Genomic DNA, 144179 nt, shown 5'->3' with positions numbered 1-144179 from the left:
CTTTATGCATGGCTTGTTTCCATTAGTTCCGATTAACGCACATAGGTTGATTTCTCTTTTTATTCTTATTTATTCTTTTACAAGGAGGGATATGTTCTAAATCAATGTAATGCAGAATGTAGAGAAAGTTGAGAATAATAAATATCAGTCTCATTGATTTGTTTATTTGTGAATGCTCGAATAAATTTCAACAGTATTAAGTGAGAATCTATATTAGATTCTAAGAAGACTTACTTCAACAAACATACTGAAGCAAGGGCCCAACCATAGTATATTTTTAAAAAAATGATTTGGGCTTTTTCTTTATAACGCAGATACTGTCGTATATTAGAGCATTCACTTTTCTTTTCTTAACTTCCTACACATACGGCAACCTAATCCTCCTTAGCTAATAAAATAAAATGAATGAAATTAATGAGCTAATCTAGAATGCATGTCATTTTTTTGCCTAATCTTTATCATGTTTCTATTATCTAAAAGGGAATGATGCATGGTAAAGATGAGATTTCTTTTATTAATTTTTTTTTTTTACAAAAAGGAAACTACCTATATGATGTTAATGGAATGCTGACCTAAGAATGTACAAAGGGGTATAAAATTTTATTTTTATTATTATTATCTTTATGGTTTGCTTATTATAAAATTCCAATCTACTTTATTAGAATAAAATAATACAAACAAATGCACACACATATGCTTAATCAACGTACACCCACTAACAATCATGATTAAATCCTTGGTCTGTGGTCCCTGTCAAGAAAAGTGCGTTGTATGGGACGGTTCTAATCTCACTGGTGTTTAAGGCTCCCAAGGTGCCCCATTATAGGGACCCAGTATCTCTATCGCCGTCACTGGCAAACTCTAAGGTCTGTCACAGTATTTCGGGCTAGAGTAACCGGTTATCACCTTGAGTGTGATTTCTGACAAGGCTCGCAGGCTCTAAGGCCAAACTTGGGCCTGTCGTACGTCAACCACTCCCTATGTTTAATACCCTCATGCCCCCGGGTGTAGGGGGAACTATTGTGTGCAAAGGTTTGTGTACACTTTTATTTCAAACAAGTGCGCAATTTAAATAAGCAAACAAACAAATATTAAAGCCAAACAAATAAAACAAATAAAATAAAGGGGAAAAATATTTAAATTATTATTTTTATTTTATTAACTTCGTCAATTAAATGGGCCTGACCCTCTTTAAACTTCCCCAGTGGAGTCGCCATCTGTCGCAACCCGAAAATTTCCGATCTTGCGACTAATGGTTTAGACATCCTTTTAAAAGTCTCATCAATTAAGGAATGCCCGGACACCAGACTAATCCTTAATTAATGGTTTTGAAAATAGGTTCATGGAGTCGCCACCAATATTTTACTCAAAACATTGGAAAAAGAAAAGGTTTTTAAAAGTCCAATAATGGCCTTGATAACCAAAATTGGGTTCGGGGGTCGGTTACGTGTAGGGAAGGTATTAAGCACCCCTACAACGCCCTTAATCGGTACCCTATGACGAAGTTAATATTATAAATAATAATAATATAAATATTAAATCCCCTTTTATTGATGACTATTTAAATGCTTGAAATTTAAATTAAACAATTGACTCTAAAATATCTACATGATTATTTTTATTATAACAATGTAAAATAAAAGAAGAGAAAGATAAAACAAGAGATTGATGAGTAATACCTCGTAACAAGCTTTATTGGATCGTCAACTATGGAGGTTTTAGGTGCTTTGTGGCAACCTTTCACACTACAATAAGCCTCACAAAACTCAAGAAGTACAATAGGAGAGAGAGAGAAAAAAGGGAGAAATTTCGAGCTCTGAGGAGCTTTGGACGAAATTTTGGAGGTCCCTGAAAACTGTGCCCGAGATTTCAATTTATAGGCATCAGATGTGGGCCGGAACGACCCGTTCTGGATTCGGAACGGCCCGTTCCGGATCCGAACGTTACGTGTAAATTTTAACCCCAGAACGGCCCGTTTTGAAACCAGAACGGCCCGTTCCGCGGAACCAGAACGGCCCGTTCCGGGGAACCAGAACGGCCCGTTCTTATTTCAGAACGGCCCGTTTCGGTGGATCCAGAACGGCCCGTTCTGATTTCAGAACGGCCCGTTCCGGGCCACTGAAAAAGGTTTCTTTTTGGCCCTCTGATATCCTATCTTTTGTTTGTATGCCCCCCGGACGAAATTGGGTGTCTACAATCAATAAAATGACTCATTCTCTTCCATTCACATCCTCCTATCTTTATCACTTTACTATAATATGAGGTCGAATACGAACCTCAACACGCTTATCTAATCCGAGGTCGAGTTCGAACCTTAAGACAATCCATTTCGCTCTAACGCATTCGAGGTCGAATACGAACCTCAGTATGCTTATCCGAGGTCGAGTTCGAACCTTGATGTAATACATCTCTCTCTAAATTGGGGTCGAGTACGAACCTCAATACGCTTATCCGAGGACGAGTTAGAACCTTAAGACAATCCATTCCGCTCTAACGCATTCGAGGTCGAATACGAACCTCAGTACGCTTATCCGAGGTCGAATTTGAACCTTGATGTAATACATCTCTCTCTAAATTGGGGTCGAGTACGAACCTCAATACGCTTATCCGAGGACGAGTTTGAACCTTAAGACAATCCATTCCGCTCTAACGCATTCGAGGTCGAATACGTACCTCAGTACGCTTATCCGAGGTCGAGTTCGAACCTTGATGTAATACATTTCTCTCTAAATTGGGGTCGAGTACGAACCTCAATGCTCTTATCCGAGGACGAGTTTGAACCTTGAGATAACTCATTTTTACTCTAATTTGAGGTTGAGTACGAACCCCAATACGTTTATCCGAGGTCGAATTCGAACCTCAGTACAACTTATTTCACCCTAAGCTAAAAATCAAGTCCGAACACCAGGACAAAGCATTCACATCAGGCCAAGTTTGAGCCCGGTAAGGCGCAAAACATACAAGCTCAAAGGTACAAAGACCATCCAATTCTCGAAAAACGATATATACACAATCACGTTTGCGGAGTTCAACACTTGAATTCAAAAAATCAAAACAAAGCAAAGAAGGAAAACTAAACTATTACAAAAGCGGTCTACACAGAGGCATTCTCGCTGGAGCTGTCCGCAACGTCATCCTCCTTGACCAGCTTCCCAAAGCAAACAACCTTCTCCACATGCATACCGGAGAAGTCGAACCCCGACGCAAGGAGTCTGGCCTGGCGAGCAGCCTTGAGAAAACCCCTCTTATGCTCCACTACGATGGAATGCTCGACCTCCTCAAGTCTCCTCTCCAGCGCCGCCTTCTCTGCCTTCAGCTTTGAAAGGTCCACTTTCTAGGCAGCAATCTCCTATTCTCTGCTACCAAGAACGACCTTGTCGCGGAGACCCTCCTCGGTCGCCGTCACTAGTTCACTCTTCAAAAATGTTACCTCATCTTCTAAAGAGTGAACCTGGCCTCGAGAAGACGTCACCTCGTCTTCCAAAGATCGCACCCAGCCTCGGGACGAGGCAAAGAGCCCCTGCATCTCACTCACCTGGGAGGCATAGCTTTCGTTGGAGCGCAGGGCGATCTCCAGTGACTTCTGAACCCTGGCGAGGTCCCCCCTCGTCGCTTGGAACTCGGCCCCTTGCATCTTTGCTTTGCCAAGGGCGGCAGTCAGAACCTCGTTCTCCTCCTTCAAGACTTTATTTTCATCCTTCAGGGGCTGAACTCGGTTTTTCAGCTTCGCCATATCCTCTTGCTGCTTGGACCACTTGTGCTTCCAATGATCCACAATGGCCATGCTTCTCTGCAGGAAGACTTGAGCGGCATCAAAACTCCCCATAGGCCCGACTGACTTAATCATTGCCTGATCAGCCGTGCTCAGCGACCCCTTGGGGAAAAACTTCTCCAGAGTCACCGCGGCGCTCCACAGAGAGTTGATCTCCTCTGAAGCGCTCAGATGCTCCAACCGCATCGGCGAGCCCTCTTGTGGGTAGCGGTGCGCAAGATACGGACGCTTCGACTTTGGCACTAGAGCAGGTGTGGGGACCTCGGAGCTCGACCCCTTCCTACGAGCCTCGGCGAAGGTAGATGCAGGCACCCCCTACTCGGCCACGGGAGGATTCCCACTCGGCGCCCTTGAGCTCGGAGGCTCCGAGACCCCAGCGACGTTCCCCGCCTGCAAAAAACAAAGATACCCTTCTAAGACAAAAAGTAAACAAAAGGGCAAAACATCAAAGAAATGCCATAGAAGGGTCAACCACTTACCTCGACGTCCGGGGTAGCATGCACAGCAGCTCGGATCACCTCCTCAGCAGCATCCCACGCTTGTAGAAAACAACCTCAAGTCAAAACAGAAAAATAACATAAAAGATAGAAGCAAGGCCAAGAAAGGCAAAGCACTTACCACGACGGCTTGGATGACTCGCTCAGCAGCTTGGGTCGACACCTCGCCGGGCTGAGCAACAGGCTCAACAGCCGACGCCACCTCTTCGGTGGCCACACAAACAGCCTCCTCGGGCGGTGGACTCCCAGTAAGGTCCACCGCACCGGCTTCAGTGCCCTTAGAGGTAACCTCCTCTGTTTCGCGAGGGGAAGAGGTCCCCCCGACCTCTTTCCCGCCCCTATTTCTTTTTTGGTTGACCTTCAGGGGGAAGCCTCCCCCTCTTGAGGCTCGGGGACCTCGAGCTCGGTCACGTTGTAGCGGTGCTTCAGCTCACGCCACAAGTTCTTCCCCATGATGCCTGCAGACAGAAAATAGAACACATCAGCAAGGGAAAATTATACAAACCCTAACAAGCTACAGAAATACAAGATACTCACTCTCCAAGCCCCTCTCCCTGTGCGCCGAATTTGCAAGCGACAGGATAAGCTTGCAATCCAGCGGGCGAGGAAGTGTCGTAAGATTCTCAATGGTGACTGCCTCCGAAGCCATCAATTGCAAGTGGTCCACCCCGTAAAACCTAGACGGTTTGGGGCACCAATAGAAAGGGAACTTCGGCAGCCCGTCGAAGTAGAAACCCCCATCCTCTAAAGGGTCGACGTCCACAAGGGCAACCCGGAAGAACTCTTGTTTATAATTTTTATAAGACTGGGAGTAAAGAGTAAATAAATCCCCATCTTAACTCCCGCTCAAAGAAAGAACGCCATAAGGCGGAACACCCAACTTCAACTGGTAGAAATGAAGAAAAATGCGAAGGGATACCTCTATCCCTAGGACTGTACACAGGACTTGAAACGCCCTCAAAAAACCCCAGCTATTGGAGTGCAGCTGGCAAGGAGCCGCGTTGATGTAATTCAAAAAATCACACTCAAACTGAGTGAAAGGAAGACAGACGCCCAAGTCCCTGAAGAGACACTGGTAGACATAGAAATGAGGAGGGTCAGTAGACCTCCCCATGTACACACCCTCACCGGCCGGACAGGGCTCGAGCTGGATCATCCGGGAAATGGAAGGGTCACAAATTCGGTGCATTCTCCAAATCGCGTTGACCTCTAGAAACGATCTGAACACACTTTGGACTCCCCCATTTCGCGCTTGACCCAGTCGTAACCAGAGATGCCTGGCTCCAAGTCCTTGGGCAGAGGCGGGTCCTTCTTCTCGACAGCGGCTTTCCCAGTAGCCACTGCCTTGCCGCGCGCCTTGCTCCTGGCAGGCGCAGAAGAACCGGCACCACTTCCACCAGCCATTAAAGAAACAGGAGGACTCGAAGAAGATTTGGGAAGAAGAAAAAAGAAAACTGTAGAAAGGAAGTACCTGGTACTCTTCCTCAGAAAATAACCCTAATAATGACGGGGTTACCGGAAACGGCGACGGAAACTGTGAAAACGGAGATGGAGAATGAACGGAAACGAGAAGGCAAAGAGAACTATCGTACTCAAAAAGCCAAAGAGCGAAAAAAAGAGTAAAGTGAAAAGAGGAAGAGGCGCGAGGGAGAGAAAAGGTTTTTTCCCAAATTCAAAACGGTCACGCCACGTGTCAGCCAAGAGGCACGTCTGACGACACATTAATTGAAAGCCATTATGACAAAGGAAAACCATCATTACATAACTGTCACTCCCATTAACGCGCCACTCGCATGTTTTCGGAAATGACCAGTTATGACACATGGCATCTCAACAAGCAGGCGTACGCAAAGGGTCACAACCACTTGACGAGCTCAGTATTAACTCCTCGACCTACGGTCTTCGGAGCTCGGGGGGTTAGTGTACTATCCGTATTGTCATGCCGAGCTCAAGCTCGACACCACGACATAGGGTGATCGTATTTGGAGACCTCGGCCTAGACGAGGTCCACAATCAGACCAGATCATAACCAATCTCAGGAGATCTCGGTCTAGGCGAGATCCGTTATCTAATTAGATAAACGACTGATCTTAGGCCCAAGGCCCAACGCAGCCCTAATTCACACTAAGGTAAGTGCATTACTTATATGAGACATACACTCATACAAATCCTAACTTTAACATCAGAGTCTCTTTTGCAGGTACCACCCCCATCTTGGAGCACTAGCGTACCAGTAAAGGAGACTCACCGATCTTACCTGACGGATTATCTCCACAGCAGATCTCCGATAAGAACAAATACAATTAAGAGAAAAAAAAATTCTAAATTAGAATTTACATAAATTTTTTAAAGATTTAACTTTAGAAATTTATTCTACTAAAATATTAAGCAAGAAAATTATAGAAAATTGTTTGATACAACATAAAGAATTTTATCTTAAATATAGTATGTTTAGAATAATTAATAAAATTATCTAAGAAAAAGTAAAAATTCAAGTTTCAACCAGTTAAAATATTCTAAGTAAGAAATTTCTGAGTAATTAAATTAAAATTAATTTCAATAATTAAGAGATAATTAAGGAGTCTAATCCAATGCTTTGAGGGTGAAGAATTTAATGGTGAATTTATTTTTTCTTAATTCTAATTAGATTGTGAGATAATGAGAGGAATTATAGAAAATTCTAGAAAAACCTATAAAATCAATAGTATAAAAGAGGTATTCCATGTCGATTATTTTGAGCTTTTTACGTCAAAAAAAATACCGACGTTAATGCGGGAGACATAAATTTATGTCGGCATTGTAATATCGACGTAAATTTACATCGGACATTACCAAGATCCGACGTAAAAAAATAGTAAAAAAAAATAAATAACGAGTGCAAGAAGAACGGCCTGTTCTGCTCGCAGAACAGCCCGTTCTCCAAGCAGAACGACCCGTTCTCCATTCAAAACGACCCGTTCTGCTCGTTCCAAATGTAGAAGAAACGAGAGGGTGCAGAAGATTTAAAATAATAATATTAAAAAAAATGAAGAAAAGAACAAGTAGTAGTGAAGATGGAAAGTAGACAGGGAAAAGGAAATGAAAAATACATAAAAAAAAGGGAACTTGCAATTAAGTGTACATGGGAAAAGGAAACGTGAACGTTCTCACAAATGTAAGCCCGAATGACAGGCTCGTCATCGTCGTGGAAACCAAAGCCGCGCCGCAAGCAAAAGGCAGAGTGGAGCTCCAAAATGCGTAGATCAAGCTTTCCCTTGTTGCCATCTGCAATGTTGGTGTGTATGAAAAAAAAAGCATCAAGGTTTTTCGAAGGCTTCAAGCCCTGTTTCAGCGGAGAGCATGGATTCCCTTGGCACCTTTCTTCCATAGCTTAGCACGTTTAAAGAAGGTGCCTACACTTTAATATAAAAACCTTTTTTACGTTGGATATAATAAAGTCCGACGTAAAATGTAAAATTACATTGGACATTAGATACATCTGACGTAGATTTTATATTTTACGTCAGACCCTATTAAGTCTGACGTAAAAAAGTTCACAAAAATTACAAAAATATCACCGCATCTTTTTTACGTCGATTTTTGTTTTGACCGACGGGAAAATAGTGACGTAAAAGACTATTTTTCTACCAGTGAATATAATCTTACTCGAATGCTTATCATAAATATATATATATATATATATATATATATATTATTTTTATATTTTGAAACTAACGTTAATTGATTTGATTGAAGTTATAGTTGATTTTCAAACTCTAAAATATGCCTTTGATTGGATAAAAAAATGATACCATGATAAAAGTAAATAAATAAATAAAATACTTGTGTTTTAGGTAAGCAGCCTTGGGACTTCAATTGTGAGGCCATTTGGCTGTATTTTGGGCACAAAAATGGGTCAAATTTCGGATCAAATCCTTATTGGAGGAAAACGGTAAGTGGAGGAGCAAATAAAGTGACAAACTTGATATTTCACTCAAAAACACGAAAACAAAACTCATCCCCATCCAAACCTCAACAAAAACTAGGCTAAGAGATGGAAAAGGAAGAAACCATCAAAATTTCAAGGAAAAAAAAAGGAATAAAAGGAAAAGAGAATGGGATAAGAAGAAGAAGTGGGAAAAAAAAAGAGAAACTAAAAGAAAACTAACAAAATTTAGAGAAATAGGTATAGATTAGATGTTTAATTTTATTCATGTTTTTGTGTTTAGTTTTTGTGTTTAGTTAGTTATAGAATAGGTTTTGATCATGATTTTTAAGTTTGGATGTTTGAAACCATATGTTAGAAGACTTGATTAATTGTTGGAATTATGTGATGAAATAATGATTTTTGAAATAAATTTGGTAAGTGTCTTATTTTTGGATGAAAATTATGTTTGGTTTTGATTCCTTGTTGTTGGAAAATTGAAAAATGGAGGTTGATTACGGTGGGAGAGGATTTAGCTCCAAGGTTGAAGAAAGAAATATAATGGGAATTTTCCAAAAATTTAGTATCCCTATCATCCTTTGTAAGCCATTGAACTTGCTTTCTGTTTCAATAATTCTTCCTCAAAGGATAGGGCAGATTTAAGGTCTATCATAGCTTGTTGTTCTTGTTTGATCAAGCTATCATTATATCCATAAATAACACTCAAGTCTTGAAATCTTTCTAAATTAGTATTAGCAAATTTAACGGTCTCATGTATATCGACAAAACTAGTCCTATTCCATATCTTAATGTGATGTTTTTAACATTTTTGAGTTTTTGATTTAAAATATGCATAGGACTACCATGATTTAAAATGATTGAATTTCTTTATCATTTCACAATATGTATTTACAAAAAAAATGTAATAAAATAAAAAAAAATGTGAGACTATAACCAAATATATTTTATATGCTTGAATGTCTCATTCTCTTTTGTAATCTTAGAGAACTTATATATATATATATATATATCATGATTGTAACATCCTGTTTTCAGAAAATAATATTTTATTAATATTATTATATTTTTGGAATTGAAAATATTTGATTATTATTATTATTAAAGAAAAAATATTTTGTATTATTATTTATATGTATTTTATTAAATTATTTTGGAAAAAAGGAGAGACGGGTCAGGAAGGGAATTGAGTTAGGTTGACCCGGCCTAAAGGAATGTAAAAGAAAGGGTTAATAGCTTAACCCTCATTAGTCTCATTTGTTAGTTTTGAAGGAGTAAGAGAAAGAGAAAGGAAAAGCAAGAGTTCTAAGGAGGAGTGCCCAGGAAGTGATCAGGAACGACTTTCACTACACCAGAAATATTTCGATTAACGCAAGTAGATATGGGGGAAAAGGGGATCTTTATATGCAATGTCACATGAGGAAATGGGTAAAGGGAGAGTTCCCTAGGATTTTTTGTAATTATATACATGTTTTTGTTTGGATGTTTGATAATTTCAATAAGTTCTATGTGCGACACCCTTTACCCCAACATACATATTCAACAATTCTAAAACATATTCTTGGGTTAAATATAATATTTAGAATTAAAACAATGGTTCCATTAACATAAGAGTAGAGAATTCACATTCGTAAACTTAAAACATAGTCAAATGCGAAATTTATAGAAAAATGAAACATGAGTTTTTCCAAAACAAAATAACAATAATGAAATCCTAAACTAAGCCTAGCTATGCCCCGATGTCACATATCCTATCAGAGCATGCGCAACTGAAGCCTAAGCCTCATCACCAACATCTTCATGCTGATGATCACATGCAACACAATTTAAACACATATAAAGAACAGAAAGGGAGTGAGAAACATCTCACTCAGTTTTAGGTGTAAAAATAACAATTAGACAACACACACACAAATCATAACAAGCACAACCATAACTACACATTAATCAGGTGCATATTCAAATTATACATACAAAGTAACACATGCATAGTCACTCATCATGCAATGATGTTATGGACTTGACTCATAAATGCATGCATGTGGAACTAGTAACGTGTCTCATAATCACATATTTCGTGGTATACTGCCGAAGCAACATACCTGGAGTAGTCTAGGAGTACATGTCAGCTCAACCGTGTACTCTCAACTAGAAGGATGTACTGCTAGGGTCTCACCGGGATAGCAAAACCGCGCAAGATACATCTCATGCACACAAACGGGCAGAACTGGGCCTTCCAAACCGCACTATCCCTTAGGACTCCTCCAAGATGTTTCAAACTTGGAGGTCAACGATGTACTCCATATCATATCCCATCACATAAATGCATATGATGCATTGTCGCCACCCGCCGAAACGGACCTTGGCAATCGCGACGATGGTTGGACTCTTTTTAAAGTTTTGAAAAATGGTGGATTGATAGAACGACTTATCCTCAAACTGTGATGGAGGACCATCCTTGAAGACTCATGTGGGCCCCATGACTAGGTCCATGGCTAGGAGGGTTGAAGAGGAGGAGGGTGTTCACACACCAAGGGACACTCTCCTCATGATCATAGAGTACTAATACTCTCCTAAGCTTCATTAGTTTAGGATTTATTTTGTTTTCCATTTTTACACTTGTATTTTGGGGTATTTTAGTCCTAGGGTTTATTTCTTTGTATTTCCCATTTTTGCCCTTGTATTTTGGGGTGTTTAGATGCTTAGGTTAATTTCAAAATGGGCTAGGTGTGTCCATTAGGAGGGTGACGCACACTTAGTGGAGTTGTTTGGACATTTTTGGTGTTAGGTAGGCTTAGGCCCAATTGGAGGGCCAAGGTGCATAAACTTATCATGCATCTTGTTGTAGCCAACCTAAACCCTTAGATGCCAAACTTGGCCACCAAGTAGCATCTAGGGTTAATTTGCATCTCATTTAGTGTGCATTTGGCTTGGTGAATTTCGGCCAATGCAACACCAAATGAAACCCTAGATACTAGCACTCCTATTTATACCCTAGCCTATCACCTTGTACATACTTTGGATGATATTGAATTTGAGTGTGCATTTTTGCCTCAACTTCTCTTCCATAGTCTCTAGGAACTCCACGGCCCTTCCTTTCTCCTCCTCCCTAACCACCATGAGTGAGTTGAGCTTGGCCTTCCTTGGTTGGCCTTCACCCTCCTTAGTGAAGTGAGCTAGCCAAAAGGAGCAACACCCCCACCAAACACCTTCCTCCCCTTGAGCGTGACCACCACCACCCTAAACACCCACTCTTCCCTAGTTTCTAGGTTGCCTTTGGCTAACCTCCTCCCATCTCCACCCTAAGAGAGCAAAACCCTACATAGGTTTCATCCTACACTTGGATGAAACAACCTTGAGCAAACCATCCTCTTTTGTGCTTCCGCCAACATCACCACCATTCTTCCACCATTTTGGAGTCTCCTTGTTGAACCAAGATCAAGGGCGTGCATGGAACTAAGCCACCTTCCATCAAGTGGTATCTAGAGCCATGGTTCTTCAAGGGTAAACGTTTCCTTTCCTTGTCTTTCTTTGAGTCTTCTTAGTTCTCTCTTTTGATTCGGTCATTTCTTCTCCTTCTCCTAGTGACCGAATATTTTCTTTGTGTTTTGGTTCATATTTTGCTTCCTTGAACCTTCCTTGATGCTTTAGGTTTCCTTGTTTTTAGGGTTGTCATATTCCATGTTAGGTTGAGTATCACATGTTCATGCATTTTATTTTTGGAATCTACCTATAGTTTTGTCATTTTACCTCCTATATTTTGTCTTCCATTATATCCTTGTATGTACCCAAACACCTTGCATGAAAACATGAAAAATACCATGATGCATACATCTTAAGTGGGCGTGCCATATAGAATATTATCTAGGTCATTCATGCATGCTATTAGCTTCTAGCATGTTCTATATGTTGCCATGATTTTCCATGTGTGAACTTTCTTGCACATGCTAAAAACCGCCCGCCTTACCCTTGCATTTTCACTTGTTTAAGTTGATTTCTTGTTTGCCAAGAACCCTTAAAAAAAAAAATATAAGAGGTGTGCTGGACTTTTTGTGCTAAACAACTTGACCTAATAGTACAAAACCATTTCCACTAAAAAATATTCCCTATAAACCTCTAAGAAAAAGCCACTTGTCTTTGTCTCCTTCTCCTAAGAATTTGACCTAATTTTTGTGCCACCACAAGTGCAAAACCTAAGCAACAAATTGGGCTGAAAATTTAAAAAAAAAATTGGACCCAAGGACATTTTAAAAAGCCAATTGCCGTGACCAAAAAAAGAACAAGAACAAAAAAAAAATATTGGACAAAAAGGACTTGTTGCTAGACTTGTGGACTTGGACCATTCCCTTTGCATTTGGAGTTGGACATTTGACAATTTGGACATATTTTGGGACTTATACCTTGGCTGGACCAAAAACATTAAAGGACTTAAGCAAGTGAAACTTAAACACAAACCCATTCTAGTGCCATTCTAGGTTTACTCTTTTGAGTGCTATCTTTTATTGATTGAGTCTTAATTTTTGCTTGTCTTTCTTTTGGCCTCTTTTGTTTGTCTCCATAAATTCTCTTTGAGTTTAGCTTTCCTAATTGTGCCTTTTCAGTTTTATCTTTTTGGAACTCTTGCTCTTGGTTGGTTTTCATTGATTGTAGGTGAAGCACCTATCTAGCAAAGTAGCAATCCTTTGGTGGATTGAGTGGAGGAGTGAACCAAAACCCAACCTAGCCTTTGGAAGGGTTTTCACTAAACCAAAGGAGAGTAAACACTTTGGAGAGGTGCTAATACGTTTGCTCATTGTGAAGGAACCACAAGAGGAGGAGTTGAAGACTTAATTTCTTGTTTACCTTGTTTTACTTGCTTTCGGCCTCTTTGTTTTAGGCCATTCATTTCTTCCATTTGGTTTGTAATTTTGGCCATTTTAAACCTCTTCAACTTGGGTTTTAGAGCGTGTAGAGAAGGTGATTTGAAAACCTTCACTAGGACCTCGACTAGTGTATGTTCTAAATTGCTTTCCATAGCATGCTTTATAGCTTTACTAGTATAATTGTCTAGGATTTTTACTTTTGCTTCCAAAACGTTTAGAAGGCTTAATTCTTTTGCCTACTAGGGGTGCGTGCACACACACACTTGGTAGTGTCAAAATTGTTTTTGTAAGAAAGGTAAAAAGGGCTTAGTAATTTTTACTTGAAAAGGGCTTGGTTATTAAGTGATTCTTTGTAGTCCACCTCCCCTTGAAGGTTCAATTTGTATACTTAGGCCTTTTCTACTTATCTTGCACCTTCAAAACTTTTTGTGAAAACCTTTTTATCACTCAATCTTTGTGAAACCCTTTTTAACTCTTTGTGAAAATTTTGTGAAAACCTTTTGATCAAAGATGAGTGAGCATTCTAGTGTACATGGTCATAATTCTCATAGTACTAGGTCTAGTGTTAGGGATGAGCTTAGGCAATTGAAAGATTACCTAAGAAGAAAAGAGGAAGAAAATATAAAAAGAGAGGAAGAAATTAGAAGAAAAGAAAAAGAGCAAGAAAGAAATAATGAAGAAATAAGAAGGTTGCTAACTAGGTTAGTTGTGGGAGGAGAGGCTAGTGGTTCTAAACCAAGAGTCACTTCTCCTAAGTCTTCAAAAGGCAAAGGGGCTTTGGTCCCTTCAACTATTCACGAAGAGGAGGGGCACCATACCTCCCCTCCAAGTGATGTCTTTTATAGTAGTCATCACAATGATGGTTACTATCAAAGACCACCTAGGCACCATAGGCATAGGGAGTCTTCCACCAAAGAAACCAACATCACTCTTCCTCTATTTCATGGCAAAGATAATGTTGAAAATTATCTTGATTGGGAAATGAAAGTAGAACAATTATTCTCTTGCCATGGAGTGAAAGAAGAGAGAAAAGTTTCTTTGGCTACCCTTAGCTTCCAAGGGCATGCCATGTATTGGTGGACTTCCCTAGAAAAGGAAAGAAGAATAAACCATGAGCCTCCAATTCAATATTGGAATGAGCTTCGTAGTGCCTTGAGAAGGAGGCATATTCCTCCATACTATGACCGTGAGCTTATGGATAAGCTCCAAAGATTGAAACAAGGGTCATCAAGTGTGGAAGAATATAGGCAATCTATGGAGCTACTCATGATGAGAGCTGGGATAAGGGAAGAAGAAAGGACCACAATTTCTAGATTTCAAAGTGGTTTAAACCTTGAAATAAGGGACAAAGTTGAACTTTTTCCTTATAGGGATTTGAATGAATTAGTTCAACTTTGTTCAAGAGTGGAGCATCAACTAAAAAGAAAATCTTTTCAAAAAAACTCCACTCCATCTTATTCCAAGAATTTTAAGAAGGAGGGTCCTTCTTCCAAACCTTTTCCCAAAGAAAAAGAAAAAGAAACTTCTCAAAGGGCACCTTCCAAAGACACTAAGACAAGTGATATCAAGTGCTTCAAGTGTCTTGGCCGTGGGCACATTGCTTCACAATGTCCCACCAAGAAAACCATGATTTTAAGAGGTCAAGATCACTATAGTAGCCTTGATGAAGCTACTTCCTCATCTTCAAGTGATGAAGAAGAAGTCTTAGCATCCGAGGAAGAAACTTACCCATGTGAAGGAGACTTATTAATGGTAAGAAGGCTCCTTGGTAACCAATCTAGTGACTTAGACCAATCCCAAAGAGAAAACTTGTTTCACACAAGATGTAAAGTTTTTGATAACACTTGTTCTCTCATTGTGGATAGTGGATCTAGTTGTAACTGTTGTAGTACTAGATTAGTTGACAAGTTAGCCTTAACTACTCTCCCTCATCCTAAACCTTACAAATTGCAATGGATCAATGAGGAAGGAGGGATTGTAGTTAACCAACAAGTAAATATACCTATCTCCATTGGCAAGTATAAGGATGAAATTCTATGTGATATAGTGCCATTGGATGCTAGTCATATTTTACTTGGGAGGCCTTGGCAATTTGACAAGAAAACCATCCATGATGGCCTCACCAATAAGATAAGTTTCCATCATCTAGGGAAGAAAATTGTCTTGTGTCCTCTATCACCTTCACAAGTGAATGAGGACCAAGTCAAAATGAAAGCCAAAAAAGAAGAAGAAGAAAAAACAAAAAGAAAACAAAAGCAAAAACAAAAGAGTGAAGAAAGAAAAGAGAAGGTATCAAGCTTAGAGGCTAGTGTCCCCTCTAAGGAAGTTGTACATAGAAGTCATTTTTCCCTTAAAAGTGACATTAAACAAACCCTTCTATGTGAACAACCTTTATACCTTCTCTACTTCAAAGAGACACTTGCTGCCACTAGTCATGAACTTGAGTCTCTACCTCCTAAGGTTCAACAACTTCTAAAAGAATTTGATGATCTATTTCCTCAAGAAGTTCCAAGTGGACTTCCACCTTTAAGAGGGATAGAACATCAAATAGACCTTATTCCGGGGGCTAGTCTTCCTAATAGGCCTGCCTATAGGACTAATCCCCAAGAGACCAAAGAGATAGAATCTCAAGTTGATGACTTGTTGAAGAAGGGATGGGTTCAAAAGAGCCTTAGCCCTTGTGCTGTCCCCGTTCTTTTGGTGCCTAAGAAAGATGGCAAATGGAGGATGTGCACTGATTGTAGAGCCATCAATAACATTACAATAAAATATAGGCACCCAATCCCTAGGCTAGATGATATGTTAGACGAATTGCATGGGGCAATTGTATTTTCCAAAATTGACCTTAAAAATGGTTATCACCAAATTCGAATTAGAGAAGGTGATGAGTGGAAAACCGCTTTTAAGACCAAGTTTGGTTTATATGAATGGTTAGTGATGCCTTTTGGCCTCACTAATGCCCCTAGTACATTCATGCGTTTAATGAATCATGTTCTTAGGGATTGTATAGGTAAGTTTGTTGTCGTCTACTTTGATGACATACTTATCTATAGTAAGACCTTAGATGAACATCTTGAACATCTAAGGAAAGTCTTAATAATTCTTAGAGTCAACCACCTTTATGCCAACCTTGAAAAATGTACATTTTGTCAAGAACAAGTGAAGTTTTTAGGATTCATTGTTGGCAAAGAAGGAGTCCAAGTTGACTCTGAGAAAATAAAGGCTATTCAAGAATGGCCCACCCCAAAGAGTGTTGGAGAAATTAGAAGCTTTCATGGCTTGGCTAGCTTTTATAGAAGATTTGTAAAAGATTTCTCCACACTTGCATCCCCTCTTAATGAGCTTGTTAAGAAGGATGTACCTTTCCTTTGGGGTGAAGCTCAAGAAAAAGCTTTTAAAACCCTTAAAGAGCAACTCACCAATGCACCCATTCTAGCTCTACCTAATTTTGAACAAACCTTTGAGCTAGAATGTGATGCATCTGGGCTTGGCATAGGTGCTGTGTTACTTCAAGGTGGTCACCCTATAGCCTACTTTAGTGAAAAACTCCATGGGGATACCTTGAACTATCCCACCTATGACAAAGAACTCTATGCCCTCATAAGAGCTCTCCAAGTTTGGGAGCACTACTTAGTGACTAAGGAATTTGTCATTCACACAGATCATGAGTCACTCAAGTACCTTAGAGGGCAAGGGAAGTTGAACAAGAGACATGCAAAGTGGGTGGAATACCTTGAACAATTCCCCTACATCATCAAATATAAGAAGGGGAAGAGCAATGTGGTAGCTGATGCTCTTTCAAGAAGGCACACATTGCTTTCTACCCTAGGAACTCATATCCTTGGCTTTGATGATGTAAAGGAATTGTATGAGCTTGATGGAGATTTCCAAGCCACTTATGCCAAGTGTCTCCAAAAGCCTTTTGATGGATTCTACCTCCTTGAGGGGTATCTCTTTAGAATGGGAAAACTTTGTATACCCCAAGGATCCATTAGGAAGCTTTTGGTCAAAGAAAGCCATGAAGGGGGACTCATGGGCCATTTTGGGGTTGATAAAACCCTAAGCTTCTTAAAAGCTAAATTCTACTGGCCACACATGAGAATAGATGTCCAAAGGCATTGCTCCAAGTGCATCACTTGTTTGAAAGCAAAGTCCAAAGTAATGCCTCATGGACTCTATACTCCTCTTCCTATAGCTAGCTCCCCTTGGGTAGATATTAGCATGGATTTTGTGCTTGGGCTACCAAGGACTCAAAGGGGATTTGATTCTATCTTTGTGGTAGTGGATGATGCTAGCTATATTGCTAAGTTATTCTTTAGGGAAGTGGTCCGATTGCATGGGATACCCAAAACAATTGTGTCTGATAGGGATACTAAGTTCCTTAGTCATTTTTGGAAAGTATTATGGGAAAAACTAGGAACTAAGCTTCTCTATTCCACTACTTGTCATCCCCAAACCGATGGCCAAACCGAAGTAGTGAATAGATCCCTATCCACTTTGTTGAGGGTCCTCCTCAAAGGCAATAAGAAAACTTGGGATGATTGTCTTCCCCACCTTGAATTTGCCTATAATAGGGTAGTCCACAAGACTACTAATCTTTCTCCCTTTGAAGTTGTATATGGTTTTAACCCCATCACCCCTCTTGATCTTTTGCCTCTCCCTAATACCCCTTCATTGTTTCACAAAGAAGGAGTATCTAGGGCAGAATTCATTAAGAAATACCATGAAAAGATCAAAGGGCAAATTGAAAAGCAAACTGAAAAATATGCCAAATACAACAACAAGGGTAGAAAGAAAGTTACTTTTGAGGTTGGCGATTGGGTTTGGCTTCATTTGAGGAAAGATAGATTCCCTACTCAAAGAAAGTCCAAACTCAACCCTAGGGGAGATGGACCATTCCAAGTCCTTCATAAAATAAATGATAATGCATACACATTAGATCTTCCTTCTGAGTATGGCACAAGCTCCACTTTTAATGTTTGTGATCTTACACCATTTTTAGGAGCTGAGGAATTACATGAAGATTCTAATCTGAGGACAGATGCTTCTCAAGAAGGAGGGGATGATGGAGGACCATCCTTGAAGACTCATGTGGGCCCCATGACTAGGTCCATGGCTAGGAGGGTTGAAGAGGAGGAGGGTGTTCACACACCAAGGGACACTCTCCTCATGATCATAGAGTACTAATACTCTCCTAAGCTTCATTAGTTTAGGATTTATTTTGTTTTCCATTTTTACCCTTGTATTTTGGGGTATTTTAGTCCTAGGGTTTATTTCTTTGTATTTCCCATTTTTGCCCTTGTATTTTGGGGTTTTTAGATGCTTAGGTTAATTTCAAAATGGGCTAGGTGTGTCCATTAGGAGGGTGACGCACACTTAGTGGAGTTGTTTGGACATTTTTGGTGTTAGGTAGGCTTAGGCCCAATTGGAGGGCCAAGGTGCATAAACTTATCATGCATCTTGTTGTAGCCAACCTAAACCCTTAGATGCCAAACTTGGCCACCAAGTAGCATCTAGGGTTAATTTGCATCTCATTTAGTGTGCATTTGGCTTGGTGAATTTCGGCTAATGCAACACCAAATGAAACCCTAGATGCTAGCACTCCTATTTATACCCTAGCCTATCACCTTGTACATACTTTGGATGATATTGAATTTGAGTGTGCATTTTTGCCTCAACTTCTCTTCCATAGTCTCTAGGAACTCCACGGCCCTTCCTTTCTCCTCCTCCCTAACCACCATGAGTGAGTTGAGCTTGGCCTTCCTTGGTTGGCCTTCACCCTCCTTAGTGAAGTGAGCTAGCCAAAAGGAGCAACACCCCCACCAAACACCTTCCTCCCCTTGAGCGTGACCACCACCACCCTAAACACCCACTCTTCCCTAGTTTCTAGGTTGCCTTTGGCTAACCTCCTCCCATCTCCACCCTAAGAGAGCAAAACCCTACATAGGTTTCATCCTACACTTGGATGAAACAACCTTGAGCAAACCATCCTCTTTTGTGCTTCCGCCAACATCACCACCATTCTTCCACCATTTTGGAGTCTCCTTGTTGAACCAAGATCAAGGGCGTGCATGGAACTAAGCCACCTTCCATCAAACTGAGACCTTGTCGAGCTACCAATTTTATTAAATGATTCACCAATCCATATTAATCCCAAGCGGGACCCTCTATGGATTAGTGGTTTTCGCAAAAATTAGGGTTCTTGGAGTCGCCACCAATATTTTACTCAAAACATTGGAAAAAGATTTAAGGCAATTGATTTTATAAATCAACTTTGGCCATTACAACCAGAGTTGGGTAAGGGAGTCGGTTACGTGTGGGGAAGGTGTTAGCACCCCCACAGCGCCCCATTAGGGTTCCCTATGACGGATTATTTATTAAATAATAGCGCAAAATTACTAAATTACCCCTATTTATTATAAGCGATTGTAAATTAAATATCTACATGATGATAAATTTAAATATGCAACAATCAGAAAGCGGTAAAAGAAGGGATTTTTAGAAAAGAAACCTCTTGAAGCGTGCTTTTTATATATCAATGAAGTCTAGGAGGCTTTTTGGCACTCCCTCCCTCTACAAGCTCGCTCGCTCCTTCCTAAAAAATAATTTTTGACTATGGAAATCCAAAAGATTTCCCTTCGACTAAGTTCGAATCTCCAAGCTAAATGCTCGGAATTCCAGAACTTCGTCGGATCGACTCCCAGAGAGATTTCTAGGGCAGAACACTGCTCAAAAACCCCAGAATACTCAAGGAGGGAGTCAAAACTGTGTGGAAAAGTGTGGAATGACGTCCAAATGACGTCCTATTTATAGGGATGAGGCGCAGTACGGCCCCTGGGTTCATTACGGCCCGTATTGAGTTTTTGTACTTCAATACGGCCGTATTGAATTCAGTACGGCCGTATTGAAGTTTCTGTATTTCAATACGGCCGTATTGGTTTCAGTACGGCCGTATTGTAGTACAAAATGTGCAGTACGGCCGTACTGAACTCCAAGGAGGCCGTATTGAGCTCCAAACCTCCCACTTTCTTATTTTTGGCTACTCTAAGACCTCTAAACCTACAGATAGTCATCCTATGGTCTTCTGGGAGTCCTTCTGGCTGACTTTCCTTTGATCTTTGAGAGTCTTCGAGTCTTATTTCCGACCCGGACAATTGTAGGGGTCTACAGCTGCCCCCCCTTTACTTAGTCAAACGGCCTTTTGGTGTACCGTTTGATAAGTAAAGGAGTTGACCCAATTGTCCGGGGAATAAGCCATCCTTCCGACTTGTAGTGTCTTCAGGTGGGAAAATTGTTGAGTAGCCTCTCCAGGTTGAGTTTGCCCTCTCCAGGGTGAGTATTAGTCGTCGCCTCTCCAGGCTCGTGCATACCTCTGCGCTTCTAGTCACTTTGGTAGCGTGAGTCTTGCCCTCTCCAGGGTGAGTATTAGTCGTCGCCTCTCCAGGCTCGTGCATACCTCCGCGCTTCTAGTCACTTTGGTAGCGTGAGTCTTGCCCTCTCCAGGGTTGCATACCTCTGTGCTTCTGATCACTTTGGTAGCGTGAGTCTTGCCCTCTCCAGGGTGAGTTTGCCCTCTCCAGGGTGAGTATTAGTCGTCGCCTCTCCAGGCTCATGCATACCTCAGTGTTTCTGACAACCTCGGTAGCTGAGTACCGCCTCTCCAGGCCCTGCCTCTCAACATGAGTCAGTTGAGTATCGCCTCTCCAGGCCCTGCCTCTCAACATGAGGCAGTTGAGTATCGCCTCTCCAGGCCCTGCCTCTCAACATGAGGCAGTTGAGTTTGCCCTCTCCAGGGTTTTGCCTCTCAACATGGGCAGCTGAGTTTGCCCTCTCCAGGGTTTTGCCTCTCAACATGGGCAGCTGAGTTTGCCCTCTCCAGGGTTTTGCCTCTCAACATGGGCAGCTGAGTTTGCCCTCTCCAGGGTTTTGCCTCTCAACATGGGCAGCTGAGTTTGCCCTCTCCAGGGTTTTGCCTCTCAACATGGGCAGCTGAGTTTGCCCTCTCCAGGGTTTTGAGATAAGTTTGTCTCCACAGTCCACAATGCTGCTTCGATGGTTTGTTTCTCTGATTTTGTGCCGCTGAGGGCTGGATAACGCAGGGATCCGTCTAGGGGATGTGCAGTCATTCATAGGTTTTTGTGCCCCAACTTGCATTGCTTAGTTGGTACCCATGGGGAATTTCTGACTCCTTGGGGTGTAGACACAGATGCTCTCTCTCTGAGTTGAGCGATGCCTTATGTTTGGCTGACCTCCTTTTGACGTAAGTGGAGTATCCCGGTTGTCCTTATTCGGGTGTCTCTTTTGATTTTCTGATTTTTGTAGCCTCTGTGTAGGCTGTTATCCGCTGGGGGATTCTGTCGTTCAATTCTTGACTGGCCTCTTCTGTTAGGCAAATCATCTTGATGTTCGGTGTTTGGCTGGATGCCGAATTCCGCTTGGGGAATATTTATTGATATTTTTTATTTTTCTCCTTTTGTAGGGGTGCCTCTTGAGTAGGCGACTGGGGATTTGGGGATCTTATGTATCCCAGAGTATTATTTAGGAAGCCTCTGCAGGCTTAGCCTCACTCAGCGCTTGAGTCAGAGAGCTATCTTCCACTGAGGAAGTTTCAAGTCCTTTGACTGAATATTTTGCTTGGATGATCGCGCTTCCATTGGGGATTTTGACGATCTTGCTTTGATAGCTCTCGCTGGGGATTTGTTCCATGAGCTTAAGCTGAGGTTTCTCTGGGGAGTATTATTTCTGCGAGCCTCTCCAGGCTCAGTTATTCTGAGAGAGTATTATTTCGGCGAGCCTCTCCAGGCTCAATTATTCTAAGAGGGAGTATTGTTTCGGCAAGCCTCTCCAGGCTCAATTATTCTGAGAGAGTATTATTTCGGCGAGCCTCTCCAGGCTCAGTTATTCTGTACGAGTATTATTTCGGCAAGCCTCTCCAGGCTCAATTATTCTGTGGGAGTATTATTTCGGCAAGCCTCTCCAGGCTCAGTTATTCTGTACGAGTATTATTTCGGCAAGCCTCTCCAGGCTCAATTATTCTGTACGAGTATTATTTCGGCAAGCCTCTCCAGGCTCAGTTATTTTGTACAATTTGTTGGGTTTTCTGTATTTCGCCTTTTTTTGTTGATTTTTGGCTTTTTCTGTATTTTTGCCTTTTTTGTCGATTTTTCGACTTTTTCTGTTGACCGCTGCCATACACAAGCAATTTTTCCTATTTTTCTATTTTATGCAATTGTCTCATGAAGAGGTCTTTGAAAATTTCTTTGTGGCTAATACGGCCATATCCATTTCAGTACGCCCGTATTGAGTTGAAAATTTGTTCATAACCCTATTTTTAGTACGGGTGTACTGAACATGATACGGGCGCATTTGTTTTTTCTGAAGTTTGATTTTTTTTTTTTTTTGAATAAACAGAGAATAAGTGATCTTCCATTACACCTATCATCTGTATGCATGTATGCGGTATGATGCACCTAATTCTATTTGATTTATCTTTCAAAAGAATTAACCGATGCGTTTTTGTTTGGATTCTGCCATTCCTCAAGACGGACTGTGCGCTGCCGTCTTCTATAACCGAGGAATGATGCGTATTATATTGAGATTTGGTGTTATCAACCAAGTGATTCTTCCCTTCCTTTAGAAGATATGTCAACCCTCCTATTGACCACTATATCTCCATGTTTCCACTAGATTATTCTAAAATCGTTTGGGACAAGAGAGAAAAGAAGGGAAAGGTATATTTTTTGTTCGAAAGTTTGTGTTTTAGAGGGGTTTTATTTTTATTTTGAAAAATGGTTTTTGTAAGAATGGCTGGCCAAGGTAGGCTTATGTGTTTAGGCTTGTTTGATTAAACACTTATGAAGTTAATAAAATCTTGTTTATTGACGTTGTGATTTTGACAACTTAGATAGCTCCCCTTGAACCTTTCTTTTTTGAATTCGGCTCATGGTACCATCATGGATTTCTTTTGTTTTTTGATTGTCCTTATTTTTGCCTAAAACACCCCTTTGTGGCGTCTTAGCGGACCTTTGTTTTTGTTCGTTTTTGCAACCCTAACTTTTGCCTAGGTCACCCTTTCGTGGGATTCCTAGCGGGTCTTTTGCTCTTATTTTTGCGCAGCCCCCTTTTTGGGTTTCCTGCCGAGCTTCTTTTATTTTAATGATTCTTGTTTTTAAAGGATTTTCTTTTTATCCATGATGGCACTTGTCGAGGCCAAGGAAAGGTGCTCTAAGTTGTCACGCACACTTCCACATAAAAATGATGCGGGTTTATTGTTATTAAGACAATCTTAACCTCATTCATGCTTATTCAAACAGGGTTAAAATAATGTGGTCTAGAATTTTATTATAAGCAAGAAGAGAAGCAGTAAGAAATAATAAAGAATGATTTTATTATAATCATAATGGAAACATGTGCCCTATCGAGGCTCGGGGGTCGGGCTATCCCCGAGGAGTGATCTCTAATAGTCATCAGGTCTATACATCCCTATCAGAAGGAGAAAAGCACTTGATGACAACGACCGGCCTTGACGTTTGTGAACTGGCCTTCCTAAAGATCTGGCTTAAAGAACGTCGAGAAGGATCTTGGTTCCTCTTCGTCCTTTGATCTTTATTAGGGTTGTATCCTAACCCTTGTTTCCCCGTATTATCCTTGATAATAGGTAGCTCAGGAATTCCTTGGGAATCCTTGCCAAGTCCCTGTCCCGGCAAGTATCCATTCTTGGTGAGCATATGGGCTACCTTCTTCATTTCTCGGGGAAACGTTTCGACATTGGCACTTTCCAATGCTTGGAAGGCGGTCTCTAGATTTTCCTCCTCGGATTCTTTATTTTCCTTTCCTTTATTCTTGGGAGCTTTTATCATGAAGATCATTGGGAGTGTAGATCCTGCCACTCCTAGTCATGCCCCCAAGTCCAACGATGTTAGAGAAATCGCTGTCGGCAGAAAAATGGATGTCGTATATCCATGGCACAGCCTTATTTGATTCGTAGGGAAAAGGCCTTGGAGTAGTGATCCTTAACGGTGTCGGACCTTCCCCTTTGTTCGTCTTGATTACCAACAACGAAGTTGACGTATGCTCGCTTGGCGCGGTTGTTGGTTTGCATTTAATTACCAATGGCGTGCGATCCATTCTGAACATACGCATCGATTAATTCTTTCTTTTATTAATGTTTATTAATAAATTACTTGGAGAGATGTATGCAAATGAATGACTATGAAATGCAAAGGCAATTGAGAGATTTCATAAATCAAAAACTTGATTTCATTGATCATAGAAAGTGTACAACTTATCATACAATGCTTTGAAGCAATTTTTTACAATATGAGAAAAGCCGATAAAAACCCACAGGAGGGTTCATTTTTCTTCTCCATTCGTCTTCGGCTTCCTCCACATGACGTGCCATTGCTTCAACTTGCATATGGACGGCTTGGCTCATATCATCACTGATCTTCTGAGCGTCCTTCGCTTTTTGAATGTGATAGTTGATCATAGCCTGCAGCTCATTGAGCTCGTCTTCGGCTCGATCCTTCTCCTCTCGGAGTTTAGCCATTTGTGCTAGTCCTTCCCTTTCCCTCTTGCGGAAGTTGGAAAGGCTTGCGGTTTGTTGTTGAGCAACTTCCCGCCATTGTTGTGCGTCGGATCGAGTCAAAAGCAGATCGTCTTTCATGTCCTTGATCAACTGTGCCTGCTTTGCATGTTCGGCTTCAAGGCGTGCTATTTTTGTGTTGACTTCTTGGAGTTGACTACTCGGTTCAACCTTTGGCATTTTGGATGCCCGAGTAGCCTCCTCATTGAGGTTAGCACATTCATCCTTGAGCCGCTCTATCTCGTGGTCTTTCTTCTTGCATTGCCTTTGTAGACCATCGATGACGAAACTGGATTCTTCATTTTTCTCTTCAAGAACTCTCATTTGAGCTCCCATAATTTCCAGCTTCTTGGTCAAGGCGTCGACTTGTTCTTGCATTAACCTCCTTGTGGTTGCAGTTACGCAAGAGGTGGATGGTTGAGACACCCCCCTCTCGCTCCTCCATATCTCGTAGTCGGTGGAGGCGGATACCCGAGGCTTTCCAAGCTCTCGATCTCCCTCATAGATTGGTTTCTCCCACGCTCTAATGACAGCGTGCATATCCTTCTGATGCTCGGAATCAAAGGAGAAACACAACCCTCCAAGCTCCTCTTTAGTAGGAATAATTTGAGTCCTCATTAGTTGTCTCATAACCAATCTAGGTGAGTAGGCTATGCAACCTCTGAGGCCCATCAATGGTATGCTTGGATAACTGCCGCATCTTGTCAATACATTACTTGGACGGAACCAAGGACAAACCCACGTGAAGTGCTCAATACTCCACTGTTCCATCTCTTCCTTCCATTCGAAAGCATATCGGCGGCGTACGGGGATCCTCGAAAAACTCCTCAAGGGATCGGGCAAGGTCCCCATGTGACTAGAGGCATAGAAGTGTGTGATGCCCCACACATACAACAAGGAGGTGCAACATCGGATAGTCTTCCCTTGCTTCTGCTGAGATAGGTTGACAGAAAGCAAGGTGTCAGCAAGAATGGCAGGCACGGGACTCTTCATGTGTACGTCCCAAGCGAAGAAAGCGTCCATGGCAGCGTGGTCCACTGTGTTAGCGTGAAAGGGGAATAAGATCGTCCCAAACACGGCTAACGCTAGAGTCTTGTTGAAAGCTAACCAATCTCCCTCATCAGCCAAGGAGGAAAGGTGGTCTTCAATCATAGCAAGCTTCCAACCCCTGATACTGCCGTTCCCCACTAAAGCAGATAATCGTGATGGCAGTTTGACTTGAGTTGCGACCCTCTCCACAGCCACATGATTGCCATGAAAGATATAGACCCCGGCTGATTTGGGCCATCGTAGCATGAGCTCATACTCCTCGAGAGTAGGAACTAAGTCAAACTGGGGGAACTCGAAACAATGCAGATCGAGACTCCAAAAATGGACCAAGGCTCTCAGAAAAGCTGGATCCACACAAATCTTCATCAAATCGAGAACTCGTCCATAAGATTTTTCAAACTCCAAACGAGTCTCTCGTGGCATCAAGGAACAGAGGTGGTCCAACCTCTCGGCACGGTACAACAAGAAGTCCACTTTCTTCAACTGCCTTTGCATTCCCCTAGATCCCTCCATAATCTACAATAAAATGCATGATATGAGATGATGGTGGTGAATATGCATGCATAGTGTTTATTTAACTAAGCATTATCATGTTTTCGGGATGTCCCTAAGATGATGCATGATATTGCTTGGTTTGGATAAATAACCCTTTTTTTTTTTCTTTGAGTATTTTTTTTTGTATTATTATTTTTTTGGTGAAAAAATGGAAACTACCTACATGAATGTGATGAAGGTAGATGTTAACACCATGTAATGGAAGATTCTTATTCCTATTTATTCTTATTTGAAAGGAATGTTGTATGTTTAAATAATGCAATGTATGCTCAAACAATGTCACATAAACAATGCACACACAATTCACTCATCCACGATCAGTCACGAGCGAATCACGAGGTAGGGGTATCCTGCAGAAAAGTGCATATTCAAGGAGGTTCTAACTGTTCTCACTGGTCTGAGGCCCCCAAGGTGCCCCCATTATAGGGACCCAATCCCTCTCGTCGTAAGTCGATGGAAAGTTCCAACGCACTGTCGGACTTGAGTTCATGGTTATCACCTTGAGTGATGCTTTCCGACAACGGTCTACGGGCACCTATAGACCCATTCGACAACTGGCCGTACTAACATCCACTCCCTATGGCTTTCCACTCATGCCCTCGGGTATAGAGGGAACTGTTGTGTGCAAAGGTTTGTGTGCAGTTTTTATTTCAAACAATTGCGGAAATTTAAACATACAACAGTTATTAAAGCCAAATAGATAAACATGTTATCATACAAGCGAGGGGTAATGAAGTAATTTTAAACTATTATTTTAGAAATAATCCATCACTAAATGGGACTGACTCTCGAGGCTTCCCCAGTGGAGTCGCCATCTGTCGCCACCCGCCGAAACGGACCTTGGCAATCGCGACGATGGTTGGACTCTTTTTAAAGTTTTGAAAAGTGGTGGATTGATAGAACGACTTATCCTCAAACTGAGACCTTGTCGAGCTACCAATTTTATTAAATGATTCACCAATCCATATTAATCCCAAGCGGGACCCTCTATGGATTAGTGGTTTTCGCAAAAATTAGGGTTCTTGGAGTCGCCACCAATATTTTACTCAAAACATTGGAAAAAGATTTAAGGCAATTGATTTTATAAATCAACTTTGGCCATTACAACCAGAGTTGGGTAAGGGAGTCGGTTACGTGTGGGGAAGGTGTTAGCACCCCCACAGCGCCCCATTAGGGTTCCCTATGACGGATTATTTATTAAATAATAGCGCAAAATTACTAAATTACCCCTATTTATTATAAGCGATTGTAAATTAAATATCTACATGATGATAAATTTAAATATGCAACAATCAGAAAGCGGTAAAAGAAGGGATTTTTAGAAAAGAAACCTCTTGAAGCGTGCTTTTTATATATCAATGAAGTCTAGGAGGCTTTTTGGCACTCCCTCCCTCTACAAGTGATGGAGGACCATCCATGGTACTTCATGTGAAACCCATCACATGGTCCAATGCTATGACTAATTTTGAGTAGTGTAGGATTTATTTGGTTTATTCCAATTTTACCCTTGTATTTTGGGGTATTTTAGTCCTAGGGTTTATTTCTTTGTATTTCCCATTTTGCCCTTGTATTTTGGGGTGTTTAGATGCTTAGGTTAATTTCAAAATGGGCTAGGCTTGTCCATTAGGAGGGTGACGCACACTTAGTGGAATTGTTTGGACATTTTTGGTGTTAGGTAGGCTTAGGCTCAATTGGAGGGCCAAGGTGCATAGACTTATCATGCACCTTGTTGTAGCCAACCTAAACCCTTAGATGCCAAACTTGGCCACCAAGTAGCATCTAGGGTTAATTTGCATCTCATTTAGTATGCATTTGGCTTGATGAATTTCGGCCAATGCAACACCAAATGAAACCCTAGATGCTAGCACTCCTATTTATACCCTAGCCTATCACCTTGTACATACTTTGGATATATTGAATTTGAGTGTGCATTTTTTTTGCCTCAACTTCTCTTCCATAGTCTCTAGGTACTCCACGGCCCCTCCTTTCTCCTCCTCCCTAAACCACCATGAGTGAGTTGAGCTTGGCCTTCCTTGGTTGGCCTTCACCTACCTTAGTGAAGTGAGCTAGCCAAAAGGAGCAACACCCCACCAAACACCTTCCTCCCCTTTGAGCGTGACCACCACCACCCTAAACACCAACTCTCCCTTAGTTTCTAGGTTGCCTTTGGCTAACCTCCTCCCATCTCCACCCTAAGAGAGCAAAACCCTAAATAGGTTTCATCCTACACTTGGATGAAACAACCTTGAGCAAACCATCCTCACTTTGTGCTTCCGCCAACATCACCACCATCTTTCCATCTTCTTTGGAGTCTCCTTGTTGAACCAAGATCAAGGGCGTGCATGGAACGAAGCCACCTTCCATCAAGTGGTATCAAAGCCATGGTTCTTCAAGGGTAAACGTTTTCTTTCTTTGTCTTTCTTTGAGTCTTCTTGGTTCTCTCTTTTGATTCGGTCATTTCTTCTCCTTCTCCTTGTGACCGAATATTTTCTTTGTGTTTTTGGTTCATATTTTGCTTCCTTGAACCTTCCTTGATGCTTTAGGTTTCCTTGTTTTTTTTAGGGTTGTCATATTCCATGATAGGTTGAGTATCACATGTTCATGCATTTTGTTTTTGGAATCTACCTATAGTTTTGTCATTTTTACCTCCTATATTTTGTCTTCCATTATATCCTTGTATGTGCCCAAACACCTTGCATGAAAACATGAAAAATACCATGATGCATACATCTTAAGTGGGCGTGCCATATAGAATACTATCTAGGTCATTCATGCATGCTATTAGCTTCTAGCATGTTCTATATGTTGCCATGATTTTCCATGTGTGAACTTCTTGCACATGCTAAAAACCGCCCACCTTACCCTTGCATTTTCACTTGTTTAAGTTGATTTCTTGTTTGCCAAGAACCCTAAAAGAATCTAAGAGGTGTGCTGGACATTTTGTGCTAAACAACTTGACCTAATAGTACAAAACCATTTCCACTCAAAAATATTCCCTATAAACCTCTAAGAAAACGCCACTTGTCTTTGTCTCCTTCTCCTAAGAATTTGACCTAATTTTTGTGCCACCACAAGTGCAAAACCTAAGCAACAAATTGGGCTGAAAATTTAAAAAAAAAATTGGACCCAAGGACAATTAAAAAGCCAATTGCCGTGACCAAAAAGAACAAGAACAAAAATCTTGGACAAAAAAAATTTATTGGACAAAAAGGACTTGTTGCTAGACTTGTGGACTTGGACCATTACCTTTGCATTTGGAGTTGGACATTTGACAATTTGGACATATTTTTTTGGGACTTATACCTTGGCTGGACCGAAAACACTAAAAGACTTAAGCAAGTGAAACTTAAACACAAACCCATTCTAGTGCCATTCTAGGTTTATTCTTTTGAGTGCTATCTTTTATTGATTGAGTCTTAATTTTTTGCTTGTCTTTCTTTTGGCCTCTTTTGTTTTGTCTCAACTTATTCTATCTGAGTTTAGCCTTTCATAATTTATCCTTTTCAGTTTTTATTTTTTTGGAACTCTTGCTCTTGGTTGGTTTTCATTAATTGAAGGTGAAGCACCTATCTAGCAAAGTAGCAATCCTTTGGTGGATTGAGTGGAGGAGTGAACCAAAACCCAACCTAGCCTTTGGAAGGGTTTTCACTAAACCAAAAGGAGAGTAAACACTTTGGAGAGGTGCTAACACGTTTGCTCATTGTGAAGGAACCACAAGAGGAGGAGTTTGAAGACTTATTTTCTTGTTTACATTGTTTTACTTGCTTTCGGCCCCTTTGTTTTAGGCCATTCATCTCTTCCATTTGGTTTGTAATCTTGGCCATTTTAAACCTCTTCAACTTGGGTTTTTAGAGCGTGTAGAGAAGGTGATTTGAAAACCTTCACTAGGACCCCGACTAGTGTATGTTTTAAATTGCTTTCCATTGCATGCTTTATAGCTTTACTAGTATAATTGTCTAGGTTTTTTTTTACCTTTGCTTCCAAAACGTTTAGAAGGCTTAACTTTTTTTTTGCCTACTAGGGGTGCGTGCACACACACACTTGGTAGTGTCAAAATTGTTTTTTTTGTAAGAAAGGTAAAAAGGGCTTAGTGATTTTTACTTGAAAAGGGCTTGGTTATTAAGTGATTCTTTGTAGTCCACCTCCCCTTGAAGGTTCAATTTGTATACTTAGGCCTTTTCTACTTATCTTGCACCTTTAAAACTTTTTGTGAAAACCTTTTTATCACTCAATCTTTGTGAAAACCTTTTTAACTCTTTGTGAAAATTTTGTGAAAACCTTTTGATCAAAGATGAGTGAGCATTCTAGTGTACATGGTCATAATTCGCATAGTTCTAGGTCTAGTGTTAGGGATGAGCTTAGGCAATTGAAAGATTACCTAAGAAGAAAAGAGGAAGAAAATATAAAAAGAGAAGAAGAATTAAGAAGAAAAGAAAAAGAGTTGGAAAAGAATAATGATGAAATAAAAAGATTGCTAGAAAGGTTAGTTGTGGGAGGAGAGGCTAGTGGTTCAAGACCAAAAGTCACTTCTCCTCAACCCTCAAAAGGTAAGGGGCATATGTATGCAAGTGATCATGAGGAGGAAGGGCATCACACCCAACCTCTAAGTGATACCTTCATTAGTAGCCATCACAATGATGGTTACTATCAAAGACCCCCAAGGCATCATAGAAATAGGGAGTCTTCCAATAGGGAACCCAACATCAATCTTCCCTCATTTCATGGCAAAGATAATGTTGAAACTTATCTAGATTGGGAAATGAAAGTGGAGCAACTTTTCTCTTGCCATGGAATAAGTGAGGATAGAAAGGTTTCTTTAGCAACCCTTAGCTTCCAAGGGCATGCTATGTATTGGTGGACCTCCTTAGAAAAAGAAAAAAGAATAAACCATGAGCCTCCAATTCAATATTGGAATGAGCTCCGTAGTGCCTTAAGAAGGAGGCATATTCCTCCATACTATGACCGAGAGCTTATGGATAAGCTTCAAAGATTAAAACAAGGGTCCTCTAGTGTGGAAGAATATAGGCAATCTATGGAGTTACTCATGATGAGGGCTGGGATTAGGGAGGAAGAGAGGACCACAATCTCTAGATTTCAAAGTGGTCTTAATCTTGAGATAAGAGACAAAGTTGAACTTCTACCTTATAGGGATTTGAATGAACTTGTTCAACTTTGCTCAAGAGTGGAGCATCAACTTACAAGAAAACCTTTTCGAAAAGACTCCACTCCCTCTTATTCCAAGAGTTTTAAGAAGGAGGGCCAATCTTCCCTACCTTATCCCAAGGAAGAAAAAGAAAAAGAAAAATCATCTTTTAAAGCACCTTCCAAAGAGTCTAAGTCAAGTGAAATCAAGTGCTTCAAGTGTCTTGGAAGAGGACATATTGCTTCCCAATGTCCTACAAAGAAAACTATGGTTTTAAAAGCCCAAGACCACTATAGTAGCCTTGATGAAGCTACTTCTTCTTCCTCTAGTAGTGAAGGAGAAGCCATAGATTCCGAGGAAGAAATCTTACCTTGTGAAGGAGACCTATTGTTGGTTAGAAGGCTCCTTAACAATCAATCTAGTGAAATTGACCAATCACAAAGAGAGAACTTGTTTCAAACAAAATGCAATGTCTTAGAAAGTACTTGTTCTCTCATTGTCGATAGTGGGTCTACTTCAAATTGTTGTAGTACTAGATTGGTTGATAAGTTAGCCTTGACTACAAAACCTCATCCTAAACCTTACAAAATGCAATGGATCAATGAGGATAGAGGTGTTGTAGTTAACCAACAAGCAAGCATACCAATCTCTATTGGCAACTATAAAGAAAATGTTTTGTGTGATATAGTGCCATTAGAGGTTAGTCATGTCTTGCTTGGGAGGCCATGGCAATTTGACAAGCACATAATCCATGATGGCCTCACCAATAAAATAAGTTTCCAACACTTAGGTAAGAAGTTTTTGTGGTGTCCTCTATCACCCTCTCAAGTGAATGAGGACCAACTCAAACTAAAGGCTAAGAAAGATGATGAAGAGAAAAGCAAAAACAAAAACAAAAAGAAAAGAAAAGATAAAAAGAATTTTTCCTTTGAAGAAAAAGGGCTAGGTTCAAGTGAACCTTAACCCTTGTGCCATCCTCTTTTCTTTGGTGCCAAAGAAAGATGGCAATGGAGGATGAGCACCTTTTTAAAAGCCATCATTGAATAAAAGGCACCCAATCCTAAGTTAGATGATTTGGTGAATGAATTGCATGGGTCAATAAATTTTAAATGGTGATGCCTCTTTGGCTCTTCCCTTTTGCCCTAAGCACCTTCATTCAACAAATTATGTACTTAAGGATTGCATAGTTAAGTTTTAATATTTTACTCCCCTAATTGTGGTTTCACTTCTTTTGAAGGATCAATGGAATGGAAGAACTTGAAGATTTGTGGTCAAATCCTTCTCAAGAAGGAGGGTATGATGGAGGACCATCCATGGTACTTCATGTGAAACCCATCACATGGTCCAATGCTATGACTAATTTTGAGTAGTGTAGGATTTATTTGGTTTATTCCAATTTTACCCTTGTATTTTGGGGTATTTTAGTCCTAGGGTTTATTTCTTTGTATTTCCCATTTTTCCCTTGTATTTTGGGGTGTTTAGATGCTTAGGTTAATTTCAAAATGGGCTAGGCGTGTCCATTAGGAGGGTGACGCACACTTAGTGGAATTGTTTGGACATTTTTGGTGTTAGGTAGGCTTAGGCCCAATTGGAGGGCCAAGGTGCATAGACTTATCATGCACCTTGTTGTAGCCAACCTAAACCCTTAGATGCCAAACTTGGCCACCAAGTAGCATCTAGGGTTAATTTGCATCTCATTTAGTATGCATTTGGCTTGATGAATTTCGGCCAATGCAACACCAAATGAAACCCTAGATGCTAGCACTCCTATTTATACCCTAGCCTATCACCTTGTACATACTTTGGATATATTGAATTTGAGTGTGCATTTTTTTTGCCTCAACTTCTCTTCCATAGTCTCTAGGTACTCCACGGCCCCTCCCTTCTCCTCCTCCCTAAACCACCATGAGTGAGTTGAGCTTGGCCTTCCTTGGTTGGCCTTCACCTACCTTAGTGAAGTGAGCTAGCCAAAAGGAGCAACACCCCACCAAACACCTTCCTCCCCTTTGAGCGTGACCACCACCACCCTAAACACCAACTCTCCCTTAGTTTCTAGGTTGCCTTTGGCTAACCTCCTCCCATCTCCACCCTAAGAGAGCAAAACCCTAAATAGGTTTCATCCTACACTTGGATGAAACAACCTTGAGCAAACCATCCTCACTTTGTGCTTCCGCCAACATCACCACCATCTTTCCATCTTCTTTGGAGTCTCCTTGTTGAACCAAGATCAAGGGCGTGCATGGAACGAAGCCACCTTCCATCAACAAGCTCGCTCGCTCCTTCCTAAAAAATAATTTTTGACTATGGAAATCCAAAAGATTTCCCTTCGACTAAGTTCGAATCTCCAAGCTAAATGCTCGGAATTCCAGAACTTCGTCGGATCGACTCCCAGAGAGATTTCTAGGGCAGAACACTGCTCAAAAACCCCAGAATACTCAAGGAGGGAGTCAAAACTGTGTGGAAAAGTGTGGAATGACGTCCAAATGACGTCCTATTTATAGGGATGAGGCGCAGTACGGCCCCTGGGTTCAATACGGCCCGTATTGAGTTTTTGTACTTCAATACGGCCGTATTGAATTCAGTACGGCCGTATTGAAATACAGAAACTTCAATACGGCCGTATTGGTTTCAGTACGGCCGTATTGTAGTACAAAATGTGCAGTACGGCCGTACTGAACTCCAAGGAGGCCGTATTGAGCTCCAAACCTCCCACTTTCTTATTTTTGGCTACTCTAAGACCTCTAAACCTACAGATAGTCATTCTATGGTCTTCTGGGAGTCCTTCTGGCTGACTTTCCTTTGATCTTTGAGAGTCTTCGAGTCTTATTTTCGACCCGGACAATTTTAGGGGTCTACATGCATGTCACACATTTACAAACTCATGGACTCATCACTTTACTTGTCATGGAATTTCATGTCTTATCTCATTTCATCATGTTTCACATTCTCATAGTCATAGTGTTCATAATAGCATGTCATTCACATCATGTCTCATGTCATTTGTTCACATTTCACATAGTTATACTCATAATTGTTCCTCATAGGGTTTCGCACAAGAATCCAAAGAGCACTATAATTCATATAAAAACTTATCTAATTTTGCAATCAAACACATATTTATACTCAACATCACACAAGGAAAGCAACAAAGTATTCAGAAAGCAAAATAGAAAGCATTCATATTTTGCCTGTTCCTAGAAGCATGCATCAAACAAGGGATTGGGGGCCAATCCTGCTACCCAACAATTATTCCCACACCCCCGAGCGAGATTTCTCACTCCCCCCTTACCTGGATAAGCAAAAGATGAAGCTAGAGTAGAATCTGGTTGATATTTTTCTCTTGGTTCTCCTTGGTCTTTAGAGACCGTGTCAAGGAGTAGTGCTTGAGTATATTATTTATATATAGACGTCAGAAGTGGCCAAAATGGCCCGTTTCAGATCCAGAACGGCCCATTCTAGATTCATTCATCATGTGTTAAATTCTCATTTAGAACGACCCATTCTTAAACTAGAACGACCCATTCTGGAGTTGAGTTTTAACTGATAAAATCGTACAAGCAACAAATAGAGTTAAATTAGGGTGTTGTTTCAGCATGTCAGAAGATCTATGCTCGTTATTTGAGCACTTCAGAAGATCTATGCTGGTTTTAGCACATCAGAAGATCTATGCTCGTGTTTGAGCATGTCAGAAGATCTATGCTAGTTTTAGCACGTTAGAAGATCTATACTAGTTTCAGCACATCAGAAGATCTATGTTAATTGTACAATCAGATTCATGCATGTAAGAATTAATGTGAATCGAACAGATGACATGTATATTGACTACAGAAATCATATCCTTCATTAAATGGTAACAGAATTACAATTCGTAAGGATAACGAAACATGTTTAGAATGACTACACTACACTAGGCTAGATTATGCTATGCTACGCTACTCCTAAAAAGGAAAACGAAAGGTGGTCGAGAAATCGTACCCAGAGCTGTCTCGTATGCACAGTATGCCTTATGCGCAGGCTGCGGAGTGCGTGTGAGGTATTGTGGGAATTAGATTTCTGACCTTTTTCTACGAGCATGGCTCATTTAATTTATAGACAAAGATTTGAGAAAAATAACTATTTCTGATGTGCCCCAGAAGTGCATAACCTTTCTAAACTTCCACATAGTGGCCTACTCCCGGGCCTGTCTTTGGATAATTCTTGGAACTGCTCGTTAACTTCCCCAAACCGTTCTATAGCCTTTGACACTTATCCCATGTTACTTCAACCGCTCCTAAATCGTGTCTCTTTAAGTTCTCCATTCTGAGAGGTTATGAAGTGTATTTGTGTATGTCTGGATTCTTGGGATTTCGAGTAACCAACGAAAACTATACTTGAATGTTTCCTAATTCTGCTTGTACATTGAGAGGTTGCGAGGCCGTGAGCCCGTTTTCCTGGGCAGCATCCTTCCTAGTTCAAGGATTTCGAGAGTTTCATGAAAAATGTCTTCGCGTATCTCTTGATTCTCTTCAAGCTTCATATGCCTTCTTTATAAACTTCTCTGCCTTTTTTCGATCATCTAGGATTTCGAGCACCCCTGTATTTCGAGTGTCTCCGAATTCATTTTCGAGTACTAACAAATGCCCCCTGGAAAACATTTGTTTCCAGGTAACTGAGAAAGAATGTTTTCCAATACCTCAGCTTTCTTTGATAAGACCCTAGAGCCACGTGCTCTTCGCGAGAATTAAATGCCCCTGACATTATTAATTCCAAATTTCTCCTTTCCGAACCTGCTACAGTAAATTTGGCGGCACTGATTCCGCTTCTCTGGGATACGCTGACGCAATTCCAAATTTTGTCTGTTAGCGAATATTTTCGGTTACCCAAAAATTTGAATTCCCCTTTTTTCGAATTTCACAACGGGCTTTTACTGCGCCTTGGCCCATTTTTCTCTTTCATATGACCTTTCACTTTGCCCATTTGAGTACGTTTTACTGTTCTTCACTCACTCATTCTTTACCTTCGAATTCTTCATCTTCGTCTTGTTTCCATGGCAACTTCCACTGCGTTCGCGTCTACGGCTACACCCGCGACTTCGACAGTTTCCCCTAATCCTTTCGTTCCTTTGCTGACGGAGAATGCAACTATTTCCACCTTGAGCGAAGGGGCGAACCCGTTCTTTCCTATCCCTGGCATGGTGGAAGCCAGTCTTAAAATCTTCCAATCACAGGTACTTCTTCCTTTTTCGCTTTCTGACGGATCAATGCATGCTTTTCTAGGCCCCTTTTCGAATCCGAGCAAGAAGAAGACTCATAATGATTTGCTTCCGGAAGATGATTCTACTCTCCCTTTCGTCTACTCTCCAACCATCGACCTGTCCCTTTTTTTGAATACCGCGAAGATGTTTCGGGCTTTTCCTCCTCCTAAGGACAAACACATTCAATGGTTGGAACGTGTTGAGGCCTCGAAGCAATCTATTTGGAAGGAAGCTGGAATATTCGATTTCGTTCAATTATCGAAGTACGATCTGAACGTTTTCGATCCCCAGATGTTGTTATCTGCTGTTTTCTTTTGGAACAGGGAAACTCGTGCTTTCGAATTTCCTTGTGGTTTTGTCTGCCCAACTCTCTTGGATATCACTGCCATTACGGGATTGAAACCCTTAGCGGACCGTTATCTTCCTGACATTCTCAAAGAAGAGATTCCGATGACCAAAACTTCGATCGTCTGGGACAAAAAGACGTATTCTGCCTTTGTCAGTGTACATCATGGTGAAGAAGGTACTCTTTTAACTAACTCTGAGCACATTTCCTTCTTGCTCTATTGGTTGTCTGCCTGTGTCTTTTGTACCCCTTCTTTGCAAGTTCCCAAGTACTATTACACACTCGCCCAAGCTTTTCATCTGAAGAAAAAGATTTGCTTGAGCAAGTTGCTACTTGCCTCTTTCTATAACTGTCTCGATGAAGCCTCAAAAAGCTTGTTTTGAGAATTGGCCCTCGAAACCTCACAGGGCCACTTTGGCTTTTGCAATTATGGCTTAATGCCATTTTCGAGAAGAAACTAAAACTTTTTCCTCTCCAAGCCTCCATTCGATATTCTCTCGAAGGCGCTCGCTTGACTGCTTTGACTCCCAAGAAAAGATCTACTGATGGTTTTGCCTGTTATGTCCAGGAAATCCTTGAATTCAAGGATTTCTCAAATGATTTAGCTCCTTTCATCCGTTCTGATTTGGCAGGGCCTTCCTGGTTAATTGGTAACAATCAGGTAGGACAGATTTCCCAGGAGATGGTCGAAATCTGGATGGGATTCCTATCTTGGGATCTCATTTTTACTGGTATGAAACAAAGGGACATGAGAGTTTATCCCTATCAACCTCAAATCTTTGCCCGTCAATTCGGGCTTTGTCAGATTCAACCGATACCTCTTTTTCCAAAGGATAGAATTAATTCTGATGTTTGTGTAGAAGATGTCGATTATGAGGGTTTTCTGAAGTTCATTTTGACGCCTTCTACCCAATTGAACCTTACCCCTTGTTCTTTCCTTCCTGTATTTTTGGTGTCCAAATGCTACCTTCGATGGTGGTGTGGTTATTACACTGACAAGATGTTTTCCTTCGAGGATTTTTCTCGGAAACTTACGAATTCTCCCTTTTCTCTGCAGGGCCCCAAGATTTTAGGTATTTATGATAATCGCAACATTATTACTCAGTTCGAACAATATTACAGAGTTTGTTACCGCCCCAAAAATATGTTTCGAACTATTTTCGATGCTACTTTATCCCTGACTAGAATGGTACAACGGAACATTTGTAGAAATAAAGTCATTGATCCTCAGGGTCAAACTTTGCAAAGTTTTGTCCTAAGGACATACCTCCTCTTCCCAATGCCCTTTTCGGCCTTGCGAAACATCTTGATTATCCTCCTTGGGTGAGAACCCTTGATCCCTCGTATGAGGATAATAAGAACATTCCTGTTAAGGATCGGGTGACGAGTACGAGATGTTATATGTATGATTTTCCCAAGGATAAACAATGGCCTTTGTGATGGGTTGACAATACTGTTGTCTATCCTAGTAATTGAGCTTTGCCTTTTCTTTTTATGGTGGCTTCGAATTTCACATTCCTACTCATTTTTCGCCTTTCTCCTGTTTAGCTGTTGTTGCCCAAAAAGTTCCTCAGCATCAAGAGGACACTCAACACTGGGAGATAGTTTCTGAGGATGACGAAGATGATACTTTATTGAAGCCTCGAAAACGAAAAACTCTTTCTAACTGACTTCGATCTCGCTCGAAGGTAAGAATAACAACGTATGTCCCTGTTTTAGAATTGTACTAAATTTCTGGCCGCTCACGTATTTGCATTTTGTTTTTGTAGGAGGTTGAAGTTCCTAAGAAAAAACTTCGTTCAGATTCTCAAAGTGGGCAATCTGTAAGTTATCTTTCTGAGCGCACTCAAAATTGTCACTCGAATGCCATACTAATCTCTTTGCCTGTTAAACTTTTTCAGGTTTCCACCACTCGGAGATCTTCCTGAGACAAAGGGAAGCAAAAAGCTATTTCGACTAGGTCTGTCCCTAGACCGAAAGTTCCCACTAAGAAGCTTATGAAGGATGCAATGAAATCCCCTATCCAGGTAATGTGCTAATTTTTTGGACCTTCCTTACTCTTCTCTTGATTTTATCCTCTGTAATAATTTCCCCTTTTTTTAGAAAAAGGCAGATTCAGAGGCATCCGAGTCTTCCTCTAAGAGCCCTCAAAGTGCCCCCACTTCTCCTACTACTGCTCCATCTACTCGGGATGTTATCGAAATTCGTGAATCGACCTCTCCTCCTGAACATCCTGAGGTATATTCTGTTGACTCTCGATTTCTCACTTTTCTGACCGCCCTTAAACTGGTGCATTGTTACAATGCTTTTTCATAACAGGTGGTTTCTTCCAATGTTCTTACGGCCACTGTTCCTGTCACCATGCCCACTATTGAACCTTCCCCTCCTGGTCCTGTGCAAGGTGACGCACCTTCCTTCAATTTCGACACTGGGGTGTCCTTTAGACAAGGTAGGTAATTCTTGGACATCATGGTATTCTACCAAAGAATATTTTGTCTCACTGAAATATCCTTTTCATGCAGGTCTAGAGGTAACTTCTAAGGATAAACAAACTCCTCCTTTCGGTCAACCTATGAGTTCTACTGATGCTGTCCCTTCCAACACTCTGCTAGCTTCGATTTCTCCTGATGACATAGACCTCATAAGCTTCTTTGATGACGAAGTTGCTCAAGATGACATTTTCGAGGTCTTGGAGAATTGGACTAGAGGGACTTCGGCTTCGGGAAAAACCTAACAAACCGTTGCGAGCTTTCTCCCTCTATTATCCTCCTTTCGTTCGAAGGCTTATGTGGATCATCTTGACCAAGCTCTTATGGACCCTCAATTCAAACTAGAGATTGAGCGGATGGTTGATGATCTAAATGCATATCCCGATCTTCCTCCGGAGGTAACCACTGAGCTGAACGAATATGTGCATACCTTTGCTACAGTCTCCGAATTGCACACGAAGTGGTCTACTTCAAATCAGGAGATGGTTCAGATCGAGGCTGATACGGAAGAGGATCGAACTAAATTGGAAAAGCTCAAGATTGAACTTCTTTTGATCAAGGATTCCATTTCTCAGGTAGTTCCCGAACTGATGAAGCTCAAGCAATTTGAGGAAGATGCGGAGCGTACCCTTGCTGCCCTGCAACGAGAACTTGACTCGATCAAGTCCAAACATGCTGCTTTGAAGCTTCAAAGCCAAGAGATTATGCTGAAGCAAAAAGGTTTGCGGGATGAAGGCAAAGGCATATCTCTTCGACTTTTAAAGTCGTTGGATCAAAAGAGAAGATTGGAGGTATTGTGTTGATGGAAGCACTTGGTGAAGATTGTTGTTCATCCAAGCCTCCATGCTTAGGACCGAAAATGCTCTTGAGATTACACCTTTAAAAACTCTTGAAGCTCCTTGAAGCAATCTCCAATGGAGGAGAAGCACCTAGGGAGGTTCGGTCACCTCTTAGAGAAGTGAAGAAGCTTGAGGAACCAAGCTTCTAGGAGAAAGAACCTTGAGGGAGAATCTAGGAGAAGGTTCTCACGGTTTTGACTCTTGAAAAATGAGAGAGAATTCTGAATTATTATTCTCATAAATGTCCAAAAGTGATTACAAGAGAAGGATTTACAAATATATAGGGAGAGGTAGCTTCTAGGAGAAGCTAACCTTAACCATGGTTCACTAGGAACCATGGTAAGGAGTAGCTAACCATCCATGGTTTCTATAACTTGTAGGAGAAGCTAACCTTGACCATGGTTCACTTAAGAACCATGGTAAAGTCAGCCCAGCCTACCAAGGTTTAGAAACTTGGAGGAGAAGCTTCAAAAACTAAGAAGAAAGCTTACAAATTTCGGCCAAAGAGAAAGCAAATGAGCTAGGCGGCTAAGGCTCCATTTTCTCCTTTGAATTATTTCAAAAATTGTTGATTTGGTTTAGTTAGGTTCATCAAATGATGATGAAACCTAGCTAAATCAAATCTATGAAAAATTAGGAGAAAAATGAGTCTAATATGCAAAATTTTGCCTAGGCCCATCTCAAGCCTAATTTCTAAGCACACTCCCTAGCTTTGCTAAATGTCACCCTTTTTTCCCTACTGAAAAAATACAAAATGAATGTATCAACCAGGGAGGTTAAATGGAGTTAAACTCTCCAAGTAGCCTAACCTAAAATCAATATACAAACATTAGAAAAAGCAAGTAAAGTGCCTCACAAATATAAAGGCAAAAATAACCTATACAAGAGACTATGTATAAACTATACAATATACACAAGTAGAACTAGGCCTTCTCTTTATGATTGAGTGGTCCACGTGAAGAATACCTTGGGCTTGAAAAGCCCACTAGTCTTCAAGAGGTCCAACTCTTCTTGAATTCTTCTAGCCATAGCTCTAGTAATTGGGCCCTTGGCCCATGGTCTATCATCCCCTCCCTCTTGAGAAGGATTTGTCCTCAAATCTATAGGTTCATCTTCCTCATCATAACCAGCAAAGGGAATAAGATCACTTACATTAAAAGTGTTGCTTACTCCATAATCACTGGGAAGATCTAACCTATAGGCATTGTCATTGATTCTTTGGAGGACTTGAAAGGGACCATCTCCTTTTGGGTTGAGTTTAGACTTCCTTTGAGAAGGAAACCTTTCCTTTCTCAAATGAAGCCAAACCCAATCTCCTTCCTCAAAAATGAGGTTTTTCTTTCCTTTGCTTCTTTCTAAAGCAGTTCTCTCATTTTGTTGTTGTATATAAGTTTTAACCTTCTCATGTAATTTCTCAACAAATTCAGTCCTAGATACCCCTTCTTTATGAAAATAGTGAGAAGAATCTAGTAGGGGTATTAGGTCCAAAGGAGTAAGAGGGTTAAAACCATACACAACCTCAAAAAGTGAGATTTTGGTAGTCTTATGGACTACCCTATTATAAGAAAATTCAATATGGGGCAAGTACTCATCCCAAGATTTATGGTTACCCTTAAGGACTGCCCTTAACATTGTAGATAGGGATCTATTAACTACTTTTGTTTGCCCATCAGTTTGTGGGTGACAAGTAATAGAGAAAAGCAGTTTAGTTCCTAGCCTACTCCATAGAGTTTTCCAAAAATGGCTAAGGAACTTAGTATTCCTATCTGAAACAATAGTCTTGGGAAGACCATGAAGTCTAACCACTTCCTTGAAGAAGAGTCTTGCTATGTTGCTTGCATCATCTATTTTGTGATAGGGTATAAAGTGGGCCATTTTACTAAATCTGTCCACTACCACAAAAATAGAATCCATGCCTCTCTGGGTCTTGGGCAAGCTCAAAATAAAGTCCATATTGATATCAACCCATGGAGAGTTAGCAACAGGCAAGGGTGTATAGGAGCCATGAGGCATTACTTTAGACTTTGCTTGTAAACAAGCTATACATCTAGAGCAAAACCTCTCAACATCCCTTCTCATATGGGGCCAAAAGAATTTTTCTTTTAGGAAGCTTAGAGTCTTTTCAACTCCAAAGTGCCCCATGAGACCACCCTTATGACTTTCTCTAATAAGGAGTTTCCTTATAGATCCTTGGGATATACAAATTCTTCCTTCTTTATACAAATACCCCTCAGAAATATAGAAACCTCCTTGAGGCTTTGCTAAGCATTAGGTATAATTTTCATTGAATTCGAGATCATTAGTATACAATTCCTTAATGTGATTAAATCCCAAGATTTGAGATCCAAGGGAGACTAACAAATTGTGTCTCCTAGAAAGGGCATCAGCCACAACATTATTTTTCCCTTTCTTGTATTTAATCACATATGGGAATTGTTCTAAGAACTCTGCCCACTTAGCATGCCTTTTATTTAGTTTGCCTTGGCCCCTCAAGTATTTAAGTGACTCATGGTCACTATGAATGACAAACTTTTTGGGAATAAGATAGTGTTCCCAAGTTTGAAGGGCCCTAACCAAAGCATAAAGCTCTTTGTCATAGGAAGGGTAGTTAAAGGAGGCACCTTTGAGTTTTTCACTGAAATAAGTAATTGGGTGCCCACCTGTAACAAAACCGCCCCTATGCCAACTCTAGAGGCATCACATTCTAGCTCAAAAGTTCTTGAAAAATCAGGTAGAGCTAGAAGTGGTGCATGTGTAAGCTTATCCTTTAAGGTTAGAAAGGCTTTTTCTTGTTTTTCTCCCCATATAAATTCCACATTTTTCTTGACTAATTCATTTAATGGGGAGGCAAGTGTGGAGAAATTAGGAAAAAACCTCCTATAGAAGCTTGCCAAACCATGGAAGCTCCTAATATCTCCAACACTTTTAAGAGTGGGCCATTCTTGGATGGCCTTGATTTTCTCGGGGTCCACATGAACCCCTTTTTTGCTAATGATAAAACCTAGGAATACAACACTATCTACACAAAATGTACATTTCTCTAAATTACCAAAAAGTTGATTTTTCCTAAGAATATTGAAAACTTGCCTTAAGTGTCCTATGTGATCACTTAGGCACCTACTATATATGAGAATATCATCAAAATAAACTACAACAAATTTACCTATAAAATCCCTTAGAACATGATTTATGAGACGCATAAAAGTACTAGGAGCATTGGTGAGTCCAAAAGGCATCACCAACCATTCATACAATCCAAACTTGGTAAACTTGGTCTTGAAAGCGGTTTTCCATTCATCATCTTCTTTAATTCTTATTTGATTATAACCACTTTTAAGATCAACCTTAGAGAATATGATGGCTCCATGAAGCTCATCTAACATGTCATCAAGTCTAGGGATAGGATGTCTATACTTCACAGTGATGTTGTTGATGGCCCTACTGTCACAACACATTCTCCACTTGCCATCTTTCTTAGGAACCAACAACACTGGAACAGCACATGGACTTAAGCTCTTTCGAACCCAGCCCTTCTCCAACAACTATTGGACCTGAGACTCTATTTCTTTTGTTTCTTGGGGGTTGGTCCTATAGGCAGGCCTATTAGGTAGGCTAGCCCCAGGCAGCAAATCAATTTGATGTTCTATTCCTCTTGAAAGGGGAAGGCCCTTTGGACCCTTGGGAGGAAATAGATCATAAAAATCTTTTAAAATAGTTTTTACCCCCTTAGGTAAAGTCTCATGTCCTCTAATTGTGGCAGTGCAAGTGAGAGTTCCTTTACAAAGAAGGATATAAGAGGGTTGTTGAATCGAGAGGGTTTGTTTAGAAATGACATTCTCTTGAACAACAACCTCTAGGGAAGGAAATCCTTTCTCCCTAGATTCTTCTCTATCCTTAGGTTTCACGGACTTTTTTTTTCTCACTTTTTTCCTCTTTTTTTTTAAATCTTTTCTCACTATATCTTTTGAGTTTCATTTGTGCTTGACCCTCAGCCACCTGTTGAGGAGAAAGAGGATGAAACACAAATTTTTTTTCTTTATGAGTAAAGGTAATCTCGTTAGTAAGGCCATTGTGCATGGTTTTCTTATCAAATTGTCATGGCCTTCCTAATAAGATATGACAAGCTTCCATTGGTACTACATCACATAGCACCTCATCTTCATAATTCCCAATGGAAAGCTTGACCTTTACTTGTTGGTCAACTACTAAGTCACCATCCTCATTAATCCAATGGAGTTGATAAGATTTAGGATGTGGACTAGTAGTTAGACTCAACTTTTCAACCAACCTAGTGCTACAACAGTTGCACCATGAGCCACTATTAATAATGAGAGAATATGCATTGTTTAAAACTTTGCATCTAGTGTGAAAGATGTTCTCCCTTTGTGATAGAGTACCACTTGGTTGGTTGTTGAGGAGTCTCCTAATCATTAAGAGCTCCCCCTCATAAGGAAAAGTAGACTCCACACCTTCCTCTTGTTCACTTGCTTCTTCCTCACTATTACTAGAGGAAGTAGTAGCCTCATCTTGGCTACTATAAATGTCATGCCCCCTTGTGGTAAGTTTGGGCATGAACATGATAATTGTTAAGAACTCCTAGGATACCCATATTGGTGGTATGCTAAGAATCATGTAGTTGTAAGGGGTAGAGGTCGCCCTGGTCGTGGTGGTAAATTTAGCAGCAGTCGTGATCGTGGGTCTACCGTAGCAAATGCTATTAGTAGGGGATGGTATTGCTACTACTCCACAACCTACTGGTGATGGTGACCACAATGGTGTTCCTACTTTATCAAATGAACATTGGTAGTAGCTTGTTGGCATGTTCAACTTTTTGAACAACAATACTTCAATTATAAAACTTGACGGTAAATGCCTTTCTATTAGGTGGATACTAAACACTGGATGCTCAAACCAAATGAGTGGAATAAGATTTTTTTCACAACCTTGTTGGATATGCCATCTTCTTTGGCGGGTTTATCAAATGGTAAACAAGCATTGACAACACAGGAAGAGATTGTGGTATTGGACGCCAATTCGACGTTGAATGGCATTTTATATGTTCCCAAATTAAACTAAAATTTGATATCTATCTTACAATTACTTACTACCTCTAATTCATATATCACTTTGACTAATAAGCTTTGTGTGATACAGGACTGGAATTTAAGGACCCTAATTGGAGCAGGTGAATAAAGTGACAGGGTTTACTGGTTCAAGCCGTAACAACGGATCCAGGCTTATCAAACGACTATGCTAGGAAGGCATAAATTATGGCATCCACTATCTCTTACCTTTCTTTTCGAGTAATGTCAATAAAGCTCATAGCATGAGTAAGGATTTTTTGTGAGTGTGAAATTCTTTTACATGCCCATCAAACTAAAAGTGTGTTAAATCAAAAATCGTTTTAAGACAACAAACTATCCCTTAAGTTTTAATGATGAAAAACGAAGGATTTTCTTTAAGCTAAGTCGACACTCTTCAAAAATAAAACATATAAGACGAAATGTAAAGAATATATAGGAGGGATGAATGTGGAGCCACAAAGTGACTAGGTGTATTGGCGTCAAAATTGAATTCAAATTTTGGCTTGCCAATGGCATCACCTTGTGCAGCCATGAAATTAGGTTGCATTTAGGTTGAATTTGGATGTCATTTATTGTGGATCAAGTGCAACCTACCTTAGGCTAGCACATGTGCACTAAATGCATAACAAATTAAACCTAAATGTGACCTAATTTAAACAAACTTGCCTATTTAATCTTTTCTCCTTAAAACCTAATCTAATGGCCTAAATACAATGGCCTACATATCCCAAACATCAATAAATAATAAAAGAAGCAAAACAAGGTCAATATTGGGTACCAAAAGACCTAAGGTCCATTAAGTCCAAAATAAGCCCAATAAGACCTATGGCCCAAAATCCTATTCTACTAGGCTCAAAATACAAGACAAAAGATATGACACCTAATATATGATAAGAGACTATATACAAGCATATGTATGGGAGGTATTGGGCATTTAGTTAGTGACCCATAGCCCAAGACAAGCCAATGCCCACTAACCTAAAAATGGGCTCAATCCTCTTAGGGTCCTCCTTGGCATGATTACATTAAGAACATGCCTATTAGATCACAATGGATGGAATACTGACGAAATGTTGTAGTAAGGCAACTTGTCAATGGTGAATTATCTCATACATATGAATGTATGACATGATATTAATAAAATAAAATTATTTATTTGTCTATGTTGTAACAATTACATGACCCATGGGTTGTAGAAAACATTGATGTTGACCAAATGTCACAAGCACCAATAGAAATGCCAACACAACAAGAATGTCCACAACAAAATACAACTCTCCATTCCAACTTAGTTGTTACTAATAATATGCAAAATAATGGTCGGGAGTCACAAACCTATTCAATTGTTGTAACTCCTCTAACATAACATCTTGATCTCTACTATGACAATTATCAACATTCCTTCGCATCAACACTAGCCGAATTTGTAAATAATTTATTTGGTGTAAATGTTGGTTCGCCACAACATATTTACAAAGTATATATCCTAACGGTATTCCATTTTTTAATCAACATGAATCTTATCTTTAACAAGAGACAAATACTTCTTTTGTTTTTGTCAATGATTACCATGAACGTATATCGCAAGATCAACAAATTGTTGATAATGAAAACAACTATACACGATATCAAAGACAAACTCATCATCACAATCCTCCATGGGATAGAAAATTGTCATCTTGTGGAACTGGTGATCATCTTTGACAATTGAGATTTTTTTAAAAATTAAATATGTTTTTAGCCCCTATAAAATTAATGATTTTGATTTTAATCCCTCTAAAACTTTTTCTTTGTTTTTCATCCTTCTAAATTTTATAAACAGCTTTTAGTCCTTGTAAAATAAGTACATTTTAATTTTGATCCCATTAAAACATTTTTCTTTGATTTTCATCTCTCTAAAATCTAAATTAACTATTTTTAATCCTAAATAATCATTTTAAGATGGATAAATAATATTTATTTTCTTAGAAGTGTTAAATATCAATATAATATTAATAATAATTGTAAGTAACACTTAAGATGATTACTTAACATTTTAATAGATAAAAAAATAATTAAAAATGATTACATAAAAATAGCCTAAAAACAATAATTTTAATTTTATAGGGATGAAAAATATAAAAAATAAAAAATAAAATCAAAATTTATTAATTTTATAAGGACTAAAAATATCTTTAAGCTTTTTTTTTTATTTTTGTATTGCACCATTTTTAATGCAATTTTGAAAATCATTATGGAGACATTTTAGAATCAATTCAAGACAAGACAGTGATTCTATTAAATTCACTACCATAAAAATCATGAATATTAATCATTATTCAAATAAAAAATAAAAATAAACATTGAACAAATTATATAAAAAAATTAACTTTTACAACAAACTTAAAGAACTTAATTAAGTAAAAAAAAAATGATTGTACACTTTTTTATAATGATTTTAATTTTAAAATAATTTAATAAAAGTATTTAAATTTATGTATTTACTATTTTATAAATTATATTATTTAAGTTATATCATTCTCATCCACACCAATGCTTTTCTCACTGTTAGAATAGTGGATTAAGCCTAACTCAACCCTACAAAACCGGCTTGTAAGGTGAGGGTTACCTAATGAATTTTCTGAGGCCAAATGTAAAACAAATTTTAAGCCTACCTCATTCGTTGTAAACAGAAAACCATAATTCTGTACAGAATTACATGCAAAAAAAAAATAAAAAAATCCTGCATATCCTTAGCATTTTTTGTTCTTCTTACCTGGTCAATTATAGTAATTGTTGATATATGTTACATGAATCATTAGTGTTCTAAGACTTTTCTCCTTGAAGAAAAGCAAGGACTTGGATGCCCGTAGAATACACATGCAAAGTAAAGCCTTCCTATTTGCTATAGCAGTACCAAAAATGCATCATGCTTTATAATTGGTAAAGTAGCTCCAAGCCTCCACTACAATCATTTCCTTCAAATAACCAAAGTAAACAAGCCATCCTCATGCAGTTAAGCAATATATTAATGTTGAAAATTCTGCTCTAGCAATAGTGTACACCAATTACCAGGATTGCTCATTAACCTTCCAGCAGCACTAGCGCAAAATTTTAAGTAATTACCCCTCAAATAGTATTTATCGGCATTAATTTGAACCAAAATTTTTCTAGCAAAAATAAAGTTATCCCAAATCAGATTGTTGAACCAGTATGAATCTTATACCAACACTCTTCAAACCCTATGATTTCAAAGAGATTATCATACCAGGCATATGATTATGGGCAGCCAGGCCAATTTTTGTTGACAATATCCTGGTATTCTAAATTTCCATGGACATACACTTTGGGCTCTTTAACCTGCAAAGGGTCAAAAAGACTTGATCAATAATTTTAGAATGAACAAAGCATTCGTTGTTTGTTGCAAATACGAATAGAACTACCAACCATTAAAATTGGTGGAAAGCCAAATTTCAAGCGCACTCTTGAGAACCCATCTTCAGTAAAAAGGCACTTGAATCCATTGATCATGGGATGTTCACTGTTAAAAATCAACAAGCAGGTCAGATGTATGGGAAAATTTCTTGCAATTGGTGCATCGACATGTGAAAAATCATATAAAAATTTCCAGTTCTAGTGCACATGAACTTCAACACACACAAGTGCTAAAAAACAAAATTGATGTTAAATAATATGGCTGTTAAAGATGCAATACAAAATATCTTCACTTTCACTTCAATAGCTTACGCTTTTGGGACAGTAGGTTTATTTATTGGTATCAATTACCGAAGGTTCTATGACCAAGTGTTCTAAATTTCATTCTGTGCTGCCCCATTCTTTTAACAAAAAAAGTTAAATTTCAGCACAAGTTTGGTGGGCTTGCACATTATCCATTCTTCAAGCTTAAAAGAATTTTGCGTGAATGGGTGTATTAGAGACATAATATAAAACTATTCATGCTTCCTCACATAATAACTTTAGCTTATGGGATAGTTGGTTCATGGCAGTGATCACTATGAACACAAATGCAGTCCTTGCTAATAACACATACTCTTCTAGGGGATCTAACATGCAGAGTTTATCAATTTTATTTCACACTTGCTCACTTGACAATAATGACACTTTCGGTCAACAGTTTGTAGGATCCCTATCATAAACATAGCATGTGCCATACAATTTATAGGTTTGTCAAGCAAAGTACAGGAAATAACACTACCAATATGTTAATAGATAACTCACTTTATAAGAAAAGTAAAATTCCTCTGCTGAAATTCTTGCAACTTAATTTGTTCTTCTTTGGAATACCTGCACCGGATAATAGTAGATAAGTAACCAACTGTTGGGAAATAGTGGAAAGCAACATAGACTGATCATTGCAATTTGCAAACAATCAAGTAAGAAATCATGAAAAGTATACTATTAATACCTCATGAACACCTAAATTTTCCTCATATTTCATTTTTACTTGGTCATTTGTATGTTTAGCTTTTACACAATTTTTCTCTGTGGGCGTCTCAGACCATGTAAACAACATATGCAAACAATCTATAATTATCAGAGTTAATTATGTTAGGCGGAGTCCCACTGTAAACTTTCAAATCCAGAATTGAACTTGCTAGCAACAAATAGTATAGAAGGCACATACAAGTAGATGTTTATAAACGTAAACCCTAGAACCACATGATGGAACATACAGGTGCTAACTAATGAACTTGAATATGATAAGCATCGGGAAAATAGATCAAGGTTTATTGTTTTTTTTCATTAGTGTGATAAGAAATGCATTCTCTAATTCTAAATAACTCCAGCTCCTTGTCACTTCGCTCAGCAAAGCTGCAGTCAGCTAAATGCCTCGAGCTGGACCAGAAAAAGCAGATTACATACTTCAGCAAGGTAAGCAAGCCCTCCACTACCTGCCTTCCCAACGGAAAGGGACCAAAGATCACACTGACAGCTTACTATGGACAAATAAAATAAAATAAACAAATTCTCTATCCTTATTTGAAGAGAAGTAAAAAAATGTGAATGTGCTTGTCGAAGAAGTTCAATAAGATATAGTTTAGATATACTAGTTTATCTTCTCCTATTTTCTAGTTTAGTTTCCTTAGTCAGTTTTATCTAAATTCCTAAACTTTAGGGATTGATTATGTTTTATGCCTATTTATTTTATTGTACCTATTCAGATTCAATAATAAGAAATTATTCATATTCAAGTTGGTACCAGAGCTCTCTGGTCCAGGAACCCTAATCCAGCCGCCAACATCTAGGGTTTCTAGGGTTTTCGAGTTTTGTTCGTAGGTTTCCGGAGTTGACACCGCCTGCACACTCAGAGGTCACCGATCGGCCTCTCCGTCGAGAGCCATCATCATCTGCCGTCTCACGCGCTCTCATGCGCGGTTCTTGTTGAGGAAGCTCGCCGGCGCGTGGGCTTCACGCGCCGCCCTCCTAGCCTCTGTTTGCGATGTGGTTCACTCCGTTGGACTCGCCGGCCCTCCCTCTTCTCGTTTTGACCCTTTTCAGGTTGTGGGTCACACTTTAGGTGGTCTGTTGGTGGTCGTTTGGTTGCAGCCTCGGAGTTCCGTGGTCGTTTGGTTGTTGTCTCGGAGTTTCGTGGTCGTTTGGTTGCTGACTCAGAGTTCCGTGGTTGATTGGTTGCTACCTTGGTGTTCCGTGGTTGATTATTTGCTGTTTCTGTGGCTTTTCGATTGAGGTTTTCTTTTGTTGTTTTTCTCCTTTTTTTTTTTCTCTTCATGGCTCAATCTCCAACTTTGGCTCTAGAGCTCAAGATTGAATCTGAGGGCAATCATCTAATCTCATTATCTACCGATGATTACAAAGAGTATCTTCAACTGAAGGCAGCGCAACAAGCCTCTTCCTCTGTCACTGTTGCTCACACTGGTAATTCTACTGTCTGTCTCTCTCACTCTACGTCTATTGGACCTTGAGTTTTGGACTCTGGTGCTTCTGATCACCTAACTGGTAATGTCTCCCTTTTCCATAGCCTATCATCACCTAAAACTCCACATCATATCACTCTTGCAGATGGGTCAAAAGTCCAAGCCACTGGTATTGGCCAAATATCACCTACCCCTTCACTACCATTAAAATCTGTTTTACTAGTTCCTGGATGTCCTTTTAATTTGATTTCTATAAGTAAGTTGACTCGGTCACTAAATTGTGCCATAACCTTCACTTCCGATTCTTTCTTGATATAGGACCGGAGTACGGGACAGACGATTGGAGTCGGATATGAATCACATGGTCTCTACTACCTTCAGTCTTCTACCTCGACCATATGTGCATCTATTGAGTCTCCTAGTTTAATTCATCATCGTCTCCCAGTACTTCTACAACTGAGTCATGTGATTCTGCCCTTGCTCCAGTCTCCTTACCTACTCCGGCCCCACCTACCTCAGTTGACTTGCCCATTGCTCTTCGTAAAGGTAGTCGTTCTACTTGTAATCCTCATCCTATTTATAACTTTCTTTCATATCATCGTTTGTCTCTTACCTATTATACTTTTGTCTCTGCTATTTCCTATATTACCATTTCCAAGACAGTACAGGAGGCCTTAACCCATCCAGGATGGCGACAAGCAATGATTGATGAGATGGAAGCTTTAGACTCCAACCACACTTGGGTACTTGTTCCACCTCTGCCTGGAAAATCTGTTGTTGGTTGTCGGTGGGTATTTAATGTGAAAGTGGGCCCTGATGGACAGGTGGATAGATTGAAAGCTCATCTTGTGTCTAAGGGATACACGCAAGTATATGGTTTGGATTACAGCGACACCTTCTCTCCAGTTGCGAAGATGGCCTCAGTTCGTCTCTTCTTAGCTATGGCTGCTATGAGGCATTGGCCTTTGTTTCAATTAGACATCAAAAATGCCTTCTAACATGGTGATTTGGAGGAGGAGATTTATATGGATCAACCTCCTGGGTTTGTTGCTCAAGGGGGGTCTGGTCTTGTATGTAAATTACAAAAGTCCTTGTATGGCCTCAAAAAATCACCTCGTGCTTGGTTTGGTCGGTTTAGCAAAGTTATACAGGAATTTGGAATGATCCGCTGCGAGACAGACCACTCTATCTTCTTTAGACGCTCATCGACACATAAATTTATCTATCTTGTTTTTTATGTAGATGATATTGTGATTACAGGTGATGATCAGGAGGGCATCAAGGCTCTGAAACAACACTTATTTAAACACTTTCAAACTAAGAATTTAGGTCCCCTACGTTATTTCCTTGGGATTGAGGTCGCTCAGTCAAAGTCCGAAAATGCTATTTCTCAGAGAAAATATGCCCTTGATATTCTAGAAGAGACCAGACTTATAGATTGTAAGCCAGTTGACACTCCCATGGATCCTAATGTAAAGCTTATGCCTAATCAGGGGGAGCCTTATCCTGACCCAGGGAGATATCGGAGATTAGTGGGAAAATTGAATTATCTCATAATGACCAGACCTGATATATCCTTTCCTGTCAGTGTTGTAAGTCAGTTTCTTAACTCTCCCTGTGGAGTCATTGGCTTGCAATTGTTCGAATCCTTAGATACATCAAAAGATCACCAGGAAAAGGACTTGTTTACAATGATAGAGGACATACAAACATTGTTGGATATTCATATGCAGATTGGGCAGGTGATGCAAGTGATAGGCGGTCAACATCAGGCTATTGTGTCTTCATGGGTGGTAATCTTGTCTCATGGAAGAGTAAAAAGCAAAGTGTTGTTGCACGATCAAGTACAGAAGCAAAATATCGTGCTGTGGCTCACACCACATGTGAGCTCTTGTGGCTAAAATTCTTAATTCAAGAGTTGCAGTTTTGCAAGGTTGGTCATATGGAACTAGTTTGTGATAACCAGTCAGCTTTATACCTCTCCTCTAATCCAGTTTTTCATGAGAGAACAAAGCATATAGAGGTTGATTGCCATTTCATCAGAGAAAAGATCCTCTCCGGTATCATCAAGACCTCCTCAGTTTGCTCCAAGGATCAACTTGCAGATATCTTTACTAAATCTTTACGAGATCCTAGGATAACATATATATGTAACAAGCTAGATGCATATGATATATATGCTCCAACTTGAGGGGGAGTGTTAAGATAATTCTATAAGATATAGTATAGATATACTAGTTTATCTTCTCCTATTTTCTAGTTTAGTTTCCTTAGTCAGTTTTATCTAAATCCCTAAACTTTAGGGATTGATTATGTTTTATGCCTATTTATTTTATTGTACCTATTCAGAAATTATTCATATTCAAGTAGGAACAATCCCATAAAACAAGGGATTCTAGAATAAAATAGAGTTATTATATTTCCTAAAATAGCATACGTCTCCTGTATATATCTTGTATGATCTCTTTGTATTATTAGACAGAAAATCAGTTTTCATTTAACCTAGTTTTCCAAATGGTATCAGAGCTTCCGACCTAGGAAGCTTTGTCTGCACACTATAAACCCTAAAATGGCAGCCTGCATTAGTGCTGCATTTTTTTCTAACCCTAAGACGACAGCCTGCATTGCTGCTGCATTTTTTCTAACCCTAAGACGATAGCCTGCATTGCTTTTGTATCTTTCCCTATACATTCGTAGCACATTTCTTTTTCCTGCAGTTTTCTCTGTGCCTTAATCGCACAACCTTTCCTTTTATTCTTCACCACTCAGCCACCTTGCTATAATGTCAAGGGAAGAGGAAGTTGTGAACCCAACCCCAGAAATAGGGAATACCCAATCCCAGCAACCTAGAGAACTGCAGAATATTCATTCTGCATATAGACTAAATGGAAGAAATTATTTGAAGTGGGCCCAACTTGTTCGTACAGTGTTGAAGGGAAAAGGGAAGTTGAGTCACCTGACGGAGTATGGACCTAAGCAGGAGGATCTCAAGTTTACTACATGGGATAAGGAAGATTCAATGATCATGGCGTGGCTGTGGAATTCATTGATTCCAGAAATTAGTGACACCTGCATGTTCCTTAACTCAGCAAAAGAGATTTGGGATGCAGTAGAGTAAACCTACTCTAAAGCCAAAGATGCTACTCAAGTATATGAAGTAATGGTGAAAACTTTGGCAGCAAAACAAGGGAACAAGACTGTTACAGAATATGTCAATTAGCTGAAATCATTATGGATGGAGCTAGACCATTATAGAGTCATAAAAGCCAAATGTACTGAAGATTCAACACTTCTCAAGGACTATATCGAGCACGACAGAGTTTATGATTTCCTTGTTGGTTTGAATCCTGAATTTGATCAAGTTAGGATTCAAATATTGGGGAAGCAAAAGGTACCATGCTTCAATGAGGTGGTGGCTATTGTGAGAAGTGAAGAAAGTAAAAGGAGTCTCATGTTAGAGAGTCCAGTAGTAGAGAACTCAGCAATGGTGGTTGACCATAAAGGAGATCAGACTTTGGCCATGATATCCGAACAGAAGAAAGGAGGATCAGCAAATGTGGAGAAGAAAGGTGATCGTCTATGGTGTACCTACTGCAATAAGCCCCGTCATACTTGGGAGAAGTGCTGGAAGTTGCACGGGAAGCCTTTAAATCGAGACCAAGAAGGGGGATATAGAGGAGGCTCCTCAAGGAAAGGAGGACAAGTTTATGTTGCTGCTGGAACAAATGAAGAAAAAAAACCAAAAGCTACTACCCATCTTAACCAAGAGGAGATAGAGAGGATGAGAGACCTTCTTAGTAAGTTGGAAAAACATACAGGTGTGTGTTCTTTGGCATACTCAGGTAAGTTTCCACTTTCTCTTGGATTAAACGTCTCAAATACACCCTTTAACCACTATTGGATATTGGACTCTAGAGCTACAGACCCCATGACACCATTAGCCAAACACTTCTCCACATATTCACCATGTCCCAGCAACAAGAAAATTGTCACAGTAGATGGAACCCTTATAACTGCAGCTGGTCAAGGAAATATACAAATCAATCCTTTAATAATCTTAAAAGATGTTCTCCATGTCCCAAAGCTTTCCACCAACCTAGTCTCTATACAAAAACTTATAAAGGATTTGTCATGTAATGTTGTTTTTTACAACGATCATTGTGTATTTCAGGACAAAGATTTGGGGAGGACGATTGGACATGCTAGAGAATGGAATGGCCTCTACTATCTTGAAGATCCAAGTCTGTCCAGTAATAACAGAATCTCGACCAACAAAGAAAAAATCATGCTTTATCATTGTCGGTTGGGACATCCTTTTTTGGAGTTATCAAAATTATGTTTCCTTCTTTGTTTACCAAGTTAGATGTTGAGAGTCTTCATTGTGAGGTGTGTGAACTTGCTAAGCACAAGCGTGTATCTTTTCCAATATGTTTCCCTTTTATCTTGTTCACACTGATGTATGGGGCCTTCTAATGTTCCAAATGTGTTTGGTGCTCGATGATTCTTCACCTTTATAGATGATTGTACAAAGGTCACTTGGGTCTTCCTACTTAAACAAAAATCTGAAGTCAGTTCTATCTTCCTAAACTTCCACTGCTTGATAAAAAATTAGTTTGGTGTTAATATTAAGAGACTTAGGTCACATAATGCCAAAGATTACTTCAATCATGTCCTTAATTCTTTTTGTTCCTTAATTCGTTTTGTTAAAAAGAAGGTATAATTCATGAGTCTTCTTGTGTTAAAACACCACAACAGAATGGGGTTGCAGAGAGGAAAAATGGGCATCTATTAAATCAGACCCGAGCATTGTTGTTCCAAAATAGTGTCCCAAAAAATTTATGGGGGGGAAGCTGTTCTTACAGCAACACACCTTATCAATAGACTACCTTCTAGAGTCTTAGGATCAAAAAGCCCTATGGAAGCTTTGTCATCTTTCTATCCAAATCTGTCCACTACAAATAATCTTAAACCAAGAGTTTTTGGGTGCCCTCATATGTCCATATTCATAGTACAGACAGGGGGAAACTTGATCTTAGAGCCTTAAAGTGTGTCTTTGTTGGTTACTCATCCACTCAGAAAGGGTATAAATGTTACCACCTCCCATCCAAAACATTCTTTGTGTCTGGGGATGTTACCTTCAATGAAGGCTATTTCAATCAACCTTATCTTCAGGGGGAGAGTTTCTGAGAAGACAAGGAAAGTAATTCTGGTTTTCCCACTCTTCCAGACTTGACAGCAATTGAACCTAAACCAGATTAAATTGAAGTTGTACCAAGTGAAACAAGTCAAGGAAGTGAAGTTGGTCAAGGAATTGGTCAAGAAAGTGAAATTAATTGTGAAGATGATCAAGGAGATGTTGAAGATAAGAGATTTGGTAAGAAGCTGGTGTACTCAAGGAAGACTAAGGCCATCCTAGGATCAAGCCATGTTCAAGAATCCAACTCGACTCCACAAAAAGAGGTAACAGTTTTTTCTCCAGCTATGCAAGTTGAAATTGAAACCCAAAATGATCTTGACCTCCCAATTGCCATTAGAAAAGGGACAAGAAAATGCACCAAACAGCCACTCTACCCTCTCTCAAATTACTTGTCTTTTAAAAATTTCTCTCCTGCCCATAAAACCTTCCTAGTAAACCTAAATAGTACACTTGTACCTAATACCCTATCTAAGGCATTGTCTGACAGAAAATGGAGGCAAGCTTGATAGTGGCTTGATATGCACTCCATATGTGTCCTCTCAAGACCAAAATGCAGACATTCTTACCAAGGGATTGGGCAGCCACAATTTTGAGAAAATTGTATCCAAGCTGGGAGTGGAAAACACCTATTCACCAGCTTGAGGAGGAGTGTGGGAAATCAAATAGTATTTTAGGAAAGAATAAATTAGGAAATTTGTATATTTCCTTGTAATCTGTACAGATTTGAATAATTAGGAACAATCCCATAAATCAAGGGATTCTAGAATAAAATAGAGTTATTATATTTCCTAAAATAGCATAAGTCTCCTATATATATCTTGTATGATCTCTTTGTATTATTAGAAAGAAAATCAGGTTTCATTTAACCTAATTTTCCAGAATAACTTTGAAACGTAACTTCTAAAATAGTCGATCTCATTCCAAGTAGGACAATGAGGATTAGAGAACTATAACTTTCTTTGGATACTGAATCATAGATAAGGTCAGAGAAAGGCATGCTTTCATCAGTCTAAAGAGTTTAAGTGAAAGAACAGTTTGTATGCTATTAATAGAAAGAAGCAATACATACCTCCATGGGAAATCACTTTCACAAAAGCGAGATATCCCATTCATGGCTGAAAATGTATCAATGTGCACCCTTCGTTCATCTGTATCATTATGAAAACCTGCCACAATTAAAAATCAAAACACAGACAACAAATGTAATGACAAGAGGCAGTATCAAAAAGACAATAACAAGAAGCTCATTACATTACTATCTGTAACTTCTGTAGCATTCAATTTTTCATCTTTTATTGAAATTCCCTTTTTTCTTTGTAATTTACGTTTTTTCTGGATTGGAGTTGATTTGGGTCTCAATGACTGCTTATTTTTTGTCTTATACTTCAGTTCAGATGGAAGGAAATTATGAGCAAGGAAAGCAATTGTACATATCAAAAGATCCTATTACATCAATCAAACATCAAAGAAAAATCTTCTATAGTATTAATACCACAGTAATCATAAGCACAATCTTTTATCTTTTCACATAATCCATCATTCATTGGTTATGTTGAGAAAGAACAAAAACACGTGCTGGTAAATGAATGTTTCAACACCAGACTCCACATTTATATTATTGGAGTATAATAAATGTAATTACCACACTCTAATTAACATTTTAACATGATGGTCGTAGAAGTAGAAATAATAATAAATGTTTCTAACCAAGGTTGTCAAACTCGAGAGTCTACACAAACTCGTGGAGCTCTCGTAAACTCTTAAGAGTCTACCTAATATTAAAAGATATTAAAAACCATGAACACACACAATATGATATCACTATTTTAACATTCTAAGTCTGAAATAAGTCAAATAACAACAATAAAATGTCATAATACAAATCTTAACCATACATGAAAACTCATGAAGGTGTTCTTCGAAAACTATAGGGACGACGCTGGAAGCTACGACAACGGCGCTGGAAGCTGCAACGACGGCGCCGGAAGCTGCAATGAAGGAAAGCGCATTCGTATGCGGTAGAGATGAGCGTTCGTATGCGGCAGAGGGAGAGAAGTCAGACTCGCGAGCTTCCTTCCTAACTGGACTCGTTCCTCTCCCAGCAAGAGGACGTGCGTTCGTATGCGGCAGCATTCGTACGCGGCAGAGATGCGCATTCGTACACGGCGGAGATGAGCGTTCATATGCAGCGGAGGGAGAGAAATCAGATCAGACTCGCGAGAATCGTGGAGGCATCGTTCGTTCTATACGCGGAGGGAAAAATGCCATACTCACTTACTAACCCTAGCTAAAACGACGTCGTTTTGGAGGCATTTAGGGGTGGAAAAAAAAACCTAACTAGACTCGCGGACTCGGCCTCAGACTTGCGATTCTGAGCGAGTCTACCCGAGTCAGCCCGAGTCTACCAAAAAACGAGTCTATTCGCGAGTTAACCTGTTTTGCTACCCTAAACTCGTAGACTCGTACGAGTTTACGAGTTGACTCGCGAGTTTGACAACCATGTTTCTAACCCACCCAGTCAAGCTAGGGCATATAGTTCATATGAAAGCTGAGCTAGTTACAAAGATAACTTATAAGGATCTCTCATTAGATATGGTGAAAACATCTGCTAATTGAGCATTTAGATTGACAAAACAAGTGATAATATCTCTAGATTGTATCTTTTATGATAGAGTGACAATCTAGTGAATCTACATCAATCTGCATGGACATCCCCTGGAAAACAGGAATGGACAGAGTGTGAAATGAAATAGCTGGAACACCACAAGTAGCTGGAAAACAGGAATGGACACCACAAGTAGCTGGAACAACAGCAGGAACTAGGAAGGCAAATGAAATAGAGTGTCTGGAGGGGTCCTTGGGGCTGGGTCTAGTGGATGACCAAGCAGACATAAGAGACTTTGGTGATGGGCCACAGGCTAGAAAGGTCACCTGCAAACTGACCAATGGAAAATGGAGGGGTTATCTTCCAAAACATGAAATGGCAAGGGAGGCCAGTAAACTGTAGTGGAAACACAGTTGGCCCAAAAAAGAAATCACCAGGGGGCAGTAGGTCCCCTGGGGCTGGTAGTATATAGTTATGGGTTATATCTCTTTAGGCAATGGACACTCGCGAGATATTAAAAAGATAAGCATATGCAAAAAACAAGTGTTTGAATTACACAAGGAAATAGATGTTTAAGTAATGAATGTAAGAAAATGCAAAGAAACAAGTTTCCTAATTATTATATTTACTTAATATCTGTAATCTCTAACAGTTTAAATATGAAATAGCTTACCATGCCTTTTGCTCCCATATACAACCGTTTTATATTTGAAAATAATAATAAATTTCCACCACAAAATGAACTAACTTATTGTTTAGAAAACTGAATACAGTAGTAAACAATTAAATAGATTTCTCAAATAAATAATTCTTTGTATTACCATCCTAATCATTTTGTTTTAAACTTATTTTAATCAATTATTGAACGATTGAGCATAAAACAGAAATTATAGAACTATTTGTTCAATTATAAAATAGAGTACAGAAATGTAGAGTTTTCACATTCAATATTTTTCTCTACATCCTTGAGACAGATAATTTTAAGCTCTGAACAATCCATCATTACTACTACTTTACATATTACAGCACATGAAGCTAAATTATAAATTAACCATTTAAAATCAAGCTATGCTAAGGCCATATAAAGTGTAGACAAATTTCTGCGTATGAAATTGACAATTCATGCTTTTATCCTCAAAGGCAAGACAACAGATCCTCTATCTTATCTAACAATACCTAACTACAAGAAACATCATCATCATTCATCATTATCTTCAGCCAACCTATAAAAAGTAAAACCTGTTCTATTTAATAATGCATTATGGCCTTCAAAGTTTGGTCCATCAATAAATTAGCCAAAAAAAAACTCATCAGCTCTAAACACCAAAGGGAAAGCTGAGGCATATTTATTACGACTATGACCTGTTAAATTCGTTGCTCAAACTACTGAAGAAAGAACCACATAGTTTATTCTAGATGTCCTATTGAGAATTTAGACAGAGATTATCGATTTGTTTTTGAAATGCTAGTCAATGAATGAGTCTCAATAAAGCACCTCAAAGCCACGAATCATTTCATCCAGAAATGTCATACAATATGAACAATCAGATACAGAAGCCATGAAAATAATATTTCGTACAACAAACAGTGGCCAAAATATCAAGCTCAGTTGCCCATTTTTTTTGGATGAGGAAACAGGGCTAAAGCCTCAGTTGCCTACATTAAAATAATGATTTGGAAGATCCAACATGACCAACAATATTAACAGTTTTTAACAGAAACTGTAACTCCAATAGTTTTACCAAATTAAGGGACAAACAATGAGCAGATCCTCATAGCAGGATACTTTGCAGAATGCAAGGATGTTTCATATTGGGAAAAATCCAAGTTTTACATTGACTAAAGATACGGTAAACAATGAGTTTATAAGTGAGAGACAACCCTCACCTTACAAGCCGATCTAGTAGGATTGAATTAGGTCCAAAACCCACATTCTAAGATGTTATTAGAGATATAATAGATCCACTCTAAAAGCGCCGCCCACTATTAATACACGCATCAAGCCCAATAATGTTGGGTGTGAGAGGGTGTATTGGATAAAACTCAAGTCCCGCCTATCCTAGATCATTAAAAAGGGTCACCCATCATTTATCTACGTACCAAGCCTAATAGTGTTGGACACAAAGGAGTGCATTGGAAAAAGTCCAAGTTCTACATCGACTAGAAATAAGACAAAAAAAGTTTATAAGTGGGAGACAACCCTCACCTTACAAACAAGTTTTGTAGGATTGAGTTAGACCCAAAACTCATATTCTAAAATTTCAAGACTCATGTACTCACCAAATCCATGTCCATGCAATTCTTTTAAGGCATGCCCACTGGGATAGTTCCAATATGATGCCATGAAAGTTGTGATGGAGCCTCCAACACTGCAAGATAGAGAATAAGTACAAAAAGGAGGATATATCCATCACCAGTGAAACAAAATGACTAGCAAACTAACCTCACTAGAAGTAATCCCAACAAAATGAGGAAAAGCAAGTTCCAAATCATCTTTTTCTTGTTGTTGTAACTGAAAATTTTCAGGATGCATATCAATGAAGGTTAGGACTTAGTAACTTGAAAGGGTAGAAACCAAGAAAAAATATATATATAATTCTTCAAATTTCTGCTTAGATTGCAAATACAATTCAGCTCAATCATCAAACTTCAAATCAACCATGCATTTCTCATTCTGTTTAGAACTCCTTTCATTCTTCACGGGATCCATAAATATATTAAATTATGTATTTGCATATGGACCAGAGTTATGTATTTGGCTTCTCTTTGGCATTCAACTCACATCAGCTTCAACACTTTGTCTCACATATACAGATAAACTCGGCAGCTATGCTGCATTCTTAGTTTTATCTTTCCTATTCTCCTTTGTTTTCCGATTTCTAGTTTAGATGGATCTGTTGTCCTCGATCATTCTCCTCCTGTTTTATATCTAATTAACTTTTTTCTCTATGAAAACGGCAAGATGATGATGGTGATAATGATAGTAATAATGTGTTAAAAATATGCTTTTACTACTTATAAATATGGAAACATGCGACATACCCATCGCTAGACATTACAAATGATTTCAGACTTATGCTTTCTAATACTTGCGTTACTTTTCTCTTAAACTTGAGGGGAACGCAGCAATTGTAGGAGTGCATCCCAAAGATTCCCATCCTTCATCAAGTGTTTATCGAGATAAAGAGAGTGAGTAATCCTACTTTGGAGCATGGGGTAAATGTTTGGGTAGTGAGATTGACTCCCTATCCCGTTGTTTGTATTTATGTGCTCTACGAGGAACCTTGGGAAACTCCTATTTTTATTTGTGTTTTGAGTGATTGTTTGATAACATGATTCTATTGTGCTCTATTGTTATTAATTGTGCTCTCTACATGTTGTGAATTGTGGGGTTGGCCATGTCGAGCACGGGAGATCCTAGGGCTCTCAATTGACATTTTGTAAGCATGGGACCTCTAGAGTGCAACATGTGCTCTCAAAGGGTCAGGCATTAGGCATGGGGTGAGCCTCGTCAAGCACTATTTCAAAAACGAGTTAGGGCATAGTTGTTAAGGTTTAAGGCATCTTGGTGGTGTTTGACTTGGGAATAAGATTTGTGACATCGATAGAGAGGTGATAGTGACTAAGTAGTTAAGGTGATCTTAAACATAAAAGCTTGTTAATCTAGGTATATAGGATGGTGACTGATGTGCTTGTGTGTGAGGACATGTGATGGTTATATGATGTAAACTCTAAGCTAATGCTTAGCCGGGTTAAAAGTCTGGAGCATGTGTGCCTCGTTGTGATGTGATGAAATGTGAACATGTGAGAAGTATATGACATGAGTCGTGGAATGGGTCTTGTGTGACACGCATCATGTGCATAAAGGGTTTTGTGATGAGATTTGGTGTGAAATACAATGTCAGGGAAGGTCCCCTTGCTATGGCTTGGGATTCATGACCTTAGGAACAATTGGGTTTGGGAGCCCCAATTTCACCTATTTGAGTGCATGGGGTGTAACTTGTTGCGACACTGCTGTCTTGACATGCCTTGGTGTATCTTCCCTCTAGTGCAAAGTGTCGAGATGGGTCAAATACAAGCATGTCCTCTTAGGGTACCCTATGAACCTTTGGACGACGTGCAATGTGTTTTTACAAGTGTCACATGCACATAGAATTAGTACATTTGCATGACTTGCGATTATTGTAACCATGTTAATAATTGTTGATTTGTTTACTTATATTATGGACATGTATGTTGATATCATGTATGCTTGTGTTTATTGTTTGTGTGTGGCTATTTGACTTATCTCACATCGGTAGCTAGAGTGAGACATCTCACTCCTTTTTTTCTGCTTGTTGTTCTTGAATGTATGTGTTGCAAGTGAAGAACATCAGGATGATGATGCTAGTAATGCGGCTTAGGCCTTAACGTGTTTTATGGATGGAGCTCTAATAGAAGGTAACATCGAAGTTCTTAGTTTAGGCTTTTACACTCTTGGGTTTTTATTTACCTATGTTAGGACTCTTGTTTTTTAGTTTCTTTTAGATTTTGTAAAAAGGTATTGTGATAGCCATTTGTTTTTAGTTCCGTTACCTATTATCATATTTCTTCTCAAGACTTGTTTTATATTGAAACGAATGTGAATCATCTATACTTAGAGGTACATTATGAACTATTATTTATTTCAATTAAAGATATATTAAGACAAATCTCTATCATTTTATTATCTTTTATGAATATTAGCGCACAAAGTAGAGTGTGTCACAACATAGTCATCACTAATGATGACTCGACAAGTATCCACTGGCTCAAGTCCCACCTCCACAGTCAATTTCAAAAGGAATTGAGCCCACACAAATACTTCCTAGCCACGTATGCTCTTGATAATCTGATCGAGACCAGTATGTTTTATTATCACGCCAGTGTCAAGCTTCTTTTGGGGCAAGGGGACCACTAAAGGACCTAGGAAATCAATGCCTTGTGGGCAAATTTAACTACCTCACTATCACCACACCACACATACGTTTGCAGTGGGTGTGGAAAGTCAGTTCTTAAGTGCCCCTTGTTATAGGTATTGGGATGTTACACACAATGTTGTCAACATGGATAACGGAAAATCACAAAAGGCTGAAAATTCACTACATGATACAGGGGATATCATTGCAGCAACAGTGTATTATTGGAGTACTATAGTAAGCCCAGTCCAGAAGAACCAATATATGCAGAAGACTGGGTATGATGCTTTTTATAATGAAATAACTTGCTCCAAATCTCCAATATATTTTAGCTACAACAAGTTCTTCAACTTTTGGAGGGATGACAAAAAAAAAGGAATATGCATGTTTCTTAATGAACCACACAACAACCTCACATGAACAGCTGAGGCAAAATTCAAGTTTTCATGAAATAAAGAACCAGAAGCAACTTCCTCTCAGGTTCTCTTAATCAGTATAGTCGAATGTGAGCCAAACTTAATTCCTTGGTTTAAAGAGCTTCCTTGCTTGGCTTCATTCTTGAAGCCAAATTGTAGGTTGACTGACATTAAAAATGTTGAGAAAATTGTTCATAACCCAGTTACAAATGAAAAAGAATGCAGAGTTGCAGACTAATGCCATAAAAACAAAGACAGGAAAACAAATTCATTCATATTACAAATTCCCAATTATTTGGGTTTCCATATTATCCATTGCCAGTTGTATTTTAGTAGGCATGTAACACAATTCAATAACTTCAGAAAATACAAATAGAATCCAATTAATTTTTACAGACAGAAAACGTACATTCTGTTAGAAGCAATTGAAGCAGACAAGTTAAATATTGGAACTGAACTTATGATAAAACGGAGCTCCTGCAATATCCAGCAAAATGATATTACATGTTTCGGTTTGAAGACAGGCACAAATTAAGCAATGGATTTCAGATTATAATTTTAGTACCTTGTGGGGCAACTTAGAATAAAGCAAAATGAAGGCAAGAACTGGAAAAGTGAAAGATCGTGCCCTTCTGTCTACAAAAAGGCCAAACTGCAAAGAAGACAGCATGTCAAGTTGAAATAGAACCTTTCTTCTTTTCTTTTCCCAATTCTTTTTTTATTTTGATTTTTTTTCAGTGTGACTAAGGTAGAAAAAGTGGCCTATATATTGTAGGGCATTTGGTGTACTTCTGTAAGGCAAAAATACTCCTATGATTGGGTTTCAAATATTATCTGAAGAAAATAAAATCTAAATATCGTATAACAATCAAGTCCAAAAACACAAGGAACTCAAAAGATATTTATAACCCAAAGATAATGAATATCCCAGTTAAATATATAATCCTATTCAAGCATAAAATCCTAGCTAAATCCTAATTAAATATTAATTTCCCAAAAAGTTAAATCCAAATAAAATTAAACTACATAGGAAATTTTACCAAGACAACACTTTTCTTAAGAACATATATATAACTTAAAGATAAAACCACTAAAGTCTAAAATAATAAGACATCACTCAAATAAAAGGAATTTCTAAAATTTATGAGAATAACAAAAATCCATAAATAACACAATAATCATTAATGCTGCTCCATTCTGCATCAGCGTCCAAATTGTTAAAAACTAAAATCCATTTTCCTTAATATAACAGCCACCTTTCAATCAACATATGGTTGATATTAATCAAACTTTCCATACTCCTGAAAAATAAGTCATTGAATCTCTTAACAGATCAGGGAATTTAAGTAGGGCTCATTAATGATAATCAGGCCAGACGATTTAGAGATTATTTGGGGAATCTTCACAAATACTGCATTACTTTATACATTACTTTCGTTCCTGTAATTTGCTATATTGATAAATAAATAGAAATAACTTTTTTCACAAATTATACAGCATAGTGACCGACTAAAAAGTGCAAGGAAATAAAAATAATTAAATTCAGAAAACTAGGAAACTCAGAATTATACACAAAACTCTGAACTTGGAGAAAAAAAAAAACTATAGAAAAGGGAAAATATTTAATAAATAAATAAATAAATAGTAAAACAAAAATTCAATTAAAAAAAAAAACTTCTTGAAAGAAGTATATCATTTGATGTATCAGACAAGTTGCTTCATGTTGAGCTAGATTCATGCATCAGACAAGTGAATAAACTGTGAAAAATAAAGTCCCAATCACAGGAATGAAATGTTAAACAAAAATGTGAATCGAATATCTCTCTACAATTTTAATTGTATAGTGTATATAATTCTCCTAATCTAAAATCATTTATTTATTTATTTCCTTCCCATACAAATATTTATGATACATTTTTTGAGGACAGCAGCTATATTATCAAATATCTTATTATCATTTAAACTAGGTTTTCAAGAGCATAGATGACTAGGTGTACTCATGCCAGATGTTTGAACTGGCTCAAAAAAATAAGAAAAAGTTGTCAAAGCAAGTAGGTTAGATATGTTCTATATTAATTCATAGTTCAAAAGTATTAAACTATAAGTGGCAGCTCAAACTAGACAAAGGAAAATTTGGTTCTACCTTTAGACAGTTTGATTTTAAGGAGAAAACCCAAAGTATTTCATATTTAAGTTCCAAAATATTAACCAGTTCACTGGAAGTAGAAGAAACCACCATCTCAAGCTAGAAATCTACATAAGTTATGAAATAATTAGAGGATATTTGGTAATCCAACACATACCAGTGAAAGTGGATATGCAGCAAGTAGTGAACGAGGAAGTGCTGAGGTGAAGTACCAATGGAAAGCATGTGTCTAACAAAAATATAGTCAAGGAATGTAATAACTTATCAAAAACAAATAGGACAGTGTCATCAAAGGCAACATACAGTATGCAGATTTTAGATAATGATAAGGTTATTATGCCTTGTCAACGATCAGATCAATGAAGATTACAAGGATTAGCCACTAAACACCCAAACCCTAATTCTAATACACTGAAATCCCGATCCACAAAAAGCATTTGAAAGCTATCCTCTAAAATGAGAATTGTATCATCAGAAAACTTAAGACTAATAGAAAGACCATAACCACCTGTAAACCAATACCAATATCATTATCCACAAACAGCATTTGAAAGGATCCGATTCAGAAAATCAACCTCTAAACTGAACAAGAAAGGTGACAAAAGATCCTCTCTTGTAAATCCTTGTTATCCTTTAAACTAGAAGTAGCTTCATCATTTACAGTTTACACTCAAATAAAAGGTAGCAGGCCTGTTTGGATAAAATGTTTTATGCTTTCAGAAATACCTCTGTTTTCAATGATTTAGACAAGAAGTAGTTAAAATAAGATTTTGTTCTAATTTTTTCCTGTACAGTTTTTTGGAAACAGGAAAGGAAGTGAAAACAAGATGACATTTTTGCAATTATTTGTGAAAACAAGAAATGTTTTTTAACCAGAAGAAAATTAAAATTAACCTGGTCATGAAATATGTATATATTTGTATATTCTACAGTTGTTCAATATAAACTTGGTGAAGGATACTCCCCATTCAGAGCTCTTGTTTAGCACAGAGTTAAACCAAAAGACTTCAAATTCAGGCCACAATAATCTTTTCCACATAATTGAATCAACCAATATGGTTAGACCTGCGATCAGGAGACCTTAATGTTAGAATCAAATTTTAACAATAGCATCCCTATCATGCATAAATTTCTTTTTTATTTTTATTTAAATTGCAGACTAAAATAAAAAAGTACATCACCAACCTATGCAAAAGAGGGCCATCCAAGTGCAGTGTTTTAGAGCACCCAATACTGAAATTTTTTTTGTCTTCCCTTCAAGAGATGAATTTTATTAGGCACAAAGCATGATCATGTTACCATAAGATTGGAGTTGTCAGGAAAAAAAAAATCAATTATATAATAATTCAACCAAAATTGCAAGGTCAGAAAATGAGGATAAGAAAATTCATCGAACAGAACAATGAACTTCAAATGCCAAATATCTCTTCACAAATAAATGCCAAATATTATAAACACTATTCTCCAATGATTGATAACAACAAAAGCATAGTTAATGTAACAAAGTTCTATATTTAAATGTTAAACAAATGTTATACATTGAGTAAATAGGATTTTACAACATGGGCTGGGGCTTAATTCAATCCTACAAGTTTGTAACTGGAGATTTATTTAAGTCATATCTCTAGTCAATGTGTGGCTAAATACATTCCCTCAAGGCTGCAATTAGGGCAGGTCAAGGGTGACCAAAATTACAGCAGTTTTCTATTGATGCTTTCCCAACAAGGCCACAATTGAGGCAGGCCAAGGGTGACTGCAATCATGGTGGTTTTCCAGCATAGGGATTCTATGGTGAGCCAATCAAACATTTCAAACACCATTGTTGATCATCCTATAACTTCTAAGACAGTGACAAAGCAACAGAAGTGTTGAAGAGTGCAATGATAGACAACTCAGAAATTGAAAGCCTTAAAATTGAAATACCGAGAATGTTGACATCGATATTAGAGCTGTTGACAGGACATGTCATAGATTACATTCCTAACTAATAGTGGTTTAGGAATCTATTCCCCTTGTTTTGGTCATTCATCCAATGTTATTACCTAACTACTAGTTTTTGCATCTGTTGCCATCTAACTAATTATTATGTCCTTAATTTTAAAGACTAATTTTACAAAACATATTCTGTAAATATTCAAAACAAAGTGACTATATATCAGAATAGAATTTCTTCTCTGTTTTTACAGGAAATGTGATCTTTATTACATTATCAAGATATTGACATCAGAAATCCAGAGTTTCTATGGAATAAATACACATATTCCAGTACCAGGAAATAATTCCTTCACTTGTCATCAAACTCAGAATAACATTATGAAAAGCAAGATAAGGAATAGGATGCAACAGTTTTAATAGACACCGAGAGTGGTGTTAGAAAATAAGAATAGATCAAGCATCCAACAGAAAATAAGACTTTTTCCTTCTTTTTCTTTTTAAAAAAATATAAAGAAAGTTTATCAGAAAAATGAGAACAGTACAAGTAGGGGGAAGCATCATAAGTTCATAACTCATTAGATATCCTCCACATCAAACTGTTAAAAGGGAGAACAATAAAGACATAATAGGCTGAATCCATGTGTCTCAACACTCAACTACACAACAAATGTTTATTAGATAGGAAAAATACATTTAATACGCATGAACAGGAAATATTTTGTCTTAGGATTTAGGATTTAGGATTTATTCTTTTGAATAATAAATGGGTATATTCTGTTCTGATTTTCAACACAAACAAATTAAAGAATTGACAGTATCTTGCAATTTGCATGCAGGTTAAGCACGATGTGAACTTGACAGGATCTCTATTAGTAGCTCAAACATTTAAGGAGAAGATAACTGTTGGAAATAGGAGTATTTAATGATTATTACTCTTCCTAGTTTCTTTGTTCATTGTATCTTAGGAAGTTGTGGTATTTTTAATTGTTGTCTTGGAAATAGTTGATGTCATTTATTATCTTTGTAACCACTATCATTATAAATAAGAACATTGTGCTGAGTGGAAAAATACACTCAAGCATATTCAGAAAATGTGTTCCCTATTTCTCTCTTTTAACATGGTATCAGAGCTCCTAATCTAAGGGGCTCTGCTTCCGCAACGCATACTTTTTAAGCAAGCTTGGCTGGGCTCTTGAAGCTGTCAAGCGTTCCGGCGACTTTCCGGCAACCTTTCTGTTTTTCCGACATTTTTTCTGGTGACCACCAGATTTCTGTCATGGAAGGGGAAGTTGTTCATCCACCCCCAAATAATCAATTTGGAGATTTGCAGAGCATTCATCCTTCCTATAGGTTGAATGGAAAAAATTATTTAAAGTGGTCACAACTTATTCGCACAATATTGAAAGGAAAAGGGAAAATCAACCACCTGACTGGTGCTGGTCCAAAGGAAGGAGACCCAAATTTTAAAGCATGGGATGAGGAAGATGCATTGATCATTGCTTGGCTATGGAATTCTATGAATACAGAAATTAGTGATACCATTATGTTTCTCAGCACAGCAAAAGAAATTTGGGATGCAATAGAGCAAACTTATTCCAAGGCTAAAGATGCTGCCCAGGTATATGATGTAAACTTATCTTCAAATGATAATCTTTCAACTTCCCAAAACGAAATAGAAATTCCAGAACCTGACAATGATCTTTATCTTCCAATTGCTTTTAGAAAAGAAACCAGAAAATGCACAAAAAAACCTCTTTATCCTCTCTCAAACTATCTTTCATTTCACAAATTTTCTCCAACTCATAAAATTTTTCTTGCAAATCTAAACTCTATTTCAATTCCCACCAATGTTTTTGAGGCATTATCTGATAAAAAATTGGAAGCAAGCCATGGATACAGAAATGGAGGCATTGGAGAAGAACAAAACATGGGAGTTGGTTTCTTTGCCAAAAGGAAAGAAACCAGTTTGTTGTAAATGGGTATATACAGTGAAGTATAAGGCAGATGGATCAATTGAGAGGTATAAGGCGAGATTGGTTGCTAAAGGTTTCACACAAACTTATGGGATAGATTACTCAGAAACCTTTGCTCCTGTTGCAAAGATGAATACAGTTCGGGTACTATTATCTCTTGCTACAAATTGTGGTTGGGAATTACAGCAATTTGATGTGAAAAATGCTTTCTTACATGGGGAACTTGAGGAGGAAATCTATATGAAGGTACCACCAGGATATGAAGCTGCTGCCAATTCTGTTTGCAGGTTAAAGAAAGCTCTATATGGATTGAAACAATCCCCTCGAGCATGGTTTGGAAGGTTTACCAAGGTCATGACTGCCTTAGTAAACAAGCAAAGCCAAGGGGACCACACTTTATTCATCAAACACTCCTTCTTAGGAGAAGTAACTGTATTGTTAGTATATGTGGATGATATAATTGTCACTGGTAATGATCGGAAAGAACAACTTCTCTTAAGCCAACAACTAGCAAGGGAGTTTGAGATAAAAACACTTGGGAAATTGAAATATTTTTTGGGAATTGAAGTGTCTCACTCTAAGAAAGGCATTTTCATATCTCAATAGAAATATGTCACAGATTTATTGAAGGAGACAGGCATGGCAGCTTGTAAACCTATGAGTACTCCTGTTGAGAGTAATGGTGAATGGAGAGAACATATTCCTTGTGTATTGCAAAGCAAAAGATGTGTTTAAATACAAAGTAGTGGGCCTAGGCCCATAAGATAAAACTATAAGATAAAACCATAAGATAAAACAATATCTAACACTCCCCCTCAAGCTGGTGTATATAGATTATATGCACCAAGCTTGTTACAAATATAATCAATCCTAGGACCCCGTAATGATTTGGTGAAGACATCTGCCAACTGATCAGTAGAGTTAACAAACTGAGTAGTAATGTCCCCAGATAAAATCTTCTCACGAATGAAGTGACAATCTATTTCAATGTGTTTGGTCCTCTCGTGAAATACTGGATTTGAGGCAATATGAAGGGCAGCTTGGTTATCACATATGAGAGTCATCTGTGTAACTTCGCCAAATCTCAGTTCTTTAAGCAACTGTTTGAGCCAAATAAGCTCACACGTAGCAGAGGCCATAGCACGGTATTCTGCTTCTGCACTAGATCTTGCAACTACATTCTGCTTCTTACTTTTCCAGGAAATCAAGTTATCACCGATAAAGACACAATAACCTGAGGTGGATCTCCTGTCAGAGGGAGAGCCTGCCCAATCTGCATCTGAGTATCCCACAACTTGGGTATGATTGTTGTAGCCATATAATAAACCTTTTCCTGGAGCACCTTTGATATACTTCAGAATGCGGATGACTGCATTCCAATGTCCTGCACATGGAGAATTGAGAAATTGACTCACCACACTAACCGCAAAAGAGATGTCAAGACAAGTTACCGTGAGATAATTCAATTTCCCAACCAGTCTTCTGTACCTCTCAGGATCTGAGAAAGACTCCCCCTGACTTGGTAGAAGTTTAGCATTAGGATCAATAGGTGTATCAACGGGCTTGGAATTCATTAGCCCAGTTTCCTCTAAAATATCCAATGCATACTTTCTTTGAGATATTACAATTCCATTTGTAGATTGCGCTACCTCAATCCCCAAGAAATAGCTAAGTTTACCAAGGTCTTTTGTTTGAAAGTGATGGCAAAGATGTTGTTTTATCTGAGAAATGCCATGATGATCACTACCAGTAAGAACAATATCATCAACATACACTATCAAGTAGATGCACCCAGCAGTGGAATGTCGATAAAAGACCGAATGATCAGCTTCGCTTCGAGTCATACCAAACTGTTGGACTACAGTATTGAATCTACCAAACCATGCCCTTGGAGACTGCTTAAGACCATAAAGTGATTTGCGGAGATGACATACCAAACCGAAAGACTCCCCCTGAGCAACAAACCCAGGAGGTTGCTCCATATAAATTTCCTCAAGCAAATTCCCATGAAGAAAGGCATTTTTAACATCCAGTTGATAGAGAGGCCAACGGCGAAGAGCAGCCATGGCTAAGAATAGTCTGACAGAGGTCATCTTGGCAACAGGAGAGAAAGTGTCACCATAGTCTAATCCAAAAATTTGAGTATAACCTTTGGCGACCAAACGAGCTTTGAGTCGATCAATGGTGCCATCAGGACCAACGTTGACTGTGAAGATCCATCGACATCCAACCACAGACTTCCCAGGAGGCAAAGAAACAAGATCCCAAGTACCATTGTTCTGAAGAGCACACAGTTCATCAAGCATGGCTTGTCTCCAACCAGGGTAGGCCAAGGCATCACCTACATTTTTAGGAATAGACACAGAGGAAAGAGAAGAGAGACAAGTATATTGGGAGGGGATAACCGATGATAATTCAGAGTAATATAGTGAGGGGAAGGATTACGAGTAGAACGGTTACCTTTCCAAAGGGCAATAGGGAGGTCAGACTCAAGTGGTTGGGCCAGAGGAGATGAAGGAGGTGGCACCGAAGTAGAGTCGGGTGGGGGTCCAATGGGAAGGCTAGAGCGTTGCCGACGATGATAAACTTGAAGTGGAGGTAGAGGTGGTGGGTCGGGTGACACAGCAGACACAAGAGGAGTATCCAAGACAAGAGGTAAGGGTGAAGGGGCAAGGACAGGTGTAGGAGAAAAGGAAGGAGAAGAGGAAGTAGATGAAAAGTAGAGAGAAGACTCAAGAAATGTGACATCAGCTAAAATTAAGTAGCGACGAAGGGAGGGTGAGAAACATTTATACCCTTTTTGAGACCGAGGATACCCTAAAAAGACACATTTATGAGACCGAGCGGAGAGTTTGTCAAGACCAGGATTGTGATTATGGACAAAACACGTAGATCCAAAGACACGAGGAGGTAGAGGGTGAAGAGGTTGAGTTGGAAATAAAATAGAGTGAGGTATTTGGTTGTTGAGGACAGAAGATGGCATTCGATTGATGAGATAGCAAGCAGTGAGAACAGCATCACCCCAAAAAGGTTGAGGAACGTGACTATGAAGTAAAAGGGTGCGAGTGGTCTCAATTAGGTGTCTATTTTTGCGCTCAGCCACCCCATTTTGTTGAGGGGTATATGCACAAGAAGTCTGATGAAGAATGCCATGGGAAGCCATGAAGGCTTTAAAGGAGTGAGAGAGGTATTCACGAGCATTATCACTACGAAAAGTACGAATAGAAACACCAAATTGAGTTTGAATTTCATTATAAAAAGATTGAAATATGGAAAATAACTCGGAACGAGATTTCATTAAAAATAGCCAAGTACATCGAGAGTAATCATCAATAAAAGTGACAAAATACTGAAATCCTAGAGTGGACGGGACCCGACTCGGCCCCCAAATATCAGAATGAACTAAAGCAAAAGGAGACAATGCTCGGTTGTGGACACTCGGAGAAAAGGAACTACGACTATGTTTGCCTAACTGGCACGACTCACACGACAAATGAGACAACTTAGACAGACGTGGTACAAGATGTTGAAGCTTGGCAAGGCTAGGATGACCTAATTGAGCATGGATGAGGGAAGGGGAATCCGCCACCAAACCAATACGAGCATGCGTAGGTGATAAAGGCCATGAGACTCACATCCGGTGCCAATCATCCGTCCCGAACTCCGGTCCTGTAAGAAGATAGAATCTTTAGTAAAAGAAATAAGGCAATCAAGAGAACGAGTAAGATGACTAAGGGATAATAAATTAAAGGGTGACTCTGGGACATAAAGGACATTGTCAATGGAGAGAGAAGGAGAAAGATGGACAGTACCAACACCATGAGATGTGGCTCAAGAACCATTAGCCATAGTGATAGAGGGTAAATAAGCAGAGGTAGAAAGAGATGAGAAAAGAGACCGATTACCAGAAATATGATTGGTAGCACCAGAATCTAGGACCCAAGGGCCAAGAGAGGTGGAGTGAGTGAGACCAACAAACGAAGGGCCTGTGTGCGCAACAGAAGCAGTGGAATTGGAAGCTTGACGTTCTTCATACCATTTAAGGAAGTCATTGAAGAGAGCTGTAACAGGAGAGAGAAACAGTAACAGGAGAGAGAAAAACGGCCCGAGAAGGAAGAGATCCGTGACAAACGAGGTCCGATCACAAAACAAATAGTAGATCGGGGTAGAGGAGGTCGGGGCGAGTCCGGCGCCGGTGGTCGCTGCCGGAAAGGTGGCCGGACGCGCCGCCACGCACGGCGGCCGGCGGGGAGGAGAGAGAAAGGGCGCGAGAACGAGATCGGCGCGTGAGGGCGCGTGCGATCTCCGTTCGCCACGCGACTGGTGGCGTTGGAGTCGCCAGAGCAAGGCGACCAGGGTGGGTGGGTCGACGGCGGCGGCGGTGGACGGCGGCGGCAGTGAAGAAAAATGCCGGAAGAATAGAGAAAAAACGGCCGGAAAGAAGTACGACGAGGTGGGTAGCCGGAAAACGGAATGAGACACGTTTTCTGGGTACCGATGAACAGTGGGTCCACCGGGAGGTCAAGGATTAGGCTCTAGATACCATGTTGAGAGTAATGGTGAATGGAGAGAACATATTCCTTGTGTATTGTAAAGTAAAAGATGTGTTTAAATACAAAGTAGTGGGCCTAGGCCCATAAGATAAAACTATAAGATAAAACCATAAGATAAAACTATAAGATAAAACTATATCTAACAACTCCCATGGACACAAATCTCAAATTAGGAAACTCAGACGAGAGTGCAACAGTGGATAAGGAGATGTATCAACGTTTGGTTGGAAAATTAATTTACTTGTCTCACACAAGGCCAGATATTGCATTTGCTGTAAGTTTGGTCAGCCAATTTATGCATTGTCCGAGAGAAGTTCATTTGCATGCCATATACAGAATTCTGCAGTACCTCAAGGGGACTCCAGGAAGAGGAATTTTATATAAAAGAAATGGAAATACAAGTCTTGAAGCCTACACTGATGCTGACTATGCAGGATCAATTATTGATAAGAGATCTACTACGGGATATTGCACATTTCTTGGGGGAAACTTAGTAACATGGAGAAGTAAAAAGCAAAATGTTGTTGCTAGATCTAGTGCTGAAGCTGAATTTCGGGCTATGGCACAAGGTATTTGTGAACTACTATGGTTGAAAATTATCCTAGAAGACTTGAAGATTACATGGGATGGACCAATAAAACTCTATTGTGATATTAAGTCAGCAATCAACATAGCTCATAATCCTGTTCAACATGATCGAACCAAACACATTGAAGTGGATAGGCATTTTATCAAAGAAAAGCTTGATAGTGGTTTGATTTGTACTCCATATGTTCCTTCACAAAGACAACTTGCAGATATTCTTACTAAAGGCTTGCGCTGTCCAGATTTTGAGAGAATAATATGCAAGCTGGGAATGGAAAATATTTATTCTCCAGCTTGAGGGGGGGTGTTGGAAATAGGAGTATTTAATGATTATTACTCTTCCTAGTTTCTTTGTTCATTGTATCTTAGGAAGTTGTGGTATTTTTAATTGTTGTCTTGGAAATAGTTGATGTCATTTATTATCTTTGTAACCACTATCATTATAAATAAGATCATTGTGCTGAGTGGAAAAATACACTCAAGCATATTCAGAAAATGTGTTCCCTATTTCTCTCTTTTAACAATAACAAATGATAAGCAAGTTACAGAAAAGCACAACGTACCAAAAGAAGTTGCAGCCCAATGGGACAAAGAAGTAACAGCATGTCACATCTGAATACAGTTGTAGCAAAAATCTGATAATTCAAAAGTGCCAAGAAATTATTTCAGAAGAGGCGAAGATATCAAACATACTATGATATTAATAATTAAAAGAGCCAACAAATTCCAAAAACCATTTTAGACATCAACCATAAAATGGTTAGTCACCTCCCCCATCTCACTATGTGTATGTGTATATATGCAAAGGTATTGAATTAGAACTAATATAAAAAAATATTATCACTTCCACAAAATGATTTAATTTCAAATTGACAACAAAATGATGCTAAATTATGTACCCCAAAAAAAAATACACTAATTTCAATGATTTTGAATTAAAAAAAATGACATAAATGATATAGTAGTGAGCTATTTAACATACTATAAAAGCTTGATCACTTGAATTAAAGAATGTTTCCCGAATGTCTATGCACATTGAAAAATCCCCACATCTAGTTCAAGTTTAAAAAAATATTTCAGGAATGGAATGCACTACCCAGAGACATTGCACTACTGTCATCACACCATAAATTACACTACTTTAACAACCTTCTGCAGAAGCTCATGAGTTTTCCTTTCAAAGTTGATTAGGGGCAAGAATATATAGATATATTCTCACAAGGTATTCTTGCCCTTTGAAGTTTCCAAAAACAAGTAATTGCCATGTACAGTCCACTTTTTCACCCATAAAATATTAAAAAATGTTCCTTCATTTTTGGTCAAAATGGACCAAGTACAGGTTGGAATGCAAGCAAAGTTCCATATCATTCAAACAATAGAATGGACATTAGGGGTGTGCAAAAAATATAAATTGATCCGAATCGATCCATAACTGATCAGATCCGCATTGAAAAATCCAATCCATTTTGAAAAAAAATCCGAACCGATCCACTTTATGAAACTGGTTCAAATATCATATCCATTTTTACAAAACCATTCTAGATTCAAATATTCAAGAATCATTCATAAATTAATAGTTAATGGTTGCAATTTGTCTCAAGATTTTTATCGTATGTGACAGAAGGTGTAAGCTTTTTTTTTCATTTCAATAGAAAAAAAAAGGGCGGGTATTCTTATACACTTCATATATCTTTTTTACAAAATGGATCGGTTTGGTTTGGTTCGGTTTTCTAAAAAAACCAATCCATATATGAGTAAAAAATGGATAACCGCACCGCACCAAACCGATCCACTTTATAAAAAATGGATCGGTCAACCAATCCACTTTTATAAACCGGTTCGATTCGGATTTTTTCAAAAAACCGATCCATGAACACCCCTAATGGACATGGGTTTATATATAGACGATTGTCTCCATTGGTAGAAAGGTCTTTTGGGTGGTATCCAAAAGAAAAATCGTGAGAACTGGGCTCAAATCGGACAATATCTTACCAATGTGGAGACATGTGTATGTGTGTGGTAACCCCTGATACACAACAAGATCTTGTGAGAATAAACCCCTTTTGTTGTGCACTGGGGGTTACCACACACATACACATGTCTTCATATTAGTTAAATATTGTCTATTTTGGACCCGACCCTCACAGCTTTGCTTTTGGATACCACTCAAAAGGCCTCTCTACCAATGCAGACAATCGTGTGTATATAAACCCATATCCATCCTTTTGTTTGGAAGATGTGAAACTTTGCTTGTATTCCAACAGAATATTATCACCATAATTGTATCTTTACCACTCCCATAGTAGTCAATCCCGGATAGCGGAGCGAAGCGGTCAACCCTAAAAATGGGATAGCGAGATGACAAGGAGCGGGATAACCTCTATTTTAATATTACTTTATATATATTAAATAATTAATAATATATATATAAAAGCTAAAAAAATAAAAAAAATAACTCCAAATTCATGCATTAAACATTTTTAATAATTAAAAATTCATAGTACTCAAATAATACATAATATAAAATGTCTTCAAAACAAAGTGCTAAAGCTCTAAGTAAGTAAAAAATTAAACTTATAGTTTAATCTTCTTCCTCATCAAGATTAAAGTCTTCCTCTCCCTCAAATTCATCACCCCCACTAGCATTAGAATTATATTCTTCTTCTTCCTCTACTTTATGAGAGAAAGAATTGAAAGAGGATTTCTTAAGGACAATATTATTGAATCAAAGAGAATTTGATAAAGTGATACACGAGAGGTATCACCTACATATATAGACCTAACGGACTTAACTAACTCAAGAGTTAGTAAGCCAATAAGACTAACTAACCTAAAGTGTTAGCAAATACAAGCAGAAAAATACATTTGAATACATGTAAATAATACAACAAATAAAAGGATTTATTATCCTATTCTCTTCTCTAATACACCCCCTACAAGCTCAAGGGGGATGAAACATAGTAGATGGATCAGCAACATTGAGCTTGGAGCGAAGAAGAAATCTCTTGGGAGACAAGGCCTTGGTCAGAACATTAGCAAACTGATGTTGGGTAGGAATATGCAAAACAACGAGGGACTTGTTAAGCACCTTTTCACCAAAAAAGAAGATATCAAGCTCCATATGCTTGGATCGTGAATGTAAAACAGGATTTTGTGAGAGTGCACCTACATCGCCTTTTATTCTCCTCTTCATTTTCATCTACACACTCCATATATACTTCTAAGGCAATTTTTTAACTCTCATAGGCAGCCTTTTCATTTCCAATTTTAGATCCTCAGGAATTTTTCTAAAAGCACCTACATCGCCTTTTATTCCAAGTTGATGTTTTTTTGCTCTAGTAATTCCTCCTGTAGATGTTTTTAGGCAAAAATCACACGTGACACTCTTCCTATTATTTTTGTCTTTTAAGTTGTTCCACTTCCAAAAGACATCAATATTGTCACCAATGGGCTTAAACATTTCTGTTCTGGGAGTGGGAACTTAATTGGGATTAGTTTCAGTTCCTCGGCTCATGATTACAATGATTATCAAAGACAAAAACAGCCTAATAAAAAGATAATAGAATCAGAAATTAAAAAAAAAAAAAAAGCTGCTGAATTAGAAATAGAGAAGCGGCTGAATTAATCAAAAATAAAAATAAAAATATAAAAAAAGCTGCTGAATTAAATTTAATCAGAAATTTTTAAAAAAAAATATGCTCAATGAAATTTAATCAGAAATTAAAAAAAAAATCTTCTGAATTAAATTTAATCAGAAATTAAAAAAAAAATCTGCTGAATTAAATTTAATCAGAAATTAAAAGTAAAATCTGCTGAATTAAATTTAATCAGAAATTAAAAATAAAATCTGCTGAATTAAATTTAATCAGAAAGTAAAAAATTACTGAATTAAATTTAATCAGAAATTAAAAATAAAATCTGCTAAATTAAATTTATTCAGGAATTAAAAAAAAAATCTGCTTAATTAAATTTAATGAGAAATTAAAAAAAATTCTGTTGAATTATAAAATAGAAACAGAGAAGACAAAAGAAGACAAACAATGGGCGTAGGCGCGTCGGAGCTAGAGGAGCGTCAGAGCTGGAGGACTGCCTCGGAACTAGAGTGCGTCGCGGGACTGGAAGAGCGTCGGAACTGGAGTGCGTCGACGGTCGTCCTCGAGAGAGAAGAATCAATTTTCCAAGAGAGAGAGAGGCGAGGGAGTGCGAGACATGAGAAAACGAGTGGTTCCGCGAGAGGGAGAGGAAGAATTAGGGCAAAAAAAGCCCAACTGAAAAGACAGACTTACCCTTAATGAAAGGTCTGTCCAAGATGCGCCGCGATTCCGTAGTTTTTGGCCGCTCCAGCCGCGACACACATCTGCGACGCAACAGCATCAAAATTGCGGGGTCGGGCCGCTCTGCTTCAGAGCGCCGCGATAGCGGCCGCTCCGCCCGCTATTGAATACTATGACCACTCCTTTCTTTCTAATTTTCCTTTACTAAAATAAGTTAACTCTAAGAAGTTCCATATAGTTATATGTTTAAGAAGTTAATTACTAAATACCTTTTATCAAATTATAAGCTATCAATTGAACATTTCAGCATATGAAAAAGGAGGAGTCATTAAGATGTGCAAGAGACGCCACACATGGAAATTCAAATCTAGGGCATTGAGTTTGTCTCTATAAATGCCAATATTTACCATCACAAAATTGGAAAGTAGCAATTAAAAGCCAAGTAGCATCTCCAATTCCATAACTGATAGCACTTTCACTAATGACACTAAATTATCCACCTCAAGCAGCATCAATGTTGTCAGCAAACCTCCTATCACTAAGGTGTATGTTAAAAAAAAAAAAAAAAAAAAAGAGCTTTAGAGGCTGAAGCCCAAGTGGGCAAGGAAAGCAGATGTAACCAATGATAACAAACTGCAAACGTGGCAGAGGTGTGGGAGAGGGGTATTTGTTTGGGATTGTTACAGATATAAAAGAATAGAGAGAGAGAATTCAAGAAAAGTGTGAAGGGGTGGGAGAAAACCAAGCCTCTTAAGGTTATCTGCATACTTTGCCTTCTATTCATAGCTTTTTCCATACATAATGGGTACCTTGACTGATTTGTCTGAGGATCCAGCGTCCCATCCAAATTTCCACATAGCAAATAACAGGCTTTATTTTAGAAAAGCATTTAGTGATTCCTAATCTTCCTTTTCTTAAGGAAAAACTACTTACCGAATCCCACAACAATCCCACACACAGACATGGAGGCTATTTAAAGACACTGAAATGGCTTGCAGCCACTTTCTTCTGGCCTAAATAGAAACAAGAGGTGGAATTGGGGGATCAAAATTTCTTGACTTGTCAACAATCCAAATACCAAGCCTTAGCAGCAGCAGCAGGTATTCTATAGTCATTGCCTATACCAAACCAGATTTGAGAGAATATTTCTCTTGATTTCATTACCAATACAACAATTGCATTGTTTAGGAGAAGTGAAAGTAATTTTTTCAGTAAATTAATGTAATCTTGTGGAAGTTTATCCACTCCATACGAACACTCTTGTTGGAAATATTATTTGTTGAGATTTTCCTTTATTATTTCTAGCAACTATTTCCTTTAAATTCTTTTTCTGAAACAGGTACCTATCATAGACTTGATAAGAAGTTGAACTTTTTTCTTTAAAATATCAATTTTAATGTGAAAGACTGGTTTAAGAAACTAATTCTGGCACTGAAAACATAAAACCACAACATTCATACCAGAGAGTTTAGAGATGCATAAAAACGCCCCTTGAACCAGTATCCATATGCCAAATTCACTGCAAAATAAATCAAGAGAAAGTACACTGAATTGATGGAAAGTAATATATAGAATTCCCTTATAAAATTGTAGACCAAGTTTGATGGAAAATTAAAATAGGATATAATATATAAAATTCACTGAATTGATGTAACAAAAATTTCTCTAATAATTTATACATTTTTCTCAGTGTCTTTGTAACTTATCACTCTATCAACATGTTATAAAAATTTCTTATTAAAATTTTGAAAAATTAATCGTATTGTTTTAAAATACACATTCATATTTATATATATGAAACAAAAAAGTTAAAACTTTTAATTTTTTCTTATTAGGGTTATTTATGTTTGTTAGAGCATATCAAAGTGTCTTCATGTAATAGCTCTCTGCCAGCCCTTGGTTCTGCTAGCTTCCCGTATGTATTAAGGATTAGTTTTCTGTGATTCAATTACATTAGTCACTATCATCTGACCAACTGTTGAGGTAGCAGTTGTTACCATATATTCTCTGCAAAATTTATCAGAATTTACAGTTTCTCATTCTCTCTTTCACAACTTGAGAGAAAAAAAAGAAGTTTGACAAGGGGAAAGTCTGAATGAGTTTCACTACTGCACTCAGCTTCAAATATGTATTATTAATTATATTTCAGAGAACAGATGTACGTCATACAAAAAAAGGGAAAGTCTGATCCCTATGAGGCTATGACAGCCAGCCATAACAGAGATAAGATAAAAACAGCTTTTACACGGGGCAGATAATGATAATACAAAATATAATATTCTAACACTCCCCCTCAAGCTGGAACAACTAAATTGTATGCTCCAAGATTGGAACATATGGACTGAATACGACGCCCTTTCAAAGACACGGTTAAGAATCTGGCTATTCACAATCTAGTCATTTGAACTGATGAATTTGGTACAAATCTCCTTGGACAGCAGCTTCTTTCAAACAAAATGACAGTCTCAATATGTTTAGTTCTTTCATGAAACACTGGATTAGATACAACATGAAGAGTTGCCTGGTTATTACAACACAGCTTCATTTGCTGAATTTCACAGAACTTTAACTCTTGAGTAAGTTGCTTCATTCTAGCAGAACCAGACCAAAAATTCAGCATACCAGGTGTTTGGCAATTCTATGTCAATGCCTACATTCCAGACGGAGTTCCACATCATCAACAGAGCAAGGTTGAGGGGGTACCCATTGATTATGATGGTACTATTACCAACGAGTACTTGGGTGCCACTGTCTACATCCCAGTTCTTACACAATGATACAGGAATTCCTGTGTGCACCTGGTTGTGGATGAGCTGTCAGGGCTTAAACAGAACATTCCAATACACCTCCAGACGTCCTACCTCAAGACTTTTACTCAAAGCCTAGACAACCTTCATCTTGGCCAATGTAGCCCTACACATGCACATGTCTAACATTGTAGCCACCATGGCCTACTTCATTTATGCTATAATGACACGTAAAACCATTGACATAGGGAATTACATTACATTTCTCATAGGATCTATGAGTTTGCAAAAGCTAAAAAGGGCTGCCTTGGTTTCTTGGCTTTGATTCATGGCTTATGTAGAGCAGAGGGTATACTGGTAGACACCCCTCACAATGCAACTCACAACACCATCCAACTTGCAATCAACCCCAAATACATATACAAGTTTTGAAAGCCAAAAGGAGCACTACCACCACCTTGGGTACCACGGGCTCTTTGAAGAGCACCAAATGGTGATGCAGAGATTTGGACTGCCATTGTTGCAAACCATCTCGCAATCAGACTCATCATGGAGGACCTACGACGGTTCTCACTTCACATGACTACTAGAGTCTAGGACCACTACCATTGCATTTCTCCTAAGAATTATGCAGCTCAAGTCGCATGGTCAGTAGGCTTTGGGGACTAGCAAGCCGCGAGCCATGAAGGAGGTGGAGCTTCAGACACATTAGATGACACTTCAGACGACAAGGAGGAGTCAAAGGAGGCGGATGATGCATAGGGCCAATCTAAATGGCCAAGCGTTTCTTTTCTTTTTCTAGCATTTTAGTTTATTATCTTTTCAGCATCTGTTTTTATTTCAAGTACTGCCGCACTTTACTCTTTTCCTAATTGTTGGGTTGTATGGGAATTTCATATGAAAAAAACCTTAATTTGATAATTAGTAATTGACTACCTATTCGATAAAAAACATAATCATTTGTGAAAATTGTGGAGATGAAACTACTATTGATGCTTATGTTTATTTCTCTAGGGCTGGAAATTGTGGCATGGCGATGGCATGATGTGTTGCATTTTCAAAAAGCCTAGCCAATGAGTTTAGAGACCCACAAATAGCATGCTCGCATTTTCAAATGGTTTTGCTTTAATCTTGTAATTGTGTGATTTCATTTGTGTGCTAGGACATGATCAAGGCATTTTCAAATTGTTTAGCCACTAGCCAAAAAGCCAACCTAAAATTTTTTAAAACTTGTTACCTCTTTGAGCCAAACGTTGAAATTAATTTGCCTCATTAGAACATAATCCTATTAGAAAAACAAATTGTTGACCTACACTGTTGGAAATAGGAGTATATAATGATTGTTACTATTGGAAATAGGAGTATTTAATGATTGTTACTCTTCCTAGTTTCTTAGTTCAATGTATCTTAGGAAGTTGTGGTATTTTTAATTGTTGTCTTAGAAATAGTTGATGTCATTTATTATCTTTGTAACCACTATCATTATAAATAAGATCATTTTGCTGATTGGTAATACACTCAAGCATAATCAGAAAATGAGTTCCCTATTTCTCTCTTTTAACATGGTATCAGAGCTCCTAATCTAAGCAGCTCTGCTTCCGCAACGCATAGTTTTTTTTTTAAGCAAGCTTGGCTGGGCTCTTGAAGCTGTCAAGCTTTCCGGCGTCTTTCCGACAACCTTTCTGTTTTCCCGACATTTTTTTTTCTGCTATTTTTCTGGTGACCACCAGATTTCTGTCATGGAGGGGGAGGTTGTTCATCCACCCCCGAACAATCAATTTTTAGGAACCATCTACAGAAAGGATGAGAGCTTGAGTCAAAAAGAGATAGAAAGGATGAGAGTTTTTTTCAGCAGCCTTGAAAAACCATCAGGTACTTGTTCTTTGGCGTATTTGTTAAGTGTGTAGTCTAAGTTCTAAAATTGAAGTAGTCCCACATTGTTTAGTTTAACTTACTTATTAAGTCCCACATCACTTAGTTTGTAATGCTTGCCTCTTCCTTATGCTATATATATAGAGGCACCTTGTAAGGTTTAAGACACACCAAAAACAAATACTCTTAGTATTGTTTATTTCTCTCTTCTATCCTTTTATTCTCTCTTTTAATGCCAGTTGCCTAACAACTGGTATCAGAGCTCTAGGTTCGGGAGAGTATTCTTAGTATGCTCTGTGGTTGCAGTTTTATCTGATCTTCCACAACAGAAAAGAATAATCTTCAGTTTAGAGAGTGAGAGGAGAGTATTCTTAGTATGCTCTGTGGTTGCAGTTTTATCTGATCTTCCACAACAGAAAAGAATAATCTTCAGTTTAGAGAGTGAGAGCTTTTCTCATAATTCCTCAGTTTAAGAGGAGAGAGTCTCAGTTTAGAGAGCAAGAGCTTTTCTCAGCAGCAGAGCAATGGCATTAGAAGAAGGGAAGGTGAAGATAGAGAAGTTTGATGGTAAAGACTTCGGCTTCTGGAAGATGCAGATAGAGGATTATCTGTATCAAAAGAAGTTATATCAACCCTTAATAGGGGAGAAGCCAGACGATATGAAACAGGAAGAGTGGAACTTGCTAGATCGACAGGCTCTTGGCGTGATCAGGCTGACATTGGCCAAGAATGTCGCGTTCAACATCGTCAATGAAAAGACAACTGCAAGTCTGATGAAGACACTATCAGACATGTATGAGAAACCATCTGCAGCCAACAAAGTACACATAATGCGTCGGTTGTTCAACCTTAAGATGGGAGAAGGTAACCTTGTGATTAATCATATTAATGATTTTAACACTATTCTTGCTATGTTAGAGTCAGTACAAATCAAATTTGAAGATGAGGTGAAGGCATTGATACTATTGTCATCATTACCGGAAAGTTGGGCTGCAACTGTTACTGCAGTCAGCAGTTCTGCAAGGGATAACAAGTTGAAGCTCAACGACATTCGCGACCTGATCTTGAGCGAAGATGTTCGCAGGAGAGATTCCGAGGAACCTTCCAGTTCTACTTCCAGTTCAGCATTAAATACTGAAAGTAGAGGAAGAACCACTAAAAAAGGTTACAACAGCCGAGGAAGATCAAAGTCAAGAGCTAAAGGTCAACCAAAATTCCGGAATGACATTGTTTGTTGGAATTGTGACAAGAGAGGTCACTTTACCAATCAATGCAAAGCTCCGAAGAAAAACAAGAATCACAAGAAACGTGACGATGATGAATCAGCAAATGCAGCAACTGGCGAGGGCGAGATAGACGATGCATTAATCTGCAGCCTAGATAGTCCTATTGAGTCATGGATTATGGACTCAGGTGCGTCATTCCACACCACTCCTTCTAATGAATTGTTGACTAACTATGTTTCTGGAAGGTTTGGAAAGGTTTACCTTGCAGATGGCAAACCTCTGAATATTGTTGGAAAAGGAGATATTGCCATCAGGACCTCAAGTGGGAGCCATTGGACACTGAAAAATGTCAGACATATCCCTGCCTTAAAAAGAAATTTAATATCTGTAGGGCAGCTGGATGATGAAGGGCACGAAACCACTTTTGGAGATGGAGCATGGAAAGTCAAGAAAGGCAATCTCATTGTCGCTCGTGGAAAGAAGCGAGGGTCACTTTACATGGTTGCAGATGAGAACATGATAGCAGTTACTGAGGCTGCCAATAATTCATTCTTGTGGCACCAAAGACTTGGGCACATGAGTGAGAAAGGAATGAAGCTAATGGCGACAAAGGGTAAGTTATCAAAACTAAAGCACGTAGATGTCGGCACTTGTGAACACTGTATCTTGGGAAAACATAGAAAAATTAGTTTCTCAAGGCAAGGAAAGACACTGAAAACAGAAAGGCTTGAATTGGTGCATACAGATGTTTGGGGGCCAGCTCCAGTGAAATCTCTTGGAGGCTCATGCTATTATGTCACCTTTATCGATGATGCTACGAGAAAGGTATGGGTTTATTTTCTCAAAAATAAATCTGACGTGTTTTCTGTGTTTAAAAGATGGAAAACAGAAGTTGAAAATCAGACAGGTTTAAAGTTGAAAAGTCTGAAATCTGACAATGGTGGAGAGTATAATAGCCACGAATTCAAGAACTTCTGTTCAGAACATGGGATCAGAATGATCAAGACAATACCAGGAACACCAGAACAAAACGGTGTTGCAGAAAGAATGAATAGAACATTGAACGAGAGGGCTAGGTGCATGCGGATCCAATCGGGCTTGCCTAAGGTGTTTTGGGCAGATGCAATCAACACAGCAGCATATCTCATAAATAGAGGACCATCAGTTCCTTTGGGTTATCAATTGCCTGAAGAGGTATGGTCTGGGAAGGAGGTAAATCTTTCACATTTAAGAGTATTTGGCTGCGTGTCATATGTTTTGATAGACTCTGATAGTAGAGACAAATTGGATCCCAAGGCCAAAAAGTGTTATTTTATTGGTTATGGTTCTGACATGTATGGCTACAGATTTTGGGATGACCAAAACAAGAAAATCATCAGAAGCAGGAATGTCACTTTTAATGAGAATCTATTTTATAAGGATAGATTTTCTGCAGAATCTATTGATACAGACAAGTTGCCAGAGCCTTCTGAGAAAGTAGAACTTGAAGAAATTTCAGAAAGCGGCATAACCAACAGAAGCCAGAGTACAAATATAGAGGTTGAATCAGAACCAGCATCTCCTCCTTTGAGAAGATCCTGCAGAGTTTCAGTTGCACCAGAAAGGTATTCTCCTTCATTGCACTATTTATTGTTGACTGATGCTGGTGAGCCAGAATACTTCGATGAGGCTATACAGGGGAATGATTCTGTCAAGTGGGAGTTAGCAATGAAGGATGAGATGACATCTCTTCAAAAGAATGGTACTTGGTCGTTAACTGAATTGCCAGAAGGAAAGATGGCTCTACAAAACAAGTGGGTTTACAGGCTGAAGGAAGAATCTGATGGCAGAAAAAGATACAAGGCGAGACTTGTGGTCAAAGGATTTCAGCAGAAACCAGGAATTGACTTCACAGAAATTTTCTCTCCAGTTGTAAAAATGACTACCATCAGAGTCATACTGAGCATTGTTGCTGCAGAGAATCTTCATTTGGAGCAGTTAGATGTTAAAACTGCATTCTTGCATGGAGATTTAGATGAAGATATTTATATGACTCAGCCAGAAGGTTTTAAAGTTTCAGGCAAGGAAAATCTTGTATGCAAGCTTCATAAAAGCTTGTATGGCTTGAAACAAGCACCAAGGCAGTGGTACAAAAAATTTAATGAGTTTATGCAAAACTCAGGATTTAGCAGATGTGACATGGATCATTGCTGTTATGTTAAGAAATATGTTAACAGTTATATTATCCTTGCTCTATATGTTGATGACATGCTAATTGCAGGGCCAAATATGACAGAAATTAACAGGCTAAAGCAGCAATTGACAGACCACTTCGAGATGAAGGATCTTGGTCCAGCTAAACAAATTCTTGGCATGAGGATTTCTAGAAACAGACTAGAAGGAGTCTTGAAGTTGTCTCAAGAGAAATACATAGAAAAGCTTCTTGACAGATTTAATGTTGGAGATGCCAAAATCAGGAACACCCCTTTGGGAACTCACATGAAGCTCTCAAAGAAGCAATCTCCAGAGACAGTTGAAGAAAAGGACCACATGTCAAGAGTACCATATGCATCAGCAGTTGGGAGCTTAATGTATGCCATGGTGTGCACCAGACCTGACATAGCACATGCTGTTGGAGTTGTCAGTCGATTCCTATCGAATCCCGGGAAGAAGCATTGGGAAGGTGTAAAGTGGATATTAAGATATCTGAAGGGTACTTCAGGAATAAATTTGCTCTTCAAAAGAGGTAATTTCACTTTACAAGGGTTCTCTGATGCAGATTTGGGAGGAGATTTGGACACTAGAAAAAGCACCACTGGTTACATTTTCACCTTGGGGAGAACTGCAGTGAGTTGGAAGTCTAAGCTTCAGAATAGAGTTGCTCTCTCAACTACCGAAGCTGAGTACATAGCTATCTCAGAAGCAGCCAAGGAGATGATCTGGCTAAAGAACTTTCTCAGTGAATTAGGGAAAGAACAAAAGAACGCTCCATTGTTCAGTGACAGTCAGAGTGCTATATGTCTTGCGAAGAATCCTGTCTTCCATTCTAGATGCAAGCACATTCAATTAAGATATCATTTCATTAGAGAATTGATAAATGATGAAGAATTATCTCTGCTGAAGATTTCAGGATCAGAAAATCCAGCAGATATGCTAACTAAGACTGTTACAACTGACAAACTGAGGCTCTGCATTACCTCAGCTGGTCTTCAGGGATAATTGAAGATAAAGAAAGCTGCACTAGGCGAAGGAGCATATGAACTCGATGCTTACAAGGAAGCTAACTAGAACTCAGACTCCAAGTGGGAGAATTGTTAAGTGTGTAGTCTAAGTTCTAAAATTGAAGTAGTCCCACATTGTTTAGTTTAACTTACTTATTAAGTCCCACATCACTTAGTTTGTAATGCTTGCCTCTTCCTTATGCTATATATATAGAGGCACCTTGTAAGGTTTAAGACACACCAAAAACAAATACTCTTAGTATTGTTTATTTCTCTCTTCTATCCTTTTATTCTCTCTTTTAATGCCAGTTGCCTAACAGTATTCAGGTATGCTTCCTGTTTCATTCAGATTTAATGTCTCAAAAATTATTCCATCTCTTTGGGTTCTTGATTCTGGAGCCACATATCATCTGACTCTATCATCTGAATTCTTCTCTACCTATTCTCCATGTCCCAGCAATAAGAAAATAGCAACTGCAGATGAGACTCTTATAACTGTAGCTGGTATAGGAAACATCCATATAAATCCCTTCATAACCCTAAAAAATGCTGTTCACGTTCTCAAATTGTCCACAAATCTTATCTCAGTGCAAAAACTTACAAATGACATTTCTTGTAATGTTGTGTTTAATAATAATTGTTGTGTATTCCAGGACAAGGAATCGGGGAGGATGATTGGAGGTGCTAGAGAAGGGAATGGCCTTTATCTTCTTGAGGTGCCAAATTTGTCCATTTCAGAAAAAACAAAAAAAAAAAAAAAACAAAAAAAAAAAAAAAAAAACAGTCTCATTCTCTCATGTCAAAATATTTATTGTCAAAAGAAGAAAATATTTTACTCTTTCATTATCGGCTTGGACATCCATCGTTTGAAACCGTCAAAGTTATGTTTCCATCTTTGTTTTCTGGAATAAAAATTGATTATCTTCAATGTGATGTGTGTGAAATCGCAAAACACAAGCGTGTACCTTATCCATCAAGTACAAAAAGAAGCACATTTTCGTTGGTTGGTGACGTTTATTGATGATTGCACTTGGGTTACTTGGGTTTTCCTACTTAAACACAAATCTGAAGTAAGCAATGTCTTTCAAAATTTCTTCTCAATGAATAAAAATCAATTTGGTGTGTCTATAAAAAAACTTAGGTCGGACAATGGGAAAGAGTATTTCAATCAAATCATGACTTTTGTCAAAAAGAGGGAATAATTCATGAGTCTTCTTGCATGCAAACACCCCAACAAAATGGAATTGCAGAACGCAAAAATAGACACCTCTTAGATCAAACCCGAGCTTTATTGTTTCAAAAAAATGTTCCAAAAAGTTTTTGGGGGGAGGCTGTTCTCACAGCAACATATCATATCAATCGTCTTCCCTCTAAAATCTTGGGATTTAGGAGCCCTATGGATGCACTTTCTTGATTCTATCCTAACCTGTCCACCTCTAGCAACCTTGTACCAAAGGTCTTTGGGTGTGTCACATTTGTGCATGTTCATGGTCCAGATTGGGGCAACTTGATCCTCGGGCTCTAAAGTGTGTCTTTGTTGGATACTCCTATACTCAAGGGGTATAAGTGTTATTATCCTCTTTCAAATAAATTCTTTATATCTCGGGATGTCACCTTTCATTAGGAACAAAATTATTTTTCACAGCCTTATCTTCAGGGGGAGAGTCGGTTTGAAGCTTCAACCCTTCCAACTCTTGAGTTAAATTCTTATGATCTAACCCAAGAACTAGAACCTGAAAATGCACCAAAACCAGTTGAACATGAACCTGAAAAAGCACCAGAACCTCAAGAAAAAAATGCACCAGTTGAATTTGAAAATGATAAAAGGTTTGGGAAAAATCTGGTTTACACAAGATCAAAGGTCATTCCTGAATCGACACTCGTCCAAGAGGCCAATCCAATTCTTTCAGATCGGGTAACAAACTTTGATTTTTTTATCTTCAAATGATAATCTTTCAACTTCCCAAAACGAAATAGAAATTCCAGAACCTGACAATGATCTTTATCTTCCAATTGCTTTTAGAAAAGAAACCAGAAAATGCACAAAAAAACCTTTTTATCCTCTCTCAAATTATCTTTCATTTCACAAATTTTCTCCAACTCATAAAATCTTTCTTGCAAATCTAAACTCTATTTCAATTCCCACTAATGTTTGAAAGGCATTATCTGATAAAAATTGGAAGCAAGCCATGGATACAGAAATGGAGGCATTGGAGAAGAACAAAACATGGGATTTGGTTTCTTTGCCAAAAGGAAAGTGTTGTAATTAGAGGAAAATCTTCCTAATTAGAGAAAATATCTATAGAATCTTCTAGTTTATTTTTCAGAATATTTTTTCCTTACTTCCTTATTTTGGAAGATTAGATTTTTACAAATAGGTGTTAGGAAAATGTAATATGTATGAATGATAATAATAAAATCATTCTCCTTTTCAAGTTGGTATCAGAGCTCCCGATCTTGAGAGCTCCGTTTCCACTGCAACAGTAGCCACTGCCGCCGCTGTCCGGCCATTGCGGCTGCCACCGTAGCCGTTGGGGTTGTTGATAGGGTAGAAAGGTGCGCCCAACTCAGACGAACACAACTCCGGAATTCGCTTCAAAAAATACTCCTCCACGAGACCCACTTGCCGTCGTCATCACAGAAAGAGTCGTCGGAGCCTCCTGAGTCCATTCCACGGGTCGGTGACGTCCCATTTGGCGCAAATTTGAGTAGATCTGAATTTTGAGTTTTGCTCCTTTTCCGGTGACGTCCCAAATGCCTAGCTCCGGCGAGACCCACTCGCCGCTGCTGTCACAGAACTAGTCGTCGGAGCCTCCTAAGTCCGTTCTACGGGTCGGTGACGTCCCATTTGGCCTAGATTCTAGTTGATATGAGTTTTTGAGTTTTTGCTCCTTTTCCAGTGTAGCCCACTCATCGTTATCGCCACAGACAGAGTCGCCGAATCAATCCATTAAGTTACCACCATCAGATTTTTTAGATGAAAGCTTTTAAAGAGGAACTAGATCGATTGAAAGCAATGATTTAATCAATAAGTAAGCCCTCTGGACCATGTACTCTGTCCATAAAAGGTAAGAGTTCTCTCCATACTGTGGGTCCTGTGTCTCAAGGTATTTGGATTCTTGATTCAGGAGCAACTGATCATATGACACCATTTCATATGATCTTCAAATCATATATTAAAAGGAATAGAGAACAACTTATTACAGTTGCGAATGGTCAAGGTGTACCCATATGCGGCTCTGGGCAAGGTTGTCAATCTCGAGAGTTTACGTAATCTCTTGGAGGCTCCGTAAACTCGTATCGTAAACTCGTAAGAGATTACTCAGTAAAAAATAAATAAATAAATAAATAAATAAAAATAACATAATAATTGAACATTTTAACTTCATATTAAAGAGTAAAATAGCAAATTACATTAATAATAAATGTTCTTAACACAAGTTCACAAATGACAAAAACACAAGAGGAGGTTGCTCCTGATCTACTGTTAGCAGAATTTGATCCAGTCCCAGACATGATTATAGTAGAAATCACTACAGAAAGAATCAAAAATGATAGTCGAAGTTGCAATCAGAAGGAGAAACAGAGGCGCGCGGAGGAGAAGGAGAAGCGGAGGCGCGCGGAGGAGAAGGAGAAGTAGAGGAACGCAGAGGAGAAGCAGACGCGGAGGCGTGCGAAGGAGAAAGAGAAGCGGAGGAGGAGAAGGATACGCTTGGGAGAGGGAGACGCGTGAGAAAATGAGAGCACCAGCCCTAACACAAAACGCGTGTTTTGTGTAAGTGAAAAAAAAAGGTGATCTCTTAAACTCAGAAGTAATCTCACAAGATTACACGAGATTACTCCGAGATTGACACTAGAGATTGACAACCATGGCTCTGGGAATATAATTTTGGAATCATCTATTGTATTAAAGGATGATTTACATGTTCCACAATTAGCCAATAATCTTATCTCTGTGCAAAAGCTCACAAAAGATTTAAATTGTTCAGTAGCATTTTTCTCGACTCATTGTGTTTTTCAGAACCTTGCTACGGGAAAGACGATTTTAACTACTAAAGAGCAGAGTGGGTTGTATCTGTTGGAATCTGATGACCAAAACAAAACAAAAATCATGAGTCAACAAGCTACATCTAAGACGTGGGCAAATTCCCAAATATGGCTACATCATAAAAGGCTTGGGCATCCTTCATTCAACCTTCTTAAGTCTTTATTTCCTCATTTGTTTACTAAGGAGTCTGTTGAGTCTTTTAATTGTGATATTTGTCAATTGTCAAAACACCATCGTGCATCCTATCCTATTAGTAATAAAAAGAATACTTTTCCATTTGATTTATTTCACTCTGATGTTTGGGGACCTGTCGTAGAATCTATTTCCGGAGCTAAATGGTTCATTACCTTTATTGACATTGTACCCGTGTCACATGGACATACCTTATGAAAAATAAATCAGAAGTTTTCCAAATCTGTTAATTTTTTCTGTCTAGTCCAAAAATTAATTTGGAAAAAATATCAAAAGAATCAGGTCTGATAATGGTACTGAATATGTGAATCATGAATTTCTCAATTTTTTATCTCATAATGGTATTGTTCATGAACTAACATGTGTTAACACCCCTCAACAAAACGGGGTTGCAAAAAAAAAAGAATCGTCATCTTCAAGAAGTAACTAGAGCCCTTCTTTTTCCAGGAGGCCATGAAACTTGAACATTGGACTCAAGCCATGAAAGAGGAGATGAATGCATTAGAAAGAAATTCAACTTGGGAGATTGTTGATAAGCCAAGAGACAAGAAGGCAATAGGATGTAGATGGATATTCACAGTAAAACATAAGGCAGATGGGACAATAGAAAGATATAAAGCTAGATTGGTGGCAAAAGGCTATACCCAAACTTATGGGATTGACTACAAGGAGACCTTTGCCCCAGTAGCAAAGATGAATACAGTTCGAGTTGTTCTCGCTTTGACAGCTCATTTTGGTTGGGACTTACACCAATTGGATGTGAAGAGTGCCTTTCTTCATGGAAATCTGGAAGAGGAAGTGTACATGGAGATTCCCCAAGGTTTTAAAGTGCAAAATGAAAGAAACAAGGTATGTCTCCTAAAGAAAGCATTGTATGGTCTTACGCAATCCCTTAGAGCATGGTTTGGAAGATTTACAAAAGAAATGGTTTCCTTGGAATACAGACAAAGCCAAGGAGATCATACTCTATTCATAAAGCACTCTTCTACAGGTAAATTCGCTCTATTGTTTGTCTATGTGGATGATATGATTATTGCAGGAGATGATGAAACAGAAAAATTGGCATTAAAAGAAAAATTGGCAGCCCAATTTGAAATGAAAGACCTAGGAAAACTCAAGTATTTTCTTGGAATAGAGGTTGCTTATTCTAAGAACGGAATTTTCATCTCCCAAAGGAAATATGTACTTGATCTCCTCAAAGAAACAGGAAAGCTGGGATGTTGAACCTCAACAGTTCCTATAGAGCAGAATCACAGAATTGAAAGTGAAGAAAGTGCTCCTGTAGAGAAGGCCCAATATCAGAGATTAGTTGGAAAATTGATTTATCTATCACACACAAGACCAGACATTACTTATGCAGTTAGTGTGGAGAGCCAATTTATGCATGATCCAAGAAAGAGACACATGCAAGCAGTTGACAAAATTCTCCAGTACTTGAAGTCAAGTCCAGGAAAGGGGCTATTGTTCAAAAGGGAAGATACATTGACTATGAAAATATATATTGATGCTGACTATGCAGGTTCTATTACTGACAAAAAATCTACTTCTGGGTATTGTATGGTTCTTGGAGATAGTTTGTAACGTGGAGGAGCAAAAAGCAAGATAGGGTATCTCGTTCTAGTGCAGAAGCTGAATTTCGAGCCCTTGCTCAAGGAATGTGTGAAGGACTCTAGATAAAAATCATTTTGGATGACCTTAAAGTCAAGGTGGACAACCCTGTGCAACTATACTGTGACAATAAGTCTGCCATGAGCATTGCCCATAATCCAGTACAACATGATAGGACTAAACACATAATATACTGTGACAATAAGTCTGCCATGAGCATTGCCCATAATCCGGTACAACATGATAGGACTAAACACATTGAGATTGACAGACATTTCATCAAAGATAATCTAGACAGAGGCTTTGTGATAACAACTCATGTTCCTACAGAACTTCAGATAGTAGATATTTTTACAAAAGGGCTCCCTCAGGGTAGATTTCAAGATCTTGTAGGCAAGTGGGGAATGATTGATATTCATTTACCAACTTGAGGGGGAGTGCTGTAATTAGAGGAAAATCTTCCTAATTAGAGAAAATATCTGTAGAATCTTCTAGTTTATTTTTCAGAATATTTTTTCCTTATTTCCTTATTTTGGAAGGAGAAGTTGGTTGAGTCCCGTCTTAGATGGTTTGGGCATGTGTGGAGGAGACCGGCTGACGCACCGGTGAGGAGGGTCGATGAGATGGAGGCTACTGTTGGAGCTAGAAGGAGAGGAAGGCCTCGGAAAACTATAGGGGAAACAGTGCTAAAGGACATGGAGATCAATGCCTTATCAAGAGAGATGATTTATGATAGATCCCTATGGCGTCGTTTGATCCATATAGCCGACCCCACCTAGTGGGATAAAGGCTTGGTTGTTGTTGTTGTTGTCCTTATTTTGGAAGATTAGATTGTTACAAATAGGTGTTAGGAAAATGTAATACATATGAATGATAATAATAAAATCATTCTCCTTTTCAAGTGAAAGAAACCAGTTGGTTGTAAATGGGTATATACAGTGAAGTATAAGGCAGATGGATTAATTGAGAGGTACAAGGCGAGATTGGTTGCTAAAGGTTTCACACAAACCTATGGGATTAATTACTTAGAAACCTTTGCTCCAGTTGCAAAGATGAATATAGTTTGGGTAATATTATCTCTTGCTGCAAATTGTGGTTGGGAATTACAGCAATTTTATGTGAAAAATGTTTTCTTACATGGGAAACTTGAGGAGGAAATATATATGGAAGTCCCACCAAGATATGAAGCTGCTGCCAATTCTATTTGCAGGTTAAAGAAAGCTCTATATGGATTGAAACAATCCCCTCGAGCATGGTTTGGAAGGTTTACCAAGGTCATGACTACCTTAGGATACAAGCAAAGCCAAGGGGACCACACTTTATTCAACAAACACTCCTTAGAAGAAGTAATTGTATTGTTAGTATATGTGAATGATATAATTGTCACTGGTAATGATCGAAAAGAACAACTTCTCTTAAGCCAACATCTAGCAAGGGAGTTTGAGATAAAAACACTTGGGAAATTGAAATATTTATTGGGAATTGAAGTGTCTCTCTAAGAAAGGCATTTTCATATCTCAACAGAAATATGTCACAGATTTACTGAAGGAGACAAGCATAGCAGCTTGTAAACCTATGAGTACTCCTATGGACACAAATCTCAAATTAGGAAACTCAGACATTAGTGCAATAGTGGATAAGGAGATGTATCAGCATTTGGTTGGAAAATTAATTTACTTGTCTCACACAAGGCCAGATATTGCATTTGCTGTAAGTTTGGTCAACCAATTTATGCATTGCCCGAGAGAAGTTCATTTGCATGCCACATACAGAATTCTGCAATACCTCAAGGGGACTCCAGGAAGAGGAATTTTATATAAAAGAAATGGAAATACAAGTCTTGAAGCCTACACTGATGCTGACTATGCAGGATCAATTATTGATAGGAGATCTACTACAGGATATTGCACATTTCTTCGGGGAAACTTAGTAACATGGAGAAGTAAAAAGCAAAATGTTGTTGCTAGATCTAGTGTTGAATCTGAATTTCGGGCTATGGCACAAGGTATTTGTGAACTACTATGGTTGAAAATTATCCTAGAAGACTTGAAGATTACATGGGATGGACCAATGAAACTTTATTGTGATAATAAGTCAACAATCAATATAGTTCATAATCCTGTTCAACATGATCGAACCAAACACATTGAAGTGGATAGGCATTTTATCAAAGAAAAGCTTGATAGTGGTTTGATTTGTACTCCATATGTACCTTAACAAAGACAACTTGCAGATATTCTTACTAAAGGCTTGCGCTGTCCAGATTTTGAGAGAATAATATGCAAGCTTGGAATGGAAAACATTTATTCTCCAGCTTGAGGGGGACTGTTGGAAATAGGAATATATAATGATTGTTACTGTTGGAAATAGGAGTATTTAATGATTGTTACTCTTCCTAGTTTCTTTGTTCAATGTATCTTAGGAAGTTGTGGTATTTTTAATTGTTGTCTTGGAAATAGTTGATGTCATTTATTATCTTTGTAACCACTATCATTATAAATAAGATCATTTTGTTGAGTGGTAATACACTCAAGCATAATCAAAAAATGAGTTCCCTATTTCTCTCTTTTAACATACACCTTTAGGGTTAAAGAGAACAATTCAGTCATAATGAGAAGGAAAGTTTCTAAGTTTAGTGTGGGTATGCATTATACCCACAATACAAGTAAGGACTCTAAGATTGGTGTGTGTATGTTACACCCACAAAATGTTTAGGAAGGTTTAGATGACCCAAGCACCTATAAATTTTAAGCATCAAGTGTCCCTCAATTGCACAAAAAAAATATCCCTTCCAAATTCACTAGTGTAGAAGAGGAAAGGCGCAATTTGAAAAAAGAAGCTTTGGGGAATCTAAAAGGAATTGTTAAAACAAATAAATAAATAAAAATAAAATAACACAACTAATGTTCTCTTTGCCTTAGGTGTTTTTGACTCTAAGAAAAACAATGAATTCCTTGGTATCTTGGCTACATTACAAGCTTAAAAAAATCCTTTGTGATATTTGCACACTTATGATTGTCACAATTGTTCAAAAAGGGAAAGATGAAGAGCAAAACTAAATTGTATGGTGTTTTTTTTTTTTGGTCAGCAAAGATGATATATATATATATATATAAGGAGCACCAGAAGTGTTAAAAGAAGTACAAGAAAACTAAAGGGCATAAAGCAACATGATATCAAGGAAAGATAGGCATAAAGCATCTTAAGATATACAAAGAAACATACATATGGAAAGATACAAATCCCATAAAAGAACCTGCAAACCAACTCCACAAAACACATGCAAACACAAAGCCCAACCATTGGGTGATAAACCTCCCCTACAAAAACAAGGCAACCTAACAATAGTAAGTACAAAAGTCTGAGATTAGGAGACTAAGCCACCCCAAAATTAGAAAGGATCCTTGGTGAAATTCTAAGCCTAGTGATGCAAATCCCATAAATTCGATGGTGTTTGATGTGTGAATTGAGAAAAACACTTACCATATGATTACACTTGGACTACAAAAGGTGAAGAGAGCAAGTGTGTTCAAAATGCATAACTATGAGTGTCATGATGGCTAATCTCTTTGAAATTCTTTCATGCATTTTAGTTAAGATATGATGTTACCATGGCAAGTAGAAGAGAACCATTGAATGATGAAATTTGTTCGTATTATTTCTCAATATGTCTAAGTTGTTTAGAATAAAGATTATGCTTGATTTATTTTTGCTTGAGGACAAGCAAGATTCCAAGTTTTTTGTTGTTTAGATAATTGCCAAATATGTCAACATTTTTATCCAATTTAGGCAATTATTAAATATATCTTATGCTTTACAAACTTGTTTGTTGGCCACAAAATAAGTAGTTAAAGTTAATTTATTTAAATTATGAAATTGTTCAATATTAAGTATTTTTAATATTTGTTTGTTAGTCTTGAAACACAGAGAGAAGGAAAATATAGTTAGAAAATTGAAAAGGGCTCAAAATCCACTCCAAGCTTGCTCAAGCCAACCACCTGGGTGCTTTGAGCAAGCCTCTCCAAAAGCAGCCCCCAAAAGTATATGCTGGCTTGCTTAAGCAAACGAGATAGCTACCCTGAGAGAGCCAACACAAAAAACACCACTGGAGAAAAATGAAAAACTTGCTTAAGCAAGCTAGGCATGCACTCTAAGTGAGCCAAGACAGAGGCAACATCTGGAGGATTTTGTTAGCTCACTCAAGCAAGCCAGTAGGGCGCTATGAGCAAGCTAGCACACGGAAGACAAAGTGACAAGTCATCATAGCTCACTCAAGCAAGCAAATACTGTCACTATGAGTGAGCATGCCTTGACAAAAGGCCATTCAAGTTATTATAAATTAGGGCTCGAAGAAGAATCATGTACTTTTACACTTACAATCAAAATTTTAGAGAGATTACAAAGAGTTTTAGTGAGAAAGTCTTAAGATCACGAATTCCTTGAAGATCTCTTACTACTTGGTATAAAATCCTTAGTTGAGCAATCTACATTGTTGGGGATCGATGTAGCTACTACAACTCATGTAATTCTACTTGTTCTTGTTTAATAAAGCTTTTATTCAATTAATCGCTTTAACTTTTTACTTAATGACTGTTGTGGTTTGATCATCCATTACATGATTTTACAATTTCATCTAAGGTTGGGAAACCCTCTTAAAATTACAATCGAGGCAAAAACACTATAAGGCTTATTCTAGGAATAGAATAAGCCTTATTATTTAAATTTTAGGTCCTTGACAATGCAGGTTGCTTAACAAATTTTGCCAAGGGATTGGGATTATTCTTAAGCAACTCAAAATTTCTCTCCTAAGGAATTAAAGTTTAAATATATTTGAGAGCTATTGAATTAACCGATTAATTTTTGAAATTGAATGAGAATTTTTGGGAGGATTTTCATGGGAAAGGCTAGTGAAATCAATCTCAAACAATCATTATTATATAAATTTCAATTCTTAACTAAATTGTTGCTTGTTTCTTAATTTTAATAATCCTCTAAATTTTATCGAATACCTTAAACAAATTAATTTTTCTGAATTATCGTGTTTAGTGCTAAAATTAAATTAAACAATTGTTACACAAGTCCTTCAGATTCGATAATTAGACTTTCAATTTACTACTTGGGACATTTGTTGCGCTTGCCAAATGTCTAACAATCTCCAACTACAAACTCTTCAAGAATGATTTTGATATCTTGCAAGATGCTACATTTTATAGATCTGTGGTTGGAGCACTCCAATATGCCAAACTTGTCAAACCTGAAATTAGCTTTATTGTCGATAAAGTTAGTTCATGGCTAACCTTCTTGAGTCTCATTGGATTGTTGTCATAAGTATTATTTGCTACCTCCAAGTTACCTTAAGTCATGGTCTTCAAATTCAGCCAGCCAAATCTCACCAACCATTCACTCTCCAAGCATTTTGTGATGTTAATTAGGATACTAATCCTAATGATCACAGATCCACATCTAGAGTTACTATCTTTCACATCCAAATTTAATTTCACAATGATCTTGCAAACAAACTGATGTTGCAAGATCCCGTACTAAAGTTGAGTATCAAATTTTAGCAAGCTATTGCAGAAGTCTTAAGGGTTGAAACATTGTTGTCTGAACTTGAGGTTCCCTTTTTCCACTCTTGCCATCTACTGTGATAATTTGAGTATTGTTTCTCTTGCTCACAATTTGTATTGCATGGTCGCACCAAATATATGGAGATCAAGTTATTTTTTGTTCAAGAAATGGTTTTTGCAAAATAGATTTTTGCTGACACCGGAGGTGTTCATGGATTGGATTTTTTAAAAATCCAAACCAAACCAAACCAATTCATTTTATAAAAGTGGATCGATTATTCAATTCAATATTTTGTAAAGTGTAGTTGTATGATTCCACCGAGTGTAGGGACTAGGGCGGATCATTACATTTATCATGAACAAACTCAAGGTGCTTGAGCTTTCTTCCTCAGCTCACTCTCCCAACTTGAGTTTGTTTTGGGGGAGTGAATATTATAATAGAACAATGTTATGGTTGTCTCTAGGGTAATTAGAAAATAGTTAATTAGAACAATGTTACTCCCTATGTTATCATGTTTCACACTGTCATTCATCATTCAAAAAATAAATAAAACACAATTACGAATTTAAAGAAGCAGTCAAGCTAAGTAGTTACCTAGACCCAGAGCAAGAATGTTAGGAAGTGGACGGGTACAATAGAACAGAAAATGAAACTGAATGGCAGTTAATATCACAAAGAAGGCTTCTACTTGATGCCCAAATGTATTCCTTATCTGCATAGCAAAAATCACAATCCATGAAACAGTCAACTTGGCCTAAATTTTATATAACATATTTTAAATTTATAATGGCTCAACCAAGAGACAAAATAAAATGTGATTGATATTCATTTAAAGTATTTACATACAGCACAGATTCCTTTAATTATTTTTAATTATTCTATTAGTAAAGAATTTTCTAATAAAAGAATACAGAAGAGGGGGAAAAGGAATCTTCGAAACAGTGAAGAAAAACAAACAAACAAACAACAAAGATTAGCATCAACATGAGAGTTTCCCAATTGCTCTGAAAGGTCATCAAGAAACAACTACCCTTCTCCCCTTTATAAATAGTTTACATACGAAAACTCAAGAATTCAAGAAAACGAGCAGTTCTACCCCATAAAATTCTCATGGAATGAATCACTAAGGCATGAGACTCTGGCTAAATGAACCAAGGCTCTCCCAAGTGTAGCAAAATTAGCAAAAGCCATAAATCCCTCAAAAATAGAGACAATGTAGATTGAGATAGGTCAACAGAAAAATAAAATGGTCCCTACTTCAGAAAAAAATTTCAGACAGGAAAGAAGTGGAAAATAATTTGTGGTCAAGTGGACAAATTCAGATGTGGAATATTAACAGGTACTAGAGGACAAGAAAGAGATGTAATAGACTCACACCCCTTATCTGTATGCAACTTAATAATAAAAGAGAACAAGAAAAAAATGTAAATATTCCTAGGCAATTCAAGAGTGCCTAACCTCTACCAAATCTCAACTAGTTCCATCTCATCTCACCATATTAGGGAATAAATAATAAATACTTTTATTAGTTGTATTGAGTTAGTTTTTCTGTTTAGGTCTTGTTATTCTCTTTGTTGTAATTCTCTATATATGTAACCGTACCGCACAATGTGCAATTTAGTCTTTCAATAATATTCTCTTCTAAATTATGTTTTCCTATATGGTATCATCGTGAGCTAGGTGCGATCTTGGGCTAGCAAATTAGCATCTCTCAAACAAACTGATGATGACATGGTCTCTTTCATTGCCCAAGCACAATCAGCAGCTGAGGAGCTGAAAATGTTTTTAGAAGCTGATTCTGTGGAAGAGATGAAAAAGAAACTTGATAAGTTGTGTATGGTGTTGATTCTGCGTGCCATGAACTCTAATTTTAATCATATTCGTGACCAGATTTTGACAGATCAAGAAATCCCTTCAATGGAGAACCTTGTAACGCGTCTTCTTCGTGTTCCAAGTTCGAAAAATAGTGCAAGTTTGGTTGAGCCTACTGAATCTTCAGCAATGGTTTCTACCCGAGGAAGAGGAGGTCGTGGAAACCGTGGAGGACGTGGTGGCAAGAGTGGTCGGCCCCAGTGCTCATATTGTAAAAGAATGGGTCATACTCAAGAGACTTGTTATTCCTTGCATGGCTTTCCTGAAAAAACTGCCAATGTCTCCAAAATTGAAGACTCTAAATCTGTTCAAAAAATTTCTGAGGAGGAATATCAAGAATATCTTCGGTTGAAATCCAATAGTCAAGCTCAATCTTCCTTTGTTCCTAATATTTCAACAGCATGCATTTCTCAATCCACGAAGAGTCAAGGTCCATGGATAATTGATTATGGTGCTTCTGACCATATATCTGGTAATAATTCTTTGTTCTCTTCTATTTCCTTACCTAAAGTTCCTCATTTCATTACCTTGGCAAATGGATCCAAAGTCGTTTCCCAAGGAGTTGGTCAAGTCTCTCTCACCCCTTCCTTGAACTTAAAATCTGTCCTCTTTGTTCCTAAATGTGCTTTTAATTTAATTTCTTTGAGTAAATTAACCAAATCATTAAATTGTTCTATTACCTTTGATGCTAATTCCTTTGTCATTCAGGAACGTGGCACGGGTCGGTTGATTGGAGGAGGACATGAATCTAGAGGACTCTACTATTTTGAAACTAGCCCCTCTGTCTCTTGTTTTGCATCTTCGACTCCTAAACTTTTGCATGATCGTTTGGGTCATCCTCACCTGGCAAAATTAAAGAAAATGGTTCCTAGCTTTAACAAACTTCAAGCCTTAGAGTGTGAATCTTGTCAACTAGGGAAACATGTTAGGTCTTCATTTCCAAAAAGAACTGAAACAAGATGTAACTCTGCTTTTTCCATCATTCATTCAGATATTTGGGGTCCAAGCCGTGTCACATCTTTTGGGTTCAGATATTTTGTCACATTTATTGATGAATACTCTCGATGTACTTGGGTTTATTTAATGAAAGATCGATCTGAACTTTTGTCCATTTTCATGTCTTTTTGCAATGAAATTAAGAATCAATTTGGGAAAATAATAAAAGTCCTTAGGAGTGATAATGCTAAAGAATATTTTTCTTCAGATCTTACATCCTTTCTAACTACATATGGTATTTTACATCAATCTACTTGTCCTCATACACCACAACAAAATGGTATAGCAGAAACAAAAAAACAGACATTTAGTTGAAACCATAGTAGTCAATCGCGGCCGGAGCGGCCGCTATCGCGGCGCTCTGGAGCGGAGCGACCCGACACCGCAATGGTGATGTTGTCGCGTCTCGGATTTCTGTCGCGGCTGGAGCGGCCGCGTCGGTCGCAGAGCGGAGCGGCCAAAAATGGCGGAATCGCGCCGCGTCTTGGACAGACCCTTCATTAAGGGTAAGTCTGTCATTTCTGTTGGGTTTTTCTTGCCCTAAATCTTCCTCTCCCTCTCGCGGAACCATTGTTGTTGGTTTCTGAACGTCTCGCGCTCCCTCTCCTCTCTTTCTCTCTCTCGGACTCGATTCTTTCTCTCTCGAGGATGACCGTCGGCGCACTCCGGTCGTCTTCTTCAGGCGTCTCTGTCAGACGCTCCTCTAGTTCTGACGCACTTCGTCAGTTCCGACCGACGCTCCTTTAGTTCCGACGCTGCTCCTCCGGTTCCGACGTCGTCTGTCTTCTTTGTTTGGCTTCGCATCTTCTATTTTATAATTCAGCATATTTTTATTTTTAATTTGTGATTAAATTTAATTCAGCAGTTTTTTTTTTTAATTTTTGATTAAATTTAATTCAGCAGATTTTTTTAAATTTTTTATTAAATTTAATTCAGCAAAAAAAATTAATTAATTCAGCAGATTTTTTTTTAATTTTTGATTAAATTTAATTCAACAATTTTTCTTTTATTTCTGATTAAATTTAATTTAGCAGATTTTTTTTTAAATTTCTAATTAAATTTAATTCAGCAGATTTTTTTTAATTTTTTATTAAATTTAATTCACCATTTTTTTTTTAAATTTCTGATTAGAATAATTTTTTAATTTAATTCAGCAGATTAGAGTTATTTTTTTTTATAGCTTTTATATATATATTATTAATTATTTAATATATATAAATTAATATTAAAATAGCAGTTATCCCGCTCCGCGTCATCCCGCTATCCCATTTTTAGGGTCGACCGCTCCGCTCCGCTATCCGGGATTGACTACTATGGTTGAAACTGCTCGTACCTTATTACTTAGCACCAATGTTCCCGTCCATCATTGGGGTGATGCAATTCTTACGGCTTGTTTTCTAATAAATAGAATGCCATCCTCCTCTCTTGATAATAAAATTCCTTATTCAATTCTTTTTCCAAATGAACCTCTATTTCACGTTTCTCCTCGTGTTTTTGGTTGTGTCTGTTTTGTCCATGATCTATCTCCAGGTTTGGACAAGCTCTCTGCTAGGGCCATTAAGTGTGTTTTTCTGGGATACTCTCGACTTCAAAAAGGTTATCGTTGTTATTCTCCAGACACTAGACGATACTACATGTCTGGTGATGTCACCTTCTTCGAAGACACTTCGTTCTTTTCATCTTCCATGCAAGTTTTAGATTCTGTTCAACAAGTATTACCTGTTCCATTTCTTGAGTCAGTGTTGACCCAGTCCCCTGAAACTACCAATCAAAACATAGATCCAAATCCTTCTCCAACTATCAACCCACCTGAACCATCTTCACCACCTCTCATCACTTACCAACGAAGAATACAAAGGGACAATTCAACACATCATGGAGAGCCATCTGTTTCATGTTCTTCACCATCAACTGCTCCTACCACGATTCCCAATGATGAAGATTCTAGTTGGCCAATTGCTCTTCGCAAAGGTATTCGATCTACTCGAAATCCTCATCCTATTTATAATTTTTTGAGTTACCATCGTTTATCCCCTTCATATTTTTCCTTTGTTTCATCCTTGTCTTCTATCACCATTCCTAAAAATATCAATGAAGCACTTGCTCATCCTGGATGGCGACAAGCCATGGTTGTTGAAATGCAAGCTCTTGAAAGTAGTGGGACATGGGAATTGGTTCCTCTTCCACCTGGGAAAAAGACAGTTGGTTGCAGATGGGTTTATGCCATCAAAGTTGGGCCTGATGGTAAGCTTGATCGCCTTAAAGCTAGATTGGTGGCCAAAGGATACACTCAGATCTATGGCCTTGATTATGGTGACACCTTTTCTCCTGTGGCCAAAGTCACTTCTGTTCAACTCTTTCTTGCTATGGCCACTATTCGCCATTGGCCCCTCCATCAGTTAGATATTAAAAATGCCTTTCTTCATGGTGATTTAGAAGAGGAAATCTATATGGAGCAACCTCCTGGATTTGTTGCTCAGGGGGAGTGTGGATTAGTTTGTAAATTGCGTCGATCTCTCTATGGGCTCAAACAATCTCCACGAGCTTGGTTTGGAAAATTTAGTCACGTTGTACAGAGTTTTGGGCTCAACCGTAGTGAGGCAGATCACTCATTTTTTTATTGTCATACCTCTTCTGGAAAATGTGTTTATCTAATTGTGTAAGTTGATGACATAGTTATTACAGGAAATGATTCTGTCAAGATTTCCCAGCCGAAAAGGCATTTAGTCAGCCACTTTGAGACCAAGGATCTCGGCTATCTTAAATACTTTCTTGGTATTGAGGTGGCTCAATCAAAGGAGGGCATTGTTATTTCACAAAGAAAGTATGCTCTAGATATTCTGGAGGAGACAGGCATGATTAATTGCAAGCCAATTGATAGTCCTATGGACCCAAATAAGAAGTTACTAGCAGACCATGGTGAGCCATTCTCAGATCCAGAGAGATATAGAAGGCTTGTTGGAAAACTTATTTATCTCACGATCACCAGACCTGACATCTCCTTTGCAGTTGGGGTTGTCAGTCAATTCATGCAAGCTCCTTATATTGATCATTGGAATGCTGTGATTCACATTCTCAGGTACATCAAAAAGAATCCAGGACAAGGACTACTGTATGAGGATAAGGGAAGCACCCAAATTTCTGGTTATTGTGATGCTGATTGGGCAGGATCTCCTATAGACAGACGTTCTACTATTGGATATTGTGTTTTTATTGGAGGAAATATCATTTCTTGGAAGAGCAAGAAACAAAACGTTGTTGTTCGGTCTAGTGCAAAAGCAGAATATAGAGCTATGGCTACAGCCACTTGTGAGTTAATATGGATTAAGCAACTCCTTCAAGAATTAAAGTTTTGTGATGTTAAGCAAATGAAGTTGTATTGTGACAACCAGGCAGCTCTCCATATTGCTTCCAACCCCGTGTTCCATGAAAGAACTAAACATATAGAAATTGACTGTCACTTTATTCGACAAAAGCTGTTATCCAAAGAGATTGGTACTGAATTCACCAGTTCAAATGATCAACTAGCAGATATTCTCACCAAGTCTTTGAGAGGGCCTCGAATTAAGTTCATATGTTCCAAGCTTGGAACATATGATTTATATGCTCCAGCTTGAGGGGGAGTGTTAAGTTTCATGTATTTTATAGGTGTAATTATTACTTTCTTTCTTTTTGAGACATACTTTTACTGATGTTGGTGGCTGTGTCAGGGATCAGACTGCTATATCTCCTTTTCTGTCTTATCTTGTACTCTCTAAGCACATATATATAAAAATGTTTTGGAGCTAAGTGTATTATATACACTTTAGCTTTTTTCTCATATTCCATCAGTTTTCTCAACTACAGTCAATGCTCATCCCATGACTACTCAATCCAAAAATGGAATTATCAAACCTAGAATAAATCCTACACTCTTGCTTTCTAGCACTGAACCAAAAACAGTAAAAGTTGCTCTCACTGATCCTAACTGGCTTGCTGCTATGCAAGCTGAAATCAAAGCTTTACATGCAAATAATACATGGCAGCTGGTTGACTTACCTTCTGGCAGAAAACCCATTGGATGCAAGTGGGTTTTTCGAGTTAAAGAAAATCCTGATGGCTTGATTAAAAAATACAAGGCCAGACTTGTTGCTAAGGAGTTTCATCAACAACCTGGTCTTGATTTTTCTGAAACTTTCTCTCCTATAGTTAAACCCGTCACCATCAAGATTTTCCTTTCTCTTGCAGTTTCCTATAACTAGCCTATTCGACAGCTGGACATTAATAATGCATTCCTTAATGGAATGCTTGAGGAGGATATCTATATGTCTCAACCGCCTGGTTTTGTTGAACCTGGTACCAAACACCTTGTTTGCAAATTACAAAAAGCTCTTTATGGCCTGAAACAGGCCCCTCGTGCTTGGTTTGAAAGATCAACTTCTGTTCTACTCATGCTTGGGTTCAGCAAAAGCAAATGTGGTCCTAGTCTGTTCATCTTATCTTATTCAGCAATCACTGTTTACATGCTTGTCTATGTGGATGATATTATTCTCACTAGCAATTCTCCCTCCTTATTGCAAAAATTAATTGATCAGCTCCATGAACATTTTTCTCTTAAAGATCTTGGTACCTTGGACTATTTCTTGGGTATTGAAGTAATGAAGTCAAATTTCTTTCTAAAGGGAGGCTATTTTTATCTCAAGACAAATACATTACTGATCTTCTTACTAGAGTAAAAATGGAAGACTCTAAGGGCATATCTACTCCTATGGTTGGTGGTCAGCAACTTGCTAAAGAGGGTACATTATTTGATGATCCAACTTTATACAGATCTGTTGTTGGTGCCCTGCAATATGCTACAATTACTCGGCTAGAGATTGCTTTCAGTGTCAATAAAGTGAGTCAATTTATGTGTTCTCCAATGGAGGAACATTGGAAAGCTGTTAAAAGGATACTTAGGTATCTTAAAGGAACTATTGGACATGGATTGATGTTCACCTATGCCACTTCTACTACTTCCTTTATTCTTACTACCTTTACAGATGCTGATTGGGCAGCTAATCCTAATAATAGAAGATCTACTTCAGCAGCTTGTATTTATCTTGGTCCTAACCTAGTGTCTTGGTGGTCCAAGAAGCAGTTGCTCGTTGCCAGGTCAAGCACTGAAGCAGAATACAGAGCTTTAGCTCAAGCTGTCACAGAGGTTCTATGGATTCAATCTCTCCTAAAGGAATTACAAGTCAAAATAAATATTCCTACAATCAGAGTACAGTTGCTTTATCTCATAATCCTATCTTATACTCAAGATCCAAACATATGGAACTAGACATCTTTTTTGTTAGAGAAAAGGTGCTAAGTAAGACTCTAGTTGTTTCTCATATACCTGCTCAACATCAATATGCAGACATTCTGACAAAGGCTTTGTCACTAAGAAGATTTTTGTTTCTACGTTCCAAGCTCAATGTGATCAACTCAACCCATCTATTGTGTTTCATCCCCCTTGAGCTTGTGGGGGGTGTATTAGGGAATAAATAATAAATACTTTTATTAGTTGTATTGAGTTAGTTTTTCTGTTTAGGTCTTGTTATTCTCTTTGTTGTAATTCTCTATATATGTAACCGTACCGCACAATGTGCAGTTTACTCTTTCAATAATATTCTCTTCTAAATTCTATTTTCCTATACACCATCTACCCTCCAAGGCTTATACCCTCCCCATGCAACAGATTCACACCACTTCCCTCTCCCTACTACCAACAAGGCAGTTTGTTACCAAGTGGAGTCTCTTCCTTATTTTTCTCCCTCCTAGGCATGATCATATGCATCACATCTCTTGCCCCTACTCACATACACCTAGTAATCTTGGGTCTTAGTGTCTTGTCAAATACTCAATCATTCATTCAACCCCTCTATATGGTTGCCACTATTTTTAGTAGCTTTAGATCAGCCATCTTTAGATGATTTTCAGCCATCTTCCAATGGCAACTATCCTGAAACCTTTTAAAATAACTATAATTGACCACAGTTTGCACTTATTGATCGTTACCAACATTACATATTAACATAAAGTTCATCTTACCTCTAACTCTAAGTTAATGCAACCAGTGTGAATTACTGAATTTATTGGATATATTATCAAAAATTGAACTAATTAAACTAATCCTTATTTTTAATTGTAAAAAATGAAATTCATTACGATGAGAAACAAGGAAATCAGGAGATTAGGATCCCACATAAAAATAAAAAATAAAAATAAAAAAAAAAGGAAGGAGAAAACTTCAATGAAGCAAAGATAGTCAATCCCTTTGCATTTTATTGCAATATCCTCACACCAGATAGAAGCAAATTACTTAATCCTATTGTAAATCAGCTCAGCCACTGGTCCCAAGAAACCTCCTTGGAAATATAAACAATATGCTCTAAGATAAATCCTTATTGCCAGAAAAAAAATGTTTTGGTAAGGGAGAGAAATAAACTAGAAAACAAATAACTGGTAAGCTATTGTAGAGAACTCTATGAACATCAGATATAGTATATTAGCAAAATCTTCCACGTCCAAGTTACTAATTCATGCCTATTTTGAATTATCACATAATGCACAACATTTTAGACATAACTTTCTCAAAAATCAGCCACTGAAAAAAAAAATTGAGCTATTTCATCCTCTTGTCCAAATATGGTAAAAAAACAAGTTACACAAACGAAATCATGTTTAAGAAAAGTTTTAGAATGATAAGAAAAGAAAGTTTATTGCTTTCTTATGAAACTTGGAGTGATTCTATTCTACAATGCTCTCTCTCTCTCTCAAGTTGAGTGCATCCATGCACCCTTTATATTAAATTTTTTCCTGATATTTTACTAGTTTTATCCTTTTTTAAAAATTTTAATCAATGTCTATTTTACATTTTAGCCACTCAAAGTTTTTCCGATGCTGGCAGACATGACAAGGTGAAGAAGGCACGTGAACAGTGAACCATCAGTGGCACCGGAATGATCAATGCCATTGGCAGCAAACAGCAAGAGTGTGTCAGTGGAAGAGACCATTTCCTCAGCATCAGCAAGCACAGCAGCACAATGTTCATGTTGGTGAAGAATCCAAATCTGAGTTCCATCTCTTACACCAATAACCACATTTGTCTGTTCTGAGGAATGTTTCCATCACCAAATAACACATAACATATAAAACTACGATCATCAAACATGTAATATGTTGTATTTCTGACCATAATCACACATTCTTCCAATGCTGCTGCAGTAGCTCCCTCACTAGTGTTGTTGAAATATGTCAATATGTCAATAATTTTAGACTCATATTCTCAAAACCTAACATCAGCTACATAATTTTTTGATACATGTTTTGTTTTGTTTCAGCAACTCATTTTTGTTTGGCAAAATCCAGATTGGCTATGTGGGAACCCAAGCGCTCTTGCTCAATAACCCTGACCTTGGCATCAATGGACTAATGGTGCACTTGGATTCTTTTTTTACAATCTCGGGGTTCAATCGTATTAAAATGTAACACTTGGTTACAAAGTGCCCAACCTTGCCAACCTCTGATAAAATTGACCCCAAGTTAAGCTTTGAGAGATGAATTAGAAGGATAGCTTGAGCAAACACAGATAAAAAACCTATCTGCTACATAACCAAGATTTTTGGTGGGCTTTCCTCATAAGGTTCCAAAGTTGAGAAGGTTCGACCACATTTGAGTTCCTCAGTAAATTTTCCAATTTTCTCCTTTGTTTTGGTTGATCTCTCTTCCTTATAGACATGAAGATCTAGTGAAGCTGTAGAGACCATTTTTTGTAATTTTAAACCTTTTAATATTACATGCCAAATAAATTGAGGTAAATTATCTCTACTGTTAAACTATTGTTTTATTTGATCAACAGTAAAAACATCTTGGTGCATCCATGCACAACATTTACAAGAGTGCATGGTAGAAGTCATCAAGAAACTCAAACTTTAATTGGATAGGTATAGTATCAGAGAGTTGGATAAACACCACTACCCCTGGTCCTAATTATAAGTAACAAATTGGATTTTTCTTTGATCCTAATTATAAGCAACAAACATTAGTTTTTAAAGTAACCTATGGATAAATTTCTTTTATACCAGTAATTTATTGTTAACTTTATTTCCTATATATTTGCTTATAAGTTATAATTAATATTAAATATAACGAGCACTTAAAGCAAAGGGTATCTTTAGAATATAATTTAAATTTACAGTAGAATTAATTAAAACATAACCAACTTAAATAATTTTTTTTTTTCTTAATAATTTGTCCTATGTTACTTATAATTAGGACCGGAGGTGGTATTTCATAAAATTTAAAAAAGTAAATAAATAAATAAATTTACTCGCTTTGTGTCTTCTTTGTTGATTATCAACAGAGTGTAAAAGAAAACAAGAGCCAAAGGAACATACCTGACGTCGAAAGAATCTTAGCGTATATAATATGATGCACCCTAGGGCCATTCGAACTAGATATCAACAATAAGACATATTAATGTGCTTTCCACCACATTCTCATGTTAAAGAGAGCACAAGAGAACGAAAATTGGCAAAAATTTGATAATCTTCAGCATTTTGACATGGTCTATCATTATAAACTCAGCAATAAACTGTAAATTACTATATTTGATTAATCAATTCAGTTATGTAAATATAAAACAGACATTTTCATGTAACAAATGCTCACAAGACTAGTAGAGTTATGAAAAACAACATACTAAGTGATACAAACACAATACCAAAACTATTTTTCATACTTTTATTCTCGAGCTAAAGATAGTGTTTGTCTTTTAGACTTTAAACTTCCTGTAGTGTGTTAGATTTTTCGTCTGTACTAATTCTCAGGAATCCAAATTAAAAAGCAATAACTAGTTGCTTCCAAAGAAAACCAAACACACATTTGATCATTAGCACCAATCTTTCTTTCAATTTAAATAAAAGGAAGGGAGAAAACCAGATAAAACAAGATAAAAACAGCATTCTCCAAAATGAGAAACCAAAATAATCAAAAAAACATTATGCAACGATCAAGTACGTAAGAAAGATACCTGCGAGAAGAGCATAAAACTTAGGCAATTGCAGCAAACTTGCAATTAACACAAATGGAGCCGCAAGGATTGACACAAGCAAAGCACCTAAAATAAAATAACAGAGAAAACAGGATTAGATAACATGCAATAACATAATAAAAAGAGAACTACTACACTAGTACACACCAGATAATACTGAGGAGACACGGCCATTGCAAAAACCCATTCTAAACAACCCAATTGAACATCACGACGATTAAATTCCAGTACGTAAAACAAAACAAACTCAAATAACGATCACAACACATGCTAGTCACAATCTCAAAGATTATTAAATGGATTCATTCACATTAGTATACATGCAAAGAACCTGTATAAAGGAGTCCTGAATCCTTATTTGTTTAATTCTTCATAATGTAAAATATCATTTCCCATAATTTATAAAAAAATAAAAAATAAATAAATAAAGTAAATACCTGGTTAGTGCTAAATTTGAAAGCATATATAAAAATAAATAAATAAAAACTAAATGAATATTTGTGGAGAAATTACTAGAAAATACAAAAAGAACTTACCAATGAAGGTGCGAGGAACCACCCCAGGGAATTCCAGATGATCATACTATTAACAGAAACATTAAAAAAAAAAAAATCAAGTATGTCCAATAAAATATCAATTAATAAAGCTTATTAAAATATAAAACAACAACTCAAAGTAAACTCACATTGTCTAAGTTCAGCCGGTGATAGAGAATATCGTGCGTTGCCTTCAGGAAACACAAATAAATTATAAATTGATAAATAAATAAATAAAAATAAGCAAACAGGTTGAGGAAGATGAAGAAAGAGAAACCTGAACGTTGAAACTCTCTTCGACCTTAGTGTAAGGCACAGTGAGAACGTAGAAAGCAGCGATTGATCCCAGCAGAAAATCGTAACCGTATCGCTGCAGAAAACTCTCCGATTTCGAATTGGACGCCATTGTTGTTCGCTTTGTTGCAGTGAGTGCAGAATCCCATAGACACTACAAAAACACGAAAAATGGGCTTCGTGGGCCTCTCAGAAGTATTGGGCTTTTATTTCCCACCCCTTTCGGTCATCCGGTTTAGGTTTAAGCAAACTTTTCTTTTTCTAATTAATCACACTACAAGTTTTTCCAATTATTAATTTATTATTGTATAAAAATTGATATTCCCTCATTCATGTCTCCCACTGTGAGAGACTTTCTTTTTTACCTAATAAGTTTAAATGAATTGGATCTTAGAAATTTACTAGAATTAAGATAAACCTTAATATTTTATAAGTATTTATAAAAATTTTATGTGTATTTATAAAGATTTTATGAGTGTCGATAATCTCGTACTAATATCTATAGTTTTATACTAATATATAAAAGGGATACTCTTTTCGGTAACCACTTTGGTCATCATTTTTTTTTATCATTATATCCTTTTATTTTAAAAAATTAGAGAAAATATTTTTAATCAAATTTAAGAACTTGAAATTAATAAATCTATACTAATATATAAAAGGGATACTACTTCCGATAAATATTTTTGTTTCTATTTTTACATGAACCATTTTATCTTTTGTTTATTTTTTAATAACTATTTTTTTATGAGTAATTTCTCATTTTTTTCTTTATTTATTTATTTATTTTTAATACGATGTAGGCACGTAGTGTCTTTTTCCTGCTAGTTAATATACAAATTAATTAAAACATGTTTAGATATAAATTTAAAAATATTTTAAAAATTTTTATTAAAAAATACTCTTTATATTTAATAATAAAAAATTCTATTAATGCCTTTTAAAAATTACAATGTAGACACATAGTGTCTTTTTCTTGCTAGTTAATATACAAATTAATTAAAACATGTTTAGATATAAATTTAAAAATATTTTAAAAAGTTTTATTAAAAAATACTCTTTATTTATAAAGTATATTTAAAAATGCTATTAGTGTCACAAACTCACAATACCGCAATGTCATTCACTACCTCTACCCCACTCTTCATGCCAACTTTTTCCTCACTAGTGGCCCCAACCCCTCACCAGCAATTCCAAATACCCCCTCTCTCTATTTATTATCCTACAAACAAAGAGTGGCAGTAGAGTCATCTCATGTCGAGAACTAGAAACTAGAAACCATTTCACATCTTCACAAACACACACAGAGAGAGAGAGAGAGGGAATGGGGAATCACAGGTTTAAGTTATCAGATATGATTCCAAATGCTTGGTTTTACAAGCTGAAGGACATGGGGAAAGGAAGAAATTCAAGGAAACAAAACACCACGCCCTCTCGGAAAAAGAAGCAATCTTCTTCACCCCCCACAACCACACAAACACATTCATCAAAACCAAACCAACCCCACAACAACCAATACTACAACAAACCCAGAAAGTCCTACTACTTCACAAGAGACCTTACTCCATCCAACACCAAACTCCACCACACCTCACCCTCAAACACCCCAAAACTTTCCAAACAAACAACAACCTCAAAACTTGTCTCCTCAGGTTGTAGCTGCCGCACCACTCTAGAATCCATGTGGACCAAATCAGATTCCCCACATGAACATGAACATGAACATGACCATGACCATGAACACTCCTCTTCATCCCCGTTTGACACCTCACCCGAGTCACAATCCCAAGAATTCAGAACAGACCGTGTTCTCCCGTGTTCCTCATCATTCGATGAAATGCTTTCCTTGTCCACCACCTCTTGCAGCTTCACCACAAACAAAAACAACCCCACCAACGACACCATCATCAACGTGGACAAAAACTCCATAGCAAGAAAAGACACCAACCTCGATGGCTACCACAATTGCAACAACCACTATGAAGACGATCACACTCACACCTTCTCAGAACTCGAGCTTCCCCCGATCATAACAAGGCCAAAGAAGAGTGAACTCAAACAAGGGTCGTTGAAAGTGAGAATTTTGAAGGAGGAGGACCCTGCAATGCTGAAGGAACAAAAGAAGAACCGTTCTGTGAGAAGGCAGAGGCTATCTGTGAGTTCTCCGGGGGTGAGGTTGAGGGTCCACTCGCCGAGACTCGCCGGCCGGAAGGGGCGGAAGAGCGTGTCGACGACGGCGAGTTCCGGCTGCCGGAGAAGCCTCTCCGGTAGCTTTGCGATAGTGAAGTCCTCGTTTGACCCACAGAAGGATTTCAGAGAATCCATGGTGGAGATGATTGTGGAGAACAACATAAGGGCATCCAAGGACTTGGAAGATCTACTTGCTTGCTACCTTTCCCTCAATTCAGATGAGTATCATGACCTCATCATCAAAGTGTTCAAGCAAATTTGGTTTGATTTCACTCAACCAAGGTAGTAACAAATTCTAAAGATTTTAAGTAAGTTTGGTTGCAATTCTGTCACAATATTTGATAGTGTGAGAAATTGCGACTAATTCGGTTCCGATACAATTGCAGCAAGATCAAAAACCTTGTTTCATACTTGGTCTCGCAATTGAGATTGTATGCAAATATGATTTCAATTTCAAACTAGCTGATGCAACTGCAATTGCGGTCACATACATAAGGTTCTCAAAATTGAAATATTCAATTTTGAAGCCTTTTAAGGTGGATAAAATTCTTGATTAGTTTTTGAAACTTTTGCTTTCTCACATAAATTTTTATCGGTGTAATTATGCATGTAATATATTATGGTAAGTTGAATGGACTCGAGTACTAAGCAAATGAACATTTGATCATGATGGTCTTAAAGCAAATGACATTGCTAGTAATTATGCAAATGATGATTATTGCTAAATTTTTCAAGTGTGGCTTTTTGTCCGTGGGAAAACAAAATGGGCATGGCGAATTTTTGTCACAAACGGAATTAATTAATTTATGATTTTATTATATGTTGCAGAACTGCATAGAGACTTAGTAGGGTCATGGGCAGGTAAACGTGTAGAATGGTTTCTACACAGATTGTTTTCTTATGTGTACAGAAAAACAATAAAAGTTAGGGCATGTTGGTTTTGTGTCATTTTAGTCATTGTTATTTAGTTATTAAAAATAAATAGTATTTTTTGGTAAGTAAATTCTTAAAAGTTGTTCTAAATTTATATTTAAATATATTTTAAGTTCCAAATTTGCATCTAAAATTCAGTACCCTGGTAAACCTGAAGTAGTTTGGGAACAAGACATAGAACTGCACAAAATTGTATAAATAGTAAACTCATAAGGGTCCCTCATCAGCATCATATGCAATAACTGACAGCTTCTTCTATTGAACTTTGGATATTTTTTACCCAAAAGAAGTTGCCCTTTAAGTACAAGCTCTAGATTTCACGTCTTTGGTCACAAATTTTAAAGGGTTTGGTTTGTGCTTATCCCCAAGACAGAGCATGCAGCTTTTAAGATCTCGCATGCCCATTTTCCACGTCAACACACCCACGCACACGTTGAGTTAGTATTGAGAAACCTTCACGGTTCAAAGGTGGAGGAAAAGGTTTGAATGCCGTACACTATTTTAAATTGTGGGAACAATGTCCTCTGATCTCACTCTACCAATATCAGAATTCAAATTGCTACACTGTGTCCTGCATTAAACCCCATGAACCGTGGAATAAACAATAAAGCTCTCTAATTCCTTGTCTAAAGGTGGAAATTTGATTTTTCAAAAAGGTAAAGTTACTTCGATTATTTCAAAAGTGGTTGCAGACTTTAACCACAAAGGCATATAAAGGGTCATCTGGTTAGGACTTGATCATGTGCCTCATGCTTATACGTTTTCCGCAACATAATTTATTATCTTTTAGGTTCTCTCTTCAGTTCCAAATTTTTTCCTAATGGTTTACTCATTTTAAGTAATATTAATTACTTTTTCACATAAAATACTATTCATATTCTATAATTATTCTTAATTTATATATTAAAAATATTACATGAGAGTATTTTAAATTCAACATATTAACATTAAATATTTCATGAAAAATGGACAAAAATTTTATACATAAAAAATTATGATTCAAAGAAAATATTAGTTTTCTAATGACTTAAAGTGAGTGCCCTCTATTTAAGATTTTGGCATGATCAATTTTGAGACATTAAATAAGATTAGAATACATAGATTAGTCTTTAATTATTAATATTAAATATTATATAAACCATGTCCATTATTTATGAGCAAAATAAAATATTATATGTTCATACATTAGGAAGATAGTCTATTTAGTAGTATTTAGCAGTAAATTTGTGTTTAATATTGGTTGTGTTAAAATTATTCAAATCAACAACGGTTAAAATATTCCAAAACCAATATTTAATTTAGTGGGTTGATTTGTCTATAAACATGATTTACATCTCATAATTACCTAGTGGGTTAGAGATACAATAATAGTATATTTGAAATTAAATTATAATGTGTAATCAAGCGTGTGGTATTTAATTTCAATAAAATATTATAATCTCTAGCCAGATTGCAACAAAATATATATATTCTAAAACTTGATTGGTATTTTTACAGGGACAGAGAGGACCCACAACAAAACTTGGCATAAATTTTTTTAAAATGACATAAAATGTGTTTTAAAATAAGTTGAATTAAACTCGGCTGAAGTTAAAAAAATAAAATAAAAACTTTTAAGATTTAACTTTTTTACATTGGAATTTTTTTTTCTGAACATAATTTTAAATCGGTATCCAATCATATAATAATATTTGCTTAGAAAAACAACCAAACGTCATAGTATAGTACAATGTTTGGTTAAAAACTTGTACTTGAATGCATAATATACTGTTCATAGTAAAAAAAAATAGGAAAAAAAAAAGTATGACCTAGTCCCCAGTAAAATTTCAATTGCTTGAGCAGATTATTTGGAGTTACCATTTTTTTCTTCAATTTAATCATTAAATTATTTACCCCATCAGCCAGTCTTTTCAAATCGGCTAACTCACTTACTAGATTCTTTTTATGATTTTCATTTTATTAATTCATTTTTGATAATAGTAAAAAGTGTAAAAAAATAAATAAATAATAAAAAAAAACGTTTTAAAAGTAAATTAAAAAGAATGTAACAACCCCCATATAAAAAAGATGTGTCATGTGTGCCAATTACATTGTTACTTTTATATGAATAACTTATTTTAGTATCCACCTTAAAGTAAGTTGTACAGATAAAATTTACAACCATACTAGTATAAACTAATTAATCCTGATATTTGAGAACTACTCCAGAAAATAATGTTGACATTTATTAATTGTTAATATAAATAAAATTTATCATGTATTTAATTTTGCTTTAGAGTCATGGAACAAAGTTCCAAAACATGTATTTAATATGTAGCTTGCACGTGGATAACTCAATGTTTTATGGTATCATCTTCTTCAAAGTTATGAATTATAAAAGTGCAAAACCCTCATTCATTTTTATCATGAACTTTGAATTCATGATCATATAAAGAAGTTTGTAACGATTCACACATTAAACAAAGAAACATGAAATATTCATTCTATTTTCGAAATATCTATTATGCCCAATAAATGCTTTGATATTGAAAGACAAGTGGGAAGACGAAAACAGGGACAGCATATCAGACAATATTATATACAATCTATATATGGCAATTCCTATCATGTCTTAAACTTTTATAAGGTTATAATATAAGGCATGACAGCTCAAATTCACTTTTAACGCTTCCTTTCCCCGATTTGTATTAATGATTGAAGTTTTGAGGTCCTAGTTTTGTGTGGTGTCCAAGTGTAGAGAGAACGACATATCCCTAACACACACAAGGGTGCAACACTGCTTTCCCAATGAGGCACGTATCATGCTGCTTAACTATACTACCATCTTTGTTGCATTTTTGTAGGCTATTTTTATTTAATTTTTTTTATGAATGAAGTATTGAAGGCAATATCAAATTAACACCCCAGATGTAAAGGTAGAGTTAATTATCAACTTTTTGAAAGATTTTTAAGTAAAATTATTGATAGTTTATTTTATCTTTAATGTCAATTTGTTTAAAAAGATATAAAATATAATAAAAATTAAATTTAGTCTCAAATATTAAAAAATAATAGCGGAAAGATTTAACCAACTGTATCATTCTTACGAAGCTGAGTTTATCATTTATGTTGTATTTATAAAGAAAAATATTTAATTCATTTTATAGAACATGCAACAATTAAAAGTGATGAAAAGATACTTTTTTGTGAAATATATGTATAGGAGATGTTTCAAATAAATGAAAATTATTAATAATAAAAAGAAGAAAAAAAAGAGTAAAATAAACAACTAACATTAAAAAGTTATAAACAAAATTACTACACACCATTATCATTATAATTGTGTTTATCAATTAACACCACTATGTGATACTTGTCATCTTTTAATCACAATTATCTATTTTAATTTAATGATTATAATCAATAAATTTGATTTCTTATATTAAAAAATTTCTTATTTGAAACATCCTCTCTCATATCTATATCTATCTATTTATATATATATATATATAGAATTCTTTTATATAGATAAATCTCCAATTCATTCTGGATCCCGTGAAATTAACATGTCGCCTATCCTATATTCGTTTTAAGCCGTCGAAGAATCTAATGATTTATAGAAATTATATTATTCTTTTTCTCTTCTCTTCTTTTATAAAATAAAATTAATGGTTGAGATGATGTTTGAGTTATTTTTTCCTAGTTTTTATCTCTTTAAAAACAGAATTTCATTTAATTAAGTTCTAAAATTTTTCATTTTTAAATCTTTTTGTCTTTTAAACAATTCTTTTACGATTTTTTAAAATTGTATTTTACTCCAGTTATATCCGCTCAAAGAAAAATAATTTTAAACCGAACATCTAGGTAAGTGTTGGGTCAACTAACGACAGAATTTGTTAGAACATTGAACAATCCTTGCTAATTTAACTTCCCCAACTTCAATTATGTTATGTATGGTGCTTTTTTCTTTCTTTCTCTTTTTTGGTGTAATACGTGTGGTGTTAATTAAAGGAAAGGTGTTGGAAATACATTGCAAGCCTATAATAATATTAGGGTGGTGAATGGTTACCAATTGACATTGGGAATCCTCAATAGTAATCGTAATTTTTTTATTTTTGTTTTCCCTACCATACATACACCAACCCACAAGAACGAACAAATAGATTAAAAAATGACTTAACTACTTTCAGCTTTCTACCTACTTCGTTTTTTCTGTTTTTTAATCTTTAAAACATTGAATGCATAGTTTATTTGATGTCTTTTAGTCTCTCACAATATACTCTACTTGGTGTAGTATATATGCGAATATTTCAGTTCAAAAGATTAAAGACTAAAATTAAATCATACTTTGGACTTGTTTATATACTTTTTTAATAAATATTTATAGGTTAAGAAATAAGAAGATAAAATAAAATAACTTTTTTTTTATAATTTAAAATTAACTTATGATAAGCTAACTTTTTAACTTATAAATAAAGTTAATTTTAACTTATAGAAACAATTTAATTTTTTATCTTTATTTTTCTATAAGTACTTAATAAGTTTATTTAAACATGATCTTTCTTTTAAATTTAACATAACACTAGTACAAAAATTGGATTTAAAATTGGAGTTTTAAAATCGGTTGCAAGATAACCGATCTTAAAAGTGACGCGGTGGCAATTTTGTAAATAATATAAACACTTTTAAGATCGGTTAAAATTTAACCGCTCTTAAAAGTAATTTTAAGATCGGTTATTTTATGACCAATCTTAAAAGGTATGTCTGACACAACTTTTAAGATCGGTTACAAAAAAACTGACAACTTTTAAGATCGGTCATAAAATAACCGATCTTAAAAGTTTTAAGATCGGTTATTTCATGATCGATTTTAAAAGTGCTACACACACCATGAGTTTAATTTAGAACTTTTAATTTAACAATTAATTGGATCGATGAAATTCAACACACACCATGAGTTATTGAGCGGAATAACTTTACCAAGAGTTATTTTGTAAGTTATCTTAAATCAAACATATAAAATTCAAAAAATGTATTTATCCTTGTTTTATTTTTTAATTATCAACCATTAATAAAATACTAACTTAAAATCTTATTTAATTATATCATAATATTTTCATATCAAATTTAAAACCAGTTCTTACATTTTCGACAAATATAAATTTGTCTGAAATATTCCATCAATAATATAGCTTCTCCTACAAAATTTTTCTCATCGAAAATATAAATTTTCTAACAGATTTAATTTTGGTTTATAAGAAATCATCTTCGATTAATATAACATTTTGTATATATGATTTAAGAGTAAAGAATTTTTAATTTAACGATTGGATTTACAAAATTCACATTTAATATAAAGTTATTGAGCGGTGTAACACTTAGTAAAATTTACACCAGTGTAATTATAACCCCCTTCAGATATATATATATATATATATATATATATATATATATATATATATATATGTGTGTGTGTGTGTATGTGTGTGTGTGTGTATGTATATTAAATGTGACTTTTACTAAGTATTACACCGCTCAATAACTTTATATTAAATGTGAATTTGGTAAATCCAACTGTTAGATTGAAAGTTCATATCTCTTATATTATATATACAAAACTTTATATTAATCCAAGATGATTTGATACTTCATTTTTATAAAACAAAATTGATGTAATATATTCATTTCAAAATACACTAAAATTTGAACACTTTGATTACTTTCCAGTTGTTATTCAATTTTAACAAAATTTGATATACACATATGAACTTTCAATTTAACAGTTGGATTTACAAAATTCACATTTAATATAAAGTTATTGAGCGGCGTAATACTTAGTAAAAGTTACGCCGGTATAATTATAACCCCCTATATTATATATATATATATATATATATGTGTGTGTGTGTGTGTGTGTGTGTGTGTGTGTGTAATTTTAAGCTTATTACTTATAGAAAATAAAAATATTATTTATTTTCTTATAAAATTTAAAACTACTATTTATGTTAAATAAACTAATATATGCACTAATTATTTAATAGAAAACTCATGAAACACACAAATATGAAAATATAAAATCACTAGTTTGATTATTTTAAGGTAGATAAATAATATTTATTTTAAAAAACTAAAAAAAAATTAGAGGTGTTAAATATCGTATACATAATTGTTGTAGGTGACACCTAAGATAATTATTTATATTTTAAAAAAAAAAGGTAGTTAAAAATAATTATATAAAAAATAAGAATTAAAAATAAAAATTCCAATTTTAGAAAATAAAAATAAGAATTAAAAATAAGAAATTAAAAATAAGAAATTTCTGACGGATTTATATTTCCGTTGGAAATTTCTGACAGAAATATAAATCTGTTGAAAATTTCAACGAAATATTTTGTCAGAAATTTTTCGTCAAAAATTTTCGACGGATTTATTTTTCCGTCAGAAATTTTTGAGGAATTTTCCATCAGAAAGTTTCCATCAAAAATTTTTGACAGAAAGGAAATTTCTGACAGATTTATATTTCTGTCAGAAATTTCTGATGGAAAATTCTGTCAGAAATTTATGACGAAAATATAAATCTATCAAAAAATATAAAATTTCCGACAGATCCATAACCGTCGAAAAATTTTCGTCAAAAATTTGTGTTGAGGAAATCTAGGTCTAGATCAATAAATATCACAAACAACTAAGGGATTTTAAGACAAAAATTGTTTTCCTCTCAAATAAGTTCATGTTTGAGCTACTACATGAGAAAAACTATTAGAGTTTTGGACATTATAATTAACAATTGAAATAGGCAAAACAAATGTCATTATTAAATTTTCTCACACACATCATCTTTGAAAACACAAACCAAAAGAAATGTTAAGTCATAACAACAAATATTTTGGTTTCTCAAGCAAAGTTAATGAAGAACAAGAGATTAAAATAACTACAGTCATGAACCTAAATAAAACTAAAAAAATCCTCATATTCTTAAACCCACCTTTAAAAAATATGAGTTTCTATTATGTTTGTGAAGTTAGGTCATCATGCACCTCAATGCAAATTTCATGTAGCAAGAAGCAACAATCTTCTTACACTTAAGCCTAATTTTGCTAAAGAGGATGTTATTGCTAGGATCATTTCTCAAGTTAATATTATTACCATTATGAAGAAGTAGGTGGTAGACTTTAGGGTTAACCAACACATCTATGAAAACATAAATGTGTTTACCTCCTACACTAGGGGATGGAGAAGAAATACATTTATCTTAAAAATGCAAAGTTCTTTTGAGGTGCTCAACATGCAAGACCTTAACTCTAAATGACATGTTGCTGGTGTCCAATGTTAGAACCATTTTTAATTAATTTTTATAAAATTTTTAGAAAAACTTTAAGTGAAAGTGTGATCGACTTTGATAAGATTATAATGATAAAGGAAGATGTATTTGTAAAGAAAAGGATATTATTATGATCATGTGTTTTTTATGCTCAATGTTTTTCAAATTGTTAGGGAAACTACATCACTATAAAAAGAAGTCAAAATAGTCACAAAATTTAGCAATTACATTTTTCAATGTCTTGACGAATCAGGTATTCATTGTTTTGGTCACTATATCGATTAAGTAACCAACTTAGCTACCAAATAGATTTATTTGTTATGGTGGTCGCTATATAGCCTCATTTTAAAATGTAATTTAATCACAATTTAACAAAATTCACAACCAAATGTTTTATCACTTGACATTAATGGAATGTGTATCACTCGCCAAATAGTTATCGATCTAATTTCAATCACTAAAATCAATAAATTATAGAAATATAGTGATCACTAATATATCGGCCACTATATGAAGTTCATTAGCATTGATTTTAGTGATTGAATTTTATTCCGTTACTAAATGACAAAATTTAAATTCATTGTATTAAAGCAAAAAAAATGTATAAAAAATAAAATAAATAAAACAAAAATTATTACTTATATTTTTTTTAAAAAAATTATTATACATTTTAAATATATAAAACATAGTATGCATCCTGTGAAAATTTCAAATTAATTAATGTATAAAAAAATGAGCTTGTCTAGTTGAGAGAGTTTGTAAGTTGATGGCAGATAATGATTGACTGAGTTGCCCGTTGTAGACACTTGTCAATGTTGTCCTCTTATTCTTACCACCAAATGCACAAAGTATATTTCAACATGAGTAACAACAATATCAACACTACTAACAACAAAATGATCATCAACAACATCAACAAGACTCTTTAAACTATTCAAATTATTAGATTTTTAAACTTTATGTAGAAAACTAATGGATCATTTCTTGTCCTTTTTTATTATTCGTAATATATTTGAACTTAATACTATTTTTATTTAAATTATGACATTAAAATGATGACTTTAAATTTGTTTTAATTTTTTTTTATTTCTATTTAGGTTACACAATTAAAAATATTACATAATGGATTTGTTTATTTAAACTTAAAAATAAGTTTTTTTAAAATATTTTTATTTTTTAAAAAATAAATTATTTAATTAAGAAGTAGAGAGAAGTTGTTTCTTAAAACAAGCAAAAATTACTTATTTTAAAAATAAAATAAAATAAATTAGACAAACACATTAAAAAATAAAAAAAATGCTTATTTATTACAAAAAATTTAAACAAACAAACCTAAGGTGATATTTAATTTTTATTTTTATTTACATTTGGTCTCTATTTTTCATTTTTTTTAGTGAGAATTCTTATGTAATTCAAATGTATTGATTTAAATTAACCTTAATTTTTTATTTCAAAACTTTTTTAAATCCAAATTAGTATTCATAAACCTTAAGTAATATCAATCATGACTAAATAATGGGAATATAATTTCCTTATAATTCATATATTTTATATTTTATTATTAGATACATCCAAGCCTGTAGCAAATTATCTAAATTTTATTGTACACTCAATTTCCAATTGTCATATAATTAAACATTAATAGTGTGTTTGGATAGGGTAATTTTTTGGAGTAATTCATTTATTTAAAGAATTTTAAATACTTCATGATTAAATGATTTGTTTGGATAAATGATTTAGAGAGAAATTCAAATCCTGTCATTTTTACGAAGTATTTTAATTAACTAAATTTGTAGAATTTGAAATTCCGTAAAAAAGTGGAGAATTTGAAATTTCTCCACTCACGCTCGGTCATTCGCGAACGCACACGGCTCACACCCTCTCACTCTCTCGCACGCAATGCTCGTGCTCACTCGCTCTCGTGATGCTTGGAGTCTCTCTCGTGACGCTCTTCTCTCGCAATGTTCCTTTCTTGCGATTCTCGTGATCTAAGCTCACTTTCTTCCGATTCTCTTGCTCATGATCATTGCTTTCCCTCTCCCTTATGATCCTTGCTTTTTCCCTCTTGCGCGGTATTCTTGATTTCTCCCTTTACTCAGGTTCATTTTTTCTCTCTTTCAAATTAGGGTTCCATTTGAATTTTTATTGAATTCGTTGTTGAATTTGTTATTGATTTGGGTTTATAAATGTTCTATATATATAGATATTACTATTATTGAACAGTGACTGCAAGTGGTAGACCACGTTTAAGGATTGATATTATTTTTCTGCTATATATGCCAGTAGGAACAGAGTTGGAGCTGTAGAGCTTCCTTACCTTATGAATGAAGATTGAGATTAGAGTTATTTTTTTTGCAGGTCAAATTTCAATTATCTAAATTGTAGTGGATTCGTTACTGCAATTCTAGAGACAGTTGATTAGATCATTTGTGCTGCATTTATCAGGTGGATTTCTACTTGAACTTTATATTTGCTTAATTTTGTTTTATAGAACAGTTAATAATTAGCATATATGCAGACTAAAAAATGCATATAGAATTCCATATTTTGTAAAGATTTTTATCTACTGAAGGTATACATTGCATTGCCTGAAACTTACCAATAATATGGTTAAATTTACTTGGGGCAGATTTTGCAGCAGAATTATCAAAGGTATTGTATATTTCTGCTATACAAAAATAGGTTCATGATAGGTATTTTTCAAGGCAGAGGAGAGTTATTATAAGGTGTCACCTTGGGCAACTTCATCTTTTTTCCCCAACTTTTATCTCTGCTGCAAATTGGTGTTGGTTGCTTTTTGATTCTTTAATTAAATAAAATCATTATATGCTCTTTCTCTCCCCATGTCTATACAATTGCCAAATTATGAATTATTGTCATGTTTATCTTGCATGCATGTAGCGGAATGGCCAGATGTGATTTATGTTAATGATTTCATTTAACAGGACAAGGCTTTTGTTCTTCTTCATCTTGTGTGCCAATTTTTTATATTTTTGTATTAGAATTGAAAAGGATTATTGTACATTACCCTTGAGATTTCAAATAAATATGAAATTCTACAATTGAAAAGGCTTTTGTTTCACCTACAATCAATCATTGGTATTCCCTGACTTGAAAGATTACTTATGCATATAGATATAGACAAGAGAAATATTAAAATTATGTTATACTCTTGATTCTTCATATGGAAACAAAAACTAAAATATTTTTTAACATAAACAAAATGCATTCATGACATTTTATATTAGTTTCATTTTAATTATTTTAGTTTTCTCTCTCTTATATTAGTTTCACAGGGTGTAGATTGAGAAGAAATGGATGTTAACATAGTTAATACCGGAATTACATCAAGAAAACGTAAAAGAGAAGAGTTTAAGGAGATAGTCATATTTGTTGTTGCTTGCGTGGTTTATATGCTTATGGGTGTAGTAGCATGGTATAATAATAATTATTTTATTAAGGAACCAGCTCATAATTGGGAACTGGAGCGACGTAGTTTCCTTAATCGTCTTTATAGAGGGGCAGAAAAAGATTGCATTGAACAGTTAAGGCTCAGTAAGAGTGCATTTTTCAAGCTTTGTAGAATTTTGCAAGAAAGAGGGGGGTTAGTAAGAACAAGAAATGTTCCAATAACTGAAGCGGTGGCAATGTTTTTACATATCCTTGCTCACAACCTAAAGTACAGAGTAGTGCACTTTGGTTACTGTAGATCTAAAGAAACAATAAGCCGACAATTTAATAATGTCTTAAGAGCTGTAATGAAAGTGAGCCAGGATTATTTGAAGTTTCATACTTGTCTAGAAGGTCCGGGTGAAAATAAATGGAGATGGTTTGAGGTAAGTTTATCAATTGTAAGGCTAGTCAAACTTACAATAAACCTTTTTGAAAAACTAAATATATAAATACACTTGTGTTGTTTGTAGAAATGTGTTGGAGCACTTGATGGGACACATATTCCGGTAACAGTTTCTCTTGAAGATAGGCCTAAATATCGTAATAGAAAGGGCGATGTCTCTACAAATGTGTTAGCAGCCTGTGGTCCAGATTTAAGGTTTATTTATGTGTTACCTGGGTGGGAAGGGTCAGCAGGAGATTCTCGAGTATTACGAGATGCTTTACGTCGTCAAAATAAACTTGAAATTCCAACTGGTAATATCATGTACATAGTATTTTATTTAATTTTATCTAGTTCTAAGTTGTAATTTTTATTTTTAAAAATTGTAGGTAAGTACTTTCTTGTGGATGCGGGATATACTAATGGTCCAGGATTCTTAGCACCATATCGAGGGACTAGATATCATCTGAATGAGTGGATTGGAAACACCCCTCAAAATTTCAAGGAGTTATTTAATCTTCGTCATTCAAGTGCACGAAATGCAATAGAAAGGTCTTTTGGAATACTGAAAAAAAGATGGAGTATATTAAGAACTCCTTCATTTTTTGATATAAAGACACAAATAAGAATTATTATTGCTTGTTTTGTGTTACACAATTTTATAAGAGATGAGCAACAAACTGATCAACTTTTAGAGGTTCAATACTTGGAGCTTTTATCTATTGTTGATGAGGAGCTAACCAGCCAACGAAGAGAAAGAGTTCAAAACAATGTCATAGACGAGGTTGCAACTATTCAAGTTACTGAGGAGTGGACAAGATTTCGAGATACATTAGCGATAAATATGTTTGCTAACTACCAAGTTAGAAGAAACATTACTTAGGGAGAGTTTTTTTTTTATGTAATTTTCTATTGAATAAAGACTTTTATGTACTTGATGGACTTTTTTGTACTTGATTGAAGAAAACTTTGCTTGAAATATTGTCTTTTGATAGCTTCCATTTGTTTACAAAAAAATATTTACATGATCTAGAATTATGAATTGGATTGATCAAGTTACTTTTGTGGGTTGTATGTGACATTTTTTATATGTAGGTTAATAGGTGATATTAACTTCAATGGAGTCATCCAAAGAGAACTTGAAGGGAAAGCGAAAGATGACAGAAAGAAATAATGAAGAAACAAGAAGTTATTTCTCATGGAATTTGGAGATGGAGCGTGTATTAGCTGATGTATTACGAGATCAAAGAAGTTTGGGCAACAAGAGTGATGGAGCTTGGAAAAGGGTAGCATACAATGCTGTAGCTGTAGTGTTATCTACCAACTTCAAAATCCAAGTCACTTGGGAGAATGTAAAAAATCGTATCAAACTTTGGAGATCATGGTATGGAGTTGTTAGTGACATCCTTAGTCAAAGTGGATTTGATTGGGATGGTACAAAACACATGATTATAGTTGACAATGAAAATGCTTGGAATGAGTATGTCAATGTAAGTAATCTTATATTATCATTTTTTAAAAGCAATGTAAATGTTAGTGTCTGGACTAGGTCTTTATGATTTATTAGATTGTGAGTTTCATTTATATAGGGTTTGTCAGATTGATAGTTGGCCTCTAATTCTTGGACTTTTCAAAGTTGGATTTTTTATGTTATAACAATTCAACGTATGGTATTATGGAGTTTGAGTGTAGTATATAATCTTTGTTCTTTGTTAACTAGTTGGACAGACGCAGAATATAGATGCGTTTCTGGGCTTTTTGAGGTATACCCTGGGGAAAGTATTTTTATTATTTCGGGTTTTAGTGATTGAAATTTTACCGGGTTTAATTTGTGCTAAAGAGAGAAAGATCGTTTTGCGCATTTTTGAGCTGTGATTTTCTGGGAGGTGCAACTGTGACCGAGTGACAGCATTGGGAAAATTCAAGTTCAACTCTAAATCATCCTTAAACAATATTTGATTAAATTACTTTATATGGTTTGGTATGCTGTTGCTGATTATTGCAAGCTGCCAATGTCTCTCGAAATACTTTTGCTATTTTGTATTTTATACAGGGGAGGAACTGGAATGATAGTTGTCAAAATCATTTTCCCCTTGTGATTATGTTCTCTGTTCTGAATTTATAATCCATCTTCACATTTTGCTATGTTGGTGCCTTGTTTGAGCATTCTTTGATTTAGTTTCTCTTCTCTGTTCTGATCTTGTGTCCGTGTCTTTGCTAATATTTAACTCTGTTTTCTGCCTTACACAACTTAAGTCTGTTTCAAAAGAATAAATTTTTTTAGAGTCAAACCTTTATAATGATCCTGATGCTCCCACTGCCAGCAACTCTTGCTTTCATACCAAAATGCATGATCATCCTCAATAGAATTGCAGTGGGATTATTGAGTTCATAGCTAGTCTTAATTACTGCCCCCACCTACTGCTTCCAAAGTAGGAATTAATTTTGTATCAAGTCGCATTGAAAATTGAAATTGGATGTGACATTGAGACAGGAGCAGAAGAGTGGGTTGGGGTGGAAGATCCACTGAGAGATAGTGGTGGATTCGAAAATTGAAAAGGATTCAGTTGTGAAGCCATGGAGTGGAAGCGGATCCAAGAATTTGTGTGGCTACTCTAATTTCAGTCAAGTAACAATAGTTGACATTTTATGCTACTTGGTGTATACTGATAATTTGATAAGGTGCCAACATGTGTGCTTCCGCACCCTGCTCTTTGTATTTATGAGCACTTTGCATTCTGGAGCATGTGTTGTTTAGTTATCTGAGTTTTGCTAGCATCTGCCATATTTTTTAGATGTATTATATATTTAGTCAGCGATTGGCATTCTAGCATAGCAATAATATACGATATTGCATTTGAACAAAACTTCTTTTGATAGAATGTAGGCATTTTCAGCTTTGTATTTTTTTACTAGAGATGTTTCTAAACTAGATTTTGTTACATTGCAGACATGTCACTTTCTGGTATGACTTCAGTGGGAAATGATATGCATAATTATATTGATTTTTCTATTATTGACTTGTTTCTTTTTGTTTTTAAGGCGCATAAAGAAGCAAGACAGTTTCGATTTAAGGTGATTGTAAACTGGGATGATATAGTGGACTTGTGTGCCAAAGATAGAGCCACTGGACATGGAGCTGAGACTGCTATGGATGCTGATGAGGTCATGAGCAGAGAGATAAATGAAGGGGAATTAAGTTTAGAGGGTGCTAGTGATTCCATATATTTAGATGAACCTGGTTTTACTACACAAAGAAGGGGTCAATCTTCAGCTTCTACTAGTACACAATCTCAGAGGAGAAAGACAGGAGAAAAAGATGGAATAGCTAATTCGTTGAAAGAAGTGGCTGAATCTTTAAAGCGACTTGTTCAAGCATTTGATATTACGATTGATGAAGATGCTTTTATTCAAGAAGTGTTAGCTGAAGCAGCTTTGATACCAAACCTTAATCAACACCAATGGGCCAAAGCTGTTAAATGGTTATCTGACACTCCAAAACAGTTAGCTATTGTGAAAGCTCTTCCAATTGAGAAAAAGGCAGCTTATGTTTTAACACATATTTCTTGATGTAATTTTTTTTCATAACTTATTAATTTTAATTAATTTGATTGATTGTTGGAAGTTAACTTTCTAACTTTTTCATGTATTTTGTATGTTTCAGGTTTGGAGCTTTTATGCATTCCATGAATATTTGGATTTTATCATCAGGTCAATTACTTACTTGACTTGATTTCTGACCATTTTCTAAATCCAATCTGTAAACTAATCTAAACCATTATTTCATGTTTAAGTTTTGCACCACGTTCCATGTGGTCTTCATTGTTTTTAGATTAAACTCATGCTTAACATATTATTGTAGTTTATCATATATTATATACTTGTGTAAATTTAAAGTGTGATAACAAAAAAAAAGTCTTGTTATTTGAGTTTTGATCCTTGGTCTTATTATTATTGTTATTTGTTTTTATTCTTTTGTAGGCTTTGCTTTTATGAGGAGGTGAAAATCTTTGGACTTGAAGTTGTGATCTTGATATCTTCGACAAACTATCTTTTATTTTTGTTATTTTAATATGGACATAAAATACATTTGAAATTTCATTAGTATTTGGTTTAAATTTGTATGAGATATTATGATTTTGAACCACCTATACTCAAAGTTAAACATTCTTATTATTTTTTTCTTAGTTTAAAATGAACTTATTTCGTATCGTGAATCAATGTGTATTAATTGTTTTATATATGTTAATGGTATTTTGAAGTTTTTAAATATGTTGTGAATTTAAAATATTTTTTAAATTTATAAAGAAAAAATTGATTAAATATGTTGTGAATTTAAAATATTTTTTAAATTTATAAAGAAAAAATTGATTAAATATAATGTCTAATACTATTTTTGAATTAATTAAAATTTTTAATATTAAAATTAATTTCCAATTATTAAATATATTTAAATAAAATTTAATATTAAAACTTTAACTTTTTAATAAATATTTAAAAATGAAATTTTACTTAGTAGAATTTGAAATACTTTATCCAAACAAGATAATTGAAATATAAGATATTGAAAAATTCTCTATCCAAACAAAATATTTGAAAAAGGAAGAGAATTCAATTGAGAGTAATTCAAATTCTAAGAATTTGAAATTCCTTGAATTTTAGAAATGATTTATCCAAACACAACATAAAAGTTTTTTAAACCAATTAATCAAGAAGAAGGAGAAAAAGAAGAAGGAGAAGAAGAAGGAGAAGGAGAAAAAGAAGAAGAAGGAGGAGGAGGAGGAGAAGGAGAAGAAGGAGAATAAGGAGAAGGAGAAGGAGGAGGAGGAGGAGGAGGAGGAGGAGAAGAAGAAGGAGGAGGAGGAGGAGAAGAAGGAGAAATTGTTTTCGATTTTGAGAGTCTTAACAAATTATCTCAAAAGTTACATCTTTTTATCCTTTATGTATGATAATAATCAAATATGTGCATATTTATGAACAATATTAGACAATTATTAGATATGTCTCATGTTTTTGAATTGTATTTTTGCTTAGAGTAACCAATAAAATTAGAATAATTCACTTTATACACATTTTACTTTTTGTAAGATGTTTTTAATTTTTTTTGTGATGTTAGACACATGAAGAACATGAGAAAGAAAAACCTTGTGGAAAAAGTCTAAAAATTAAAAAGAATGAGGATCTATCCAAGGAGTCTCACTTAGAGCGCGCCACCCTAGTAGTTTGAACAAGGCTTGGGTGCAATGAAAGGAGGCATGATGAAGTTAAACAAGCCAAGGTCACAACTCCAAGGAGATGCCTTCTAAATCTCGTTTCAAGTGAGCTACACTCTTGCTTGAGCAAGAACAACCATTGGGAGACTTATGGGCCCACTTAAGCAAACCATCTTGGCTACTAACTACCCACTCAAGTGAGTGGGGTTTGATAGACCTAATATTAAAGACATATAAAAAAAATTTCAAAATTTATAATGAGATCATAATTTCATAGAGGGAAAAAGTTAGGTTTTAGTGGGGAACAGTGACACGGAAGCCATAACAACAAATCCCTTAAGTACCTTCTCAAGATTAGCCAAGAGCAACTAATTCACTAACTTTGGGGATTGACCTAGCAACTAAACTTCATGTAATTCATCTAAGTTATTAATTAAATATTTATCTAATTAATTGATTTTTTCCAATGCTTAATGTTTTTCTTGGCTTTATCACTCACTATATGATCTCATAGCATTATCTGAGGTTGGAAAACCTTTTTACAGCTATAATATGAAAAATAACACTAATAACACTAATTGGTAGGAATTAGAATCTACTTTTAATCTTCTTTTATAAACTAAAATCCCAAAAATTATCTTTTTAGTTTATGCATTCTATATTGAAACCTGTAAATTTCTTAATTAGTATTAAAATAAATTAATTAATCATTGTACAAATCTATGTCATTGATGTGTGTCACACTTTTTACGATGGTACAAATGACTTTTTATGTCAGTTTTAAACATGTCATAGACCCTAGTGATAAAAGTATTGACTTTTTATGTCAATCATAAAATTAACTGTCATAGAAGGTCTTGACTTTCTATGTTGGTTATAAAAATAATCAACATAAAAAGTTGTTTTTTAGGTTAAGGAATGTCTCCTTGTTGTGTTCTTTTCCTTTTGGGTTAAAATATTTTTATTGATTGTTGGGTTCACACTCTGAATGTAAGTAATAAAAAGACATTTTAGGACGGATAATAATTTACTCGTCATAAATTATTTTGACATATATAAAGTATGTCACTGCGTCACTTTCTATGTCCTATAAATAACATTTGATTTAGAAAGTGTGTTAAGAAATATTATTTTTACACTAGTATGCAAATACAATACTTAAACTTTTATCCATTTATTGCTTATGATAATTAATACATTTGTTAAAAGTCTAACAACATAAAAGTTATCAATGCATGAAATTGTGTATGCCATAAATGGGATTCTTGGCAACTAGTTTATTGACACTAAATCACCAACACATTAGAACTTGGCACCACTATTATGTTGTTGGTTCAAGTTTAAGTGAAAATTCAATCTAAATCAATTAAATATAATTGGTTCAAATTTCATAATTTTTTTATTTAATTCAAATCGAACTAATCTAATATTGATCTGATTGATTTGATTCGGATCATTGGATATGTAATAAATTAAAAAAAATTAAAAAAAGTATTTTTTTCTCAAAGTAAATAAATTTTCTAACATTAACTAAATTGATATATTTGTAATATAGTTCCTCTGAATTTTTTTTCTTTATCCACTTAAGAATTTCAAATGTATTAAAAAGTGTATGAAGATAACACTCAATATATTGTAATATAGCTCATCTCGATTTTTTTTAAGTATTTGAGAAAAAGAACAAAAAAAATCTATATATTATAATACAAAAATATCTTCAAAATAATAAAAACAATATATACATATTAATTAATAACTAAATATAAGATAAAAAAACAATAACATATAAATTAATTGACTTTTAATTTAGATTTATTCAGATTTTTAATGTGTATATTTAATATCCAAATTAATTAACATCAAATTTAATTAATTTAATTCGAGTTGAATAAAAAAAATTAAATCAATTTAATTCATTTAGATGAAATTGTTTGTCAGATTAATATATATATATATATATATATATATATATATATAATAAAATCTCATAGTATTCAATTCGCCACTAAAGTAGGTAATATTATGATAAACTTAAAGCTTTAAATATTTTTAAGGGTTCTATAAATATAACGTAAATATAACATTTGATGTAAAAAAAATTCATTTCTAATTCTTATATATGTTTGTTGTGACTTGATCGGTCCTTATTTTGAACTTGTCTCTAATAAAAATAACCTCTTATCTCTCTCTTTCTCTCTCTCTATATATATATATGATTCGTTTATTCTAAAAATAAGTCTATTTAGATTTACTCTGTTCAATAACTTATGTTCTACATTAAATTTCAACAATCTAACTGTTGAATTTAAAGTTCTTAATGCATAGCGTAACACCCCGATTTTTCATATTTTATATAAATAATATTTTTGAAATTACTTTGATATTTAATATAGTTATTTTAGAGTTTTAATATTATTTAATTAATTATATGAGCTCTATTTTATTCATGAGACATGATTTATAATGATTATTTTGATTAGTGATAAATAGTTAACTTTTATGAAATGTATTTTATTCATAATATGTAGTATTTATTTTAATGTTTTTATATGTTTATTAGAAGTATATTTGATATGAGATTTATTTTTTATATAAAACATATGTTGTTTTTACTAAAATGAAGAAGTATATTTTATATTATTTATCTATTTTTTATGAGCTCTATTTTAATAAAAAAAAACATGATTTTTAATTAGTATATGATTATTTGATATGCAACAAGTTTTTATGAAATGTATTTTATTAAAGTTAAGTATATGTTATTTTAATTAAAAAGGAGGAAGTGTATTTGATAATTTTTAATTATTTAAAAAAAGATGGGAGGATGTAGTGGTAATTATTATTATTATTATTATTATTATTATTATTATTATTATTATTATTTTAAGAGGGAGTTGTCAGGAGTTACATTTCACGTTCTCATTTTCTGCTTATTTCTCTACTACGCGCTTGAAAAACTCAAGAGAACGAGGAGAAGGAGATCTCCAGGGAACCGTATGTGCTTTATCTTCTGCTCATCCAGGTAAGGGGGGAGTGAGAAACCTCACTTGGGGGTGTGGAAATAATTGTTGGATAGTCGGATTGCCCCCTAATCCTTTGCTTATGTATGCGTATAAGAACATACACTTTATAAAAGTTTTCTCTTTTGCTTTCTGAATGTTCTTTTGCATTCCTTGTGTGATTCTAAGTGTAAATATGTGTTCAATTTTGAAAATAGATAAGTTTTGATATGAATTAAAGTGCTTTATGAGTTTTTATGAAACCTTACGAGAAACAAGCAAATTATGAATATTTTCTGTTTTGGCTTTTAAGTTTTCTATTGTGTTCAATGATGATTACGAACTGAGCATGAATGTATCTTTAATCTTGAAGTTGAATATATTTCGATATGAATTAGAGTGCTTTATGGGTTCCTACGAGAAACCCTATGAGAAACAAGCAAATTTTGAATGTTTTTTGTTTTGGCTTTTGAGTTTTCTATTGTGTTCCCTAATGATTACTGAGCATCAATGTATGTTTAATTTTGATTTTAAATATGTTTTGATATAGATTAGAGTGCTCTATGGATTCCTACGGGAAACCCTATGAGAAATAGGTAAATTTTAAATATTTTATATTTTGGCTTCTGAGTTTTCTATTGTGTTCCCTAATGATTACTGGTATGTATAATTTTCAGTTTGAATATGTTTTTGATAGGGCTTAGAGTGCTCTATGGGTTTCTACGAGAAACCCTACGAGAAATAAGCAAAATATGAATGTTTTATGTTTTGATGTTTGAGTTTTCTGTTGTGTTCCTTGATATTTGCTGAGTGTGAATATGTGTTTAATTTCAAAAACAAAAAAGTTTTAAGCCATGTTTGAAGGTGCTAATGGTGTGAGAACTGCCTTATTATTATGTTAATGAAGTGATGTGTTTCTATGAGCTAGCATGATGAAGATGAGAATCTCTTATATGTGACCTTTTGACTATGAGTATGATAATGTGATATGAGAACAAGTGACATGATAAGATATGATAAGTGAAATGTTGAGTCCATGAACATGTGAATGTGTGATATGCATCATATGCATTTATGTGACAGGGTACGATATCCAATTCTGCGCATTTGTGTGCATGGGACGTATCTTGTGCGGTTTCGTTATCCCGATGAGACCCTAGCAATACATCATTCTAGTTGAGAGTGCGCAATTGAGCCGACATGTACTCCTAGACTACTCTAGGTATGGTACTTCGGCAACATACCACGTGATATGTGATGAGATATGTGACTAGCGCCATATGCATGCATTTATGAGTCGAGTCCATGACATCATTGCTTGATAAACGAATGTACATGTGATATTGATTGTGTATGTGTATTGTTTATATGTGATTTGTGCTCGTGACTTGTATTATGTTTGTTGTGTGTGTGCCGTCTAACATTTATTTCTGCACCTGAACCTGAGTGAGATGTTTCTCACTGTCCTGTTACTTTTTATATGTATTTGAATTGTGTTGCAGATGATCATCAACATGAGGATATTGGTGATGAGGCGTAGGTTTTAGTTCAACGTGCTTTGACAGGATATGTGACATTGGGACATAGTAAGACTTAGTTTAGGATTTCATTATTGTTATTTTGTTTTGGAAAATCCATGTTTCATTTTCTTGTAAATTCCACATTTGACCATGATTTACGTTTACAAATGTGAATTCTTTACTCTTATGTTAGTGAAACCATATTTTAATTAAAAAAATTTATTTACTAAAAGAATATGTTTTTATAATTATTGAATATGTATGTTGGGGTAGAGGGTGTCACACATAGATCAAATATGCAAATTTTTAAAAAAATTAAAAATTATTTGATACTTTATTTCATTAATTTAAATTGACGGATAATCATAAAACCATTTTATACATTAATTTGAATTAATGAAATGAAGTATCAAATGATTTTCAATTTTGTAAACTTTTTTTCATATTTGATCTATGCATTAAGAACTTTAAATTCAACAGTTGGATCATTAAAATTTGATGTAGAACATGAGTTATTAAACGGAGTAAGTCTAGGTAGACTTACTCTTAGAGTAAACGGACCCCTCCCCATATATATATATATATATACACACACACACACACACACACACACACACATATATATATATATATATATATATATACATATTATGTTCTTGCAAAATATACAAATATATAATATTTGTAACTATTTTTAAAGACAAATGATTATTTACTTTTTATATATAATATTATTAATATAAATGAATACTAAATTATTTACTTAATTATTATTTTGGTCCCTTAAATTTAAAATTTATTTTTTTATTCCCTCAAATTTAAAACATGTGTTTTAGCTCCTGAAAAAAAAAAAAAAATATATATATATATATATATATATATATATATATATTAGTCTCTCTACTCAAATATTATTAATTAATTTGTCACACAAAATTTTTTACTAGTGTAGTTGTTAGTGAGAACATCACATTTGACTAATTAATACTTCAAAATTGTCTTAATTTGTCATTGTCAATTATGTTATTAGTGGTCATGAGAGACTTAAATATTTTTGAAATTATAAGAACTAAAATGAAAAAAAATTTAATTTGAGGAATAAAATATTTGAGAACTAAAATAATAATTTTTATATTTTAAGGACTAAAAACATAAACTTTAATAAATAATTATTCTAAATTTGGAAAAGTAAAAACATAATTAAGCCTAAATTATTTTAATGTTCAATATTTTCTTTGCCAGATAAATGGAGAAAGGCTAAATGTTTGACTCAATTTTTTGATAAATTATTAGGTGTATGACATTTACTACTCTGCATACCATAATACACAAATAATTGAAACTAAGTAGAAAAGTCTATTATAAATAATGTTCAACATAGAGAGTATCACATTTTAATAAAACAAGTCAACTGATATCCAAGTGAAATCTAGTCCATTAAAATAACAATTATCCTAAAATATAACTAAAAGAAACACAATCTTAGCTTAGTCTCTATGTCATATCCTATCAGAGCATAAACTTAATTGCAAGGTATAGGGCTCATCACCAATATTCTCAACATCATGATATAAATCACCTACAATGACATAAAATAAAGACAATAAAAAACAAGAAAAGTGAGAAATATCTCATTCTGATTCACAATGTAGAACATAGTCAAATAGCCAAACACAAGCAATAAAACATTAAATGTAACAACAGACCAAAAATACAATAATCCTACATACAACAAGATACAATTCAATTGATAACACAATACTAGTTCTCAAAACCATCACAAGCTAATACATGAATTCATTCACATGTACTATGCAATGGACACAGACTACAATCAATCATGCATGCGCGTTAGTCAAAATCAATTATCAACTGTCATCTATTGCCTGAAGGCTAAGTAACCTAAGAGTCCATGGGGTCACACCCTCAATACACTCTACACTAGGAGGATATACAATCAGTCTCATCAGGACAACGAAGCTGCACAAGCTCTACCCCAAGCACATAGTGGGCAAAAATGGGATTATACCCAAAGACTAATCCTCAAGCTTTTATACAAGGGAGTATTCCCGAATGGTGTATTCCATATAGTACTCTTCCAAAATAAGTATACATATGATGCATGTCAAACAAGACTTTATGCAATAACACATTACAATAGCATATCATACAAGTCATCAATTATTCTTAATCATGTAATTGATAAGCTTAACTATATCAACTAAATATTAAAAATTAGTATCCTAGAGATCCCATTAATCAATTAATACACAACTCACAATCATATCAATAACATACTCACATACTACAACTAGTTATCAACATTAATTAGTACAATGATTACATATGTTTATATTTTAAACACAATAATTACACTACATCATTTGATATATCTCAAGATAGAATCATCTAATCAAATGTTAATACCTTAATCATATTCAATAGTTGATCAACATCAAAATAAGCATTTAATTTAATAACTTAACTAGTCTAGCAACATTATTGATGTTACACATTAATTTTTTAGACATCGCTGTCAGTAAAACACTTCAAGTTGTTAATAATTAATTCACATCATAACTGTTGGGGTTATTTTATGGTATTTGTCAGATGGGATATTTTATGAGGGTTATTATTATAAGGTTATTACACCAGAATACTCCACAATGATGAGATATTGTCCGTTTTGGGCCTAAGCCCTCACAGTTTTGCTTTTGGTCATCACCCAAAAGGCCTCTCAATCATTGAAGTATGTTTGTGTTATATAAGTTGTTATTTCTTGTCTTATTTTATCGATGTGGGACTTGTTTGTATCCCAACAATCCTCCCCTCAAACAAGGGACCTAACCTTTCATGCAGTGAAATCTGTCTTTATATATCACATTATATGTTATGAGTTATGAGGGAATATTTTATGAGGGTTATTATTATAAGGTTATTACACAAGAATACTCTACAATGATTGAGATATTGTCCGCTTTGGGCCTAAGCGCTCACGGTTTTGCTTTTGGTCATCACCCAAAAGGCCTCTCAATCATTGAAGTATGTTTGTGTTATATAAGTTGTTATTTCTTCTCTTATTTTATCGATGTGGGACTTGTTTGTATCCCAACAATAACTTATTCACAAATTTTTTTCTCATGATTTATCTTTCCTAAACACTAATATAGGTAACTCAAACCATTTATAAGATCAAACACCTATGGGGTAAAACCATTTAATACTATCACTATGAATCATAATCCTAAGTTACACCACTAAAACACTCAACTATAATCATTATAAGATTATTTGTCACTACTATATCTTTTGAACATTAACTCAATTACTTCCTTATCATTATTAGATCGTATCTTCAAGCTAATCATCCTCAAATTATCTCAAACTTATAAGTATAACTCATCTTAAGCCATAAAAGTGATAAAAGGGAGAAAAATAAGAAAATAATGAGACAAAAAAGCAACAAAATGAGTCATAGCCACGACTCACCGATCACAATTGTCACAACCATGACTCACTAGTCATGTCTATGATGCTAATCACACCTTGACCTGTCAGTTGCAATCGTGACTGACCAGTCGCAACCATGATAAAATTTGACAAATACGAACTTTGATTATTTGGACCACATAACTTATCTCATCATCAAAATTAATCATCAATTGATAAAATCATATATTAAAAGTTTAAAATCACTCTATTAAGCCATCAATTACATATATTCAGATGTTCATACCAATTTCTCATACAAACATCAAAATGCATTCCTGCAAGAACTCACAAGTAATCCAAGATTCACAAGATTAGTTCAGAATATGAAATTAAACACATAAACATGTTAGCAATATCAATTAGAACATTGAAGAATCACGAAGAAGATAGAAAAGCAAGATACACATAAAATTGGGAAATTCCCCCTTCATACACACATGTAAGAGGGAAAAGATTCAATCTCACTACCCAACATATACTCCACACCCAAGGCAAGACTACTCACTCCCCAATCCTTTGTCTCGATGAATGTTTGATGAAGGACATGGATCTTCAAGTGGATCTTCAAGGTGATCTCTCACAAGCTCTACTTCTCCCAAGTCTTCATAGCATGAACACATGGTAAAATAAAAATGACAAGCATGAAATTAAAAATTGACCTTATCCCTCTTCTTAAAAATGTAACTCCCTCTTAATCCAATAGTTAAAACATTTTAATCCTAGTTACAAAATCATTCCCTCACTTAATAAAATAAATAAATCATATTATATATAAAATAAACATATTTCTCCCAACTCAGTTATAAATAAAATATATAAAACAATTATAATAAAAATACATATTTTTCTCCAAATACTTATTACAAATACTCATAATTATTAAAAGCCTCTAAAATATTTTCTAAAACTCATTTAATTAATTAAAATATAATTTTTAATAATTTAAAAAAGTTGGGATATTACAAGGTGATCATAGTCCTGGATTATGTGATTTCTAACTATTATGTGGATGGCATGTATATATATATATGATATTTTGTAATTAATTTTTTCTTATAAATTTGAATTTTGAGTGTATCTCATATAATAATTTGCTAAAATTAGGGGTGAGCATGACCCTAGGTCAAGTCCATCCTTATCTAAATTCGACCTAATTTTTTGATTGAACCATTTTATATAACCTGATCTGACTCAACTAGAACCCGAAAATATATGAAACAAGGTCTAGTCAACCCAACTTTAATATATTATATTAATTTTAACACTATGTATAATTAAATGGTAAATTAAAAGAAGTGTAAAATTCAAATTAAAACATATTTTATAATATATTTTTAAAATAAATAATTTTAATATAAATATAATATTCTGTTATAAAAATTATAAGTAATTAAATAATTTTTTATTATTAATACACAATAATTCAATAAAATTATTATTTTTAAAAGGATATTATACATTATATCAACTATACAACCCAAACCATAACTCAAGTTCATTTTAAAAATACACACCAAATTTAATTTGAAAATCTAAAAAACTTATTTAAATCAATCTCAGAGCCAGATTAGCACATCGAGTTGTACTATGTTAAACCCTAGGTGAGACTATATACACATAATGATACCAGATTAGCAGAACGAGTTGTACTATGTTAAACCCTTGGTGAGACTATACACATAATGATACTAGTCTACGTTTCTCCGATTTTTCTCATCGGAAAAGAAGGAGCGGTAATTAGCAAGAACAAATGGTTGAGTTGAGACGCAAAAAGAGATTTGGCAGAGACAAATAGAATCCAAAATAATATTAGTTTGTTGGGTGTGTACGTGTCTGAGAGCCGCAAGAGGTGACTTTGTCACAGGACACAACTCTGACCATAACACAACACATACCATGTATATAAATACGGACACCGATAAAAACATTATAATTATCAAATTCCGTAGATTCTGGCTTTTGCTTGTGCCCATGTCTCTCGTCTGTGACGGTGAATGAACCACACACACATACATACACGCAGCATGCAAATCAAGACACTACTTACCAGAAACCAAAACCAGAAAAAAAAAAAAAAAAAAAAAAAAAAGAAGAAAAGACACATTTCATGTAGCTATTAAGATGTATATTAATTCCTTTCAATTATTGAAGTTTGCAGAACATGCATGACCAAAATCCTGCACGTGTGTGTGTGCCTCCTGCTTTTGCCCTACATTTGTTGCACGCTTCAATATAATTTCGGCTTTGGCCACATTATAATGAGACAAAATTAAGATTTTTCGTTTTTTCTTTTTTTATTTTTTTTACTTTGACTGAAATAAATTCTAGCAGTAGTTTATGTCTTGTTAAAAGACGGGCGCACTTGTAAATTTGAAGTTTGTCAAAACTCAAAATCCAATAAGTAGGTAATGGGAAAACAAGTTTAGTATTAAATATATATAATTGCTTTTGCCATGGTTCTAATGTATCTATTTAACCATCCGGAAGAACTATTCACATTTCAAAGGATTAGAGTACTATTTTTTTTATTATTTAATTATTGGAGCGAGCCAATAAGTAAGTCACGCTTGCTCCCTTAGTCTGAAAAATAATTTTTTATCTAACTGACTATTTCTTATTAGAATCACATCAATCATTCAATACGACATGATTTTCTATAATTATTATATGAAAGGAGTTATCTCATTATTTTTTATTTTCATTTTTTAAAAGATATAATTATATCTTCAAATAATTATAAAAAAAAAATAACATGTGATCAAATTATTTTTACACCGAATCAAAAAAATGTAATCAATTATGTTTTTTATATTTTATTTTTATTTTTTGACAGAAATATGAAGTATATTGAAATAGGTCAGGTTAAATCAATTTTTTTTTATGATGCACGTAATATCTCAAAGTTAACAATTAAGAATTAATATGTGCTCGTGAGGTGTAATTTTTGCCAGTCAAACATTATTTTAACATATATAGGAATCAAATTTAGGAGCACGTACCAAGTCAACTCTTGTGTCCTAAGGCAAGTCTTAAAATTAAAGTCTAAGTTTGACTTATTATCTATGACGACCCGACAAGTCATTACACTTACTATTGAACAACTATTGTGTAGCAGAAGGTTGAATGACATACATTAGAATTAGAGTTTATATTACAACTATTAGTAGTATCAAATATATACCACAATATATTCAAAATACAATACCAATTGCAAAATAAACCCAAGTGTCGGTTAGCATCTATACAAAAACTTGACTATGTAAAAGTAGCCTACAACTAAAACTAGTCACCTCCAGGGTGACAATCCTCCAACTGCACAAGCCATCTTGTTAATCTTGTCATACTCTCATACTAAGTATGATCATCACAGTTCTCACCACAAAGAAAATATAGGGTAAGCTAGTGAAAAGAATTCAACATACAACTTATAAAACATCATATTAAAATAATTCATCTTACAACAAGACAAAATCATCATAACAACTGAACAATTCACAACATATTCATCACATCAACATACATACATTTACATCATCAAATGTGTCGTCACACATGTCAACTATGGAAATCTCCTACATCTTAGGTTAAGGAGTTGAAATGGCTT

The 144179-nt window shown here is 36.1% G+C and overlaps 3 protein-coding genes and 2 long non-coding RNA genes across 10 annotated transcripts; 4 read left to right on the top strand and 1 right to left on the bottom strand.

Moving 5' to 3' along the window:
• Nucleotides 1-48075: 48075 nt before the first annotated feature.
• On the bottom strand, nucleotides 48076-113256 carry ALG12 (homolog of asparagine-linked glycosylation 12). 6 transcript variants are annotated; one of them, XM_083070732.1, is made up of 20 exons: nucleotides 113077-113253; nucleotides 112949-112990; nucleotides 112800-112845; nucleotides 112243-112329; nucleotides 111608-111663; nucleotides 100929-101046; nucleotides 98023-98104; nucleotides 81334-81392; nucleotides 67739-67807; nucleotides 67515-67618; nucleotides 66711-66782; nucleotides 64973-65059; nucleotides 64817-64884; nucleotides 61498-61566; nucleotides 61335-61423; nucleotides 57519-57615; nucleotides 49595-49660; nucleotides 48803-48896; nucleotides 48624-48715; nucleotides 48076-48525 (listed from the first exon to the last, which is right to left on the bottom strand). In XM_083070732.1, the coding sequence occupies exons 1-19, from the start codon at nucleotides 113203-113205 to the stop codon at nucleotides 48635-48637; spliced, it is 1515 nt and encodes a 504-aa protein (XP_082926858.1). In that variant the 5' UTR covers nucleotides 113206-113253; the 3' UTR covers nucleotides 48076-48525; nucleotides 48624-48634. The 6 variants fall into 6 exon arrangements, with proteins under 6 accessions (XP_082926858.1, XP_082926860.1, XP_082926857.1 ...); XM_083070734.1 differs by having other exon boundaries at nucleotides 48076-48715; nucleotides 57519-57597; nucleotides 113077-113256; XM_083070731.1 differs by having other exon boundaries at nucleotides 48076-48715.
• A 972-nt stretch (nucleotides 113257-114228) lies between these two features.
• On the top strand, nucleotides 114229-115992 carry LOC109818825 (transcription repressor OFP2). The gene has a single exon (XM_083070735.1). It carries the CDS (start codon nucleotides 114418-114420, stop codon nucleotides 115567-115569), a length of 1152 nt encoding a protein of 383 aa, XP_082926861.1. The 5' UTR covers nucleotides 114229-114417; the 3' UTR covers nucleotides 115570-115992.
• A 9487-nt stretch (nucleotides 115993-125479) lies between these two features.
• Nucleotides 125480-126915, top strand: LOC145955692 (uncharacterized). The gene is made up of 3 exons (XR_014432354.1): nucleotides 125480-125615; nucleotides 125875-125961; nucleotides 126805-126915. It is a non-coding gene; the product is annotated as an uncharacterized LOC145955692 (long non-coding RNA).
• A 248-nt stretch (nucleotides 126916-127163) lies between these two features.
• On the top strand, nucleotides 127164-128525 carry LOC145956169 (uncharacterized). Its single transcript, XM_083071735.1, has 5 exons — nucleotides 127164-127352; nucleotides 127440-127665; nucleotides 127741-127903; nucleotides 128018-128197; nucleotides 128447-128525. Exons 1-5 carry the CDS (start codon nucleotides 127164-127166, stop codon nucleotides 128523-128525), a joined length of 837 nt encoding a protein of 278 aa, XP_082927861.1.
• A 2287-nt stretch (nucleotides 128526-130812) lies between these two features.
• On the top strand, nucleotides 130813-131439 carry LOC145955693 (uncharacterized). Its single transcript, XR_014432355.1, has 3 exons — nucleotides 130813-130922; nucleotides 131016-131062; nucleotides 131333-131439. It is a non-coding gene; the product is annotated as an uncharacterized LOC145955693 (long non-coding RNA).
• The last annotated feature ends 12740 nt before the right edge of the window (nucleotides 131440-144179 follow it).

This window comes from Cajanus cajan, chromosome 3 (genome assembly GCF_000230855.2).
Source record: "Cajanus cajan strain Asha chromosome 3, NIPB_CcT2T_4, whole genome shotgun sequence".
Taxonomy (NCBI): Eukaryota; Viridiplantae; Streptophyta; class Magnoliopsida; order Fabales; family Fabaceae; genus Cajanus; species Cajanus cajan.
Note: the sequence above shows the minus strand (reverse complement) of the source record. Positions and strands in the feature narration are given on the sequence as shown.

Bases quoted from the DNA above. Each gene is read 5' to 3' on its own strand.
- ALG12 (XM_083070731.1), bottom strand. From the start codon at position 113,205: ATGGCGTCCAATTCGAAATCGGAGAGTTTTCTGCAGCGATACGGTTAC. The intron at 81,393-98,022 runs GTTCTTTTATGG...TTTATTTTGCAG, and splicing joins TTTGTGGAGTTGGTTTGCAG to TGAATTTGGCATATGGATAC. The intron at 67,808-81,333 runs GTATGAATGTTG...CATCTCTTGAAG, and splicing joins ATGCATCTCTAAACTCTCTG to GGAAGACAAAAAAAATTTCA.
- LOC109818825 (XM_083070735.1), top strand. From the start codon at position 114,418: ATGGGGAATCACAGGTTTAAGTTATCAGATATGATTCCAAATGCTTGG.
- LOC145956169 (XM_083071735.1), top strand. From the start codon at position 127,164: ATGTTTTTACATATCCTTGCTCACAACCTAAAGTACAGAGTAGTGCAC. The intron at 127,353-127,439 runs GTAAGTTTATCA...TGTTGTTTGTAG, and splicing joins ATAAATGGAGATGGTTTGAG to AAATGTGTTGGAGCACTTGA. The intron at 128,198-128,446 runs GTTTGCTAACTA...TTTTATATGTAG, and splicing joins GATACATTAGCGATAAATAT to GTTAATAGGTGATATTAACT.